Raw genomic sequence first — 138,016 nt, forward strand, 5'->3', positions numbered from 1 at the left:
GGGGTCGGGGCGGGGGGATGCCCGGAACTCCTGGGTGGTGGTGGGGTGCTCCTCTATGGCTGTGGGCGTCCTTCTCCGGTGGGGCCCTGCGTTGGGCTCTTCCGGCGCGGCGGGGGGGCTGCCTTCCTGGCTGGGCTGGGGCGGCGCTCTCTTTCCCTCCGCGCCTCCCTGCTCTCTGGCTCTGGGGGCCTCGCGGCGGTCCTGCTGGCCCTGGCCTGGGTGGCGGTCTTGGTCGCCCGGGGGGCGGTTGTTCCCTGCCTGTTCCCGTGTGGCGTTGGGGGAATTCCGGCTGCCGCTGCTGCTGTGGCGGGGGTCTGGGTGTGGGGGTGGCTGGGCGCTCCTCCTCCTTCTTTTCACATTCCACCATCCATTTTAGAAGAACATAAACACTCACCTGAGCACAGGTGTTAGCTCACCTTTGCACTAATAGTTTGCATGATTGAATGAATGAAAGATTTCACACTAGTTGGTTTAAAGGCATAGGTATGCGTTTGTGAACACTATCTGTTTTGTGTACATGTTGACATGTGGACATTTTTGCAGCTAGCAGGTGTGTTGATAACATTTGAGTGTGTGTGGACAGGCCCCGCCCTTTTTGTACTACATTTGAACCGTACCGTAATGATAAACAACCAGTAAACCTGTCTGCTCTATGCTGCTTCATGGTCTTGCCCCCCCCTCTCACTATCACCCCCCCCCCCCCCCCCTCTGACATCCCTCTCTCTTCTTCCCTTCTTTCCTTTTCCGTCTGGTCCAACACCAAAGATTTTAAAAACATGATTGAAATTAATAAAGTTTGGCCTCGATTACAAAAGGGGTTTATTCAGACATACCTTTGGTTTGTCTGAAGATTAATAACCCCTCTTGTTAAAGTAAAATATGTCCAACACAAGAGGCCCTCAGCTCTCATCTGCCTGCCTAGCTGTTGGACAGGACTGTCATGGTGGTCTGTCAGTTACTCTCCCCCTCCCCCACCTTCCCTGACTTTGACGCGACCAGCTGTTCTCACTCACCTCATCACTGCTGCTGCCTTCTTAAGGAGTCTGTGGATCTTCAGCCGACGCCAGTTCGTTGTTCCTCCCATGGTGCTTAGTCTGACCTATCCTTGCTCCTGTTTATTGCCAAGTTTCATGTCTTTAATTATTCCTCTCGAGCCGCCTCAGGAATTATCCACTCTGATACTCACCTGGTCGCAGTCCTCTGGTCACTCGTGCTTCGCTCCTGGATCTCCTCGTCAAGACGCCTCCAGCCAGCTGACGCTCCACCTTCTGGGAAGACGCCAACACTCATCTTCAGCCAAATTAAAATCTACTTCAGACTTACCTCCTGTCCGAGTCTCCTTCCGGGTTCCAGCACTTGGGTCATTCAGAATCTGCGTCATATCATGACAAGGACAAGTTAAAAAAAAAACAAAAAAACATTAGTGACATTTTATTTTCCATAGCTGGAAATAAATTCAGGAATCAAGGTAATAACTCCTAAATTTAACAGTGATTGCTTAAATTTCCGTCGTGTTTCAGATACATTTCTTATATTAGATAATCTTGTCCTTTAAAGTTTTTCCCAATCACTTCCCTTTGTTCTCTTTTTTACCATTTAACCACTGAGGCTTCAGCTTCAAAGATTACCATCAAGACTGCCGTAACTGTTGAACCGTTTATGCAATGAATGTAATTCAGCTGATTCTGAAAAGTGGCTTTGTGCCCATCAGGCAACATTTTACGGACATAAAGTTTTCAAACTGGTGCAGAGCCAATTTTCAACGCTGGTTTCTCTGCATCAGAATCATGGTGTTACATAATTTGCTTAAAGAGTAGAATAGTTATGGTTTGTCAAAGAGTGTGTGTAGGTGTTGCCTGATTATCAAAATAGGTGTCTCAGCAGAAACATAATGAATCCTTGAAAAGTTGCTCCCAGATTCAGGCTTTTTTAACAACATATCAATTAAACAGCTCCGTTTTTAATTCCTGTTGTGTGCAGGAATCAGTTCACATTAAGGATTGTTTTAAGTGAAACACGGATAGTTCCTCCAAAAGGTTAAGACCGTTTAACTGTCAGATGTCAGAACTCTGTCTCCCCCTCTAGTCACCGGCGGGAGCTGACCCCACAGTTCTAGCCATACTACAAGTAGGGATGGGCATCTTTAAGGTTTTAACGTTACTACTACTCTTATTGATACTGCTTATGGATCCGGTATTTTAAAGATACTCTTATCGATACTTTTTGAGGACGAAAAATAAACAACAAATTAAGAACATAAAGTGTTTTACTTCCTCATTATGCAACAACATTGTTTTTTTAACAAAACATTTTACTTTATACATTTTTCCAACTTGAAAAGTAAAATACATGAAAAAATAAGTTATTCAAAGAAAAATAAACACCAATGTTTTGACATGTTACTGTCATGATGTAAATATAAAACCAATTAAATTGATGTTTGAGTTCATAAAATCATCCCAGAGAAAGTCTCTATTTCAACTCCTGCAGGGAAAGCTGCGTCTGAATCTGACGCCCGTGTTTGCATCTCTGACAGAGTTTGAAGCCAAAGCCCCTCCCCCGCCTCTCCACCTGCTTTTCCTCTCTACCTGTTCACCTGTTCACATCCTCTGCAGCAGTGAGTCGTTTTTTTTCGCGCTCCTCCAGTGTGTTCTACACAGAGAGCGCTAAATACGGTCATCATAGGTTGACACGATAATCGGGGCGCTCTGGTGCAGATTTAATTAATTTTACCCGCGCGCCGTGTACTGTCTGAACAACAGCCCCGCCCCCCGTGCAGCACGACAGGAGAGGTGGAGGGGATGCCGGCTCAATACGAGAACCTGCCAGAGGCCTTCAATAAGCGGCGTGCCACACAACTCTCCACACCGGTCCCACAACTGTGCCATCGACCTCCTGCCCGGAACTATGCCCACCCAAGGTCAGGTGTTTCCGTTTTCTCAGCCTGAGTCAGAAGCCATACAGGCCAACATCTGAGAGGAGTTAGCAAAGGGCTTCATCGGATCATCTACATCCCCAGCCTCAGCCGACTTTATCTTTGTTAAAAAGACAAATGGTGGTCTGAGGCCATGTATTGACTATCCCAGGATTGTTGACGTGACTGGTAGGTCCTGTATCCCCTGCCTCTGGTTCCTGCAGCTCTGCACAGCTCGCTTCTTCACTGAGCTGGATTTAAGGAGTGTCTACAACCTCATCCGCATTCGAGCAGGGAATGAATGGAAGACCGGCTTTTCCACCACCACTGGACACTATGGACACCCGGTCAAACCCTTTGGTCTCTGTAACACCTCTCTATGATCCAGGCTTTCATCAATGACGTCTTCCGTGACATGTTGCAACGCTTTGTCGTTGTCTACATCGACGACATCCTGATCTACTCTTTTTTTTTTTTTTAACTTGTCCTGTCCAACAGCTGGGCAGACAGATGAGAGCTGAGGGCCTCTTGTGTTGGACATATTTTGCTTTAACAAGAGGGGTTATTAATCTTCAGACGAACCAAAGGTATGTCTGAATAAACCCCTTTGTAATTGAGGCCAAACTTTATTAATTTCAATCATGTCTGAAAATCTTTGGTGTTGGACCGGACAGAAAAGGAAAGAGGGGAAGAAGAGAGAGGGACGCTAGAGAGAGGGGGGGTAGGGGGGTGATAATAGGAGGGGAAGGGGGATAAGACCATGAAGCAGCATACAGCAACAAGTTTACTGGTTGTTAATCATTATGGTAAGGTTCAAATGCAGTACAAAAAGGGCGGGGCCCGTCCACACACACTCAAATGTTATAAACACACCTGCTAGCTGCAAAAATGTCCACCTGTCGACATGTACACAAAACAGATAGTGTTCACAAACGCATACTTATGCCTTAAAACCAACTAGTGTGAAATCTTTCAGTCATTCAGTCATGCAAACTGTTAGTGCAAAGGTGAGCTAACACCAGTGCTCAGGTGAGTGTTTATGTTCTTCTAAAATGGATGGTGGAACGTGAAAAGAAGGAGGGAGAGTGCCCAGCCATCCCCACCCCAAGACCCCCACCGCAGCAGCAGCGGCTGCCGGAATCCCCCCAACGCCACACGGGAACCGGCAGGGAACAACCGCCGCCCGGGCGACCAAGCCCGCCACCCAGGCCAGGGCCAGCAGGGCCGCCGCAAGGCCCCCAGAGCCAGAGGCCAGGGAGGCACGGAGGGAAAGAGAGCGCCGCCCCAGCCCAACCAGGAGAGCAGCCCCCCCCGCCGCGCCGGGAGAACCCAACGCAGGGCCCCACCGGAGAAGGACGCCCACAGCCCCAAACGAGCACCCCCCCACCACCCAGGAGTTCCGGGCATCCCCCCGCCCCAACCCCAGGTACGAGCCAGGACCCCCCAAGGGAGACCCGCTCCGCACTCCAGGCAGCCATCCGCCCGGCCCACGGTTGGTCCAGGGAGGAGCGAGGCAGGGGGCCTGCCGCCCCCGCTCAGGAGGGGGGAACCCCGGGGAAAAAAAGAGGGCCCACAAGGGGTGTTGTAAATATGGCCCGACCAGGCTCGGCCACAGTTGGAAATTTGGCGGGGCCCAGCACTCAGGAGCAAGGACCAGAACCCACCCCCCAGAGACCAGACACCCCCGGCTCAGATGTAATGTGAACCCCCCCACCGCGCGGAGAGAGCACCGCCGGGCCCAGGAAGCCGGCACCCCGGGGACACGGCCGCCGTTGCAAAGGGGCCCGTACCCCCCACCAGGGAAAAGGCAGGGGACAGATGGACCCAGGTCCCACCTTCCTTGCAAAATGTGTGTGCGTGTATGTGTGTTTGAGAGGGTGTGTGTGTGCATGTGTGTGTGTTTATGTTGGGATGTATATATTGAGGGGGGAGGGGTGTGTGTACTAAGGGGGGTGCAGTTAAAATTGGCGGGTAGGGCACTAAGGGGACATCTCCTGATTACTCACAGTGACGTCCCCTCACCCTCCCCACCAAGGGGCCCTAAATGTCTAAGGTGCGGTTAAAATTGGCGGGTGGGGTGCTAGGAGGACATCCGCTGCTTGCTGGCAGTGATGTCCAAGCACCCCCCCTACCAAGGGCCCTACATGTCTTTTTTTTTTATTTTATTTTTTTATTTTTTTATTTTTTTTTAACTTGTTCTGTCCAACAGCTGAGCAAACAGATTAGAGCTGAAAGCTTTTTGTGTTGGACAGGTTTTACTATCACAAAAAGAGGTTATATAGCTTCAAGAAACTAGAGTGTAGATTTGTATAAACCCCTTTTTGTCGTATTATTTTTTATTTATTTGTTACATTTAATGTGTGTGGGGAGGGAGAGGGGGAGAATGTGAGGGGAGGGTGGAAGAGAGTAAAAGGAAGAAAGGTGAAAAGGTGGGGGATACAAGCACTGATTTGACTAAGTTATTAATTTAAGCTGTAACAATTATACCAGATCTGCTGGAAAGACGAATGTTACATCAAAGGTGAAAATCTGACACTAAGATGAGCAAAAAAAAACTGTCCATCAATACACTGTAGGTAAGGAGGAGGGATGAAGCAGACAGGGAGCAGTGTGGCAGTGTGCACGTGCACGTGGGGGTGGAGATACATGCATGCTGCCGACGTGAACCGTGTGTTCATAAAGGGAGCCAGATCCTACCCAGCCAGACCAGCCAGACCAGGAGAGGGGAGGAGAGCCCCCCAGGCCAGAAGCCCCCCCAGCATCCGGACCCAGGCAGCCCGGGAGGGGAGGAGGAGGGGACCGCCCACCCCACCAGCCAGGCACAGAGAGGGCCCCCCTACAGGGGCCCCCCCAATGCCCAGAGGCACAAGCGAACCCAGTGTCCGGCCCCCAGGCCACAAGACAGGAGCGCTTAGCCGTACCAGGCGGCAGCCATGGGGGCCACCGGGCGCCGGACACCGAGACAAAGGCCAGGGACGAAGCCAGGGCCCCCGGAACCCATGAGCCGGCCACCACCCGACCGGCGCCCCGTCCCCGCAAGCCAGCCCAGGTACGCGACCCTAGCAACCCAGGGATCGCCACGCACCCACAGCCACAGCCACCCCCCTAAAACCCTACGCACTACAACCCCCCCCCCCCGCCATAATATCTGACCCCCCCTCCCCAACCCTCTCAGTGCCCTCCCCTCTCTGTGATGGGGAGGGAAAGCCCCAGAGGGTCCCAGCGAGCCAGCCCCCAGGTCGGTCCTACCCATGCACTCACACACACATACTCACAATTGGCGGGTAGGGCACTAAGGGGACATCTCCTGATTACTCACAGTGACGTCCCCTCACCCTCCCCACCAAGGGGCCCTAAATGTCTAAGGTGCGGTTAAAATTGGCGGGTGGGGTGCTAGGAGGACATCCGCTGCTTGCTGGCAGTGATGTCCAAGCACCCCCCCTACCAAGGGCCCTACATGTCTAAGGTGCAAATAAAACCGAAAGAGGGGGGGCCCACTCCATACGGCAACCATAGGAGGGGGGCCACTGCCTAGTAAACCCCCCCCAAGGCTCATCGCAGGCTAAGCCCCCCACCCCCTCACCCTATTATGAGGTTATATGAGGAAGGGGGTAAGTTGGGGACAGCTGATAGACTGTCCCCCGGTGGTCAAACAGCTGTCCCCCGCCCCCCCCCCCCCAGCAAGGGGGCCAGGCCCACCCAGCCCAGGGGCCCCACCCCCGGAGCAAGCCCAGGCCCCCACCCCCAAACGCCGGCCCTAGAAGAGCTCTGGTCAGGCCTTGACGGGACCGAGGCAGCCAACCGGCCGGGGAAACCGCCGATGGCCTCAGCGGAGACCCCGACCCGTCAACCCCCCCTGCCCCGTACCAATAGTGCCCCCCCCCCTCCCCCAGAATGCCCCCCCACAGGACAGGGCCGACAAGACCCCCCACCCCACCCACCCCCCAGACCCCGCAGCCGAAGCGGATGACACCCAGAGCGACCGGGGGCCCCAAGAGGGTTGTCCCGTCCCGCCCCAGAGCCAGGGAAGGGCCGATCCCAGCCCCAGGTGGCCGCTGGCCCCCCCCCCCCCCCGAGCAGCGCCCCCCGCCAACCCCCCCCAGCACAGGCAAAGGGACCACCCCCCCAAGCCAAGCCAGACCACCACCCCACCCCCCACCACGCACCCCCACACCCAAGCCCAGAGGACCACGCAGCGCCCCAGCCCGCCCCACCCAGGCGCCGGACCCGACCAACGGAGCCCCCACCACCCCCCACCAGGCACCGGAGGCCCCGACCCCCACCCCGGCCCACGGCAGAAGGGCAAGGAGCAGCGACGACCAGGCCCCCCCCCACCCCCTAAGTCACGGAGTTAGCCTAGGGAGACCAGAGAGACCGAATTCTTTCAAAGTTACTTGAACATTTTTTCCAAGCTGATATGATCAAGCAGCAGATTTCTGTGTTGAGTTATATTTATATATATATTTTTTGCTTTTCCAATTTATTAAAATAGTTTTTTTAGCAATGCAAAGAGTTATGAAAATGATAGAGCCTAATCCTCCTTCTACATCGATGGCACTCATGTCACCAAGCACACAAAGTGACGGTGAAGCTGTGATTGAAACCTTAAGCCAGACTGATAGATCGGCACATACCTGCTGCCAGAGAGCCTGGACAGGAGTGCAGAACCACAGTGCATGCATGTAATTGTCGGGTAGATTACTGTCACAGTGCTGACAAATGTCTGAGTTACTGAGACCCATCTTGAACATCCTCTGTCCAGTGTAGTAAATTCTGTGAAGAGTTTTGAGATGGATTAGCTGCAGATTTGGACTTTTTGTCATTTTAAAGGTGTTTAGACAAAGTTCTGACCAAAAACTTTCATCTGTGCTGATGCTCAAATCCGCATCCCATTTTGTTGTCGGAAGTGAAATATTGTTATCTAAATTGCATAAAAGTTTGTATATTTTGGAGAGAGTTGTATTCATTGAGAAATTGATCAGAGTGGTAACTACATCTGGTAGCTTTAAATCGTTGTCTCTGTATTTAAACTTTTTAGTAATAATTGATTTAAGTTGCTGATATTCCAAGAAGTTATATATTCCATGTTTGTCTTGAAGTTCCTGGGGAGTTATGAATCTTCTATCAATAATTATGTGCTCTAGTTGTTTTATGCCCCCTGCTTGCCAAGCTGGGAAGTGGATAATTTTTTTGTTTATGAGGATGTCTGGGTTGTTCCAGATGGGTGTCATTTTGCACGGTTGAAATGATGATTTTGATATTTTGAAAAATTCCCACCAGGCTGTTAAAGTGGCATTTATATTAATACTTTTGAAACAATCCTGTTTTTTAACTATTTGGCTAATAAATGGAAGATCTGACAGGTTGATCTTTCCACATAACGCCTGTTCCAAGTCTAACCATGAGTTAGTTTCTGGATTATTTTTTAACCATTTTAAGATGTATTGTAATCTATTTGCAAGAAAGTAATTGTGGAAGTTAGGTAATTCTAATCCTCCACAGCTTTTTGCAGATTTTAAAGTTTTTAGACTAATTCTTGCAGGTTTATTGTTCCATAGAAAGCTTGATATGGATGAGTCTAATGTTTTGAACCATTTTAATGGCGGTTGTGTGGGAATCATTGAGAAGAGATAATTAACTTTGGGTAAGATTTTCATTTTTACCGTGGCTACCTTGCCCATCCTGATCTACTCTGACACGTTATAGGAGCATGTTGCGCGTGTCCGGCAGGTCTTACAGCGGCAGTCCCTTCTGTTTCTGTCAGTTTTCAATGGTTTTGGTAAATGGTGGAGGTGCACTGTTGCACGCCATACTCAGAAGCTTGTTGCAATATATAGTATTAAAGAAAAAATCTTTCCGTTAAACCCATTTAATGAGAACCTTCACAAAAAGGAAACATTTTTTAGCTGCATCAGATTCAAAACCCTCAGTTCTACCCACCACGGAATCAGTTTGGAGGCTTTGTGACAAAACACATACATCTGGTTCAAAAGTGAATAATTGTTGTTTTTTCGGTGTTGAGAAACTACCTGGTCACTTTTATCCAGAGAAAACCCTGGAACATGAATAATGCTTTAAAAGATTTACAAACTTAAAAAACAAATGCTGCTGGATCTAATTCTTTGTCTGGCTAAATGAGTTTTTTTTCTTTTTCCAAATACTTGATAAAAAAAGTTAAGACAAAGGTTAGTAAATCAGTTTATGAGCAGGTTTTCATGTTTTTGACATGGCAACACAAACATGAGTCTTTGTCTCAGCCTGAGGCTGCAGCTGGGATGTGAGTTCCCTCCCCAGTATGTTCCTCCCACCTCTTTCATCAGAGAGCTTTTTGTCCCACGTTCTCATCGGGAAACTGGGAGCAACAAAAGTCAGGGGGAGGGGGGCAGAAGAGAACCTCAGAGGAGCTTTAAAGGAGAAGTCTGGATTCCTCCAGCTTCAGCCTTGTTTTTTGAGCGCTCAGAATCCTTTGACGCTGGCTTCTCCTCTTCATCATGATCCAGTCCTCCTACTCTGTGATCGGACTCCTCCTCCTTCTAGCTGGCATCACAGCAGCAGGTAAGGGGCGGAGGCAGGGCACAGGGTCAAGGGTGAAGCAGATGGTAGTTTGATCTGAGTGACATTTGGGCGTTCTCAGTTTTCAGCTCTGAAGCTAATCCACTTTCAGCACGATTTCCAACAACTTCTTTGGCTTTGCCCCCCCCCCCCCCCCCCCCCCCAAGCTTCCAGGCTGTGGTCAAACCCCAAAGAAAACTCTAAAATGTGGGTCAATCCCCCAGAGGCAGCTCTGTGATAACATGGAGCCCTGCAGAAACGAGGCTCACTCCACCACGAGCAAGAGATGCTCATGGAAAATAAAGTGGAGAACTGCTGACCGGCAGGAGGCAGAGCAGAAGAACAGGGGCTGGATGTCTGGATGAACAATCCTGCATGTTTACAGCACTAACAGTCTCTTAATGCCTCCAAAGAGAAAAAGACTCTTCTTGATGGCATGTTGGACCAATCAAGTGCTGAAATGAGCAGATTAGTAACAATTTTAACTAATTTTCATAAAAGTTTGGAGATCTGCCGGCTGACACTCTTGCAGACACTTTTTCCTGTTCCAGTAATCTGGAACAATCTAACTTGACGGATTACCATCTCCTGGCAAAGCTGTTTGGGGGGGGTGGGGGTGGGGGTCATATTTTTTTATGCTTTAAACTGCTAACAGGTCAAATCGTGTCATAACTTTCATCTTTCATCTTCTTTTTGGTTGTGTTCTGTTCTTTGTCATGGAAGCATTCTGTCCGCTGCAGAAAACCAGCGTTGGAAGGAAACATCTGAACGCTGACTCAGCGGCTTGGATCGGCGAGTTTCTGTGTCCTGTTGTGTGTTTGTGTTGTTGCTGCAACAGGTTCCCCACACTGAGAAGGAGCTGCAGCCACTCTAGTTACACAAAGACGCAATGACCTCACGCTCCAGCCTCGTCAACACCACATGCAGTTCATTACAGACCCTGAGGGTCAGGAAGCTGCAGTGCAGCTGCACCAGATGGGAGCACAGCTGTGAGGGGGAGTCACACTCTGTTCCTGCTTTTTGGAGGAGCTTTGCGTCTTCTGCAGACATCTGACCTCTGGTCGGTTCCCGTTGAGTTAAAGCAGGCGCTTTGCCAAACCAGCCCAGGCTGAGGGGAATCGGTGCACCTCATGACAGTGAGCTGACATGGGTCCCTGACCCCTCCCAGGACGCTCGCTGCATGTTTGCAGCTACACTTTCCTTCAGCCAGAATATTACAAGACAGGAAAATATTTTTGAGATTTCACAGAAATCTTTGGAGCTCCATATGCAAAGAAATGAACTGGATTTCATGTTTTTCTATGAATTCTGTGAAAAAGAAAACTGCAAGGCAGCTGCTAAAGAGGCTGAACATGTTTACATTCTTTCAGTGAAACAGAATGTTTCCAGGAACTGGAAGGAGAAAAACAACAAGGAATAACAAAGAAATGTTAAGGTTTGAAACTGAAAAAGAGGGGGAAGAGGATGACTGCAACCAGCACTGATGAAGAGGCCCAGGGCTCAGGACACTTTCAGAGCTCAGCTTTGGACTGCAGAAGGATCCGGAGCCAGATGTTAGGAAGATCCTTGTTTGACAGCTGGAGCTTCATCGCTGCTCTGTGAAAACACGTTCAGACCTCAGGAACTGGAGGTTAAATGTTTATTCTTCTCAAAAAAAGCCCACCAGCAAACAATCACACACGTGTTTTCAGTCAGTCATGTGATCCACGCCAACCCCCCTCACAGAACCCTTCCAAACATGCCAAACAGAGGTGAAGATGACTGGTTTTTACCAATCAAAAGACTTTTTCTCTGTTTGTTCATGACAAATATCCCCCCAAAGCTGTTGGGGGTGATATCTGTTGGGACTTTGGCTGCTTATACATTGGGAGAGCTAAGCTGACATGCTTCTGTTGGTGGGAACTGCAGAAAAACTCAACTGGACCAAACTCCCAGAAAACTTGAGGGTTTGGGGGCAGCACTGTACGACATAAACAGACCAGGGAGAGAAAAGTATATACGAAAGAAAGCAAGGATACAGGCTAGTTTGAGTAGTTTTCTATCATTTCCCCTCCTTGCTGTAATGAGTTTGTCAAAGTATTTTTAGACACATCATGAAGCACATATTTATGTCAATCCAGGGTGCACTTGTCGTGGGTGATGCTGCTGCTCAGTAACGTTCGTGACTTCTCCAATATTTCTGAAAGGCCGTCTTTCTTGCTGCTTGTGCATTATTTTGGGAAAATGAAAGCAGAGTCCCAAAGCCAGAACTTCTCAAATGTGCTGGCTTTAAAGAGGGGCGGGATTTGGAAACGTGCACGCCCCCACAGCATCACCAACGCCCCCACAGCTGTTTGTCAGGAGGACTCTTTCATGGGAATGTAGACCGACCCAAATCTGTCACTGCATGTTGTAGAAACCAATGATGGTGCTTCCCTACATGTTTGCGAGACATGTTTGAGTGCATGAATGTGTGCTTACCTCTGTGCATGTGTACACAAGTGTGTTAGCTGGTATATGTGTGTGTATAAGCCTGAATGTGTGTGTGTGTTTATTTCTCTGTGACTCAGCATAACTGGGCTTACAGAGCATCCGTTTATTTTTCCATAACACACACACACACAACAAGTCAATTTTCACATTGTCGCCTACCTGTTTTCTGGATTGTTTTAGCAGCATTAAGGTTGTTGGGATTGTTTTTCTCATTTCAGGTCCTGAATCTGACCTGCAGCCTCGTGCGGTGCGTTCAAGTGTCTGTCAAGAACACATAGATCTTCACAGCCGCATGGATGCAGTGGAGAAGGTGCAACTCTTCAATTTCCCCTCATCTAGGCTTTGCCACTTTCACAGGAGCCTCTTTATCCCTTATGCTATCTTAGATGACCCCCCCCCCTTCCATTGACGTGTTCTCCCTACCATGACAAAGGTGGATAAAGGTGGAAAGATTTCATGTAATCTATGGACACCAGTGAAGATCACAAATCATTGAAGACAAAAGGTTCAGAGCACTGTCTAGTGGGTCTAGATGACCCGACTCAGCTGTTTGGATTTATGGAATTATTAATATATATTATGTGAACTTTAGAAGAAGAATGAGATCGAATTGTAATAAATTCACACAACCATGAAATGGATTTGTTAACATAGCTCAAAGTTCAAGAGATCATAAGCAAAAATACAGAAGACTAAAATACAGAGATAACACAATGAAGTGTCCAGTGTCAATGAGGCTTTGTAGAGTCTAGTAGCTGATCAGCAAAAGTGCTTCTTCAGGCAGCAGCAAGGATGTTTCTGATTCTGACTGAAGAAGCTGCTTAGAGCATCCACTGTCCGATGCAGAGGGTGATGATGTCAGTTCTATTGCATCCTCCTCTCACCCCCAACAGAGTCCTGCAAACTCTGAAGGAACTCTGTCTCCTTCAGGTAGAGTTGAGTCTAGCCCTTCTTGTTCAGGACGTCTGTGTTAGTCGTCCAGTCCAGTCTGTCACTGAGGTGAACAAGCATGGATTCAGAAGAGTCCATTGTTATTTCCCTGGATGTTCCCCAGAAACAGGAGGGGATTTCCTTTTAACGTCGATAATCATTTCCTTTGACTTGCTGGCGTTAATCTGGAGTGCGATGTCCTCAATGACCGTCCTGTACTCCTCATCATCTTCATCTCTCACACATCCTGCGATGACAGTGTCATCCGAAAACCTCTGCAGGTGGCAGCGCTCCCATCATCTAATCAGTTTAACCCTTGTGCTATCGTAGATGACCCCCCCCTTACATTGACGTGTTCTCCCTACCATGACAAAGGTGGATAAAGGTGGAAAGATCTCATGTAATCCATGGACACCAGTGAAGATCACAAATCATTGAAGAAAAAAGGTTCAGAGCACTGTCTAGTGGGTCAAGATGACCCATCCCCCAATGTCAAATTGCCTAGGATAGCACAAGGTTTACGCTCTGATGCAGTTACTGTGGTCTTCAGGCAGACTTTTACTTCACAGTTATGGAAATGCCCGGAGAAAATCACGTGTTTGCTGTTGTTTATAAGGTCTTAGTGGAGCAGAAGACCCCTCACTCCAAAGGGCCTGGAAGAGCAGGAAACTGTCAGAGTTAACCATGAAACCACAAAACCTCAACCTTTTCCAAAATACTCCAAACAAACCCAGACTCAGTGGAACTTCAGCCCCTTAACAGTTTTGGCCTTCATTCATATGACTGCATAATTGATGAGTGAAAGGTTCATTATTTATACTACAACTTCTGAATGAATTATTCACATGTGGAGCTTGTCTGCTGCAGAGGATCGAGAGCACAGTGGAGAATCTGGAGGCAGAGCTGGCTGCTCTCCTGGACGCCGTCCAAGACTCACAGTGGAGCCCCCTGCTGGACAAAACAGGACAGACAGTGGTGGACATCCTGCAGGATCCAGAGCAGAGGAGCCGATCCTGAACGAAGAAGGCTGAACCTGAGCATCTACTTCTACAGAAAGTTTGTCAATAAAATGAGCCTCTTTGAACAAACTGAGTCTTTCCTGCATTTCTTGCTGTTGTTGCCTCGTCTAACCTGGTCGGAGAGAAAACTGAAAAAGATGACTCGCAGGCAGGACAGGTACTGGAAGGAAATTTATTTCTTTATCAAAGCAATTCAAGCAGCATGTTAAGGAACACATAATGAGCAATTCTCAGCCGGAAACGAGGTTTTTTACTGACTCCCTGTAAAAATCTGCAGCACGAGATGACAGGAGGCAAAAGGAGGAGCAGAAGGAGGGACGGAGAGTTCAGCTTTCACCTGCAAACTGAAGGAGGAGACAAGCTGCTGCTGCTGCTGGAAACACCAGAACGCTACCGTTTACCTTCAAACACCTACTGGCATTCAGAACAACACTAAGAAGTGCACTGGGGGTGCAAGCACTGTCCAGGAAGAAACACCAAAACAGAAGGTTTGGAAACTAAAGCTAAAGGAGCAAGTAAAAACCAACTATTTTACATTCTAAAATCAAGGATGTTTGGTTACGTCTACACTTCATGCCTATGCTGAGTGACAGGAATGACAGATAAGGCAGAAAATTCTTTTTTAGGGGTGGGGGCTTCCCTGATGTCCCAGTGATTTCCCTTTGCTGCACAGAAAGAATGCAACTCTTGACCTCATTCCACACTTTAACACGGGTCTGAGGCATTGCACTTCAACAGAGTGTTAAGACAACCTATGGGATGCCAAGAGATACTGTGTCATCCTAAACGATCATGCTGTCCATGTAACACTGGGATTAGAAGATCTGTACAAAACTCCCCGTCCAGAACCGTCCTGCAGGCCAGGGCGGGTCTGGAGGTGGAACCCAAAGCTCGTGCATGCACACATCAGCCAGAAGGAGGCTCAGGCTCCATAAGGTCCATGCAGAATAATAGACACATTAAAACGTTTGGGCGAGCTTCGTAACCCTTCATGACAGCCTGTAGATCTAATGTAAGGTGTGCGGTCACAGCTACAGGTTTTGGGCTTCTGCCCGTTTGCTGTTCCTCTGAAGAAAGATTCATCCCACTCTTGTGCATCAGAAACAGAAGGAGGCAGCCAGGAAACACTGCAAAACTGCTGAGTCGGCAGGACATCTACCCGCTCAGTTTGTGGAACAGGTGAGGAGCAACATCACAAGCTGCCTGGAAGGAAGAGTGAAAGCTCAGCAGTCTTCAGAGTGGAAGGGGAATCTCATCCTCTGTAAGCTTGAAAGGCCAGTTTGGGTGTGAGAGGAATAAATGTGCAGCATGTGCAGGCTCACGGCGCCGCCGCCATCCCTGTGAAAATGTTCTCTTACAACTCTGCAGAGCATTGTTTGGAGGAATGAACACAGCAACGTGCCGACCCAGTGGGAGGCTCTCCTTTTGAAGGATTCATACAGATTTGTGGCAGACGTCTCCTTTTCGAGCTCTGACGGCGTGGAGGTCAGTGTCTGTGTTGAGGTTCGGCAAATCCTGCCGGACTGTGGCGCCGCAGACACACTGCCTGCATGTAAGCTGGCACAAATTGTCACCAATTGTAACATTTTTAGTGGCTTAAAGCCATAATCCTTACTGACACAGCAGCCACCATCTTGGCAGGAAATGATGTCACTGAACTGTGGACTTTCTAAAGTGGAGCATAAAAACAGGTCGGACGTTTGTTGGAGGACAGATAATTAAAGAATTGACCCTCGCCCCCATCTGTGCAAACTTAGCTACAGCCTGCAATAGTAAAGAGTGACAGGCCCCTAGAGGTTACTTGATGAATTACGCCTGGCCCCAGGCTCCAGTCAGTGCCTGTTCAACCATACGGTGAATAACATTTTAAAGAGATTCATTTTTTTGTCATCTTCTATTTTATCCTTTTCAGGGTCATGGGGCTGCTGGAGCCTATCCTGGCCACTTATGGGCGAAGGCAGGGGACATCCTGGTCAGGTCGCCAGTCTGTCACAGGGTCACAATCACACACCCATTCACTCTCACATTCACACCTATGGACAATTTACAGTTGCCAATTAACCCATGGAGCATGTTTTTGGACGGTGGGAGGAAGCCGGACTCCCCGGAGAAAACCCACACATACAAGAGAGAACATGCAAACTCCACACAGAAAGGTCCCCCATTGATGTTCTGTTTCAGGTCCCCCAGCCAGGACTTGAACTGGGGCCTTCTTTCTGTGAGGCAAGAGTGCTAACCACTGCGCCACGTGCAGCCCATTTTATAGAGATATCTCTAAAATCTTTGATTGTCTGTCAAACTCAGCCAAGGCAACAACCAACAGAACACTTTATTTTTTCATTAATTCTTTCTTGGTTGACTTTAAAGGATTTATAATGTGCTTCAGCCTGGAAGTCAAAGGGTAGTGTAATCAGCAGAACAGACCATAATGACAAGAACTGGTATTATACTCTGGGGCAGACTATTTGATTGCTGTGCTAAAAAGGCCTCATGCTAAGAAGATTGAAGTCCTTCTTTGATCTCATTGGCAGAGCCTTCTATGTAGGTGTGAGTAAATGTTGGCATTGGGGAGGAATACCGCTGTGTCCCCTCTGATGAATCTGTGTTGACATTTACCCCAAGATTCGCAAGAAATTAGAACCTTTCCGGTCAAATTGTTCAGCAGTATCTTGTCTGTAGTTAACTGAATGAATTTAGGGCTTTTCCAAGCTTTGTAGGATTTGGACAGAACCCTCCAGTTCTGCTTTCAGAAGACCTGAATCTGCGTCCTCCTGAACTCAGAGTGGCATCAATCTTCCTGTTGGACAGCAAAAAAGGGAACTTCAACAACATCTCAGAGGTCCACTTTAGTCCGAATGACGCACTGTGATTGTAGAAATGAAGACATCTTCACGTTGTACAGAAACACACACATGCTCACACACTCACAACGTCTTAGAAATGGGTATGTCGATGGTAGAAAAGCTTTGGCATACTTTGCCTACAAGTTGTGCCTGCACACTTGGAAAAGGGAGCAGAATGGAGTTTGGTGTCCCACATAAAACTGTGGCGTCTTTACCTATGCTGTCTGCTATTTACACGGTGGTCACTTGTTAGGGTCTTAAGGTGGCATTCTGCTACATTTTCCCTGGATTTAAGACTGAGATTAATGGCACCACCTTAATAATGACAGTTAAATGCTAGCTCAGCTATAAAGTCTGAAGTAGAGCTACAGATATAAATACAGCCCCAAACGGAGCTCTACGGGGGCGCGGGCGGTCCTAAACAGGCTCTTAATGGGACAAGGCTAATCGAGCAGCATTTCTAAGGAGCGGAGACGCAGTTTTTGGCGGCCAAAGCTCTTAGAACCTTCCAGACTCTGGTTCTGACTCCCTGGGAGAGACTGGGAGCAGAGAACTTCATGAACACTGACAGCACAACCTGACCAACATCCGGACCCATCAATGGCTACAACAAACACTGATTATCAGGCACGACTTCAAACAAGTTTACGACACCAGAGCGGCGAGGAACACTCGCTGCAGATGAGGGGGCTCCGCGAAAAAGGGGGCCGCAACTAATCAGAATGAGGGCGCAAGTCACATGACAGAGGCGGGCGGACGAGGGAAGAGAAGACAGGCGAGAGCGCCGTCCTGTGCTGAAGTCATCAGAGAGGAGGGGTGGGGCTGTTGCAATGATGTCATCATGCTCACGGAGCCCGTGAACCCACCCCCACCCCACCATACCTAATCCTTCATGGGGTAACTTTGCATTGCATAGAGGTTATAGCTTCATGTTGGGGGGTGGTGGGGGGGGGGTCAGCAAGCTGCGTCCGTTCATGCCCGACCAGAGGGATGCTACAGATGATCGAAGGAACTGGCTGCTGTGAGGCCCCCCACCCCACAGTGACTGTCCTGCACCCCCAACTACAGCAGAGGAGGGCAGGTGGGGGTGGGGAGGGGGCGCGGTGCTAGCAGCTGCCGGAGGATGAGCACACGGAGCCGCACATGCTCAGTTTGGAAGAGGACTCCGGCTCAAGACTGGGCTCTGGTTCTGCTTCAGGTTCTGCTTCGGGTTCTGCCACGTCCTCGTCTGTGACAGCGGCTTCTGCTTCGGTGTCGCCGTCTCCATCGTCACCCCCGGCCTCTGACTGACCCTCTTCCTGACGCCGTTTCAACCTCAAACAGACACAGAAAACACGTTTACAACCCAACTTCTGATGAATCAGCATTTTTTCAGCTTGAACCAGAAAAGTGGATTCTCACAAAAAGCCTTTGCTTTAATCTGCTGTCTGAGCTTTCCTCCATCAGAAACAGAGTCATTCATTGGAGCTGTAGGATATAATAAGCCCCTTTCCAAAGAGAAGGATATCAGTTACGCTGCAGTGGCAGGACCTGCTCAATAATAAATGAGGCTGAGACCAGCGCCGAGCCCCCCAACACAGCAGGCAGAAACCCTGACCATGATGAAAAGCCTTCATGCTTTGTGAAATTCAGCACCCTCCAACAGATGAACGGGCGTGCTTTTGGCAGAACACAAAGCCTGATGCCTTCACGACATCTGGCAGCAGCTTGACAGCAAATTCCAGAAAATCTCAGGGTCTTCCTGATGTGGATGAAGGTGTGACCATGTGTGTTTCTGAGGGTGTGAGCACGCGTGTTTAGTGGTGGATGAGGGTGTGAGCAGGTGTGTTTCTGAGGGTGTGAGCAGGCGTGTTTCTGAGGGTGTGAGCAGGCGTGTTTCTGAGGGTGTGAGCAGGCGTGTTTAGTGGTGGATGAGGGTGTGAGCAGGCGTGTTTCTGAGGGTGTGAGCAGGCGTGTTTAGTGGTGGATGAGGGTGTGAGCAGGCGTGTTTCTGAGGGTGTGAGCAGGCGTGTTTCTGAGGGTGTGAGCAGGTGTGTTTCTGGGTGGATGAGGGTGTGAGCAGGTGTGTTTCTGAGGGTGTGAGCAGGCGTGTTTCTGAGGGTGTGAGCAGGCGTGTTTCTGAGGGTGTGAGCAGGCGTGTTTCTGAGGGTGTGAGCAGGCGTGTTTCTGAGGGTGTGAGCAGGCGTGTTTCTGAGGGTGTGAGCAGGTGTGTTTCTGAGGGTGTGAGCAGGCGTGTTTCTGAGGGTGTGAGCAGGTGTGTTTCTGAGGGTGTGAGCAGGTGTGTTTCTGAGGGTGTGAGCAGGTGTGTTTCTGAGGGTGTGAACAGGTGTGTTTCTGAGGGTGTGAGCAGGCGTGTTTCTGAGGGTGTGAGCAGGTGTGTTTCTGAGGGTGTGAGCAGGTGTGTTTCTGGGTGGATGAGGTTGTGAGCAGGTGTGTTTCTGGATGGATGAGGGTGTGAGCAAGCGTGTTTCTGAGGGTGTGCGCAGGCGTATTTCTGGATGGATGAGGGTGTGAGCAGGTGTGTTTCTGAGGGTGTGAGCAGGTGTGTTTCTGAGGGTGTGAGCAGGTGTGTTTCTGAGGGTGTGAGCAGGTGTGTTTCTGGGTGGATGAGGGTGTGAGCAGGTGTGTTTCTGAGGGTGTGAGCAGGTGTGTTTCTGAGGGTGTGAGCAGGCGTGTTTCTGAGGGTGTGAGCAGGTGTGTTTCTGAGGGTGTGAGCAGGTGTGTTTCTGAGGGTGTGAGCAGGTGTGTTTCTGAGGGTGTGAACAGGTGTGTTTCTGAGGGTGTGAGCAGGCGTGTTTCTGAGGGTGTGAGCAGGTGTGTTTCTGAGGGTGTGAGCAGGTGTGTTTCTGAGGGTGTGAGCAGGTGTGTTTCTGAGGTTGTGAGCAGGTGTGTTTCTGGGTGGATGAGGTTGTGAGCAGGTGTGTTTCTGGATGGATGAGGGTGTGAGCAGGCGTGTTTCTGAGGGTGTGCGCAGGCGTATTTCTGGATGGATGAGGGTGTGAGCAGGCGTGTTTCTGAGGGTGTGAGCAGGTGTGTTTCTGAGGGTGTGAGCAGGTGTGTTTCTGGGTGGATGAGGGTGTGAGCAGGTGTGTTTCTGAGGGTGTGAGCAGGCGTGTTTCTGAGGGTGTGAGCTGGCGTGTTTCTGAGGGTGTGAGCAGGTGTGTTTCTGGGTGGATGAGGTTGTGAGCAGGTGTGTTTCTGGATGGATGAGGGTGTGAGCAGGCGTGTTTCTGAGGGTGTGAGCAGGTGTGTTTCTGGATGGATGAGGGTGTGAGCAGGTGTGTTTCTGAGGGTGTGAGCAGGTGTGTTTCTGGGTGGATGAGGGTGTGAGCAGGTGTGTTTCTGAGGGTGTGAGCAGGCGTGTTTCTGGATGGATGAGGGTGTGAGCAGGCGTGTTTCTGAGGGTGTGAGCAGGTGTGTTTCTGGGTGGATGAGGGTGTGAGCAGGTGTGTTTCTGAGGGTGTGAGCAGGCGTGTTTCTGGATGGATGAGGGTGTGAGCAGGCGTGTTTCTGAGGGTGTGAGCAGGTGTTTTTCTGAGGGTGTGAGCAGGTGTGTTTCTGGGTGGATGAGGGTTTGAGCAGGTGTGTTTCTGAGGGTGTGAGCAGGTGTGTTTCTGGGTGGATGAGGGTTTGAGCAGGTGTGTTTGTGAGGGAGTGAGCAGGTGTTTTTCTGAGGGTGTGAGCAGGTGTTTTTCTGAGGGTTTGAGCAGGTGTGTTTGTGAGGGAGTGAGCAGGTCTTTTTCTGAGGGTGTGAGCAGGTGTTTTTCTGAGGGTGTGAGCAGGTGTGTCTCTGAGGGTGTGAGCAGGCGTGTTTCTGAGGGTGTGAGCAGGTGTGTTTGTGAGGGAGTGAGCAGGTCTTTTTCTGAGGGTGTGAGCAGGTGTGTCTCTGAGGGTGTGAGCAGGTGTGTTTCTGGGTGGATGAGGGTTTGAGCATGCGTGTTTCTGGGTGGATGAGGGTGTGAGCAGGCGTGTTTCTGAGGGTGTGAGCAGGTGTGTTTGTGAGCGTGTGAGCAGGCGTGTTTCTGAGGGTTTGAGCAGGTGTGTTTCTGGGTGGATGAGGGTTTGAGCAGGCGTGTTTCTGAGGGTTTGAGCAGTGCAGCTTCTAGCTGCTGCTTTTGTGTTTCTTACTTTTCACGGTTGAAAATCATGAACTCCTGCTGCACAGCTTCAAGGCACTCCTGGAGGTAGTCGTTCTCCTGCAGTCAAACACACCACAAGCTTTTACTCTGAGCATCAGCGCCAAAGGGGCACAGGGCAGCTGCATGACCTCCAGGCGGCGTGTCTTAGCCCGCCTGTCTTTCTCGCCACGACTTGTTTGGGAGCTGGCAGGGACAGAAATAGAAACATGTATCCCAGCAGCACTTGGGAGCATTACGAGGAAGGCCTGATAATTGAATGATCTCAGAAAAGCTGCTGCTGAAGCAGGACCTCTGCTCTTCAGTCATGGATCTTCTGAGCATTGCGCCCATGGCGCGCTTAAAAACGGCAAATCAAGCCGATCACACTGCTCAGATCAGGAAACAGAAAATCCTTTTGTGCAGCTGGAATCCTTTTAATTAGAGCAATATCATACAGCAATAATCTCATTATGATAATAGAGGCTGATCAAGGTGTGCGGCTGACTTTACAGCCTAATTTGGAGATGAATTCATTTTTCAAGCTCTCATCTTTTAAACATGAAGCTGTGGTTCAGAGTTGTAACAGACATGAAGAGTTAAGGATTGTTCAGATCGGGTTTCTACACTGAACAGATAAACGGCGGACTCAGCTGTTCCACCGCTGCAGAGCTGAAGGGTCAGAGATAAGGATGTGATGGTCAAAGACCACGCCCTAACTTCATGTCAAGGTAAAATATTGACTTACTGAGGACAAAAATGCTTTACATGTCTTTTCTGAAATTACTTCTTTTTTTAAAACGTGAGTGAATTGAAATCAACCTGATTGTGTAACAAGCCTCTCAGTGGTCAGCTAAGTTAGAGCAGTCCTTGTATTTTTCTTTATGCTTTAATGTAGTTTGAGAAGATCCTTTGAGGGACCACTGAGGCCAAAAACAGTGATCCTGAAGGGATTTCTCCATGTGGATCTAGAGCCAGTCTGACTCTGAATGTTGAAAATCGTCATGGGCTGTCTGTGTGGCTCCGCCTCTCGCCTGATGACAGCTGGGATCTGGTGCGTAATATGTGGAAAAAAACCTTTCAGAGTTTCCTTCTTCCCAGCAGACATGGTTCCGTCTCTGAACATCCTGCCGTTCATCTCCATCTCTGTCTTTTGGTAAGACGTACATTTTGTGCATATCGTACGGATGAAAACTGGTCATACTTGAATATACGTGAAAAAAGGGGGAAAAGTTGTGGTTCGTTATGTGAAATTTTCACAGATTTATCAGGAATGGACCACGTTAAAACCATGGAAGAAGTACGTATAAACTAGGAACACGTAAACCAACGTAGAACATCAACCGTGTGCGATTATTGTGCTGTTTACATGCAAGTCATCAGTGATTCGTGTGTCAATAGTGTGATTCTAACATGATACGTGCACCGTACACGTGATGTATAAATTATACATCGGTGGTTCATGCGTGAAAAGCCTGTTAGACATACGTGGAACGGTCGTGGAAAGACATACTTTTTGCATATGTATCTCGCAGAAAGCACACACAGTTGTATAAGATGTACGTAATAATTGTGTATAAACTACACAAAATACACATAAACTGCAGAATTCTCAACTGACCAAAAATTTTGAACAACTCAAAACCGAATTCATGGAAAGACCCGTCGGCTGAAATCCTTGACGGACATCTGCGCATGTCGTATATCACATGTATCACGCATGTATGATGCATCTATCATGAAAGACAGAAATTGCATAAGTGGAAAATGTGTAAAATGTACATTTTAACTGTGTGACACAGGATTTAACTTTGCTGACCCAAAATAAAATGTCTTCACTCTGTTGGGTTATTGCAGCTAACTTCCGATCTGTCGTCAAGGTCAAATACATGGAGTTCATGGTCATATGTGATGATATGGTCATACAGCTATCTCAGGAACATTGTGAAGAGGCATGAAGGACAGAGGAGAGGACAAGTACTTTCAGATAAAAAAACCTCTGGGCCAAAGGTTTCTGCTGGTTTGCATTGAAGGTCAGATCATTTTTGCGCAGATGAAACTGTCCAATCCTGTTTGAGGCCTTTGGAAGGCCACACCCCGAACAAGAAGCTGTCACTTACCGACTGGGAGTCCTTGCTGTTGTCTCGAGAGCGGTTCTTGGCCAGTCTCTTCTTTTTCTTGTGGAGAGGACGTGACTCCAGGATCATCTCCTCCAGCTCAAAGGTGGGGTCGCAGTGGAGGCGACCTTTCTGTGGGGGGGGGGCAATAATGAGGAAGGCCAGCTGCTAAAACAGCAAACAAGACTGCACCCGCGGGAATTTACAGTAAGGGAAAACTGCTGCGGGACGCCGTGAAGCGCTGCAGTCACTTCCTGTATGCATTATTTAGTGGCCACGCGCGCTGATTATGTTCTGCAACCGCAGCTTCAAACATGTACTCTCTGTGAGACAACTCAGGTCACACTAACGTTTGGAACAAAGCCAGGCGCCATCTTCTTCTCGTACACGGCGTCCCAGTTGATGTCAGCGAGGTACGGAGACGCCTGCATGTCCGACAGGCTGGAGAAGCGATGATCTGGGTTCACGGTCAGCAGCTGCAGGGGGGGCACAAAACATCCATGATCAATCACAGCGGGGCTCCGTCTCTGACACCAAGTCTGAAGTCAGGCTTTTCTGACACCAACCATCCCTGAACCCACTAACTCCCTCTCAGAGGGATTCTGGGTTGCTGGAGCCTAACATAGCTGCTGCTGGGTGACAGCAGGGTTCACCCTGAACAGGTCACCAGACTGTTGCAAGGACGACTGTGTGAGGAAGGCAGAGTGTCCGGAGAAAAACCCACACGTGTGTGCTGGTTCCAGCTAAGACTGGAAGCATCACCTTCTGCCTGTGAGGTGAGAGAGCTGACCACTACACCACCATGCCGCCCTCTTTCTGACAAACACCCAAATATTACAGTATCAAGTGTTTTGTTGTGTGTGTTAGTTTTGTTAACAGAGTTTTCATCTTGATCTCAAAGTGAGCTTTTGACTCAAGAGTTAAGTATCTTGTATATATTTAGCCTTTCTTTTGAAAACTGTGTTTGGTTCAACTGGTTAAGTGTGTTTTAATAAACGGGAAAAATCATCTGTGATCGCTGAGAATGTCTGTTTGGAGGCGTTTATGGGTCCAGGAGGAGCCCTTTTCCTCGCTTGTCTTTGACCTTTTGTGTTGCTGTCTCATCTGTGTTTGATCTCTTCACAGAAGAGCTGAGCCGTGTTTTTCCATGTGGAGGAAGGAATGAAACCTTCTTAACGGAGAAATGTCATCTTCTAGTCAGAAAACCAGCAGAGAAGTGGTCAGATGAGAAACCTGCTTCTCCCCTCAGACTCAGCTAAAGTGGTGGAGGATGTTGGCGATGGAACAGGGTATTTCTGAGGGAAAACACTTGTTTCAGCTACGGATGAATGCTGGAATGGGGAGGAAGACGAGGCTCTGCCTGTAACGTCTACTCTCCGCCCACTTGTGCCTCCTCCTACTCAGGCCTGAGGATGAGTCGGTGCTCTCCCCTGAGTCGGCTGGCTCTGCATGCAGGTGATGGACGAGCGGCGAAGCGGAAAAGGCCGTCTGTCTCTCAGACCTCACGCTCCACACAACAACATGTAACCTCCATGCCTGCAGGGCCTCTGCTTTCAGATGTGGGGAGGCTGTGCCCAAACACAAGTCAATTTGTTCTTCTGACACGTCAGCATGAAGATTTAGAGGACTACTGCAGAGAAACCAGAACAATCAGCCTGATGGTCCCACAGAACATCTTGAGCCTGAACATTCACTCACATTGGTTGTTGTGATGAATTCAGCTCCACACAAATAATGTGAAGCATCCTCCTCCACCCAGAACTGGGTGCATGCAAAAAAAAAGCCCAAAACAACTGTTGGAGTAATGGATGCTCCAGGATCCATGATGAGACAAATCCATCTCTTTGTTCTGGTTTTGCAGTCACCTGTGGCAGGTGTTTGTAGTTAATGATGACTCAGCCTTTCCCGAGGTCCACCTCACCTTTCTTAACAGAGAAACCAGCTCTTTGGGCCAGGAGGGGCTGTAGTGCACGCTGACTGTGCTGAACAGCTGGATCAGGGACTCCACGGAGTTGCTGGCGTGGATGTCGTACGGCCTCTGGGGGAGGAGGACAGTGGTGAGGCCAGAAGAAAACTTGGATATTTCCGTCTGTCAGCGGTCAGACTCCGAAGCCTCACCCATCCACGAAGCACCTCAAAGGCTGTCACCCCCAGTGACCACCAGTCTACTTCCAGAGCGTAGCCTGAACCCCCACTAATGAAGGACTGGAAGATCTCTGGGGCTGCAAAAGACACAAGAGTCGTGTTTGGAGCAGGAACCTTTTCCTGCCCAGTCTGGGCACAAAAAAAGTCCTGATTTTATGAGCAGAAATTCTTAGAAGTACGAGTAAAAGATTCAATATTTTATGATAACAGTTAAAATTTCACTAGTTACAGGTTGAGAATTAAAGTCATATGTTTATGGGGAAAAATTCTGTTTACTAAAAAATATAACAAAAAGATCCAATATTGTGTTTCAATGTGAGAGACAGAGAGCAGATTTACACGCTTACTTCAGCGTTGGTCTCACATAAGGGAAAGACCAAGTCTGTCAGTGAGTTTAAGTAAAAAACAGAAAAGAGTTTGGATGGAGGCTGGATAATGTGATGGAGGCTTACACAAACAACTATATTTTATTAAAAAAAAGCTTTTTCCTGGTAAAATCACAACTTTTTGCTCATAATTATATGGGTTTTTCCCCACAAATTGATGACTTTATCCTTGTAAATGTCTGTTTTTTATTTTAATGGTGGCCCTAATCCTCTGCTGTAGAAAAAGGGAAAACGGAAGCATGACGACCTGAGACGGGCCTTCTGAGCCTCAAACAGGCATGAGTCCAGCCCTGCAGCATGATACAGGGTGTCTGCATTCATGCTACGAAGCTCCAAGTAACTTTAGAGGACTTTCCTAGTTGTAGATGAATTCTTTAACCAGAATGGCTGCAGCATTGTTACATGATTGGCAGTGGAAACCAGCTGACGTTCCTGGGCTGCGTTTACCCATGTAAGGCTTGGTTCCGGCCAAAGCTGTGGCTCTCTCTCCGTCTTTGACGATGGTGGCGATGTTGAAGTCTGTCAGATGAGCATGACCTGGGGAAAGGACAAGGATCCACAGTGAGGGAAACTTCCAGCGTGTAAGCTGGAAACAGAGCGCCGGGGATGCTTCCGTGAGCCGGATCAGTCTGCTGTCATTATTCCGTGCATCAATCCGGCGCTCCTGACTCCTGCGACCTCATTACTGCTGCTGTGACTCATGGCGAGGCTGCACATTCGTCCTGCGATGGCCGCGCCGCTCTGCTCTAGCATTAAATCACACTTAATTTGATTATTATGGAAGTTTATTCTTTGCACAAGAGGAAGTGAAGGATGAAGAAAGCATGAGGCAAGAGGCTGGAGTGTTTTTAGAAATGACGGTAACATGCAGAGAAAAGAGTCATCCCATTTTCAGCGTGAGTGCTTTATCAACAGCAGCTTCATCTGAAGAGGAGATGAGAGACGGAGGCGCAGCGAGGATCTGAACGGACTAAAGCGACACATCAGAAATCTGTTTGATGTTGGAGGAGAAATCCCATTTCTGGGAAAATAAAGAGGCTTCGTGTGGAACAGCAGCTTGTGGTCAAATTCCCCTTTTCTGAACAGAAAGTAAAGAAGTAGAAGCTTTCAGTTTGATTTGCTTTCCAAAGCTTGGACATCTCCAGAAAGAGGTTTCATCACCTCCTGCCTGAAAGAAATCTGCTATTTTGGCAAAAAGTGTGAAAAGGGTTTTTAGGAGACGATTTCCAAACTGTGTTCAAAGATTTGTGTCACCGACCTTTAAACACGATCCAAAGTTTTAAGAAACTAAACCAAAATTCTAGAAAATGACCAAGAAATTGTCAATCGGCACAAAACTGTTCCTGTCTCCTTCAGCAGGCAGAGACATTCCCCTTTGAGTGCTGGAAATGACGCGTCCAGACTCCTGATCCAATCAGATCGCTCGAATCAAATGAAACCCAATCAATGGAACCCCAGGACGGATGCAAAGCAAGGCTAAGGAGGATCTGAGCGGAGAAGACAGATCAGTTCCGGATCCTGGAACAGGGAGGCGCTGCAGCAGCTCAGACCCGTTGGACCTCTGCCTGAGTGTGCTGGTTCTGTTTCTGCTCCTGGACCTTTGCCTTGATCTACTGTTGAACTCATGGGGACGTTTGTTCTTGGATCCATACTGTGAATGTGAGGAAAGCTACCGGGATCCTGGTGAACGGGTCTCATGATGTCAAAAGAGAGCAGTTCCAGCTCATCACACCAGAATCCTCGTGCAGAACCTGTTCCTACCTTGTTCGTCCAACAGGATGTTGTCCGGCTTCACGTCTCTGAAAGGGGAAGAGAAACACTTCAGGGTTATTCTAAATAAAGAGAAGTGACCTTAATGTTGACAAATACAGGGCTATGCCACGCATAATTCTTGTACTGTAAGTCATGATTTGAACTTTGATCACATTTACATTCAAATGAACTAAATCCATTTTTAAAATTCAGATTCTTCTTGATGATACTTCAGCAGTTCTTTGTGTCTGCAGGCCTAAACCACTTTGTGAAGATTCTTCAGTAAAGCACATCTGTTCACCTTCAATGTCCAACCTCACCTTTGCATCAAGCAGAAGAAAACAAAATGTCACATCCCCCTAATGATCAAGAATGGATCAGGCAATGTTACAGAACAGGTGATAACCCCCACCCCCATGAGACCTTTCCATGGGGCAAGAGAAAGCTGGAATGAGGAGAAAGGTTGGATTCTGATCTCCTCCAGAGGGTCAGAGAAGCAGAATGTTTACAGATGAAGAAGGAGGTGTTTGCAGGCTAATGCAAACATCTCCTCAGACGCTGCGAAGCCTCACAACAGCTTCCCCGTTATCTCACAGCAGCACTCACGCACTGACCCCGCCCTCCCACCACTCCACGGGCAATTACAGAGAGCCTTATTTAATTATGCAGCGTGTTAGGATGGAGCAGAGCGCATCTGCACCCTGTGGCACACGTATGCACGCTGCTGTATGAAATATCAATGCAAATATAGTCTACAGGGACTCTTGAAGGGTAGAAGGAGGAGGTAACGGAGAGGTGGAGCAGCAGGGAGGTGCAGGCATGCATGCAGGTGTAAAGCTGGCTTTGCACACAACTGTTTCTGTTGAAGGCGGCGAGCAGAGGAGCGGCACGTTCACGCTTTCCGGTTTCAGACAGAACCCGCAGGGACTTCAATGGCAAGGAGGGAGAAAGAAAGTGATTGTACTCCTCTTCTCCCCACAGGACTAATTTTATCTCCTTGGGCATGGTGACAGCTGACTGTTGCTAGGAGACCATTCCTCCTTCAGTTGGTGCAACACAATAATTGCAAAATACTCTAAAAAGTTGTGTGGAAGAACACTGGGGCTGGGGGGGGGCATGAGCGCAGAGGAATTTATTAAAACTCTGACAGCAGACTCAGTAAACAAACCCCAAAGAGAGGGAAGCATGCAGGAAGAGGTGCGTGTGCGCAGACGCAGTCAGAGCATGGATGCTCGCTCCTGCTGCTCCAACACTGCAGCTGTCCTCAGCAGCTCACGGCGGAGCCCCGAAATCCTCTGCAGTCACTCCCGCTGCCACATGGAGGGGCGCGTAGACAGCATGGACTCTGTCTGAGGAGCTAAAAATAGCCACAGACGCACGTTTGTAAAGCTGCAGTGGTGCATGAAGAGGCTGCTCTGTTCAAACCCTCAGACCCCCGCGGTTCATCCAACCTGCCCTTCCAAAGTTTACTTTAGCAGAAAGGTCCCGCTCCTGCCCGACTACTTGGTCCAGTTCATCTACGCATCAGGAGTTAGAAGGAAATAAGCCTGCAGTTCCAACCACCACCTGTGGGGTGGTGGTGGGGGCAGTGGTGGGGGCAGTGATGGGGGCAGTGATGTGCCAAATATGCTTGAGAAACAACCAGGGGGTGGAGTCAGCGTGAAAAAAAGGCTTTTGTAGAATTTACTTATGACATCAGAGTCTCCGGTCTTTTATCTCCTTTAGGGAACATTTTTATCCCTTGTGCTATCCTAGGCACGTTAACGTTGGGAGGTGGGTCATCTAGACCCACTAGACAGTGCTCTGAACCTTTTTTCTTCAATGATTTGTGGTCTTCACTGGTGTCCATGGATTACATGAAATCTTTCCACCTTTATCCACCTTTGTCATGGTAGGAAGAACACGTCAATGTAAGGGGGGGGGGGGGTCATCTAAGATAGCACAAGGGTTACATAGAGGGCTCTTTTTTTCATTTTTGTCATCTTTTTCCAGAATAAATGCACATCCCCAGTTATATGTGAAGAGTCTCTGTAGAACAGTTTTTCCCATCCCTGGTCCTTATGGTCCACTGTTCTTCATGTTTTCCATATTGCCTTGCTCGCCCTCACAAAAGAAAGATATATTGCAATATTCTGGGATATATATATATCATATATATTAAGACATACATTTTAACATATCAGCAACTTACTCAATATACTTACTGAGTAACTGAGTAACTTACTCAAGTATATTTTTAAAATATATTAGGTATGGACAACCTATTTCTGTTTATTGATTCATAAATACTTAAAACCCGTCGTTGTGCAAACAAACTTTGGTTCATAATTGCTTGTATCTTTTTCTTAATAATTTGTTTGTTTGTTAGACAGGACAAATTAGATTTTTCAACCTACATTTTTTATAATAGAGATGGATGGAGCTCGTGTGGTTATGTCATCATTTATATAACCTTAATATCATTGACGGTAAAACTGAATGACAGTTTACATCAACAAAAAAAGAAAAAAAATATAGCTATGTATTTGTAACCTATATATCTTTATTTAAGTCAGGGTATGTTATGGTTTATTTTAAGGTATATTATATGATAAATATATTTATAACGCCTCTTTCAATATATGACTTGTGAAATATTATATACATATAGAATATCAGTCAAGATATTGTAAGACATTTCAGTAGAAACGTTAATATTTTGCACAGTTTAATACTATGTATGAAAACTACAACAATTGCAGTATTTAATACACTTATTACTTCCATGTATGGAATAGCTATATTTCAATTCATTGCTGCTCAATATATGGAGAAATTCGTATTTGTTGTTGTGCAGAAGCCTGATAATGAGCGGCGTGTTTGAGCAGGGTAGGACTGAAAGAACCGTGTTCCCCGAGGAGCAGGGCTGAGAAACACGGCCGTGGGAGCGCCGTGACATCACGAGGAGCGGCAGAGCGCCATCATCCAAGTGTTAGAAAGCTGCTCAACATTTGGAGGACACCACACACACAGGTGGAGCATGTTGCTGTGAAAAGGATGCTATTGATCTGGTTTTACTCTTGTTCTGAATGTTTTATTGTATCTTTTATTATGTACATGTGTTGACTATGACCATAAATGGGCATGTCCCGTGGTTAATATGCTGAATAAATGAAAACTGACATGTGTTCACAACATCTGGCTAAACGGCATCTTTTATCCATTTCAGGGTAAATGTGTCTCTTTTTGGGGAGTTGATGTTGTAGAAAATCTGCCTCATGCCTCTTTGTGGACAAGTGTTCGAAAAGATGACAAGCTCCCCGTCCACCCCTGACAGATGAGTGGGTGTGAAAAAGGGGCAGAACTCAGTAAAACCAGTGATTTGGATGTTAGCCGCTTCAAACTTGAGGAACAGACAGACAGGTTTGGAAAGTTCCAGAACTTTTGAAGTGATTTGTGCTGGAATTCAGCACTAGAAATGTCAGAAAAAGCAAACCAACCCAACGTCCTCCTGATGTTTCCTGAACACTAACAATGTCAGGCTGGAGGGGGTCCACCCAGCAGTGTGCTGTCAATCCTACAGACCTCGGGAGCTCACATGCGGGGAAGCAGGCGGTCAGAAACAGCCTGACAGAGCTGGAGTCAGCTGAACTAAGGCCCAGAACACAGATCTGACTGGCAGGACCTCTCAGCCACTTCTCCACAAATGTTAGACCACCAGAAGATTTGGGACCAACGAATGAGGAGAGAGTTTCTGCTCTTGGTTTTCTCCTCCAAGAAAGACTGATTCTGGTTTGCTAAACAAACTCTACAACAAGTAGGAAAGCGATGACACCAGAGGGGGCGGGACAGAGCAGCAGACAGGATGTGGCTCCACACCCACTCAACAAGGTGTCTGCATGAACACAGTGGGGAATGAGTGACCAGTCTGCAGGTAAAACATGCATGAAAGGCAGAAAAATCAGCCAAAAAGAAAAGGTTTGTACCAAAAGTATTTCATCGGATGACCAAAGACATTTCCGAGGTGAATTCCAGAGGAAGAACGTTTTCAACAACAGCAGCAGCACTGATGTGAGGCGCAGAAGAGTCCTGAACTCTGAGCTTCAGGTCACAGAGCTTTGTTGGTCCGGTAAAAAGCAAACGTCATGTGACCGGAAGCGCTGTGCCCCTCTTCACCTGCGTTTGAAGGTTAGGGAGAATCTTATCAACCAGAACAGAGTCCAGCGACTGCGGTAAAGTCTACCTTCCTGCACACTGAGTTATTGAATACCCACCAACAAAACGAACAGCATCTCTTTGCTGTTTTCCAACCAGAAATGATCCTCAGTTAGCTCATTGTTCACTGTTTCTTTGGGAACCTTTCTTAACGTAACACCGATGAATTTCCCCCAGGTTCTAGAGGGTTGATTCATGGGTTTGGATTATTCAGTTATTCCTTTGAGCAAAGCAAATGTTTGTGTGTGTCAGTGTCAGGGCTGTTCCTTTGTGTGGGAAACATCTGATGGTTCTGCTGCTCAGGAGGTCACAGCACTGTCATATAGAGACGTACAGGGTGAGAAGGTGACTGCAGACCATGAGTGCTGACCACCAACGGCTCCACCTCCAGCACTGAAAGAAACTCTGCAGGTCACTGAAAGGTCATGAAACCAGAGAATCACAGACCTGTGGATGATGTGCTGACTCTGCAGGTAGTCCAGAGCCAGGGTCATCTCACAAATGTAGAGCTTGACAGCCGCCTCACTGAACTGGACGTTCTGCTGCAGGTGGTAGCGCAGGTCTCCACCAAGAAGCAGGTCGACCACCATGAACATGTCCTCCTCGTCCTGAAAGGAGTACCTGGGACCAGTGAGAGGAGACAGTCACCGCTTGCAACAACCGTGCTGCACTAACATCAGCAGACACCAGACACCAAGAGCAGCTTGTGGACTGGAATGCATGCAGGACGTGCATCTGCAAAGCTCAGGACGTGCATGCTCACAGGAACCCACTGAAGCACAGCTGACCCTGAAGAAGACAACACATGCAGCTCTGCTTTGTGCTCCCGAACACAAAGCCAAGGAATTATTTTGAAACGTGGACAGGTGAACGCTGCACGCCTGTGACACCTGGGTCCGACCTGACCCCTGCAGTGGTAAAACCGTCAGCGTGTAGAGGCCTCTCTGTGTGTCAGTGGGAGGGAAGGCTTCGCCACTAAATGTCTCAGCAGAGGTTAAAGACAGACTTTAGCATGGATGCCTGTTTAAGATGATTCTTCATAGTTGATGTTTGTCTGCCACATCACATCATCACCACAGTCCCGTCTCTGTAGTGATAATAGTGGAATACTCCACATAAATGTAGTCTTCTTTATCAGCGTCAGGAATCCACGTTTGGAAACGTTGTTTGATAGAGAAATGCGATCAGTTTAAAGCTGAGCATAAAGAAAAAAAAACAGCATCCGTCTGCAAAACCTTTGAAAAAACAGGAAGAAAAAAATGTGAAAGGTGTACGGCTGACCTGGGCCTTTGCTTCCAAGCTTGTCTTCATAGTTCTACACTTTCTAACTGTAAGTAAATAATACAAGTTAAGTCATGGGAGGTTTGTTACTGTGATCAGATGCTGAGCCAAACACCAACTGTTAGAGATGTGCCGCTGTTTTGACAGAAATCTGACTCAAAAGCAGTGATGACTTTAAAGGCTCCTTTCAAGCTTTCACTCAATAGTCGTTGATCTGCAGTTGCTCTTCTTCTTCCAGTGTTTTCTCAACTCTAAAGACACTTATGGACTTTTGTCTGTCTCACTCGACTCGTATCAACATAAAACGTTAGAATCAGTGTTACGTGCCGAGTCTTTTGGGGTGGATGAGCTTTCTTCTTGTTTTGGGTTATTAGTTATGTTAATTGAACGCGGTGGTATCTGGGAGGCGATCGGCCCATCTCCTTTCTTCTAGGTTGGACGTCATTGCCTCGTCGTCCTGGTTGGCCTGTCACTCCATCTACAGCGTCGGCCCCGCCCCTCTGCGCTGGAGGCACGGACACATAAGCTGACGTGGCCCAAGCACCAGGGCGGCTGACTCTTCAGCTCGCCATTTGTGTTCTGTGCACTTATTTGTGTTTCGTTTCGGTTCTTGACACCTTAGAATGATTTCTACTTATCCTTGCTATGTCTGAATGCTTCTTTTTACGGGCGTATGTTCTTTGATTATTGTCAACTGTGTCTACATCACGTTGTGATCCCATGTGGGAGGATATCTGTGTGACGGAACCAGTTGTAGCTTACTGCTCCGAATAAATCAGTTAATACAGATCTGTTGTATTGCTGATTCCCTTTTCCCTCCCACACCCCGGGGTCGTAACAAGTGGGGGCTCGTCCGGGATACATCCGCTCACGCCCTTTATAGGAGTGGGCGGTGTCCCTAGTTTACTCTGGATTCATTCATTCATTCATTTCTTATTTTACGGCGGTAGGAAGCAATGCCTTCGCCCTTTGATTTGGCCGATTTCCTAGGAAACCCGTCCGTGGAAGCGTTGGAGTGTTTTCTTAAGGACGACTTAGTGAAAATAGCCACCCACTTCGGCATCACGTTTGGCGGTCATACACGAAAGCGGGAATTGAAGTCCCTTATAGTGACCAGGCTGGAGGAGTTGGATCTGGTGACGCTGTCTGGGCGATCTGCTCTGGTGACGCCCAAGGATAAGGATGATGCGGCCAGGGGAGCAGGTGAGTGCAAACCGAAGGTAAAGACGCCCTTCACGCTCCCCCGTTATGATTCCTCTTCTCCGGATGGTGCTGCTGGCTCCGGAGAGGGGGCGCGGCTCAAGGTGCGCCTGGCTCGACTCGAGCTGGAGGCTCGGGAGAAGCACGAGCAGGCGCAGCGCGACCTTCAGCTCCAGATCCGGAAGCTCGAGATTGAGGCCGACACAGCTGTGCGCATCCGTCAGCTGGAGCTGTCCGCCCAGCAGGGGGGACCATCCGCAGGGATAGCCGAGGATCAGCACAGCGGCGCGCCGGCCGCTCCTCCCCTGTCCCAACATCCAGCTGTGTTTGACATTAGTAAGTACATTAACCTAGTACCGATCTTCCGTAAGTCCGAGGTGGATGCCTATTTTGGGGTGTTTGAGCGCATTGCATCTGCTCTGCAGTGGCCTTCGGAAGTTTGGGCTCTACTACTGCAGTGTAAGATGCATGGAAAAGCTCAGGAGGCTGTTTCGGCTCTTTCTTTGGAAGACAGCCTGAAGTATGACTGCGTTAAAGCTGCCATACTAAGAGTGTATGAACTGGTACCTGAAGCTTATCGGCAGAAGTTCAGGAACCTGAAAAAAGGAACCCTTTGTACCCATACGGAGTTTGCGAGGGAAAAGGGGCTTTTATTTGATAAATGGATTGCCGCTTGTGATGCTGCCGATTATGACTCTCTTCGTGAACTAATTTTGGTGGAGGAGTTTAAAAAGTGTCTACCTGAACGTGTTGTTGTGTATTTAAACGAACAGAAGGTGAACACGCTTTCTTCTGCGGCTGTGTTAGCCGATGAGTATGTTTTGACACATAAATTTGCCTTTCCTGTGTCCTCTGAGGGTGTAAGCCCGACTTCGGTGAACAGTTATCGGTCGTGTCCGGCTCCTGCTTTCCAGAAGGAGGAGAGGTGTTGCTTTTACTGCCACAAACCGGGACACGTCATTGCTGATTGCCTTGCACTCAAACATAAGGAACAGCCTAAACTGTCGCCGCCTAAAGGTGTGGGTGTCGTGAAAGTTGACATTAAGTCAGATGGAGTTGAGGAGTGTTTTAAGCCGTTTGTCTTTGACGGCTGGGTGTCTTTGGTGGGTGATAAAAATAACTGTTGTCCCGTGCACATTTTACGTGACACGGCTTGTTCACAGTCTGTTATACTGGCCTCTGTCTTACCCTTCTCTGATAAATCTACCTGTGGGTATGGTGCAATTTTACGGGGAGTTGAGATGGGTTATGTTTTACGGCCAGTACACAAAGTACAGGTGCAGTCTGAATTAATCAGCGGGGTTTTCCCTGTGGCTGTATGCCCGGAGCTTCCAGTGGGAGGAGTCACGTTTCTAATGGGTAATGACATCGCGGGAGGAAAGGTGACTCCTACCCTGGAAGTGGCCAACGGGCCCCCCCCCACTGACGTCACACAGCCTTCTAGTATCTTTCCCAGTTGTGTTATTACTCGTGCCCAGGCCCGTAAGGGTGAGGATATTAACCTGTCTGACTCCATCTTAATGTCAGCTTTCGCAGATGACCCCGACAGGAAGGCTGACACTCAGGAAGCCGCTGAAACTCCGGAGTCTGGAGCGTCCGCAGTAGAGGAGGTGCCTCTGCCTGTGGATCGTGCCCGTCTTGGTGCGGAGCAAAAGGCCGACCCGACCCTAAGACAATATTTTTCTAGGGCGATGGATGCTACTCAGGTAAAAGGGGAGGGAGTTTATCTCATGGAGGATGATCTGCTGTTGCGCAGGTGGCCTTCAGTAGTTTCTAGCAGTGATCAGGTTCTTCAAGTGGTAATTCCTGCTATTTATAGACCCTCCATTTTAGCCATGGCCCACGAAAGTGTGTGGTCGGGCCATCTTGGGGTTCGAAAAACCTACCGGCGCATTTTGCAGCATTTTTTTTGGCCAGGCATTAAAGCCGATGTAGCAAACTATTGTCGCCATTGTCACATTTGTCAACTAACTGGAAAACCAAATCAAAAGATCCCCCCCGCTCCATTACGTCCGATTCCCGTGGTAGGGGAGCCTTTTGAACGGGTTATAGTTGACTGTGTCGGCCCTTTGCCTCGGACCAAACATGGGAATCAATATTTACTCACCATCATGTGTGCCGCCACTCGTTTCCCAGAGGCAGTGCCGCTACGTACCATAACTACCCGTGCCATCGTGAAGTCATTGACAAAGTTTTTTTCCATTTTTGGCATGCCCCGTGTAATCCAGTCAGATCAGGGAACAAATTTTTTGTCTAAAATTTTCCAACAGGTCCTTCGAACGCTAAACATCCAACACGTTGTGTCTAGCGCCTACCATCCTGAGTCTCAGGGTGCTCTGGAACGGTGGCATCAGACGTTAAAGTCCATGTTGCGGAAATATTGTCTTCAGACGGAGAATGATTGGGATGAAGGCATCCCGTTCCTGTTATTTGCAGCCCGTGAAGCTAATCAGGAATCCCTCGGGTTTAGTCCGGCGGAATTAGTGTTCGGTCACACACCCCGTGGGCCCCTTAAGTCTTTAAAGGACCGTTTTTTAGCACCGCCTTCCCCTGAAAACGTATTGGATTTTGTTAGCTGCTTTCGTGAACGTCTTCACCGAGCCAATGAGTTGGCACGGAAATCTTTGTCTGCTGCTCAATCAACCATGAAAGCGAATTATGATCGGTCAGCGGAGCCTCGGCAGTTTCATGCTGGCGAACAAGTACTGGTCTTGCTTCCCTCTCCGGGAGCGACCTTTTCCGCTCACTACAGTGGTCCCTACGCTGTTACTGAGCGGCTGAGTGAGACTGATTATGTTGTAGCCACTCCGGAACGACGTCGAAAACATCGTGTGTGTCACATAAATATGCTGAAGAAGTATTTTCCCAGAGGTGCCGAGGCTGAGCCGTGCAAAGACATTCCGGTGGAGCGCTGTTGCATCCCTATTACAACCGAAGGTACCATTCTTAAGGATGATGGGCTCCGCTTCCCTCCTTCAGCTCATCTCGGCGCCCGATTATCTAACTCTGAGTTATTAACCAGACTGCCGACTCTTTTGCCCCATTTATCCCCTGACCAACAACGAGATGTGGTCTCTTTATTCGATCGCTACTCCTGCTTATTTCAGGATGTGCCAACTCGGACTACGGTCATTGAACATGACATAGATGTAGGAGCAGCCCGGCCAATAAAACAGAATCCCTACCGCTTAAACGTCACCAAGCGTGAGATTATGAAGACTGAAACAGACTACCTCCTCCAAAATGGGTTAGCAGTACCTAGTTCCAGCCCCTGGAGTTCTCCTTGTCTCCTGGAGGTGAAGCCGGATGGCTCGCGCCGGTTCGTAACCGATTTTCGTAAAGTAAATAAGGTCACTATTCCCGATTCTTACCCTTTACCGCGTATGGAGGATTGTGTGGACAATTTGGGTACTGCCAAATATGTCACAAAACTGGATCTGTTAAAAGGATACTGGCAAGTTCCCCTTACACCTCGTGCCTCGGATATCTCTGCCTTCGTCACACCTGATCATTTCCTTCAGTATAAAGTCATGGCCTTTGGTATGTGTAATGCTCCGGCGACCTTCCAAAGGCTAATTAACACTCTGTTATTTGATTTGAAAAATTGCAACGCATGTTTAGATGATCTCATAATCCACACCTCCTCTTGGGAAGAACATGTACAAGTGCTCGGTGAGGTATTTGCACGGCTGGCCAAAGCTTCACTTACTCTAGACTTGGCTAAGTGTGACTTTGGCAAAGCTACGGTTATTTATTTAGGGAGAGAAGTAGGTCAGGGACAGGTGCGGCCGGTAGACGCGAAAATATCTGCTATAGTCGGGTTTCCTCCCCCTTCTACTCGCAAAGCACTTCGCCGCTTTCTAGGAATGGCAGGATATTATCGTGCCTTCTGTCGTAACTTTTCCGCAGTTGTTTATCCTCTGACGCATCTTCTCAGTCCATCTACGGCCTTCACCTGGACCCCAGAATGCCAACACGCCTTTGATTCTTTAAAAACCCTCCTCACCCATGCCCCAGTACTAGCTGCCCCGAATTTTTCAAAGTCGTTTAAATTGGAGGTGGATGCAAGTGGTGTGGCTGCTGGTGCGGTACTCTTACAGGAGGATTCTGAGGGAATTGACCACCCCGTTTGCTATTTCTCGCGTAAATTTGCGAAGCACCAGATCAACTATTCCACCATTGAGAAAGAGACTTTAGCCCTGTTGATGGCTCTGCAACACTTTGAGGTTTACCTCGGGTCGAGTGCTGTTCCTGTTCTGGTTTATACTGATCATAACCCACTCACGTTTCTGTCAAGTATGTACAACCACAATCAACGTCTTATGCGGTGGGCACTTGTGATCCAGGATTTTAACCTGGAAATTCGTCACAAGAAGGGGTCTGACAATGTACTTGCTGACGCTTTGTCTAGGGTATGAGGTCACCGGGTAACCCGGCGTCCAGATCTTAAGGGGGAGGGTGTTACGTGCCGAGTCTTTTGGGGTGGATGAGCTTTCTTCTTGTTTTGGGTTATTAGTTATGTTAATTGAACGCGGTGGTATCTGGGAGGCGATCGGCCCATCTCCTTTCTTCTAGGTTGGACGTCATTGCCTCGTCGTCCTGGTTGGCCTGTCACTCCATCTACAGCGTCGGCCCCGCCCCTCTGCGCTGGAGGCACGGACACATAAGCTGACGTGGCCCAAGCACCAGGGCGGCTGACTCTTCAGCTCGCCATTTGTGTTCTGTGCACTTATTTGTGTTTCGTTTCGGTTCTTGACACCTTAGAATGATTTCTACTTATCCTTGCTATGTCTGAATGCTTCTTTTTACGGGCGTATGTTCTTTGATTATTGTCAACTGTGTCTACATCACGTTGTGATCCCATGTGGGAGGATATCTGTGTGACGGAACCAGTTGTAGCTTACTGCTCCGAATAAATCAGTTAATACAGATCTGTTGTATTGCTGATTCCCTTTTCCCTCCCACACCCCGGGGTCGTAACAATCAGTTTAAACTTTTGAACTAGAAGACTTCATTTTAATGCAGAAAGAGTGAACTGTGGGCGGGGCCAGATAAGCGAACTGTGGGCGGGGCTAGATGAGGTCAGCAGGTTTATGAAAATATCAAACCTCTAATGTTCTGCTGAAGGCTGCTGATCAGCTCCATGTGCGTTTGACCGACTCTTAGGGTTTGGGATTTTGGGGTTTTTCAGATTTATGTTTAATAATCCAGTTTTGCCCCCCCTCCTTCAGTTTACAGTGAGTCAGCTGTTTCTGTTCCTCTTGGGGTTTTTCCTGTCTTGCTGGTCTGTGCCAGATTCTCTGGTCTTCACACCTTTTGCTTGCCTCTGCTTTTTTCATCAAGTTTAGTTTTCATCACCTCTTGGATTGTTGGATCAACCGAGTTTCTACCACTGTCTGCTGCGTTCGGGTCGGGTTAAAGCACATTCTACCCTGGAGACCCAAAAAAACGTTAACATGTCAGACAACAAATGTCTGGAAAATGAGTGAGATTGGTAAAAAGCAGCCGTCACCTCTAAAGACGTTTCTGAGTCCATTGCTCAGCCATATCTTTGGTTCCAGCTCTAAAAAGAGACTTCCTCTTTGGTTAATCCCTGGGCATTAACCCTTCTTCTATCCTAGGCACTTTACCATTGGGAGTTGGGTCATCTAGACCCACTAGACAGTGCTCTGAACCTTTTTTCTTCAATGATTTGTGATCTTCACTGGTGTCCATGGATTACATGAAATCTTTCCACCTTTATCCACCTTTGTCATGGTAGGGAGGACACGTCAATGTGAGGGTGGGGTCATAGGATAGAACAAGGGTTAAGATGAAGACCTGGATTGCTGACGTTCTGCTGTATTCCTGCTTGAAGGGGAAAACACCTCCAGCCAAAGTTCTGGTCATTGCAACAGAATCCTCTTCCACAGCTGAAGCATCTGGGCTCCTCAGAGACCCTCCAGCACTTCTCTGGTATCACTGCAGCAACGGCAGACTACAGGCCTTACAGGTGATGAAAAAGAAAGGCCATTTCAGCTTTTTGTAGATGTTTTTGTTGGCTCAAACTCGAGTTTTAGACATGAACCACCCAGTGTGGCTGCTCTTATGATGGGATGTTTGGGTTGGAGCTCACCTGTGTGATCAGAAAGGCTGTGGTCTTCATGCACAGCCTTAAAAGCAGACATTACAGCCGCTTTATGGTCGTTGGAGTTAAAGAGTTAAAGTTTAAAGTCAAGCAGGTGATAATGGAATTCTTGGAAAAACAAAAAAACTACACTTGTGAAAAACACTAATGCTTGTCTCTTAAATATCAAAGAACAATATGCACTTTGTAAATAAACCTTTTTAGTTTAAATGAGTCAAAGTCTCCATTTCAACATGACTGAAGCTGTGAGGATTTCACTGTTTGCATGCAAACACGGCTTTCAGTGCTGAGCAGAAACCCTGTGACACAAAAGCCTCTGCTGGATTCAAACCTGCTTTGGGATCAAGTCATGAGCAAAGATGATGGTTTCATTGAGGTTACCATGGGCGATACATATTGTGGGAGAATCAAAGCTGTCAGTCTTTGCACATATTAGCAATTAACGGCTAATTAAAGGAAACTGAAATAGAAATATTTGAAGGGAAAGTCAACAAAGCCTAAAGATTTGAAGACAAACTCAGATTTCCTTCTGGATTAATTGAAATTGTTTTTTTTATTGAAAAAGGTCTGAATGAGGACATGTTTGAAAGAAGCAGTGATGATTTCTTCTGAGCTCGTGTGAATAAACAGGATTAAGGGTCGGGCGGTTCTGTCCAGAACCACAAGGAGGATTCCAGAACACGCTGGCTTTGCTAAAGCAGCTAGAAGCAGCACAAGAATCCGCCTGAAATAATCAGGCCAGAAAGACAAACGAGATGCAGCAGAGGAGAGGAGGAGGACATTAGTGGAGGAGGAACCGGATTCTGTCTGCAGAGTTTGAGTGGCCTACATAGAGAGGAGGAGCGGCTGCATGACTCAGTCGGCAGACCCTCAGAATCTCCTCACAGGCCTCCTGTGACTGAGCATTACCTCTCTAACCGTCACCTGAAGACAGAAAACCTCGCTGGCCTGATTCAAACAGGGAACTTTGAAAGGCTTGTCCTGAAAAGACCCACTTTAAAAGTAAACTTTGAAGTTTGAGACAAAATATTCCCCGAGAACCTCCCAAACATCTGAATCATGTTCTTCTGCCACTGCTGTTGCTTTGGAGTCTGGACAGAGAAAAGGGATCTGGCTGATTTAGTCTGACGGTGCAGGCTGACCAACACCGAGCTGCAGGTGTTTCATAAACATGATCAGATGCGGGTGAAGAGTTTTCTCAGCTCAGGTTACAATGTTCTTTCTCTCTGTCTCTACTGCAGGACCAGGACCCACCTGTAGAGGGCAGAACAACGTTCTCGTGCTGCAGAACATCGACAGATGGAACAGAGAAACTTCTGTGTAACCCTTGTGCTATCTTAGATGACCCCCCCCCCCTTACATTGACGTGTTCTCCCTACCATGACAAAGGTGGATAAAGGTGGAAAGATTTCATGTAATCCATGGACACCAGTGAAGATCACAAATCATTGAAGAGAAAAGGTTCAGAGCACTGTCTAGTGGGTCTAGATGACCCAACTCCCAATGTTAAAGTGCCTAGGATAGAACAAGGGTTACAGCAAAGAAGAATAGAGCGACTTGGGTGCTGGGAGGGGCTGAGGACCTGCGGGACCAAGGAAATACTTTCTGCTCCTGAAAAGGTCACCTGCTAGCTGTTGGATCCTCTCTGATCTGATCAAACCGAAACAGATAGACGGTAGATGTTATTTGACGAAGGTCCTCCTATGAAACGCTCTGAATCAATGGAGTCTGTCTCCTATTCATTCACCATTTGGCCTAGACTCAGGAATAAAGAACTAAAATCTGACCATCAGGACACACGATTCTGACATGAGAGCCATCTGAATGTCCAAAATCTGGTCCCCAAAACTTTAGCCCAACTTCTATGAGAGCTTTTCCCTGTGAGTTTCACCCAGAAGATGTAGACCATTCTCCTGTTTGCTTTTGTCGCAGCAACTCACAACCAAACAGAAAGAAAACTGGGGCAAAAACAGGCAAATCAGTAAAACTGTCTCTTCTCTGACAAAACGGAGCTTTGAAGTTTTCCTGTATTTCTCTGCCCTGTCTCACCAGAACAGTCCCCATAGGACGGAAGAACCTTCATTAAGGTTTGGAGAGCATCTCTGTGCAACCATGGAATCACAGAGATGAACAACTCCAGGTCCTGGAGGAGAACCGCTGTTTCCCTCTCACCTTCCTTCCATCAGTCAACCTTTGACCGTTTCTCTGTTGGTTTGAGACTAAACCAGCTGTTCATATCAGGTTGTGTTTGGCTCAAGCATCTGTACGTTTTCCTCTCTATAGGTTTGATCCATGCCCCCCCCGCCTTCCAATTATAGTGCTTGTGAAAACTGCTGATTGATTCCTTCCACAGGCCCCCAAGGCCTCCATCCATCCAGTCCTCAGATCAATATTCATAATGGAAACTGAGCGAGGGGGGGCATTTCTGTGAACACAACCACCCCTGCTGCTTTCTGTCTGTATCTGACAGGAGGGGGTCCAGTTGGTTACCCCCCCCCCCATTCTTTGGATGAGCTAAGGGGCCGTGGAGCCTCCCACTGCTTTACGGTGCACCTCCGGACCCAGTGGCATGACTGGTGATTAGGCTTGAGAGTGTTGTGATGCTGAAGTGGGGTCGGTCCATAGCCTGTGGCCCTTTTCTGCTGGAATGAGGTGACCTTTGCCCTTCATGCTCATAAACATCATATGAAGAACAGCAGAGAGGGTTTGTGCACATTTGTGCAGCAGATCATACATTCATTTCCCAACTGGAGCAGCCTGGACTCCCACACCAGCTTTCTGAGCATTTAGGGCATGGTTGCAGCAATTATTGCCCCCCCCAAAAGGCTGCCTCTGCTGAGCTGATGGGATTCTGTGTGGGCTTTTGTAAGGTTGCTTCCAAATGCTTTCCTTTGAAGCGGGGGCTTCAAAAGCAGAATTCAGGACGACTCGATGGAAGTGGAACCTCATTTCTGACAGAACCGGCATGAGGTGCAGACCGTCTTACAAATCCTCTCAGTCTGCTTTTATGGGAACTTCCCCGTCTGCCTTCAGAGCCGTCATCACTTCCATCCACAGCAGTCTGGCTGATTTTCCTGTTTCCTTCCAGCCTCTGGAAGCCGTCCAATAAAAGTACCCCTGTGAAGCTTTTTCTAAGCTTTCTTTCATTGTTCGCTTTTGAGAATTGGCAGATCTCTAAAATCCCAGCTGGTCTATCGCACATCTATTAATAATGTACCAAAAGCTGATGCCAGAAATCCTAATGCTGTGTTTGAAAAGCCAATGGATGAGGCAACTGTCAGATCTCTGGGGGTTTGTGCCCACGCAGCCAAACAATTATTTTCCTTGTTGTTTTACAGTAAAGAGACAAAAGGAAGAGGAAGCCGAGCTCTCTTCAGTCCGCTCTCACTACCTGCTTGGATGAGATCCTATCTCTAGCTGCATCTAAATACAGCAGACATTTATCGTGGAGCGCAGGTGCAGCATCCTGTGATGCACACAACCGCTGGAGATGCAGAATGGCTTTTCAATGCGTCTCTCTGGTCTTAGCAGAAAATTATGAACTTTGGAGTCATGGTGCACATGTTAATGCATAGAAGATGCTGGTTAGAGGTTTGTATTAGTGCTCATAGATGATTTCCCTGCACTTCTGCCCTGTATGGTTCAGGTGATGACATCACAACAGCCTCATCCTTCTCTTCAGTCAAGTGGCTCCAAAGCTTTTTTTCTTAACTATAACCCTTGTGCTATCCTATGGGGTCAAGATGACCATTGACGTGTTCTCCCTACCATGACAAAGGTGGATAAAGGTGGAAAGATTTCATGTAATCCATGGACACCAGTGAAGATCACAAATCATTGAAGAAAAAAGGTTCAGAGCACTGTCTAGTGGGTCTAGATGACCCAACTCCCAATGGTAAAGTGCCTAGAATAGCACAAGGGATAAATGTTCACAAATGCCAACCAATCTGAAACCTCTTCAAAGCTACAAACCTCCAAGGAGATGGTCAGGCAAAAGAAACCAAACTCATTTAAAAAACATTAAAAAAAATATCCTGTGACAATAAGAACCCAGAGTGATAATGAAATCCTATAAGACAATGAATGAGGCTTTCCTGGCAGCAAGCACACATGTACTTCCTCCTTTGACGGGAAGCCTGAAGCGCCTGGCTTGATCCAGACGAATGAGAGGTGTCACATGATCTGCAGGTCAAGACTACAACCGCAACACCAACATTTGTGGTTCAGAGGCTGGAAGCATGTTACTCTGCATGTTTGCATCCCACTGTGGAAGTGACTCAGTCAAAGTCCCTGAAAAAGATGAGAAATGAGCACCAGATCATTAAAACTCTCACTTCCTTCTTCCTGTTTTACATCTATGAGTGTGAGGCATCTCCTATTCATCATCTCAGCATCTAAACATGCATCCCTTTAGGTTCTTCTTCCAACTCCTTAGAAAAACAGCTTTTGTGTGTTTTTGAGGACTTTTTCCCTCAGCCCACCTTCTTCCTTATGCCAGCATCTCCTTCCCCTCAGCCACACTGTAGTCTTCATCACTTCCTACCTCCCAGTTTCCAAAGAACTGGCAGAGAATAATTCTTTTTTCTGTTGGTGACCAGCTCCTGTTCTAATTCCAGAGAGAACGGAATTGATCAATTCAATTGATCAATTCAATCAATTCAGCGAAATTTTCCTATTTTGTCATTATTGTTTTACTGTGAACTTAAAATGATAAAATCCTCCCTTGGAGGCAAAAGCTTTTTTTAGTTTTATAATGTCACATTTTTAACGTCACAGTTTTTCTAAATTTCCAAAAGCTAAAATATAAATGTGCTCCTCCTTTTTGATCTCGTTGTATGCATTATAAAGTAAATCTTCCAAACCTCTTCTAGAGCAATTCAACATTTTAGTATCTTCATCAAAGATTTTCATAAACAATTAGAAAAGTTTTGGACCACTTATTGCTCCCTGTGGGACTCCACATAGGCTTTAGCGTAGTTCTGACATTGTTTTATTTATTTACAAATGTTGTTGTGTATTTTCTGAAAGTCCTCCTCATCCTTTCTGCTCTAGTTTTACAATACAAATAATTACTGAACAACTAACCTTCATCACTGCACAGGAAGTGTTTCATCATAAAAGGTCGATCTGACAGCTGGGTTACAGTGTGAGTTTTTCTCTGGACATGAGAAGAAAAAGCCATTTCTTGCTCTGATTCTTTCAGAAATGGGAAGGCCTTTGGAGAAACGCTGCAGTGAGACGGACAAACCCTTTTTGGAGGAGGTGCCACACTTTCAATTCCCACCTACCTTCAATGATAAAGTGTTTTTGTCACTGAAGGGCACCTAAAATAGTGCCGTATGCGGCGCTGCCCAGTACATGGAAAACTGGAACACAGAAGGTTCTGGCGGCCTCGTCCTCCCACAGGGACTTAAAAAAGCACACAGAGCCACTGCAGCGCTCATTAAAACGCCCTCAGTTTGTTGGAGGAGAGAAACTTTTCTCTCAGGAAGCATCTTTGCTGAGCTAACTTCCTTCAGAATCGGGTCAGAGAAGGAGACTTTGTGTCGTTCATCCACGCACCTCATCGACAATGACGGTTTGCTTTATTCCAGGGAGGGAGGAGCTTATGGTACGAATGCTGGGCTGGTCCCTGACTGTACCGGGACATCCTGCCTGAAAGGAGCGCCGATCAAACAGAGCATGCTCCTGTCACTCACACGTTCCACCTGAGGAGAACCGTCTCTCTGAAACGATCCGGCATGCTTCACATTTCCTTTCTGAAATGTCGGGATCTTAAAACAACCTCTCCGCTGAATTAAACTTTTCCCACCTTTGCGTGCCAAAGACGTGCAGGCGGTAGATGGAAAACAATCCTCCCAAACATCTATTTAAAGGCTGCAGCAGACCTGGGAGGGAGCATGCGTTTGGGGGGTCTCTGGAGGCTGAGCACACCAAGCGCACACACAAGCAAAGCAGGCGAGCAACAACAGACCACACTGAAAGTGTAAAAACATGGGATAGTCACCAGAGATTTACTAAAAAAACATGTTCAATTTCCTGAAGGATCTCAAGCTCTCTAAAGACGTTTCGGACCTCATCTCTCTCTATGCACTGCTGTTTGTTCATGTACTTCATGGCATACATCTTCTCAGTGTCCCTCTTTTGCACAATGCATACCTGCAGAAAGAGGGGCAGAGTGGAGGGGAGAGAGAGAGAGAAAATATACGTGTTAGTGTAAGTCAGAACAAACTTCTCCAGAAAAATTCATAGACACAAAGATGGATCTGAAGGTAGTTCAGAGTTGAGTCCTCAAGATCAATTCAATTCAATTCAATTTTATTTCTGTAGCCCAAATTCACAGCAACAGTCGTCTCAGTGGGCTTTGTAAGTCTTGTACGGTAAACATACAACTGATTTGATTTGATTTGAAATGGTTTATTTCAAGAAATCAAATAAGAATACACAAAACAATACAATATATATTCATACAATGACAAATCAAAATTAGGATAATTAGACATATTAATAAATATTGCTTGAAAGGGAGTGGAAGGAAGCGAACTTATATAATTCCACCCCGTTATACTATAACCATTTTATTACATGATTTATCAATATCCGGTTCCTAGCTTTAATCAGACAGAATTAAGAATCCTGAAGTATCAATTAAGCACATGACAAAGATGAATTACTTAAATTATTATGTAAAAATAACTATTTTAGAAATCAACATGGCAACTGCAGATCAGTTTTTCAAAAATATATGCAGATTATGTTACTTATAAAAAAAAATTGATATGATTAAAAAAATAAGAATACTATATCAGTAAAATAGACATAACACTGTTTCAGAAATTTTCATACTATCAAAAGTAAAAAACGTGTGCAAAATTATGTTACATTAGGAAAAATCATGAATCAACTTATCAATTTTTTGGAGCAAGTGAAGTAATATCATTAAAAGTCAATCAATTTAACCATTTTCAATCATTGATTAATGATTTGTTTTATTGTTTTATTTTATTTTTTGTATTTTTTTTATTTAATTTTTTATAATAAAGTAAAGCTGTGAAGTAAAATAAAAAAGGGTCCATAGGTCCATATTATGTGGATTGTCCAAGGTTGGTATTTCTTCTTCTGCTGATTGTCAGACGTTCTTCTGGGTTTAAACAGAGTTTCTAGTTCTCTTCTTTGTTATGTCTGCAGACATTAGATAAAAGTCCATTTCCTTCTTCAGCTGATATCAGCGGTGCTGAAAGTTGGGGTCAAGTTGTCTGCAGGTCAGAACTTTGCTGAGAATCAGGGTTACTTCAGATTTTTGGAGAAAGTGATGAATCCAGGCGTCATATTTCTTGAAATTATTTGGCTCTTTGATTTATTATTGCATGTTGGTTCAGATGACCGTGATCAAACACTTCTCAAAGTCCTTCATGGTGTTCACAACCAGAACCTTGGACCGGTCCGGTGGACCGAGTGGTTTGACGTAAATCCTGCAGCCTTCAACCCAAGTGTTCTCGATCTGCTTCTCCTTCCTGAGAAGCCTCGCATGTTTGGAGATTTCAGCATTCCTTCTGGTCAGATGGTCGTTCAGACATGCAGCAGATCCCTTCAGATTCTTCTTTTGATTCATCAGAGCTAGCTTGTGTTTTTGATTCACAAACCTGATGAGGATCGCTGGTTTATCCGTTTCCTTTCTCCTGGGGAGCGGGTGGCAGGTCTCCATGGTGTTGAGATCTAGGGAAATCCCTTTAGATGTGAGAAATGATTCCACTTGGTGTTCCAGAGTCTCTCCATCGATGCCAGGTTCAGAAGAACTGCTAGCAATGCTAGCGCTATTAGCATTAGCAATGCTAACTCCTGCTCCATTTAGCTTTGCCCGAGGTTGGATCGGTACTCCAGTGAGAATGACATTATTCATCCTTACTTGTTGTTCCTCATCGTCCAGTCTTTTCTCCAGAATGTCGACCCGGTTTTCTCGTTGCTCGTTCTGAGCTCGGAATCTTCGGAAGTCTTCCATTAACATAAGGAGAGGAGCTAGCTTAGCGGTCACTTGTTCCATAAAGGGATACAACGCAGCTTGGATATCATCAAGAGTCTTTTTAAGGTCTTTGTAGTCCTGGTTTTTCTTAGGGGCCATGGTCAGCTCTCTTTTTAGGAGAAAATCAATTTTATAAGTCGTATGAAGATAGTTGTGTGGCCGCAGTGAGCCACACGCGTCCGTGCTGTAACCCGGAACAATCAAAAAGGATCACAAATGCATAGAACTCAATAGGAGAATACTAAACTTTAACTAAACTGATTGACTAAACTGGGCATCCCTGCCCCTAGACCCTCCTTCATGGTAAGGAAAAACTCCTAAAAAAAACAGAATCTGGCAAAAACAAAGAAACCTCAGGGGTGTCCACATGAAGGAGGGATCCTCCCCCAGGACGGACAGGAGATTACCAGAACTCATAGAGAAGAATTAACTTATCTAACTCTACAACTGCATATTTAAAGTCCAGCATATGATCTACATCCAGATGAAGTTGGGAGACGGCCGGGGGGCGCGAGTCGAGCCAGAGGCAGGATCCACAGCCAGGTGTAGGAGCAGGCGCAGAGACGAGGAACATGGTCAGGTACAGGAGCACGGATGAGCCCGGAAGGGAGTGGGAAAAAGGGACAGTACAGTACAAACGCACTGCACCAAACAGAGGCATGGAGAACTAAATGATAAATAAATGATCAAGAATAGAGAAGAGAAGGAGAGTAGAAGTGGATGAGAAAAGAGGACAGAACCCCAGTGCACCATAGTTACCCCAGCTTCAACTTCTAGCAGCCTACTAAAAACTATTTGTTATTGTTATTAAGTTTACTTTAACCACATTGACATTCAGTTAAATAATCTCTGAATACTAACTATTCTGACAAAAGGCCTGTCAACCATCCATCAGATCCATCAGCGAGACCACCTCCATTAGAGACACCACCTCCATCATAGAGACCAGCTCCATCAGAGAGACCACCTCCGGTGGAGAGACCACCTCCATCAGAGAGACCACCTCCATCAGAGAGACCACCTTCATCAGAGAGACCACCTCCATCAGAGAGACCACCTTCATCAGAGAGACCACCTTCATCAGAGACTCCACCTCCATCAGAGAGACCACCTCCATCAGAGAGACCACCTCCATCAGAGAGACCACCTTCATCAGAGAGACCACCTTCATCAGAGAGACCACCTCCATCAGAGAGACCACCTTCATCAGAGAGACCACCTTCATCAGAGAGACCACCACCATCAGAGAGACCACCTCCGGTGGAGAGACCACCTCCATCAGAGAGACCACCTCCATCAGAGAGACCACCTTCATCAGAGTGACCACCTTCATCAGAGAGACCACCTCCATCAGAGAGACCACCTTCATCAGAGACTCCACCTCCATCAGAGAGACCACCTCCATCAGAGAGACCACCTCCATCAGAGAGACCAGCTCCATCAGAGAGACCACCTTCATCAGAGAGACCACCTTCATCAGAGACTCCACCTCCGGTGGAGAGACCACCTCCATCAGAGAGACCACCTCCATCAGAGAGACCACCTCCATCAGAGAGACCAGCTCCATCAGAGAGACCACCTCCATCAGAGAGACCACCTCCGGTGGAGAGACCACCTCTACTGGAGAGACCACCTCCATCAGAGAGACCAGCTCCATCAGAGAGACCACCTCCGGTGAAAAGACCACTTTCATCAGAGAGACCACCTCCATCAGAGAGACCACCTCCATCAGAGAGACCACCTCCATCAGAGAGACCACCTCCATCAGAGAGACCAGCTCCATCATAAAGACAAGCTCCATCCAAGAAATCTGTTTGTGTTTTAGCAGAACTTTAAATAATTACATGTGTTGGATGGTGCTCATGTCACAAAAACCTGCAACAGGAAGTAAAGTTTGACATGAGAAGAAAAGCATGAAGACCACATGAGGAAAGACTAGATTTTCATTTCAAAGACGTTTTCAGCCTTTTATCCAGGAGGCTTTCTCAGACAGCTCCAGAAGCTGATCCCTACGACCTGCTGTGTTTGTGCATTAGGAACATAATATCCACTCTGCATTTTAAAGGCAGAAAACCATCTTTAGGTTTAAGGAATTCCTGACTAAAATAACCTCATTTGATTAGCAAAACTCCAAATATTTATAGTTGCAGTTGTCCTCAACCTAACCTGGATTCTGGTCTCCAGGGTTTACTGGATCTATCCATGATTCCACAACAGTGAGCACTTAAAGGTGATTGTTTCAAACTAAAGGCTCCTCCTTCAAATGTTTTCTCTTCCTTCTAAAATCTTAATAGGCCTCCTCTCTAACAGCTGATTGTTTGGTGGGGGGGGGGGGGGGGCATTTAGTTTTCACAGAAACCCTAGATTTTCTGTAAAAGACTGAAAGATTTCATTTTCATACCAACTCTCCAAGAGGAATACAGGCTGTTTTCTGGGGTTGTGGAAATGCTGGAGGAGATTCTGCCCCTTCAGCTGCTCGTCTTCCTCACAAGCACAGAGGACAATGGCAGCAGAGCAGCAAGAGCATCAATCATCCCTCAACAGTTTAGAAAAAGAGGAATTTGCTTCAAACTATGACGAGGAATCTGATGAGCTCAAAATAAATGCTGTTTTTCCAGTAAAGCTTTATTTCTTACATTTATCTGAAATCCTGAGTCCATAGAAACAACAGAAGCAAAAACAAAATGTTGCATCATTATCTACTCAAAAGCCCTAAAAATGAAACTCATTCTTGCACCCTTCAGTGAATTCTGCTAAGGGACTTCCAGAGGTGTCATTACAGCCACTCAGATCCTTTCTTGGCTGGGACACTTGGATTTCATGAACAGGCACACAAAGTAAAAGTTCCAATATATTAAGTCAAAATCCGTCTCTCTAAGAATCTGATGGATGATGCACCAACGCCACCAACGCTATACTATGTTGGTCTTTTATGCTTTTCCTGATTCTACATGCTATCCTTGCAGCCTCCTTGGCTGCTGGTGGAAGATGCTCTAGAAATGAAGAAATGACAGCTGAACAGAATTTCATGGCTTTCAGTTCAACCCTGTCAGCTAAACGTTCCTCCTTTTGGTCCTTTTTTCTAATTCACAGCAACAAAGAAGTCCAAGTTTCTCATTCAGTAACTACCTCACCCATCCAGTGCTGAGAAATCGGGTTCAGTTAGTGAAGTCCTCATGGTAAAGGACGGTGAGGTGCATCACTCACATCCTGCAGCCAGCATGAAGTTTGCTGTGAACTTCAAAGACAAAGGTAAAACTCCAGATATTTTTAATGCATGTGGACAAAAAAAACGTATCAAGACTAAACAAAGGGCACCAATGAGAGTGTGCACACCGACGCGAAAAAACGGCACGCGTCAAAGCGTCAAAAAAAAACAACGCCTCGGGTTCATTTTTTTTTTTCGACGCCTTGCGTCGAAATCTATTCGACCAATGAGAATGGCGCTTTTGCACACGTGTCTGGAGCTTCTGAAGTTACAGTAAAACACAACTTGGGGGCGCTCAAACACAAAACTGCCTTGCTGAGCACACATACCAGCGAAGAAGATAGACGCCAAGTAGCGTCTACACTGCCTCAAAGAAATAATGACGGACATTCTAAAATATCCCCGAACCAATTTGGAGCAACTGGTGCTGGAAATATTCACGTTTTCTTTGTATGATTCTGACAAGCGTGTAAATACTTGCTCTCTTCTTCCGAGTGAAAAGCGACTTTAAGAAGCGTAAAGTTGCGTAGCGCCACCTTGTGTACAGGAGTATTTCTGTTTACATTAAGCGCCATCTAATGTCAGGGAATGAAATTGCATGTTCGCTCGGCTCACCGTCAGCGAAAATCGCCTGGGTGTGAACACAAAAAACGTGGCGAAAAACGCTGGCGAATAACGCCTGGCGAATATTCGTCCCGGTGTGTACGGGCCTTTACTCTTCAACCTGAAACATCCCATAATGCAGACATCATGCTGTATGTGTCTGAGCTGCTCGGGGGTGGGTGCGTGGGGTGGGGGGTGTTCCGGCAGCAGCATGGAAATGTGGGGGAGTGCTGACTAAGTCTGACCTGAAACTCCAGAGTCCTGACATTTCATGCTCTCATTAAAATGGGAGGACAGCAGGGGGGTCTGGAGCTGAAAATCAGTCTGATGGTGTGCGCCGCCCCCCGGCCCCCCCAGCCCCTCGACCCACACTGACTGAACCTTTCTCTTAGAGACCCAGTCCCTGAGCAGGACACTTTGGACCTCCTGCACTCTGACCACAGGAGAAGATGTGATGATGGGGAAGAAGGATCAGTCAGAGACGCATGTCCTCCAGGAGATGAAGACCTGCAAAGGGATGCTTTGACATGCAGCACTCAGACTGGAGTCACACTAACAGCAACTCACTGATTCAAACCAACAGTACAGAGAGTCCAACCTGAATTTGACACAAAAAAAGTCATCTGTGTCTCTAATCAGTCAGTTTATTTTTATTTTTTAGTTTCACAGTAATAGGTTACTTTTGTAAATCTTTTGTGCCACATTACTGGGTAAACATAACCAACACAACCACAAAAGGAGGGACAGATGACCCCCCCCCCCCCCCATGTGAATCTGAGGGACTCTGGGAAATGAAGCATCAGGAGAATTGTTTCAGAGCATCTTAAGCTTGTTTTATCATCATAGTGAGAGGTCCGTCACACGATCAACTGAAGGAGTTATCACAGTTTGCTCCAGAAAGCTAAGTAATTATCATCACTTCTGCTCATCTTCAGTTCCAGAGAAAGTGTCAAAAACAGACTCATGCGTGAGATTAGAATTCACTTTTGTTAAACCGTCAATCAAAGCCGGATGGCTTTCCATCAGAAACCTTCTTACTACACAGCGGCTTTCCCGGATGCCCTGATGCATTTCTTCTGACACTTCTCTTCAGAGGGCCGCATTTTCCTTTTTTAGAATATGAATAATTACGTGTCAATCATCCCCCGCTATCTGCACACCTCAGCAGCTGGTCAACCGACTGAAATGATGACTTCAGAAAGGATTATTCCTTTATTCATAGAATTTATAAGCAATTTAATGCATTATGGCAGCTGTGAAAAAAGTGAACAATTTAGAGGTGAGAGGAGTGATAACGCGCTCCGCTGGGTTTTGCATATGAATGGAGGCATTTCCCGCCGGTCACCAGAACTCCAGCAAGTTTATGCAAAACAGCAGACGGCAGGGATGGGAACACTTTCTGTCCATCCTCTATGAATGCAGTTAGAAGGATTCCATCAACCTAATGTGATTGATTTGTGATTAAACAGTTTGAATCAAAAAAGAGAAAATCTGATCTGCTCAGAGTCTGGAGAAATGTGGGAAAATTCAAAATTCTGGATTCACCAAACTCCAGGCAGAGCAGAAGAGCAAAAACAGATAATAATTCAAGTAAATGTGGGCGGGGCTCAATTTTCATAATGTCACTTCTCACATTTGTGTCAAAACATTCAGTCTTCAATGTTAACAGTATATGGGGGCGGGGCTTTCAGAAAAACAGCAGAAAGGCGAGTCAGAGGAAACCCCTCAGTCTCTTGGAGGTGCGTGAGCCTCGTGTTCACAGTTGGCGGCAGTGTTCTGCAGCGGAGCCGCCACCAATGTGTGAATGTGTGTGTGAATGTGTGTGTGACTGGGTGAATGGGTCTGTGACTGTAAAGTGCTTTATGAGTATACGCCATTTACAGTCAGAGAGCCGACCTCAGCCGGGTTGAGCTGTGGGACTGTGGTACCTCGCTGGGTTTGTGTAGATGCAGAAAAACAAACCCTCACACCTTTATTCATTTTTCTGGAAATCAGCATGTAGTGGATCAATACATGAAAGGTGTCAGAGTTTCCATTTGGGGGCCGTTGGGGGCTCTCAATCCAGACCTGCTTCTGTTTGAGCGCCAGAAGCAGCAGAGACACTGAACTGTGTTTAATGAACAAACCAAAAGAGAAGACGAGGAGGCACAGCTTTCCATTCTGTCTGCAGGCAGGAAGAACCATGTCCTCCACGGATCACATTCCTGCTTTAAGCACCGGTATCTGTATCAGATGACCTCACATCGTCATGACGATGGAAGCTCCCGACTCTTAGAGGGCAGGAGGATCCTTGGATGCAAATGACATGAAGGACGAAGACTTCCACACTGAGCACCTTCTGTCTCATCCTCTGAGGCTGATACAGGAAGAAGAATCCTTCCTTAGTATTAAAGCAGCTGAAATTCTCACTGTCATTGGATTGGATCTCCGAGTCGTGACTTTGTTTTTCTGCAGCACAATCATTATCTAATCAGCACTGAGGAAGAAAAACGGCACCAATAAGGAGGAGATGTGCAGCCAGCCTCTGGACTTCATCTCCATCGCTCCTACGACGACTCCAAGAAAAAACATCCACTTTGTGAAATAAAGACGAATGCACAAGCACATCTGAGGAGTTCTACAGGCAGCAGAAGTAATCTGATTAACACACAGCAGGAATACTCAGAGCAACAAATCAATAGTTCAACAATCCCCACAAAAAAATTAAGACGACTCAATGAGAGAAATCTCAGAAAAGAGAGTCACAAAATCTGCAGGAAAAGTCCACAGAGGCTCAGGGTGACCTATCTGCTGTGTGACCCATCTGCTGCAGATCGGAAAACTAATTTTAAATTCCACAGAGATGAAGCGTCCAGCCCTAACTCCAGTCTTTGAGCCAGCTGCTGGGTGGGAGGAGGAAGTTAAATCCTGAGGTCACTGGATAATGATTTTATGAGCAGCTGGAGAATTAAACGTGAAGATATAACAAATTCTCCAGGTTTCAAACTTAGAACTCTTTTTGAAAGCCCCCTGCACAATTCCACGTCTTTTATGGAAAGTCCTTTGGTTTGCCTAAGAAGGCTGCAGTGTTTTCAGCTTCGTTCAAACGTTTCTTCTCCAGGTCTTCCTTCTCCTCAGCTTCCTTCAGCTCCTCGGGGGGATTCCAAAGAGCTCCCAGGTCAGCTGAGAGATGTAGTCTCTCCAGTATCTCCTGGGCCTTCCCGGGGATTTCAGTCCAGTTGGACATGTCCGGAGACATCTGAACCAGATGCCTTGACCACCTCAACTAACTAACTAACTAACTCCCCTGGAAGTGGAGGAGCAGCAGCTCTACTCAGAGTGACTGAGCTCCTTCCCCTATCTCGACGAGAATGCTATCCTGGGCACTTTAACGTTGGGAGTTGGGTCATCTAGACCCACTAGACAGTGCGCTGAACCTTTTTTCTTCAATGATTTGTGAGCGAATAAATACGTTCTAAAAAGGAAAGTCAGGAACTCCTTAATGTGGTCTGGGGAGGGGGCTGTCAGGTGTCCTGCCTTAAATGTTCCTCTGCTTTCAAGCCCGATCAATGTCACACCCCCAAGAGTCATATACCCCACTGTGATTGGTTGGTTCGTCAGCTCCGCGCACAACACTGAAAAAGTGTCATTCATACAAACTGGCGGGACGCATGAACATTAAACTTTCATATTAAGGCGGGGGCCGCAAAATATCATCTTGTGGCCGCAAGTTGGAGACCCCTGCATTAGATAGTGTGTTCCCTTTGTGGCGCTGTACTCAAACGAGAGCAGCCCAATGGTCAAAGGTGCCGGGTCACACATAGCAGTCATACTTGTAAGTCTGAATATGGAATGCCTCAGAAACACACTTCATCTGACTTTACACACTGATTTTACATTCACATTCTCTTCAACCTTGATGATGTTTTGGTGTTTGGGGTAGTTTTTACCCCAAAGTTTTATGGAGATCTTGTCTTCTGTAATTGAACGGAGCTTTATGCCAAACTAAAAGAATGTGAAAATAAATATCTTTACTGCACGAGTTGTCTGACTGAAATGCTTTTCTTGAGCCTATTGGAGTAAACTATATGTATATCCATACATATTATCAAATATTACCTTTGGCTCTCTACAGAAAAATTCCTTTATGAATTATAAGTCACTTTTGCTCATTTTTCTACGCAGAAGTGAGATGACTCGATCTCTGAGGCACCGCCTTTCTCTCCTTTTGGGTGCCACCCATTTTATGATATCAACTTAGAACTGGCATCGGCACTCATTTTTATTTGCTTACTAGCAAAGACATTTCTTAAATTTTAGTTTTTGCTGTTATTTTGTGAAAACACAGGTCATACATTGAATTGAAATAAAACTGTGACCCAAAAATCCAGGTTTGAACCAAATCATTGAGAAAGTGAATCGTTGCATCCCTAACAGACACTCGGAGAAGGGGGGAGACACAAATAGGAAATCCAGAAGATCTATGCTGATGATCCAGTCTTTTATATGACATGTCAAAAGACATTTAGGTTGGCTAACATTCTCACTAAATCTATGGGGTCATATTGCAGAATAGAATAAGTTAAGTTAGGCTCAATATAAATAAGACAGTTGAATGTTTTTCTAAAAATCACACTTTATAAATTACATGCAGATGTTTTTAAAATGAGAAAAAAAAATTCTCAGCATTTGAATATATCTTGGGGTTTTTAACCGTGTTAAATCTAATTGGTCTAATTTTAGATTTATTCTGTCACATTTTGTCTCTCCAGGCTGGTAAAATGTTCATGCATGCTATGGTTTTGTCACACATGACATATTGTCTGAGAATCTGGTTGCAGGCGAACAAAACAGCACTAAACCCATCAAATCACTTTAGAAACAAACAATTGAAACACTGGATAAAAACATTGAGTTATCACCATTTTAACCATTTTATGAAACATAAAGTGTTAATCTGAGAAGACTTTATTACGAATGCACAACCCAGTTCTTAAAAATAAAAAATGGTTTAATAAGGCTAGTTTAACCCACTTGACCAGTTTGTGTAAATAAGAACGAGCTCCCAAAGAGTGACATGAGGGCATAATTCCTCTCCAGGGAAGAGTCGGAGCGCCGTCTCAGGAACAGCAAGACGAGGTTGGAACGCAGAGTTTTAGAGAAGCTTCTACAGTCAATCTGTGTAAAAAGCACATCAGAAACCTGCTCTGAGCACAGCACACATGTTGACGTTCAATTTAATCTCCTTTAGTATGATCAACGCTTTCTAATGTTTGTACTTTTATCAGTATTAATGTCTGTCATTTTCATTGATATTTGTAGTTGTTGTTTTTAGCTTTTTTCGGTCGACTATTCAAACATTTGTCCTGGGACAAAAGATGACAAACAGCCGCTGGGCTAATTCTGACTCATTGCATGTGATGCTGTTAATGTGCGCCGTCCCTGACACAGAAATAAAATTCAACCATGTGTGAAGTGACCATGGAGATCCCAATAATCTGAGTTAAAAATCCAACTGAAGAAAAGCCTGAACAATCTCCCCCCAACGTTCAGGAGGGGAGCAGGCAACGTGACCGGTGGTAGGGTCCGGGCAAGCGGGCCCGAAAACCCAACGCTGGCTGGTGCTGCTGGGGTGACACGACGGACATGTTCTTTTGAACACCGTTATCTACTTTTGATTGAAGTTTTACATGAAGGATTTTATAGAGGAATGCGGCTGAGGCTGCAGAATAATTCTTATCTGAACACCACGGCTCGTCACCAGCCGTGTTTCTGCCATGATTTCAGCAGCGAAAAGAGGCTCAGAGGTTGTATTTCTAGAAAGAAGAGGAGTCCGCGCAGGCGGGGCGTTATTTTAAAGGGCTCTTGTTAGAACAAGGAAAAGCAAAAATGTTCAATTTATGATTTTTCTGAAGAAAAATAAAGGTTGCTGATATGATTCAGACCTGAAACAGCACGATGTGCTCTGTGTTGCAGCTCATATTCAACTACAGATGCAAAGACAGAGAAATACATTCATTCCATCTAGCTGCTTCCCTTTCAGCATGCTGGTGCTTTAACTTTGCATCGCTGTCACACTCCCAAGGCTTAATGGGACACTTAAATACAACAGAGCCTTGAATCATTGAAGCTTTTTAAAAAGATAAAACGAGTGTGGTGTGCAGGAGGCCATTATCCAGACACCTCCATTAGTCACAAACTACATTTTCAAAGCAGTCTGGTTGGGCAACGTTGCATAAACACAGAATAATTGATTTATTTTGCTGAAGAAGATGAAGCAGATCAAAATGAAGAAGGCTTCAGACGTGACTTCTGCAGCTCTTCATGTACAGCACATTCACCAGATGAGCTCTCATGCGCTAATGTAAAACCACAAGCAAAACATTTTTGTCTGAGCAGCAGCTCAGTGATGTGTCTGTCAGTTATTCAGCCTCAGAAATGAAACTTTCAGACGGGGACGTGGGATGTTTCAAAGGTTTCTCATGACATGGTTCGGGTGAATACTCGATTCTGATTGGCTGCTGGGTCTGGATAAAAAAGTGATAATGCACAGCTAAAAAGAGGATCTGGTCACATGGGTCAAATCTTCTATATTACTGCACTGAACCATAGAAGCTCAGAACATAGATGGATATACGTTATTCCACAGTTGATCCCAACAGCAAGACAGTAGAAATAACATGTGAGATTCGTATGGTTTCCTTTGGTCTGTTTGGTGAATTTGGTCTTTTTGAAGACTGAGACGTAGCAGAAGAGAATACAAAAAGGAGGAGATAAAACACGAGGAGGAATTTTGTTTCTTTGAAACAAACTTTAGCTTCATCTTTTGGACAAAAACAAGCAGTAAGAGGGGAACTTTCTCTCTGAACTGATGCTTTATTTCGCGTTTCATGTCGATCTGCATATATATCACTTTCTTCTGCAGCTGCAGAGCGAGGTAGTTGCAAGCTCAGCAGCCGTTACCGTGACAACACGTCACACTGCTTATCAAATGGGACACTTTTTAAAATAAATTTTACGAATAATTTTCAGACATAAACAAGATCAAAGAACTAATACTTGATTGAATATTTCTGTGTTCTGTGAGTGACTTTGGTATAAGCAGGATAATGCCTCGACCAGAAAATCTGGACAACTCAGCTGTTCTCCGGTAAAAACAAGCAGCTGAAAACATGAAGAACTTGATGATAAAGTCACTGCAAAGTCTTTCTGATCTAATATTATAGCCACAGTCAGTTCTATTTTTGAAAAAGTTATTTTTGATAGAAACAATACCGAATATTCTGTGAGGTTGAATTCTTTTGGTCCAAATTCCTCCTGTGTTTCCATGTTGATGCTTTAACGGTTTGAGCTGGTTTGAGTTCGTCTGTGTGTTTCTCTGGTTCTGCTGACAGCAGGTTGGACCCTCAACCCTCCCCAGCCCTTTTCTCCCCGCGGTTTGTTGCAGCCACAGGCTCAGAGGCTGCCTTCCTTTTGGGTTTCTTGTCACGGTTCAGATTCTGGTCTCTGGTTTTTCAAGCTGAAATGTCTCTTTGAAAAGTTGGGTTCTGCTCCCCAGCTGCTCTTCTGACATTAAAGCGTCTTTTTGAATTAGAGTCAGTCGTCATAGAGGTGTGAAATATTTTCCCGTGGCCTGATCTTTCAAACACAGAAACCACAGAATCCAAAAGGAGTCTGGGAATGAAAGTGGCAAAGATTGCTTTGTGTTTGAGAGAAATGCGGCTCAGACTTAGTCTTTGAGACAAGATGGGCAGAAAAAGCCGTTTCTGCTGTGATTTCATGAAGAAGAAGCTCACAGGAAGCTGTGGACCTTTCTCAGACGGTATTGTGTACACGCTTCTATCTTCAAAGAATACGACCCAGAGCGGTGCAGATCCAGGACCGGGTGCAGTCCTGCCTGAGGTGTCGGTCTGCAGGGGATGTTGAGGCGGGTCAGAGTCTCAGCGGGCCGTCCCTGTTTGCTCAAAGGAACACAGACGCTCAAAAAACGAACCCAAATGTAATTTGCCGTGGTTCTGTGTACACAGACCTCCCACTGGGTTTATCAGTGTAATGCGCCTCTTTAACACATGCACTGCTTAAGTGCTTATTAGCCCGACATCTCACTGCTCTGAAAGGCCTCTTTCATGTTGCTCTTCAAAGTGAAGGCTCCCTGTATCTGCATGTTTGCTCTTCTCCCCCCACCGCGCCGCCGCGGACGACGCTCCCGTCAGCTGATGTCCGGAGGCGGGCCTCCAGCAGGAGCCCAGCAGAACCGGGTAGGAGCCTGGGTGGGTTTAGAAGGCATGAAAACAGAGTGATGACATCGGAACCACGCTGCTGGAAGAAGCAGGGAAGACATCCTCCATGATGAGGAGGAGAGTTTCATTTTCAGAACAACACCTGGGTGCTTATGAGTTTGTGATTTCAAAGCTGGTAAAAGGACCACACGGCCAAAAAGCAGGTTTTCATCGTGGCCACGCCCTTCCTCCATCTTTTCCACAGGCAGCAGTAACATGTTTTAGCCCCCCCCCCCCCCCCCCCCCCCAACAACAACTGATTCCTGAGTGAGAAACGCCACTCTGTTGCCGACAGTGAAGGATGCACGTTCCTTTGGCTCTAGGGGGCGGAGCTTCATGATAGGAAGATCGCCTTTTTTTGGAACAATGTTTAGGTGGGCGGAGTTAACAGTTTCTGCAGTGAAACTGTGTTACCAAAAACATCACCAAGATAAAGCATGTATGTTTAAAAGCTCCAGTGCTGTGCTTTAAGAGACGCACACGAGGCAAACACAATTTCAGGGTCTGATAAATACGTCGTCCTGAGAGAAGCAGGAACATTTTTCTCTTTCATTTGGTTCGTCCCTCCGGGTGTCCTGCTCTGTTTGCTGCTGTCAGCCTGCAGGAAAGTGAGTTTCGGAGTCTTCCTGCACAGCTCCCTGATGCACGAAAGCAGCTGCCCTCCTGGACGGACTTCCAGGAGTCAGACGGGGTAAAGCATGGCAGTGCAGTGAGGAAGAAAAGGTGCCGTCTGCTCATTTATATGCAGGACTTATGTCCCTAAACACAGGTAATGACTGACAGCGGCGTGCAGGAGGCCCTCACACACCAAGGGCACTTTTTTCTGACAGCTGACGGGGCCTCCGTCTTTGACAGCTCCAGAACACGGAGCCACACGGAACCGACACGGGAGCAACACATCTGTGGAAATGCCTGCCTCAACGTGCTGACAGGAACTTCCCCCACAACAGCAACTGGGTGAAGTCAACGTGCAAGTTAGGAAGACATGAGTGAAAACTATGGAAGGGATTTCTGCACACTTTGGGAAAGTTTCTGCACAAACAGTATTTAGCAGAAAAGAAAGAATGAAGAACAAAGATACAGAGCAACCATGGTGATCTTTCAAAGACAAGGACAGCAGATCTCCTACAGGTGTTGCTTTGTTCGTCAAATACAAATGGAGACAATCTGCAATATTACACCATATTAGAATAGAAAAAGCTTCTCCCAGAGAACTCTGAAGTTTGAAGCTGCGTCCCCCTCCGGAGCACTGTCAGGTGATCTGGGGTCTGATTGGTCGCCCTGATAAATCCACGAGCCGCTGATTCAGTTTTCTGAAGTGGTTCTCTGTTTCTGACAGACAGGCAGTTGGAGAAGGATGCTATGGACGCAGATGGAGGAGGAGAACTTCAGGAGACGCTGGCCTCACGCTCGCTGGCTCAGACCTGTACAGCCCAGGAAGAAGAACGTTTGGAGGTTTTACAACATTTGCTTTTCTGAATTTATTAAAGTTTGTTGGCAGTATTGGTGGGGTTTTTTTGGGGGGGGGGGGGTAAATCTCTGAGCCAAAATTTCTACAAAAATACAGCTTCAGATAAGTATAAATAGTCTGATAAATAAAAGAGCATGAGCTCTTTCAGCAGATTTATGTGTCCTAAAGCTGTTGCAGCCATATGCTCCCTGCTTTTATTGGCTGTGCAGCCGAGCTTTGTGCCGGGAGAGCGGGGAGAGCGGAGTGCAGCAGAAGGCTCTCATTTCTGGGTTAAAAGGTTGCCTGGAGCTACGCTGAATCTGAGCTCCAAAGCTGCACGCTGTAAAACGGATCCTGACCTTTCCACCTGCAGCTGGGAGGTAAAGCGGAGGCCTTTGTGAGGATGTGTGGCTTGGCTGTGTGTCTTTAATGCAGGCGGGCTCCGAGTGTAACGACAGGAAGCCAAACAATGACATTAACACAGGCTTCATCACTCTCTGACCTTTCTGCAGACACAGATATCTTTGTTCGACATGACGAGCACAGTCAGCGTCTCCCCTTCTGCTTTTCCTCCTGGTGTCTGCTCATTTCTCTGTCTCCATGCTCGCCTAATAAGATTTTCTTCCTGGTAAAATGTCCATGTGGCACAAGTGAAGAAGAGGAGGGGAACGCCAGCTGAGGTCCTCCACCACCTCTGACCTTCCTTGTCAATCTGCATCCGCATCCGCCTCACAGTCTGGATGTGAACCTGGACATGTGACTGTTGGCGTCAGGGAGCTGTCATTGAACCGCTGTCGCTGCCAGATCACCATTTCCCCCGGAGAGCCCCGACTCTAATGAGCCCTCCAGACGAAGGATCAGTTCCCAGAGCCGAGAGCACGGAGGGGTAGGGGGGACGAGGTGCGGAGCTCCAGGGAAAAAGTGGGAAGCAAGAGAGGGGGCGCTGGGAAGCAGAAAGCAATTATCCTTCCTCTGAGGCAGAGCGTGGGGCCCCCAGAGCTGCAGCTCTGCTGGGAGATGAAGGCCACCAAAGTACCCGTCCTTACTGCACCTGCCTGAGCAGAGATGCTCCCGACATCAGACACACAACTGTTCAAACCCTGTCAGAGCCAAGCTTTACCCTGTGCAAACACAGACTTCACTAACACTCCTGTGCTGCTACACAATTAAAACCCTTAACAGTCAGCGACGCATTTCAAAAACTCCTAGAAGCTTCTGGAAAATGTCTCAAGTCAAAACTCTGCAGCAGCACAGCTCAGAAAACAAACGTGGAGGTCTTTGTTTTGGACAGGTCTGATCAAATCCAGAAAACCAAACGAGCAGGAAGCATCATGTTAGTGGTCAACGTGGTGACAGAAAAAAAAAGTCAGGACTACGATGCCGCACTGATCCTCAGGTCATGGCTGGAAAGGGAACTCTGTTGTGCAACACTACAGTGTGAATGATGTGTGACTTTCCAGGCCAAAGAGTTTGACTTGAGCAGAGGGATCATGGTTTGAATGCTCAAATCTAAAGATGTGTGTAGAGCTGGAAAGGGTTTTCTCATTTGTGAGGAGTCAGCGGTTCATCATGAAAACTCTGCTGTTCAGTTATCGAGCTTTTCTTCAGATAATCACCCGACTGCATGAGTGTCACTTCAGAGGATCGAGCAGGTTTTGGCTGAAACTGACATTTTTTTACTCCCATCTGTGAAGAAAATTCATATCACCGCCTGGAAGAGTCCATCGTTTCTGTGGAACATTGGGCTGCTGAGAGCTTTGCTCGTTCTCGTCGCTCTCCAGGTTTCCCCATCAGTGTGAGTGCAGGCGCCAGTCAGTCGCTCGCTGTTGGGGGCTCTTCGGCTCGGTGCCACTCCCCCTGTGGAGGGCTACTCTCTCTGTGGGCCCCCCCATAAGGGGCCTGCAGGGTTACTCTTGTTGACACGGGCCTCGGCTAAAAACACCTGTTAGTTTTGGCTCCTGACAAATCTGCTTGTTGAGCTCAGATTCTTCTGTGTGTGTGTGTGTGTGTGTGTGCGTGGGTGTGTGTGTGTGTGTGTGTGTGTGCGGGTGTGGGTGTGTGTGTGCGTAGGTGTGTGTGTGTGTGGGGGTGGGTGGGTGTGTGGGTGTGTGCGGGTGTGTGTGTGTGTGTGGTGGGGGTGTCCACAGTCAGTCACACAGCACAAAACAACAGAACCAGAGGAATTAAAAATGACTTTTTGACGTCTTTGTTCACGTCTCCAAAGCTCTGCTGCACCAGCAGATTGGCTGCACAGCAATGTGAGTGAGGCAGCATCTGAGCCCAGTTCCAGGCCTTCACAATGTTCTCATGGTCCTCACACCCACTCACCCTCTGCACAAAACTTCTGCCAAGGACAGAAGAAAAAGGCAGTAGCAGAGGACTGCATGCAGACAGCTCAAGTCAATATTTAACGCCCCTGAGGAGCTTAGGAACATTTTCTTAAAGCACCAAGCAATGGTTATGTTATTCTGGAAATCTTACATAACAAAGCACCACTCCACCCTTTGGAACGCTGCTTCGTTTTCTTTGAAAACAGTGAAATAATTGGACCTCTAGTGATTTCGGAGAACTGGGATGGAGGATAAGAGTTCAGCTGCTTCTGTGTGTATCTGAAGACTGATGCTGAGACTGAGACTGTCCAACTCCAGCGGCTGCAGAGCAGGACTTTGGTGATGTTTAGTTCTGCCTGACAGAGAAGCTCTCCCTCCTCCGCACTCAAAGCTGTTCTGTGTGTTTCTGCTCAGGATGGGTCAGTGATGCTAAAATCTGGGCGGGAAAGAGGAAGGAAAGCTATACCAGGGCTCCAGACTGCGACCATTTGCTCGCATTTTGCGACCAAACTTTGAGAGTGTGCGACTGAATTTTACATCCAGTCGCACATGCGCGACCAGTAAATTTGCCTCCCCCACCCTCCGTATTTTTTTATTCATTAAACGTGGAAGCGGCCCGTCAATGATCAATGAAATGAGCAATGAAATCATCAATGAGACGCGAGCCCACACGCACGCAGACAGACACACACACTCGTGAGACTGGAGCACACGCGAGCGCACACTCGCATGTCATTGAGTGATGCCTGAGGCGGCCAATGCGTGTGAGAAGAATAGGGAAAGTCACTGCAAGTGGCTAAAATATGTGGAGGGGCGGGGCCTAGAGATAATCGAGCGCGCGTTAACGTCTGTGGGAAGGAAACGGAGACAAATCATCACAACCTGATATGTGCGTCTGAGCTATGAACAGCTAGCGAACTATTGATTCGTTCTTTCGACCTGCGGCTAGTGTACCAGTGCCAGAGTGTACAGCAGGGGTCTCAAACTCGCGAAGCAAACCACGGCTCTCATGCACGGCTGTAACGACAGCACATCGCTCCCGCGGGAGATGGTCAGCTGAGGAGCATAAATGTCCCACACCTACATGCGTGACAGCTAACGGGGCTCGAACATAAACACGTGTGAGCGACAACACGATTTAGTCTTAGACGCACTTAAAACACGTGTGGAAAATGCAACGATAGACGTGTTTGCAGTGGCGGTTCTACCCTGAATTACTCCCCGGGCGAGGCCCTCCTCTAGCGCCCCCCCCCATAGAGTCACTTTGTCCATTTATTGTAACTGAAAATACAGTTAGGAAATATTTAATAAACACAAACAATCTGAAATAAATATTATAAACTACAAATCACACTAATAATACACTAGAATAAATGTAACTGCAGCACTAAGAAGAGAAAACACTAACTAAACCTAACCTTTGTGGCCTTCCTGATGCAAGCTTGTCAATAACGTCATCATATGAAATCTGCTCCCCCCCTGAATGATTGATACTAACAACAGCAGGTTAGTGAGTTGCTCCTGAGACATTGGTGATCTCAGGTATGACTTGATCAACTGGAGTTTTGAAAAGCTAACAGCAGCAGCAGTACCATCACAGCTTATTTAACATTATGAACTAATATACAACAATAAAACACAACAAAAACTTTGTGTTACAGCAGAGCAGACAGACACACGAATCATAACTAATGTTACAAGTTAAGGCAGAGCAAACATTTAAGAATAAATATCTTAAAAATGACGTTATTTGCAATATTTGGGCCTACTTCAGTTTTGGTCATGATAGACCAAACAAGAGATTTTTCCTCTGCAACGTTGTTGTTGTTGTAGGGCAGGTAGCATTCGAATTTAGAAAACGTGCATCTAGCTATGCGATAATAACCTTTTCTTTGTCTCTTTTCTCCTCTTCTTCTCTTTTCTTTCTAAATTGGGCACCAGCTTTGACCTTTTTTGTCCATATTTCAGATGTTTTTGCATTTAGCATAAATGTCCTGACATAGGTATCAAGTCTGTCGACTAAACCAACTGTAATCTAAGTGAGGAATTTTTTTTTGTTTTCCCATTTTTTATTTGAAATAACCAAAAAAGCATGATTTTTTTATACTTTTTTTATACCCGCAGCCCCCCCCCCCCCCCCCCCCGTTCGTCAAACATTTCCTGCAGGAGCGCGTGCAGCTGCACCCAGGGGCGCCAATTCGCTACATGGCGGCGCAATTTTTATTTTTATTTTTACATCAAGCACTGAGCCCTGGCCTGTGACCGTCGCCCCCCTGGAAGAAGATCCAGCCAGGTTTGCGCATGCGTTTTGTGCTCCGTGCTCACCTCAGCCTGCACCCTTCACCCCGCGCCCCCTCCCTTCTCCTTCTTCACCCCGCGCCCCCTCCCTTCTCCTTCTCACACACATTTGCGTCTACTTCTCAAAGACAGGAGGGAGCGCAGCTGCGGGGCGGGGGCGCCGCCAGGTTTCAGGCTGTTACAAACTCTGTGATATAAGTAAACCAATAGTGATGCATAAAGTATTTTACAAGAGCTGAGCCGCTGGCGCCGCCCCTCCGTCATTTTTCCGCCCCGGGCGATCGCCCGTATGGCCCGTGCCTAAAACCGCTACTGCGTGTTTGAGATGAACCAGCGCCCGGGGGGGGGGGGGGGGGGGGGGGGCATGGGCATGAAGGCGAAGCTGCAACAGGAAGTTGGAGTTGTCCTTAACATTCAATTTAATAATTATGCCTCTCCCCCTAAGTACGATCTGTGATATTACATCTTTTATAATTATTTCAATGTTTTGTGATGTATGTAGCCTTTTTTTAATCAGTTGGTATTTTAAATTATTTTAATTGATCTGTGAACTACAAAAACCCATCAGGACGCATGTCCCATAATGCATTGTTTTGTAGTCTGTAGGGCAGCTTTCAGTCAGTTCAGTACTAAATTTCCAGCTGTGTTTGGTCAGGTTGGGGTCTTGATTCCGCCCCTTTCTGGTGATATTTTGGTTTTGATTGACAGGTGATGTTAGAGCAAAAACAAAAATATGTCTCACACCAGGTGATCTGTGCAGCGTTACGTCCATCTGGGTGATCTCAAATTATTGTGCATCTTGGCTGCACCTATTTGGTTTCGCCAACATGAATTTCCATCCCCTAATGTTTACATACATTTAAGTATTGTTCTTAACTGTGAAATGACCGAAAGGTTATTACGGTAATCACTTGTTACTAAAAACTTTTTTTATTCTAAATTTATGGTATATTGTTTACTATTTTTTTTTGTCATGACAGCGATGCTGCTGTCAGTTTACCTTCTTGTTGCATCTTCAAAAGTGCAGAATAAAATCTGACACTGAATTTGAAAAAGCAGATTGTAATTTTTGCATCTATAATTAAAGTATTTATTTACTTTATTTATTTTATTTAGTGTATTTATAATACAGTGGAAATTAGAAGATCTGGTTTGCATGTTGATTTACGGTATGCGCCCCTAAATTTTCAGGTTGTGCCCCTAAAATTTTCATTCAGGGGCCACAGTGCTCCTAGTGAAAAAAGTTAGTCTGGAGCCCTGTATACTTAACGGTGAAGTCCAAAGTGAACTTTTCCTTTGAGAGTTGCAGAAAGGTTAGACTGGAAGCAGGACTGCAACCACATTTAATGCAAAGCAGTTGAAAAAGTGTAAAAGTCACAAGAAAGAGATGAGAAAGTAATGACACATGATCATCTGTCTGGGAAAAAGCCAGGACTCGACAGATGTCCTGAACACTGCGACCGCCAGGCGGGAGACTGGGGTACCAAACACAGGTTTTACCCAAACCAGCATCCTGCATCAGGCTGCTGGCTGCTCCATGAAGTGACACTAAGACACAGATCATAGTCGTGTTGGCGCAGACCGACTGAGAGCTCAGCGCGACACTTCAACCCTTGTGCTATCTTAGATAACCCCCACCCCCACCCTTCCATTGACGTGTTCTCCCTACCACGACAAAGGTGGATAAAGGTGGAAAGATTTCATGTAATCCATGGACACCAGTGAAGATCACAAATCATTGAAGAAAAAAGGTTCAGAGCACTGTCTAGTGGGTCTAGATGACCCAACTCCCAATGTCAAAGTGCCTAGGATAGTACAAGAGTTAGGGCTCTTTGTGACATTTGCCTTTCTGACAGGTGAATGTTCTCTCCACACCGGATCCTGCAGCCTGTCTGCTCCTTTTTACAGCGAAATATCAATAAAACCACATTGATGTGTGGAAATTCAACTTGAAGCTAACTTTAGAAAGAACCGGCTGATCTGAGTTTGGATTGGGGGCAGACGCCTTTGCTGCCTCTGGAGTTCCAATCATGTGCTGACGTGCACACATTTATCTGACGACTCATTACTGGACCTGCAGATGGAGTGCCACAGTTCTCACCAAGGTAGTTTTCTGAAAAACAAAGTCTAAAGTCACTAATGAGCCAGAATGCTTCTCCAGTGAAGGCTTCAGACCCAAACGCTGACGTGAGAGGAGCAGAAAGGCTCAGCTGTCTTTACCAGCCACACACTGAGCACCAGGACAAATGCAGATAAAGCTGCGCGGTAATTAAACGGAGACACGGGTCAGAACTCCCAACAGGTTAGCTGGCACCAGATGAAAAATTTAATTACCTCTATAAAAAGGCCTTATTGAATGAGCTCCTGTTGAAAACAGTTTAAAAATGAAACATGAGAAGTTTAAATCAGAGAAAACACTGATCTTTAAGAACCATAATACGATGAGAACCAAGGCTAATCTCTCCCCCCAGACACTGACTGCTGGAGGCAATTAGACAGACACACACACACACACAGACAGAGAGACATTAAGACAGACAGAAATTAAGACTCCATTACCTTTCCAAAGCTCCCTTTTCCAATAGCCCGCAATATCTGGAAGTGGTCAAAGTTTACTGTGAAGAAAAGGAGAAACAGAAAAAGAGAGAATCACTAAGAAAGTTCAGCTTCATGCAGCAGAAAATGGCTTTCACACTGACTCCCAGATCTTATTCTTTCTCACACTTTACAGTTGAGTGAACAGCAACGAAACATCAGCAACTCAACTGCTGCCACCATCACTCTGACCAGGAAAAGCTGCTCTCTGACCGCCAAATGTTTGCAGCCAGACATTTTCCAGCATGATGTGACTCTCCATCATTAAGCCCTAAAGTGGGACTGATGCATGCTCCACCCACATCAACAACCTGCTGAAAATGGGCGGGACAGAGTAAGCGTTGAAGCTCTAGCTCAGGGGTGTTAAACTGGTTTTGGTTCAGGGGCCACATTCAACCCATTTGATCTCAAGTGGGCCAGACCGCAAGATAAAAGCAAAATAACCTCTGGTCAGCAGGCGGTATTCCAGAAAGCATGTTTAAACTAGCCTGAGTTTAACCCTGAACTCTGGCTGAAATCCGCCTGAACTTGCTTACTCTGGGTATGTCGGTTCCAAAAGACCGGATATGAGTTAGCGTAATTACGCTCCACTTGGTAACCCTGGGTTAATGCACGTGCACAGCAGGTACATAAAGACATGCTCAATGGATCGCCGATATCCGGAGTCACCATGGAAACGCGTGGAGAAATAAAGACAGCGCTACACGTCAGGGAGACGGAGTCTGAGGTTTTAATGACGGCGTATGAAGATTATACGACAATCAAAAAAGTAATACGGCTGCATCATCATTAAAAGAAAGAGTTTCTGCTTGGAGAAAAAGAACAGAAAAAGTAAACGCACAAGTTTCTGATCTTATTTCTATTTTCATTGTGGCGCGTATATATATGGGTAGGTATATATATAATAACCTGTCTCTCCACAACATAGAAGCTCATGTCAGCCAAGATAAATAGGCACATGGATCAACACATGAGCAAAACACAAAAGGGCATTGGTAGAGACTCCAGAGGAGCCAAACACCAACTCCTGGTTGACAGAACAGTCGCTCAAGACTGCAAGTCACGACACACCAACCTGTGCACAGCCTGGATTGATTACAAGAAAGCCTATGACTCAATGCCACACACATGGATCACTGAGTGCTTGGAGCTGTACAACATCAACAGGACTCTAAGAGCCCTCATAGGAAACTCAATGAAGCTGTGGAAAACCACCCTTGAAGCCAATGGGAAGCCACTTGCACAAGTGTCCATCAAATGTGGGATATACCAAGGTGATGCTCTGTCCCCACTGCTGTTCTGCACAGGTCTGAACCCCCTCAGCCAAATAATCAACAAGACTGGCTATGGATACCGACTCAGAAATGGGGCCAACATCAGTCACCTCCTCTACATGGATGACATCAAGCTATATGCTAAGAGTGAGCGTGACATTGAATCCCTGATCCACACCACCAGGATCTACAGTACTGACATTGGGATGTCATTCGGGCTCGAGAAATGCAGCCGGATGGTGACAAAGAGAGGCAAGGTAGTCCACACAGGAGGGGTCTCACTCCCAGAAGGAACAATAGCAGACATTGAGGACAGTTACAAGTACCTTGGAATTCCGCAGGCAAATGGCAACCTGGAGCAGGCAACAAGGAAAGCTGCAACAGCTAAATACCTCCAACGAGTAAGGCAAGTCCTGAGAAGCCAGCTCAATGGCAAAAATAAGACCTGGGCAATAAACAGCTACGCACTGCCAGTTATCAGATACCCTGCAGGAATAATAAGATGGCCAAAGGAAGAGATACAGACCACGGATGTTAAAACATGAAAGCTCCTCACCATGCATGGAGGGTTCTATCCCAAATCCAGCACCCTGAGACTGTATGCTAACCACAAGGAAGGAGGCCAAGGACTAGTGAGCGTAGAAGCCACTATCCAGGATGAAACATCCAAGATGCATGAGTAAATCAAGCTCAAGGCTCCAACTGACAGTGTGCTCAGTGAATGTCTCAGGCAATGGAGAGCAGAGGATACAGTGCTGGAGGACAGATCCTCATGGGAGGACAAACCCCTGCATGGGATGTACCACCGGACCATAACTGAAGTGGCTGATATCAAGAAGTCCTACCAATGGCTAGAAAGGGCTGGCCTACAGGACAGCACTGAAACACTCATCCTGGCAGCTCAGGAACAAGCCCTGAGCACCAGAGCCATAGAGGCTCAGATATACCACACCAGACAAGACAAAAGGTGTAGGCTGTGCAAAGAGGTGCCTGAAACAATCCAGCACATGACTTCAGGCTGTAAGATGCTGGTAGGGAAAGCATACATGGAGCGCCACAATCAAGTGGCTGGAATAATATACAGGAACATGTGTGCAGAATATGGACTGGAAACCCCAAGGTCAAAATGGGAAACACCTCTGAAGGTGGTAGAGAATGAGAGGGCAAAGATCCTGTGGAACTTCCAGATCCAGACTGATAGAATGGTAATGGCGAACCAACCAGTAGTGGTGGATAAAGAACAGAGGAAAGCCGTTGTGGTGGATGTGGCAGTACCAAGCGATGGGAACATCAGGAAGAAGGAACATGAGAAACTGGAGAAATACCAGGGACTCAGAGAAGAACTGGAGAAAGCCTGGAAAGTGAAGGTGACAGGTGGCCTGTGGTAATTGGAGCACTCGGGGCAGTAACCCCCAAGCTGGAGGAGTGGCTACAACAGATACCTGGAAAGACCTCAGACCTCTCAGTCCAGAAAAGCGCAGTGCTAGGAACAGCTAAGATACTGCAGGACCCTCAAGCTCCCAGGCCTCTGGTAGAGGACCCGAGCTTGGAGGAGAAACCACCTGCGGAGGGTGAGAGGGGCGTATATTATATATATATATATATATATATATATATATATATATATATATATATATATATATATATATATATATATATATATATATATAATTATATATAATTACTTCAATTGGTAACAAGTAATTGAGTTAAATGTATTCAACCTAATTTCTTATGTCTATCAAACTCAATAATTGTTTATACAACTCAAATTTACATATTTATCTAACTAAATGTAATTTTACTCCAATTCAATTACATTTTTTTCCATCCATCCATCCATCCATCCATCCATCCATCCATCCATCCATCCATCCATCCATCCATCCATCCATCCATCCATCCATCCATCCATCTTCCTCCGCTTATCCGGGACCGGGTCGCATGGCAGCAGTCTAAGAAGAGATGCCCAGACTTTCCTCATCCCAGCCACTTCCTCCAGCTCCAGCCGACAGACATATTCTCTCCAGCGTGTCCTGGGTCTTCCCCGGGGCCTCCGCCCAGTGGGACATGCCCGGAACACCTCTCCAGGGCCAGGGAGGCGTCCAGGAGGCATCCGGACTAGATGCCCGAGCCACCTTAATTGGCTCCTCTGGATGTGGAGGAGAAGCGGTTCTACTCCGAGCTCTCCGTGGGTGAACCTGCTCGTCCCCTATCTCTAAAGGCCCGTACACACCGGGACGAATATTCGCCAGGCGTTATTCGCCAGCGTTTTTCGCCACGTTTTTTGTGTTCACACCCAGGCGATTTTCACTGACGATGAGTGGAGTGAACATGCAATTTCATTCCCTGACATTAGATGGCGCTTAATGTAAAACAGAAATACTCCTGTACACAAGGTGGCGCTGCGCAACTTTACGCTTCTTAAAGTCGCTTTTCACTCAGAAGAAGAGAGTAAGTATTTACGCGCTTGTCAGAATAATACAAAGGAAACATGAATATTTCAAGCACCAGTAGCTCCAACTGGTGCTTGGTTCGGGGATATTTTAGAATGTCCGTCATTATTTCCTCGCGGCTGTGTGTAGACGCTACTTGGCGTCTATCTTCTTCGCTGGTATGTGTGCTCAGCAAGGCAGTTTTGTGTTTGAGCGCCCCCAAGTTGTGTTTTACTGTAACTTCAGAAGCTCCAGACACGTGGGCAAAAGCGCCATTCTCATTGGTCGAGTAGATTTCGACGCGACGCGTCGAAAAAAAAAAACGAACCCGAGGCGTTTTTTTTTTTTGACGCTTTAACGCCTGGCGTTTTTTCGCCTCGGTGTGCACACTCTCATTGGTGCCCTTTGTTTAGTCACGAGGCGTTAAACGTCGGCGAAAATCGCCGGCGAAATTCGTCCCGGTTTGAACAGGCCTTAAGGGAGCGCCCAGCCCCCCTACGGAGGAAGCTCATTTCAGCTGCTTGTATTAAGGACCTCGTTCTTTCTATCGTGACCGAGAGCTCATGACCATAGGTGAGCATTGGAACAAAGATCGACCGGTAAATCACAACGGACCGATACAGCGACCGCATAACCATGGACGATCTGCCTGTCAATCTCACGCTCCAGTCTTCCCTCACTCATGAACAAGACCCCAAGATATTTAAACTCCTTCACTTGGGGCAGGGACACTCCACCCACAGAGAGATGGCAAACTACCTTTCTCCGAAATGTTTTTCCATTTTGATTTATTGTACTTCTTTAACTCTCATATGTCTAAGTTAGAGGCTGCAGATTTTCTCACTTTTTTAAAATTAAAATAAATGATACAGTGTGGATTTACAATATGTACCATGCATTAAGTGTTCATGACTCTGACTGTAACTGACTTGACATAGCCTGAAACATACCTCTGTTTTTGGAACTGAAAGCTGAGGTTATCCACTTCCTTAGCCTTAAACTTACCGTGGTAACTTACATAAGCTGCTTTCTGGAATACCACCCTGATTATCTGAAGCTTTGTTTTTGTTTTTATTTTTTTCTCAGTTGGAAAAAATGCCTCAATCAACATGGTACCCAATAACTTATTACACATTCATTCACAGTGGCCAATTGATCTCCAATACCTGAGCAATTAGTTCTCAGTCGTTTATGGAGGTACCATCATTTTTGTCCAGCCCTATTTCATTAGTATGTTTTTTAAATAATTCTGTAACAACAGTTGTTAATCTCAACAACTAAAAAGTAATGGCTGATTTTGATTATTTAATTATAAATAAATTTTAATTTATTGTTACTTTTGAAAGCTTCAAGTCATTTCAGTGAGCATTGTGGACTTTCTATCTTTAACTGAGGGGTACCAACTATTTTGTCCACCACTGTCCAGCTTTGGGTTTTCCGTCATCCTCACATCCTAGGATCAGGATCATTTTCCATTGGTTTGTCCTGATCCTTCAAAGTCTGAATTGGCTTTGTGCAGGGGGTGGGGACGGGTGGGGGGGGGGGTACTACAGATTTACAAGTGATTTCAAGGAAAGTCTGAAAAACAATGACACCCATAAAAGTTCTGTGAAATGCAGCTGCTGAGCTGTTGTGACGTCTGAAAAGGTGATTGAACTATGAAAATGTATCTCCATTTTTAGAACAAAAAGCTTTTTCTGGGTTTGCAGGGGGGCCAAGAGGTCTCCTTCCTCCCCGCCAGACAGTTCATTAGGGTGACGGTGGAGCCGGAGCCTGCAGTCAGGGAATCATCCTCACCCACTATCATAACATGTATAGGCTACTAATGATAAAAAAAAAACATGCAATCTATATATATTTATGTGTTTAAGCATAATCCTTTAAATCCTTTCAGACTGAAATTGTCTGTATTTAGTGTGTTTGGCTGTGAGGTGAAGCAGCTCTGCCTCATGGCTGAGACTGGGTTTCCTTTACTCCACTCAGGGTGTGTTAATGATGTAAAGCTTTATTGAAATGTTTTTATACATTCTTGACATTTTTATTACATCTTCATTTACAAGTAAAGGTTAGACCAGAGTGTGAATTCTGTGAGGGGGGGGGCCATGCAGGAATGCACAGCAGGGATGGTGATGATAATAATCAAGCAGCTCCACCTTAATATTCAGTCATCTTCTCAAACCCACAGCACTGTTGACTCAGCCCCCCCCACACACACACACACATGTGCAGACATCAGGGGAGGCAGAGACGCCCCCCCCCCTGAGCTCTTCTTGCAGGTAAAGCCCACATCACTCTCTGCTCCCAGACAAAAGACGGAGTTGGGTTTTGTGTCTTATCCAGACTAATCCCGGCTGGACCGTCCCTCCCCAGTGTGGCTGATCCTCTCATCCAGCTGTGGAAGCAGCATTCTCCTGACATGCTGCTGTGGAAGCAGCTCCTGAGAACCCAACACGTCTGAGTTGCTCAGTCACCACGTCAGATGAAAACCATGACATGTTCACTCCTGGGGCCTCAAACTTCAGGAGATTAAAGGTGGTTTGCAACTCCAAAAATCAACTTTCAGTCAAAGAGCCTTTTCAGCGAGTTCCTCCCTGGGAGTATAAAGCTCCTGATCATCAGATTGCCTCCTGTCCGGCTGATTTTAAATGGTTGGGCTCCGTTCGGTCATGTTTGTGTTCAGTTCTTTGGTTTCTCTGCAGGGTTTGGTTCTGCTTTGGGGGTTTATTGTATGGATGGAACCTTCCAGCACATTTCCCTCCAAATGGACCAACAAGCAGGGGTCAACATTGACCACGTCTATGGCTACGTTCACACTGCAGGGCTTAATGCTCAATTCGGACTTTTTGAAAAAAATTGATTTTTTTTGCAAGGCTGTTCACATTTCCAATTAAATCCAAACTTTTGTGATCTCCTGTGTGAACGGAAAATTACCCAGAAGTGACCCGCATGCGCAGAAGAGTACTCAACAGTGAACGACTTCACTCGTTGTTTGCAGAAGTAGCTAACATTAACAATGGATGTCAACAACAGTGTTGTCAACAGTGGGGCTCTTTTTGCATTATTACATTCATTTTCATTGGAGCCAGGATCATCTGTACCACCCACTGTTGTGGAATGGGGATGTGTATGTGTTGGGGCCACGCACGCGCGCGTTTGTGTAAGAGAGAGAAGAGCGCATGCAGCGGGAGAGAATGGGGGGGGGGCAGTGTGGGCGCGCATTCATGTTGTGTGTTACGGAGGAAGGACAACGGTAATAAAAGAAGGTTTCCCCCAGAATAAATGCTATGGACTCTTTATTAACCCGTTCTAGAGAGTCCTGGAGAATCTAAGGGTCAGAACAGGGAGGAGGAGGAGGATCCACCTTGGGTCCCCCGCGCTTCTGATCACGGTCGGATAGGGGAGAAAGAAAAAAAAGTTATGGTGGGAAATGTTCAACACCACGCTCGGCCATTTAGCTGGAAATTTTTTCAAAAACCGCCCGGTTGCGATAAAAGCCCTGGAGTTTGGCCTGAATAGAGCTGTCACCCCAAATATGAATCCAATCGGTGACCTCGCTTCCCTTCCACTGACTGGTCTCAGCAGCATCGTCCACCATGGTTAATGTTTGTGTTCTCGTTCCTGCCTATTTCAACGCAGAATGATGATGTTTGTAGCGTATCAATGACGTACGGGTCGGATTCATGTGGCCTGGCCGGTCAGACGGCGGTCGCAATTGAAAAGATCGGATATGTTTCGGATTCAGGACCACATCCCCAAGTGGCCTGGGTCGCATTTGAAAAGATCGGATCTGTGTCGTTCAGACTGTCATGAAAAGATCAGATACAGATAGGGGCAAAATAATCGGAATTGGGTCATTTCAGCCTGCAGTGTGAACGTAGCCTATGACAGCTGATTTGTGAGGAAGCAGCTCAGTTCCCTCCTCCCGCCAACCCAGGTTTAGAAAAACTCTTCATCTTATTAATTCATTAAGCTCCATGTCTTCAGAGCCGAAGAACCCGTCTAACTCCTGGCAGGTTTTTTTAAAGCGGCCGGCCTATCGACTGCGAGCATAAGTCTGACATCATCATTTCATGTCTGACACTTTGATGACAGTTAGTCTGTTGTTAGGACGACGTTTAGAGTGGAACGTCACTGAGATCTCTTCATTTACATCTGGAATTGTCTGACTTTTTATTTCAACAGTTTTTTTAGCACTTAACACTTTGCTCTATAAACTGCGTTTAATTGAAAGTGTTTCTATGCCTGACAAGCAAAAACAACTAAACAGACAGAAAAGGAATATTTTGATTCTAACAGAGGAGAGAAACTCAACAACTGATCCAAAGTTTAAAAACCCACATCCATGAAAATGGCCTTTGGAGTTTCTAACATGTTCTTGTGGAATTTTTCTCACAATAAAGGACATTTATAAAAGAAAATTAAGCCTTAAATTGAAAATGTTGAGTATTTATTTATTAAAAAAGTTGTGACTGGACGTGTCACAACCTCCCTGCTCTGCTCCATTCTGATGCATCCACCTGCAGACAAATAGATCCACGAAAACGTCTTTGTTTTCCTGGACTGAGCTGGAACCTGTATGGCTGGATAGCTCTGTCTGCCTGGGGAAGGAAGCTGCTCTTTGGATTAAGAAGAGAACCATCTCCCCCCACATTGAGAGCATCCTTTATGTTTTCCTGGACCGTTTCTTCAGGGGTCGTCTGATTTTCACAAACAAGAGTCTGAAAGTCTGGAGTAAATCTGTCATTTCAGTCTGAATGCTGGTTAGTGAACTGTCTTCCTGTTCCCTCTACAGGCACTGACAGGGTGTCCATTCTTCTTAGCGCTTACAGTCATTAGTCACACTCTACAAGTCTGCTAACATTATTGAAAGCAGCAGAAAGGAGTGAAACACCGGCAGTGGCGTCACGGTCAAGTCCTGCACGAGAAAACGGGACGAGGACGGCTTAAAAGGGGGCGTCTCTCCAGCCTGTCGCTGCAATCCAGCCGCTTGGACTTCACTTGAGGCTGGATGCAGAGGAACCTGAGGACTGTCTGTGGCAGAGGTGGGCACTGAGGGCCGCAGTCCTGCATGTTTTCCAGCATACCCTGCTCTGGCATGTTCTGATTGGCTGGACACACCTGAACCAGGTAATCAGCCATGAGTAGGGCAAGAGTATCTGGAAATCATGCAGACACACCGGCCCTCGAGGCCTGGAATTGCCCACCCCTGGTCTGTGGGCTTTTGTCCAGCAGCCAGAAATGTAGAGCTTCTTTGTTTGGTGATATCTGAGATTTTCAGACGTGTGTTTGTTTACATTCAAAGTTTAAAGGGCATCAGCTGGTTGGAAGGAGGTTCAGTTTAGACGTGTTAAAAAGTGGCGGTCATTTAGAGGGCGTGTCTTTAGGGGGCAAACAGTGACAGATGGTCACCACTTGTTTAATTCGGTTTAACTGTCATCATCTCAGATCGACCTTCTCAAGTGAAAATCTGCGTCTTGACTCATGCAGACTCCGTGTTGGATCAAGCTCCTCCCCTTCAGGAAACACACACCCACCTGTCCAGGATAACAGCAAACACTTAAATAACCTAAGCCTTAGAGGAGGATCACAGGACAATGATAGAATCAGTGATGGCGGCGAGCGGGGGAGACCTTCAACATGGAACCATGTCCGAGCAGCCATGTGGCCTTGATCCAAAGACAGAGCGTGTTCTCCTGAAAGGCCGTCACAGACGTCTCCTCGCCTCTAATGAGCAACGGGAACACGCAAAAACAACTCAAATCACTGTTCATTTAAGGCTCCTGTCTTCTATTATGAATCCCACCCAGATTTAACCTTCATGACACATTATTTATGAAACACCATCACAGTCACTGCTTCTGGCACAATGGGTGGGGGTGGGGTGGGGGCAATAAGCTATGAATTTGTTTTATGAAGGCTGTAAGGAGGAAGGATTTATTTCTCCAAAACAGAATGAAATTACATTTTTCTGCTCTCAGATGTAGCCGTAGGAACCTTTCAATGTAAGATGACGGATCCCAGTTCTAACATGTGCCCCCTGCTGGAGCCCGAAAAGGGGGGGGGTTGTGTTCCTGCCTCGGAGGGTCTCTGAGCAGCAGCTCATTTAGTTTAACGTTGGCTTTTCCATCATTTTTTGAACTAAAGTGATTTAAAAAGTAAACCAATTCCAACTCATAAGAGTTGTAGAAGGAGTATTATCGTACAACAGTGTGCAGCACAATGCTCGAGATCTTTTACCAGTCTGTTGTGGCCGACACTGTTCTTCTCGGTGGTCTGCTGGGGGGGCAGCATATCTGCCAGGGACAGTAATAGACTGAACAAACTGATCCGAAGAGCTGGCTCCGTGATCGGTTGTAAAATGGACACGTTTGAATCTGTGATGGAGATGAGGACTTTAAATAAGCTCATATCCATCATGGATAATCCTGAGCATCCTCTCCATCCTGTACTGGATGGTCAGCGGAGCTCCTTCTCCAACAGGCTAAAGCAGCTTCGCTGTCACACCAACCGCTTCAGGAGATCATTCATACCTCACTCCATTGGACTCTATAACTTGTCATCCATGTGCAATAGATAAACTCATTTGAGGTCTGTCTGTTTTTTTCTCCTGAGGTGTCACGCAATATAACTGTTCTAATTCACTGATGTTTCTTTCTGATTAATTGTTCTGGTCCTCTGTTGTCATCTATTGTTTATATGTTTGTATCTTGAGCCTAACACCGACGCTGTAACAACCCAATTTCCCAATAAAGTATATTTATCTTATCTTATCATCAAGAGCCTGACCACGTATCCATGGATCCACGGATCCACGGATCCACGGTTCCACGGTTCCACGGATCCACGGTTCCACGGATCCACGGTTCCACGGATCCACGGTTCCACGGATCCACGGATCCACGGTTCCACGGATCCACGGTTCCATGGAACCGTGGTTCCACCTTCCTGCTGTTGGTGTGACATCTGGATTCAAGTCTATATAGGGCCCTATATAGGGCCCTATATAGGGCTTTATATATATAGTGCACTATATAGTGCACTTTATAGTGCATTCGCCATTTTCTAGTGCTGTCCGAATCTACAATTCCAAAATGCACTAGAAATTTCCCAGAAGTCTCTGCGAAAGCCAGTGTGGATTGACACTCACTAGATTGAGGAATATAGACCACAATGCATTGCGTTTGGACAATTTTTGAAAATAAATGTGTTTAAATGTATTTCATTTTAATAAACAACATTTTCATCTTCAGAAGACAGTGGATTCATAAAAAACTGTCGTAAAATGCTCATATTAATTAGATTTGAACTTTCTTGAAATAGGCGACGTCATATTTGCCGTTTAAAAAAAAAGTAGTGAGCATGGTGTCCGAATTGCTTTCAAAATTCAAGGCTACCTACTACATAGTGCCACTATATAGTTTTTCGTTATTAGGGGTTAGGGCGGGAATTCCGACACAGCCAAAGTTCCTGTTCCTCTATGGCCTCCATTTAAAGAGCCTATAGAAAAAGGTTATTACTTGATAAAAAGGAGCTGCACAGTCTGTCGGGTGGAGGAGTTTCGTTTATAAATGATGGTGAAAGTTAGAAACCTGCAGAGGTGTGGGAACAGTCAGACAGACCTCCCGTCATCTGATTCCAGGAGTTCTGATTGAGATGCTCCGATGCTACGTTTGGTCCTTTAGTGCGATCCGTCTGCCTGACGCTGTCAGAGGTCGTGCAGCTCCCTTCCAATCCTTCTGCTGTAAACCTGAGGATGAGTGAGCACCTCCCTCTGCACTTCTGTCAACCACGTCTCATTTTCCACCTTCAGTCCCACCCCACATTCCCCCAAGAAGATAATTGGAGAAGAATCACCACACGATCAATGCAGTGGACCTTTGAAACTGCTCTGCCGTCACTTGAACTGAATGCCTCAAGTTAAGCTTGCTAGCTACCAGGAACCATGCAGGAGGCAAAGTGCTCCCCTAATGGCCTGGCAACCTAATACCTTTGAAGTTATTGGTGCTCAGCTCATTGATCTACGCAGCACCACTTAACATGATGGAGCCGAGGCTCACCGCTGCAGTCAACTGCTGTGGAGGTCTGTGCTGGAGAAACACACACTCATGTGCTGACAGATGAAATGAATCACTAATAATAATGAAGCACAATTAGCATCAAGAAGGAAGCCAGAACTTCAATGTGGGTCCAGAAGGAGCTGATAGTGATTGGCAGGCAGCAGGAGGAAGGTCGTCTGATGGATCACAGAAAAAGGCAGGAAAAACTGTGCAAAAGTAAAAGATTTGGTCTAAAAACAACAGAAAACGAAGCAACGGGACTCTACATGAAGTGGACAGAAGAGACCATGGTAAAAGAGATTTAAAAAAAAACCACATAAATAATCAAAAATTAATAATAAAAATGAATGTTGGAACAACTTTGATGAAGACGAATAAGAGTGGACTAAAGACGCCGTCCAGCAGGTGTTTCATTTCTGTTAAAGCTTTTTTTTTATTTACGTCTAAACATCACATCTTTAAAGTCAACTGAGTTGAGAGGAACACAGTTGTTATTAACGGTAGAGTTCAGATCTGCTACAGAGAAATGACATCCTGCAGTTTGCCATCAGAATTCTCCTGATCCTGACGCTGCGTGTCATTGTGAAACATTATGAATCATGTTATCAACTCTCAGCTTTGTCCTCCCAACAATTATGTTCATGCTAACCTTTGACCTCATTTCAGACAAGGTTCATGACAGCGGCAGAGTTTTTTGGGAAATGACCTTATTTCAGATAAGAATGGCCAGCAGGCAACATGAGTGAGAGAGGCCTGTAATTTTTATTATAGATAAACCTCAACTATGAGAGAAAAAATGATTTAAAAAAATCCAGAAAATCACATTGTCTGATTTTTAAAGAATTTATTTATAAATTATGGTGGAAAATAATTATTTGGTCATCTACAAACAAAGATTTCTGACTTCACAGTCCTGTAACTTCTTCTGTAGAGGATCTTCTGTCCTCCACTGGTTACCTGCATTAATGGCTCCTGTTTGAACTGGTTATATATATAAAAACATCTGTCTACAACCTCAAACAGTCACACTCTAAACCTCACTATGACCAAAGAGCTGTCTAAGGACACCAGAAACTAAATTGTTGACCTGCAGCAGACTAGAAGACTGAATCTACAACAGGTAAGCAGCTTGGTGAGAAGAAATTATTAGGAAATGGAAAACATACAAGACCACTGATTATCTCCCTCCATCTGGGGCTCCCCCCCCAAGATCTCACCCTGTGGGGTCAGAATAATCACAAGAACGGTGAAAAAAATTCCCAGAACCTAGTGGATGACCTGCAGAGAGCTGGGACCAAAGTAACAAAGGCTACCATCAGTAGAAGTAAGAACTCTACTCATTGTAGAGTGGAGGGGATAGAATGCTGAGTTGCATCCAAAGAACACTAACTGTAAAGCATGGGGGTGGAACCATCATGATTTGGGGCTGTTTTTCAGCAAAAGGACCAGGGTGACTGATCCGTGTAAAGGAAAGAATGAATGGATTCTACAGACAATAAATTCTACAGACAATCATAGGGAACTTATCAAGGTGGTGAACACAGAGTTAAATAAAATAAAATTATGGATGGATTACGACAAATTATCTTTGAACCTAGATAAAACCAAAGTGATGTTTTTTGGAAACTTCAATGCAAATAAAGAGCTCTCAATTGAAATAAATAATGTCCTAATTGAAAGTGTTACAGAAATCAAATTCTTAGGGGTTTTTATCGATGAGAAACTAAATTGGAAGCCTCACATCAGACACATAAAAACTAAAGTCTCCAAAAGTATTTCAATCGTGAATAAATCTAAACATATATTAGGATACAACAGTAGATATTGGTTGTACTGTTCTTTAATATTACCATATTTCACCTACTGTATAGAAATTTGGGGGAATAATTACAAGAGCTCACTACATCCTCTCTTTCTACTTCAAAAACGAGCCGTCAGAATTGTACATAAAGCCGGATATCTTGATCATACAAACAATCTATTTTATCAATCAAGACTTTTAAAACTGCATGACCTTGTGGATTTTTACACTGCGCAACTTTTATACAGAGTCAGTTGGAAATCGTTACATTCAACATCCAGAAACAGTTCTTAGAAAATGAAGGAGGAACAAACTGAGGGGATGTAGGAACTTCAAGATCAAACTGATAAGAACCACAAAGAAAAGTTTCTGTGTGTCGGTGTGTGGCACTAAACTTTGGAACTTTAAGTAATGAGCTCAAGAAATGTTGAAATATCCAAATATTCAAGAATATACATATATAAATACAGAATGTCAGCATTTATAAATCTGCATACTTTGACAATACGTTTTGTTATTCATTTGTATGTTGTTTGGAAATGAAAATTACATGTATATATGTACATATACACTTGGGTAGGGCACTGGACTCTGATGGTGGGAAAGTAAGGGCTTAAGGTAAAGAGGGGTGAGAGTTTATAAGATTTTTCTTCTTTTCACTCCCTTTTGGACTGGTGTTTATATCATTTTGTTTTGTTTTGTATAATTTACTTTTCTTTTTCTTGTTTTTGTAAGTTTTGTCTCGTTCTTGTCTTATTCTGTTATTTTACATTTGTTTCACTAGTCCAAAATAAAAAAGACTACTACTACTACTACTAATATGTAGAAAGAAACTCTTATTTCAGGATATGAAGATAAGAGGAGTTAAGGATCAACAGGTGTTTGAATAATTCCAAATCCATGTGTGAACTTGATTGTGGTGAAATAATCAAAAGTCTTTTAATTACAACCACTGAGTTTTACATTGTAATGTGCAATAATGATTACTGAAATGTTTAAATTACAATCAATAAGCTATTGATTTTCTTTACTTGATCTGCAATGTGTAGCAATAATTACTAGTTTGATGTGATCATGTTTTCTAATGATTATTAATGATTATTACATAACGGTTACCGTTACTGTTTACTGAAATCATGAATGAATGTTTTCTGAAGATAATCTATCATTACTAAGCACTGGATTTAGTTACTTGAAGAGAATCTATCTGATCAGAACCGGATTTAAAACACTGTAAAACTATCAAATGAATGAACTCAGTAGGAGTGGGATTATATAAGCTTGCTTCTTCCCACTCCTTTTCAAGCAATAAATCAAACTCTACTTATACTTCAGTTAATTATCACTGTATTTAATTAAGCATATATGATTTAAGTGACATTTTTGTTTTGTTTTCTGTCTTTTTAATCTATGCATTTCATCATTTCTGTAATGAGTTTGATAAATATGTGAAAATTCTTTATTGCTTTGACTACAATGCTTGAAATAAATCAATAAAATCAAATCAAAAAATCAATGGGGCCATGTATGGTCAGATTGTGAGTGAAAACCTCCTTCCATCAGCAAGGACATTGAAGAGTGGCCTAGCCAGTCTCCAGATCTCACACCATAAAAAATCTTTGGAGGGAGTTGAAAGTCTGTGTTGCCCAGCAACAGCCCCAAAACATCAGTGCTCTAGAGGAGATCTGCATGGAGGAATGGACCAAAATACCAGCAACAGTTTGTGAAAACTTACAGAAAACGTTTGACTGCTGTCGTTAAACACAAAGGGGGTATAACAAAGTATTGAGTTGAACTTTAGTTATTGGCCAAATATTTATTTTATGCCATAATTTAAAAATAAATTCTTTAAAAATCAGACAATGTGATTTTCTGGATTTTCTTCTTCTCATTTTGTCCCTTAGTTGTCTTATCTTTTTAAGTGGCACAACTTTCAAAACTGGTGCCTGACTGAATACATTTTTGCCCAGCTGTTAAAATCAAAATAACCGAATTTCAAATGTTGATTATCTTCAAACTGCTCCTCAGGACACATTTGCTTGGGTCTATATTTAGAATATTGGAGCTGCCTGGTAAGTATCAGCTGCTGTCAGTCCTTCTTTCTGCAGGCAATCCTGATTATCCATGTAAAACACGAGTTCACCATTTCTGTCAGAAGTTATCACTTATTTAGTGCTCAAGCTTCAGTCCACATGAGCGGCTTTCAAACCAAAGACTTGTGTGTCGTCTTCTCTTTAACAGCCGCTGCTGTTTACCCTCTCAAAGCGTTTTCAAGCAGCCATGCAGACGCCGTCTCAGCCCTGCAACAATGTGAGGATGACTCCTGTTGTCATGCAGTCAGAAAACACAACTCTGACCGTGGAGCACAAACCATCCAACCACACTAACCCGTGAATGTCCGCTCTGCAGACAGGACATTAAAACAGTTCTGGGTTGATCATTTCCAGCTCCATGTGTTCAGTCCTGATTCTAATCCACGCCGTCTGCTCCGCTGTTATCAGAGGAGATCCTTCTCAGGCTTCTGCTGACGGCTTTTCACTTGCAATCACATGAAGAGGAGTATGCAGCATGTATGCAGCCTTCCAGCGTCTGCAGGACATACCAGCTTCTGGTGTGTGCTGTTTCAACACAGTAAAAGCGGAGGACCTGCTGCAGGTTTTTTAATCTAGCTCTGAGGCCTTGAATGGAGCGTAAGCTGCAGTTCAGGAGCGGACGTTCTCCCCACCCTGGGATTCTGGGCAGCATTTAGGGGAAGCAGTCAGAGGATGTCATGTAAAATTCATCTCAGGCTGCCGCAGACCCTTCTGATCATGAGCACTGCTAACATGCCGTTCTGACCTCGCCCTCTTTCATCTCCAGTGGGCCTCTCATTGCAGCCCTCTGTCTGCAGGCGCATGCTCCTTTGATCTGCAGCTGCATGTGTGGATGGTGGGAAAAAGTCATGTGGATCACACATAAGACGCAAAACAACTTAGGAGGATAAAAATCAGAGAAACACGTTGACTCTTGCCAAAACAAACATGCTGTCATTGCCTGTTTGTCTTTTCACTGTCATAAACGGAGTTTTCCTGCAAAAAAAAAGGCACGGCTGTGATGACAGCAACCCGAGTGTCTAAATTTAGTCCAAAAGCAGGGTTGGAAAATAGATTACTTTTGTACTTTTCTCTGCATCCACTTTGATTTGATAGGAAGACAACACTGGATTTAAATGTCTGCATCAAACAGCAACATGTTGTTTTGGTTTTGACACAATGATCAAATCTATAAATGGATGCATCGTTTAAAGATCAGAGCTAAAACGTGTGCTGACTGTTATTGGGCTCTCCTCTCGAATGCAAGTGAACGCCGTCAGCTGCTCTTCCTGGAGACGTTGGTGCATTAAACCACAAACGTCAGCGTGTGACGTCCATGTGGCATGTGGGTGAAGGAAACAGAGAAAAGGAGGAAGTGATGGAGAGGTTTGATGTTAAGGACAGGAATGCTGAAGGACAGAAAAAAGAAGGAGACATATAAGAGGGGAGGGAGGAGGAGGAGACAAGTTGGTTTCATCTTTGACAGAGACCAGGAAGTGGAACGTAGCGGTTGTGGAGAGTTAGTGCAGCCAGACAGCAGAGGAGGGTGGTGTGAGGAGGACTCTGGTGGTGAGGAAGATGCAGAGGACGAGGGTAGAGCAGAGGACCAAGAGGTGGAAGATGAAAACTGCTGCTGATTACCTGGAACAGGTGTGTTTAGCCAATAAGGATCTTAAATTTCAGGTTGGTTTGGAAACATGTAGGACACCGGCCCTCAAGGCCTGGATTCTGACACCCCTGGACTAGGTGATCGGGGCGGCTGAGAGGAACTGCACCAAGGATCAGCTTTGCTGTGGTAATGGACATGTATTCAGAACATGAACATGTCTTCCTGAAATGTTTGATTCTGAAAACACGAACAAACACAACGTCCTTCAAGTGCAAAAGCAGGTGGGCGGATCCAACAGCAGAACACAACCAACAGGATCCAGAGAACACGCCTTCAGAAGGACTTGAGCAGCTTTGCAGCCACTTATTGACCTCATGTCATCATCTGACTCCCAACAGGAAGGTTGAGGTTCAGTCACAGCATGATCAGTGTTCAGAGTGACAAAGCTGGGCTCCAGACAGAAGTCCACACATGTGATGAAGTTTCAGAGGAGCAGGGACATCTCACATGAGCAGCTCTGTCACAATGAAACATCATCTGGACGGTGTGAAAACTTCTGACGTTGCCATGGTGATGGCTCCCTTCGTGCCGTTTCACTGCGTTACGTTCAGGCGCTGCCACATCATCCGTCACTGTTCTGGCATCATGAAGTCACTGTGATTCACAACTCCTGGGTCCGAATCTGCACGATGAGCATTCATCACATCCGCCTCATCACCAACATGTGCAGAGGTCTCTCCCTCCAGTCTTTTGGTTGAGTTTACAACCAAACCATTTGCCCAAGCAGTTAGTCATTCCTGTAGATCAAGTGTATTGAGGGGAGCGCAGTCCCTCAGTAAACAGCGCAGGAAGCTCTGAGTTATTCTGCTGGTTTATTTTTAGCATAAAATGGAAAAAGATAAACACACTGGATTTGGATAGAAAGGGTTTGACTCAGTGAGGAAACCCCAAAGGTAGCGTTATCTCACTTCTAAAAGGTGTTCAGAAGCAAGAGTCCCCAAATAAGGGAGTTTTTGACGGCTCGCTGCAATCAGGCTCATGATGAAAGTATATTTCTTTTTGGCTCAGAAGAAATTTCCACTTTAAATAAACAATCACTGCCGTCTGACTTCACAGAATCACATTCAGACTCTTTAACGTGCATCTTTTCCGAGCTGCGGCACATTAGCCTAAATATTTAATACGTCAGCTCTAACTGTTGTACTTCACTGAATTTTAAACATTTCCGGGATCTGGAGCACAAACCAGGAAAAAGATTTGAAAGATCTAATAAAAAGGGGAATTTCTGTTTACAGTTAGCAGCATCTGCAATCACATTTTTACCACTTCTTGCTGCCACTGGGGGGCGATCCTGGGAGTTTTCAGACAGTCATGTTTCATAAAAAAAAGAGGATTATCAAGAACATGCTTAAAAAACAGCTATCAGATCCAGAATGGTTCTTCTGACCAACAGAATGACTGAGTAACAGCTGGTTATTGATACATAGAAGTCTGTGGGGTTTTGGCTTCTTGGTGCCAGCGGGTACTTCCTGTTTGGAATACAGTTGGGAGGCATCACTCAGTCCAGTTCTCTTATACAGTCAATGAGACAGAGCCGGACTTTGGACGATCAGCTGCATCAGGATGTTGCAGGCTGGGGCTTTGCAGGGTTATCCCAGTGAAAAATAGACGACTGCAGCCCTATTTTTTCTGAGTGAGAGAAAGAATAAACTTCTTAGTTTGGATGATTACATTATTAAAATGTAAACTTGAAATGTAGTAGTGCAACATACTGAAAGCATGTAATCTGCAGGTGCTGTGCACGGGTCACAGGAACCCAAACACGTCCTTGTTTTCCAAACTCCAAGTTCACACCAAAAAAATCCTTCTCCATCCTGGATTTGTTATTCTAAGTCATCTTAGTTTTGATCCTAAACATAGCTGTTGATAATCAGATTAGCATCAACGCTGAAGCTACGAGAGTGACACAGCAGAAGTTTGATGACTGTTAGAACAGGAAGCGCTGCCTTGTCTATTTGTTGCCATGCAGGAGAAATAAACATGTTTGACTGCAGACCGGGGTCACCTCAAGTTCACCCTAAAGTAGCAGCGGCATCAGACACCAGCAAACATCGCACACTGCACCATCAGCTTTAGGGAATGTTGCACCATGGGAAACAAGATGTTCCATCCTGTAGTGTAGGACTGTTATATACTTTAAGACACAAAACATTTGTTTTTACAAAACAAAGAAAACTAGGAGAGCGCTAAGCATGCCATTACAACAAATTTGAAAACAAAAAGGAATGCAGACTGTTGAGAAGTTTTAGTAAAAACTGGATCTGAAATGCATGGATTTACTGAACATCTCCCATAAACTATGATAGACTTCAAGAACCTTGGAATTCTTTGGGAAATCGTTTTGAGTTTCAGGCTTTTTTGAGTCAAGGGAGCAGCAAGCATTCCAACTGAGAATCTTCTCTGTCTGCCAGTCTGTGTTGGCATTGTGCCCCAGAAACCATGATGGCGTAACTTTTACAGGGAGTCAAACACTCAACAAGGAATGCTCTGACACCTGAAACCTCTCTGGTAGCAGAATCCTGGGCTCAGAGACAGGAGGAGACAGAGTAGTGGGTAGAGGGCTGTAGGTTCAGGGCTGCTGAACCTAAATAAAAATGCCAGCATTTATAGAACAGAACTGAGATGCATGTTGGGTTAAAATCTCCTCAGCTTCAGTCGTATCACTCTCCCCTTCTTCCAACAGAAGCAAAGGGACCCCCCCAACGACTCACAGCACCAGACCAGCCACCGCCCACCCATCCTCCAACCCCCCTCTGCCTCACCCTGAATCAGGTTAGGATGGAGTTAAGGAGAACAAAGGCCAGGAAGGCAACAGGCCCTGACAGCATCACCTCCAGGCTCCTCAGGGAGTGTGCAGACCAGCTCTGTGTGGTGATGCTGTTCATATTTAATATGAGCCTCAGACTGGAGAAGGTACCAGTCCTCTGGAGGACTTCCTGCCTGGTTCCGGTTCCAAAGGTACCTCGTCCTACGGAACCGAACCACTTCAGACCTGTCGCCTTGACTTCCCACCTGATGAAGGCTATGGAGAGGATCATCCTCAGCCATCTCCGCACTCAGGTGAGCTCAGCACTGGACCCGCTGCAGTTTGCATATCGACCAGGCATCGGGGTGGATGACGCCATCATCTACCTGCAGCATCGGGCCCTGTCTCACCTGGAGGCCCCTGGGAGCCCTGTGAGAGTCATGTTTTTTGATTTCTCCAGTGCTTTCAACACAATTCAGCCATCACTGCTGAGGAGGAAGCTGGAGGTTGCAGGTGTGGACCAACATCTGGTTGCTTGGACCATCAACTACCTCACAGACAGGCCACAGTTTGTGAGGCTGCATGACTGTGTGTCTGATGTGGTGGTCTGCAGCACGGGGGCACCTCAAGGGACTGTGCTCTCCCCATTCCTGTTCACCCTGTACACATCAGACTTCACCTACGACTCCCACCACTGTCATCTGCAGAAGTTCTCAGATGACAGCATGTGCAGACAGCTGCTGAGGACCTTTTATGACACTGTGGTGGCCTCAGTGGTCCTTTATGGAATTGTGTGCTGGGCGGGGGGCAGTGCAGGCAGAGACTTGAAGAGGCTTAACAAACTGGTTAGGAGGGCCGGCTCTGTCCTGGGCTGCACACTTGAGTCCATGGAGGAGGTGGCGGACAGGAGGATGTTAGCTAAGCTGACATCCATCATGGATAACCCCTCCCACCCCCTACACAAAACTGTAGAGGCGCTGACCAGCTCCTTCAGCACAAGACTGTTGCACCCTCAGTGTAAGAAGGAGCGCTACCGCAGGTCATTCCTCCCCACAGCCATCAGACTGTACAACACCGTGTCAAAGTGACACTCCACGGTCCCAGGGGTGTTTTTCTGTTTAGTCATTGATTCATTTACTTTTGTTGTAGTTGTTGTTTTTCAATTTTAAATTGTTTTTTGTTCCTGAACAGTTGTTTGTTTTTGTTCTTGGTGTGAACTTCATTAGTTATTTCTGTATTTTGAAAAAACTTGTAATGTTTTTTACAGTTTACATGTTTTGTAGACCGCATGTTTTTTACACTTTTGCAGCTGTATTTATTTAATATTTATTTCTTTATTTAATAAGAATCTCATTTTTGATAATAATTTTTCATAATAATTTTAGTAATATTTTTAATTATCTAATATAAATGTCATTTGTGATGTCCTTTATTGATGTTATATTATATAGATTATTTCTGAATGTCGTGTTGCTGCCACAGATAAATGAAATTTCCCCATTGTGGGATTAATAAAGTCATCTATCTATCTATATCATATTGGGTCTTTGTGGGATTCTTAAATTGTCCAGAAAGTACAGTCAGAGGTTTTGCAAAAGCTGAACACCAAAATGCAAAAACTCCAGGTAACAAAGAAGAACAAAGGATTATTTAGTCTTTTCTGAAGAACACACAGGCAGAAAAAAAGCTGGCAAAGTTAGGGAAGATGTAAATTTGTCCTGTGGTTACATTTCAGCAGAACAATTATCTTTTCATAACTAAAAATATGAGTACAGGACATCCGGTGATCTCATAGAGTAATCACATAATCATGGAGTAATCAGCAGCATATCGTTTATCACACAGTCAAACCACAGAATGAGGCAGGACAACAACTGAGCATTTTGTGATTTGAACTGCTTAGTGCGGCACTGCTAACACCAAACAGTACCAAGCCAACCACAACACAGCGGACAGAACGGATCAGATCGAGGCAATAGAGAAGCTAAAAGTTGATTTCAAGGGGACAATGAGAGACTAGAACGTTCCATCGCTCAACTCGGACAAGAAATAAATGGCACCTGGCCAATATCCAGACTGACATGCAGACTTTGTCACAAAGGCTGAATGAAGCTGAGTCTCACGTCAAACAGGTAGAGAGCTGGGCGGAAGAGGCAACCGCGGCACTCAGCATGTGAGGATCAGCAGCCAAGGCTCCAGGTTAGACTAACCCACCTGGAATTGATCTCACTGAAACAACATACGTGTCTTTGGGGTAGGCTAAGGAGAACAGGGCGACTCAATGCCGCAGGTTATGAAAAAACCTCAGAGATGCCAACTGCATCTACCGGAGGACCTGGACTTAAAAATCCAATGTGCAAAAAAATAATAAAATAAAATCCAGTATGCACTCCGACCCTTAACCAGCAAACCCTGACCTGAAGCCCCGCCGAGGCCAACCTTTGTAAATGTCCTGGAGAAGCTTGGAAGACGGAAAACTACAGGTAGGCTCCAGATTTGTTTATTTTCACCATGACTACCCAGCAGAGATTGTTAAAATGGTGCAAGCAATACAATGCTATCAAGAAAATACTCAAATCAGAGGCATACCTTTCCAAACACCGTTCGATAACGTGAAGATCCACTGGGAATCTGGTGCAGGCACATACAAGTCTGCCACAGTTGTCTACAGCGACTTACAGCCGACTGAGGCACCAAGTCCACCTGAAGATGAGCACGGCGCCCAGACACGACTTCATGAGCTGCTAAGCAGTCGACAGTCAACCGCTGCCCAGCCGTGACACAAAGAGCGAAAGCCAAGCTACAGGAATTTCAACTCCAAAGTACCTTTGGCCTGTCTTCCATCATCACGGACGTGGGAGAAAAGGCTTCTTTATGATGATTATTTGGTTGGACTTACAGGATAAAGGAGTTGGTGTCTTGTAGGCCACTTACCTACCCTTATTGAGTCCTCCCAATAGGGGAGGGTATCCCCCCGACCCACCAACAGGGTCAGTGGTGGAGAGAGCCTCTACTGTAGTCCTGTCTATTTCTGTTTTTGTTCTTTATACGTCTTTTGGGGTCACTGAATTACCTATTAAGAAGAAAATACATTGCCTCCTGTGTTTTCTGTTTAATTTAATTTTCAACTTTTATGACTTTTGGATTTGCTTTTATCTAAAGCATCTTGGGTTTTCAACCTGAATTAAAAGGCGCTACTCGAATAAATCAAGTTTGAAGTTTGAAGCTGGAAATGTAAACGGCTTAGGTAAAAGAACTACGCCTACCTCCAATGTACAAAATGTATGTGCTAAAGAAATGAAAATGAAAAGTATATTTATTTCTTTAATTTTGGAGTCCAAAATCATATAAAGAGCAGATGTTTCTTTAATCTCTGCGATACATTTGTAATCATGTCATCTTTAATGCAGTTTTTCAGGGGAGTTTTAAAAATACAATTTAAGGTAAAAAGAAAATCAAGTAAGGCAAAATAGATCCAACCTTTTCCAACAACTGGCTGACATGTTTAGTGTCATTCAGTTTTGGTCTGTCAGTTTTTCAGCTTCTGTGTTTTGGTTTGTTATCAGCCTTTGCTTGGGGGCAGATTTTCTTTTTCAAGATTTAAAGAAATCTTTTGAAGAGCCAACCGACAGCTATATTACCCACAGCAAGGTCCAGGGTCATTCTTTTTCTGGGCTGTAAACCCTAAATCAGTAAATGATGGGAAGCTACAGAAAATGTAAAGATTCAAAACGGCGTTCACTGCAGACGCCGCAAACCAAAGATGCTGCTGAACCAAAGTTTACCACTTTGTTAAGTTAGTTTCTTTACATTATTGCACTTAGCTTCCACTTTAATCTCACAGTGTGATTAAAGCTCTTGTGATAGGCAGTGTGCTTTGATTTGTGCCTTTATTCAGCATAAAAATGACACGTCTTGCATGTTGAGTTTGCTTTGATGGATAGATGGAGGAGCTGCAGGATGGCAGCAGCCAGGGGGGGTGAGGCAGTTATCAACCATTAGCTTTTATGTTGTTAACATAACATGTGAAACAGTGACGACACTATTATCATAATTATGTGAATCCAGTCAGCTTCCTCGTGATTGTTGGTTCTGAACTCTGAAGAAGATGAACACACCTGGAAGCGGTGATGCTGACATCACACCCCATGCAAAAGGTTCCCATGGTTTGACTAGTTTTGTTGCAGCAATCCAGGCTGCTTCATATAGACATATTATGTGACACAAGCCGCCTGGTGGTCAGCTGGTGAACTGATCCGGCTCCAGATTTTTCCGTACGGAAACATCTGGCTCTCCTTCAACAGTTTCATTCACTTTGCAGGTAGAAAAGTGGCAGATGTGTCATCTAATTCATGCAACTCTTAGTTTCTTTGTGACCCTCACCACATCTGTAATCATTTTGATTGATTGCTTTCTTATTATTGTTATTAGTATGATGTGTATCATTTATGTCTGACTATTTGGTCACTTCACCTTCACATTAGAGGAATGTGTGCTGGAGAAGACGTTTGTCTGTATTTTGATGGTTTAGGGTTCAGTCTGACAAAAGTCACGTTAGAATTTTGAACCTGTGGTTTTTATGCAGTCAGTAAAAAGCCGGGGGAGGCGGCATGTGCTGCAGGGAGAGACATGTTTTGGGTGGAGCATTTATCAGGCAGACAAATGATCCTTTTTGGTCGGAGCTCTCCAGCAGATTTGGTGAAATGAAAGGTGTTGTAGGCGATGGAATGTGTCTTCCTGCGTAGCTGCTGTGAAGCTGTTGCAGTTCATGTTTGGTTTTTCTACTTCATTGCTTTCTTCTCACAGTTAGAGGCTGTCGTCTCAGTTTTCCAGGACCGTTTCTCTCGCAGCAGACTGAGCGAGCGTGAAGCTGTGTTTGCAAAACGCAACAAATCCTCCTGAATTTGTTAATGAAACCGTTTGAGCCGCTGTTGCTGCCACAGCAGACACGAATGAGACAGAAGCAGAACAGGACCGCTGGGAAACTGAGGGGGGAAGATTCATGTCGCCATCAAATGGGATCACTAAAGCATTCCTGAAATTGGACAGGAAACATATTTGTATCCAAATCTAATCCATCAATCCTGAAAACAAGACAACCCCAACTTTTTGTGAGATGCATTTTTGTGAGACCTTTCTTGTCTGGTTTGAGTTGAGGTTTCTGAAGTCATACTTTGTGTTGAGATATGATCTGTTTTCTTCCACATCACATCAGGTCTGAGTTTTTTTATCCATCCTCCTATTTCCTGTTGGTTCATTAGGTTTCAGTCATCTTCCAGTTATGCTCTTTTAGGTGCTTCAGTATGGAAGACTTTCTGTAGCATAATTAAAAAATAAAAGTCAATACCAGAAATGATTTTTCATTTTCACTATGAAGCTGCATTTATTGACTCAAAATGAAAATGAAAAATCAATCCACTAAACCACTTTTTCATCTTCTTCTTCGCTCATTCTGTGACATAATTAAAGCAAAAATGCAAAGAGGGGATTGCATTTCCGTTTTCACATCCACCGTGCGAAAAGTGTCGCATGAATCATCATGTCCAGTTAGCGTTTCCAAAGGTAGCATTTGAGTCAATAGATACAGTTACATTGTGAAAATGAAAAAGCATTTCTGGTATTGACTTTTATTTTTAATTATGCTACAGAAATGCTTCCATACTTCAAACCCAAACTGATTGAAATGCTCAACATTAGCTCTGGCTTCGTCTTCTCCTGACCCGTTTTCGTCAAAGCCACATTTAGGACAATATGAGGCTCTGCCATCTGCTTTAGGGAGCCATACTAAGTCACCAAAAGGCTCCAGAAAAAGGCTGAATTTGCTGCTGGTTGCTGTTAAAACAGCACTTCCTGTGAGACTGAAAACATGTGACTCTTAGCAACACTAATGCCAAATCTACACAGTTGGAAAGAAGCCCCTCCCTGCTTGTCCAGTGGGAACATCATGGGCTAAAGGCATATTCAAGAACCTGGGTTTAGCGAATTCTTGAACATATGCATGGTGTGAACGTAGCATAAGAGTAAGTTCACTGCTTTTTGGGCTGTGAGCTCTGTCGCTGCGCCTGAAGTGAACCGGAAAACAGACCATTTCAGGGGTTACATGCCAGGAACCTCTTCCCACATGTTGACAAGCGCGATACAATTGTTTTAATTTAACATATCTGCACCGCTGGTGACGTGAAAGTCCCTAAGAAACAAAAGGAAGTGCAGGAGATGCTCGGCAGAGCGTGACTGGGCTGCATTAAGAGCAGATCTATGCTGTCAACAGTTCTACTCACATGAAGGTTGCTTCTGGTTAAGAGCAAATGACTGCTGCCACCGTAACAGTGCCAATTCAGGGGGAGCTGCTTTCACAAACCACTGAGCTGTGGCACATCGCAGAGGAGAAATGGACCATGCTGCAGGGTTACAACACCAAACGAAGCTGAGATTCCTCATGCATGGAGACATTAGGGATCTATTTGAAGAGTGTTGTGCAGCGGGAAACGCTCACAAATAGCCTTTATGGGCAGAGAGAATGGAAAGACTTTACTGGGAACCAACAAAGACGACATCCTCAGACAGGAATACACCTGTGAAGGTTCAAGGAAGAAGATTTTCAGTCCGGTTGCTCTCAACTTCAAGAGGTTTAATGAGCAAACAGCTTCTGTTCTAGGCATACAGCTAAATGAACAAGGCCTCCTCTGGGGCTTTATGAGCATTCACCGTGGAACAGAACAGAACCGTCTGAAGGACGAGCCGGAGCTTTGTTCTGCAAACACAGGAGAGGCTGCAGCCGGTCTGCTTTAAGGTGGAGAAGGACAATGTGGCCTACTTATTTCTCCTTCAGAGCTGCTGAAGGGAGAGGCAGGAAGTTCTGGCCCACATACACCTGACTTCTGTTAGCTTTCACAGGTTTTTAGGGCACAACTGTGCTCCCCCAGTCACACAAGCTCTAATCCGGGTCTCACGCATTCCTTTTTCTGGTTTGGCCCTGTCTCTTCTCTTCACAGCTGACATCAACAGACTGTTTGCATTGACGGCACATGCGCTGACTTTCTGAATGTGAGTGAGCTGTTCCAAAGCTTTGCACATATTCTGCAGCGCTGCATTTCTCTGCATGTTTGGACAGACTGCTGCTCCATGCATATTATAATCTGCAGGACAGCTGATGGAAACGTCTTCTGTCTGTACGAAACCTTAAGAGATCTGCTCTTTTCACAGACTGAGCCTCTAAAATGGTAAAAGCAGATATCTGTGAATATAGTTAATTCTGTGTGATTCTTAAAAACTCACTCAGATGAAACTGGTGTTGTTGGTGTTTTTTAAAGGACCTGATCAGATCAGTGGCCTTGTGGTAGAGTGTCTGCGCGAAGACTGGAAGGTCATGAGTTCAAATCCAGACCGAGTCATACCAAATACTCTGGAAATGGGACCAAATACTTTCCTGCATGACGCTCAGCATTAAGGGGCTGATTGGGGGGGTTACACCGCCAAATGGCTCCCGAGTGCGGCTGTGTCAGCAGCTCATCGCTCCCCCAGGGGATGGGTCAAATGCAGAGAGCAAATTTCACACACCTAAGTGTGGGACAGATAATAGGACTTTAAACTTTAAGGGCAATACCATGCAAAATCAATGTTTGAGGTTGTAAGTGTTTTATAATGTTCATTCCTCACAGAAAGAAACCCCAAAGCAGTATTTGATCCGGTCACACATTCCTGAGTAATCCTCTAAAAACCTAAAAATCCATGAAAACAAGCAGGTTCTCACATTCTGATGTCACAAAGTGAGAACCGCCTCTTCCAGGAAGAGTCTGCACTGCCAGCTCCGCCCCCAGGCTAACAGACACACCCACTTTCTCCTAGCGGTCTTTGGCAAAAATGCTTTTATTCTATAAACACAACATGCACATCCATCTATGGAAAGGTCCGCACAGTCCTGAGAAACCGAGTAAACAATCATGAATTTGTGTTTCTAGTCGTGTCCAGACAAAATAACGGTTGATGTTATTCCCACATATTTACATGAAGCAAAGATGCAGATTAAGGCATTGATTTTTAAGTTCATCCACGGCTAAATGGTGTTGTTAGCACATATTAGCTTAATCCTAACCCGTCTTCCTGATCCGTTCCACCAAGAAAAAAACACTGACCGCACAGATTGAAAACATTATGAGTGAACAAGCACCAAATAAGAACCATAATAATAATAAATAACAAAATAATAATACATCTAATCCATTATTATTATTAATAATATTATTGTATGGTCTGTATTCAGACTGCCGTCAAGTGCACTTTTCTGTTTAAACCAAAACTTGTAAACAAAATCATGCGACCTTAGATCTCTTCAATCATTGGGCAGGAATTACAAGTGAGGGGTAAAGCAACAATAGACGCAATAATGGAAGTCCTGCGCTTTGCAATCCATGTTGGGATAGTTCACTGATTCAAACCAATCCAAAAGTCTGTATCAGCATCAGGTATAACACTCTTTACTTGCTCCGGTGGAGGCGTGCTGCAGGGCTAAGAAGGTCCACCGATGAATGTTAGACGTTGTTTTGATGAGTCTGCATTCCTCCAACCACAGTTCAATGAGTGTCTAATGTTGCTACCTCTTTATTCAGTTTGCATCGCACCGTGCGGTGGCCATACTTGGTCCAGTTGTTCCGCGCCGAGCACAGAACTCTTTAACAGTTGACGTCTTTACCGTAATTCCAGCAGATTGTGATGCAGAGACAAGCAGCCACGCACTGACATGCTATAGTAGTGAAGCGATGATGTCATCGCTGGGAATCAGCTGATTCTGCAGTGGAGAACAGCTGCTTTTATGTAGGCTTTGCACCGATATGAAATGTTTTGGAATGGAAAGTGCTGCAGATCAGTGAAGCTTTTGTTCTGTATGTTATTTATGTTACTGCTGAAATTAACCAGAAGGTTGAAGGAAAAAAACTGTTTAAAGTAACAAACAGCATTTCTCTATCTAAATCTGTGGGGTTTTTTGTTTTTGTTTTGTTGATTCTGATCTCCTATTTTAAATAAAGATATAAATGATTGTGATAAATACTTATCATTTTCATTTGTACACAGTACATCCAATAAAGACATACATACTGCAACTGTTCAAATAAAAAGTAGGAATCCTGGTTCAATCTGAGAATCCTTGAACCATAAATCAAATCGGCCACCTAAGCAATGATCCACAGCCCTCATCCATTCATCTTTAAACCTCTTTTGACCCCTTTGGGGTCACGGGGCTGCCGGAGCCAATCCTGGCCACTGGTGGGCGAAGGCAGGGGACGTCCTGGACAGGTCGCCACAAACCACATCCCCAACAGTCAGACTAATGGAGAACAATATCAAACACAGAAACAATGCAAGCAGGCAGGAAAATCCTCCAGAAAAGGCTTAGATTTGGTTTCCAGCTCTGGATCGGTAGGTTTGCTTCAGAGCAGATGCGTCCCCTCAGTCAACTCCCCTCCCTGAATAATGAATGGGATTACAAACTACAAAGAATTTACATCAGTCAAGTAACTTCTGTTGACTCATTCATGTCCTCCCCTCTTTTCCATGAGGATGACTGTGCTCATAGAAAATGTACTTCCACTTTCATTCTGGGAAACCTGCTTCTCTTCCTTCAAAGAGGCTCCCAGCAGCAGCAGCAGCAGCAGCAGCAGCAGCAGCAGCAGCAGCAGCAGCAGCAGCAGCAGCAGCAGCAGCAGCAGCAGCAGCAGCAGCAGCCTGTGGAGATTAGCTGAGATCCACCCATTCAATCCATGTAGCTCCATCACCAACTTCTCCTGTGTTTTCTTACTACCTTCTCTCATCAGTCCTGCTCCTTCATTGTCAGAAATCAGTGGTGAAACTGTGTAACATCATATCCATTCTGCAAACCTGAAAGCAGAGAGAGATGCAGAGGACAGCCCCCCCCGGCAGAGCCTCGTCAGGTGTCACGCTCCTAATCCCTCCTCCAGCATGGAAACAGGCACAAACACATGACAAGCACCAGCGACCTTTCCTCCCCCAGTTGCCAGCATCAGGTTGAGCTGGTGTCTTTGAAAGCTCCTTGGCTCCAGCTCATCACCTGCTCATCACCTGAAGCGTGAGCCCGCAGAGGTGGACAAAGCGTTCGCAGGACGCCCAGCCGCCGGCTTTTACCGGGAACAGGAGCTTTGATCCATAAAAACAGCAAACAACCCAGAGGAGGGGCACATGCAGTCTAGTTTAGGTCCAGGCATAAATAATCATCTGCGTTTAGCCGCGAGTCTTTTACACATCAGGAGGTTTAAATAGATTTGAAGCATCTTTAATGTCACAGTAACGCCTGTGATTTTCCTGTTCTAACAAGTCCAAATGTCCACTGGGAAAATGTCAAAGCTGTCAGCCCAAGCAGCAGGAGCCAGAGGCAAAAACACCAGATTCACAGAGACTTGGGCTTTAAGAAGAGCAGCAAACGCACCGTCCATGAGGCGTAAGTTGTGGGTTTTTCCTTTAATGCAAACAGCAGTGATGCTAAATCAATTCATGACATGATTACCTGCAGTGAGAAGATGAAAGAAACACTTTGATGAAGACTCTGGATGGAGATATTCTACTTTAAAAATGCTTATTTTCATTTTATGGACTAAAATTCCATAAAATGAAAATGAGTTTGACAGCCCTGCTTTAGAGGATCATCATCTGGGTCTTTTTTTCTCCTTTTTTTATTTGAACAGCTTAGTTTCAGATTTCCTCTTTGTGTTATTTAATATGAGACAATGACACTAACCTTGGTCTGTAAAAAGATGACAATAGTGCCGGGAAAAGGGGCGGGGCTGCATGTCAATACCAGTCCCTCTGTTGGCTCATATTTAGATCAGAAACCTTCAGAGGCCATCCTGCTGTGTCTTTCTTCTCTGTAACTTAATGACAGTAACACCAACTCTTTAGGTGGTTTTAACATTCCAGGAAAACAGGGATCAGCTGACACGCATCCAAAGCATTCCTTCCACAGCCAATCACTGTGGAGCTCTGCAGACAGTAGACCAGCGACTGCAGAGGCTCGGGAAGCTGCTCTGAATACAGAGCAGCTTTGATAGGAGAAAAATTCAACGCTTCAGTACACAGAGGCAGTAATCAGATTACTCTGTGTGACACATGTCTTCATCCTCATCCAACGATGATGTAGACATTCACACGCACACCAGCACACATTTACTCTAACACACGTGTCAAACTCGAACCCCCCAAGATTTTATATTGTTGTTAGTATTGGTCTGGTGAAATGTAGAGTCAATAGCCATTCACTACAAATCCCACAATGCAGTGCTTCAGCTGCCCGGTGAACACCAGCCCTCAGGATGCCGAAAAGAAAAGTTGATTCTGAAAACAGCATTTAAATCCGATGGAAGGCAGAATAAATGATGTTACTGGTAAACCTGTTGTCTCATTTGTGGAGCGAACGTGGCTGAAATGAAAGAATCTCATCTAAGATGGCGCCATCAGACAAACATCAAATACACACTTTGCTGAGAAGCTGAAGACACTGAGTTATACGGCGCTTTGGTAACGTCCACCTCTGATGAAATGACACAAGAGCAAAGAAAACAGAATTGGATTTATTGCTGAAAGAACACATTTGATTGGTTTGGTTTGTTTTGTTATGCAGCGTATTCCTATTTAAATATGTGTAATATCTACAGGTTTATTTTTTAACACACAACATGAATGCGCCCACACTGCCCCCCTCATTTTCTACCTCGCTGCACGCGCTCTCTCCTCTCTCTTACACACACACACACATCCCCATTAAACAACAGTGGGTCCAGACGATCCTGGCTCCAATGCCTTCTTAAAATGAGAAGATTGTAATTGTACTGGCTCCTTTGTGAAAATGAATGTAATAATGCAGAAAGAGCTCTGCTGTTGACAACACTGTTGTTGATATCCATTGTTAACGTTAGCTACTTCCACAAACAATGAGTGAAGTCGTTCACTGTTGAGTACTCTTCTGCGCATGCGGGTCACTTCTGGGTCATTTCAAGGTCACACAGGAGATCACAAAAGTTTGAATTTAATTGGAAATGTGAACGGCCCTGCAAAAAAATCAAATTTTTCAAACAATTGGAATAGAGCATTAAACCCTGCAGTGTGAACGTAGCCAGAGTGAACTATAGCAATATACAGAAGGGTTAAGAAATTAACACATGCATCGGATGGTTGCTTCTGTGAAGTGCGTTAATTTCTGATAATGCACACTTCAAAGGCCATCAACCCGCTTATACCATGGTCACTTACAAAAGAAATAAATATTCCACCAGTTTTTGGTACTTTTTTCTTGCTATTTTTTCAGTTGGGATTGGTTTTTTTACAGTAAACAGACTATTTATTACGAGGTGCGGGGCGTTGTCACGGTAACGCCGGCGCGGACCTCAAGTGCAGCGGCAAAGGGAAGCAATGTATATGCTGGTCGTCACGTTGGATCAGTTCAGAGAGAAAATTCACCTCTAACGGCTTGTTTTTGTCCAGATGATGAAGCTAAAGTTTGTTTTAAAGAAGCCAGCGCAGTGATACAGAACATTTAAGCTATGTGACCGGAACTACTTTTTTAGGTGTACATTATCACTGTGCATTATCACTTAATTCACCCAGCAGCCAATCAGAATCAAGCATTTGGTATAAAGCAGGGGTCGGAAAACTGTGGCTCCAGAGCCGCATGCGGCTCTTTCCTCCTTCTGCTGCGGCTCTCTAGTTTACTAAAATAACTATCATGATCTCAGACTGTTGTGGTGCCTTTAACTCCGTCAGGTAGAACGAGCAGGCAGGAGGAAGGGAGCAGCGCGAACACGCGGAGGGGGCGTGTCAGCCGCTGTGAACGCAACCAGAGTTTGTTGGGATGGAAAGTTCTTCTAAAAAGACGGTCAGGCTTTTTTTTTTCCTAGACTAAAACCACCCATTTCCGTGTAAAATTGATTAAGTTTGAGTTAGAACGCCCCTACTATCCTGTCCACTGTCTGCTATGATGACCGTATGTTGGGCTGTCTGTGTAGAACACGCTGGGGGGGGGGGGGGGGGGGGGGGACAACTTGGAGCTGCAGAGGTGTGAACCGGTAGAGAGGAGGGGGCGGGGCTTAGACTCACCGCTGTTGATTCCAGACCCACAACAAACTAACAGCTGCTTCCTAAATAAAATAGTTCTCATCCATAAAATTAATATACTTTATTGGGTTTACTGGATTAAATAAATAAATAGACAGGAGTCTACATCAAAGTGAATTTATTTCCATCATCTCATTCATCTTAACTCTGTATTTGACAGACGGAAAAGTCTATTCAAGGTTGTGGAAAATGGACAAAAGATCAAAGGAAACATCCCGCTCATAAATAATTAAAATAATTACTTAAATAAATATCCTGACAGCATTTTGAATCAATACAAGTATTGCCAAATAAACTATCACGATATTTCGGCGAAACGATTGTTTTCTAACACACCTAATGTTGCAGCTCCCTGTGCTTTCATTTCTGTGGGAAACTGATCCATATGGCTCTTTGAGAGGTTCAGGTTGCTGACCCCTGCTATAAAGGATTATATAGTACCTTTGGCACACTAAAGGACGATTTTTTATGAAATATGCGTTATTATCACAGCATATTGTCTTACCAGAAAGTAAGACAGCTCGATCTCTGAGGCTCCGCCTTTCCCTCCAGGTGGGTGAAGCCCATTTCATGACATCATCCTAGAGTCGGCCTCAGCAGCGTGTCTGAGTTTCTCCACCAAAACAAACATCCAAACTTTGGAAAGATGGATGTGCATATTGTGTTAATAAAGCAAAACCGTTTAGTCGATCACCACTAACTCAGTGGAGAAAGAGTGTGTGTCAGTCTGGGGGCGGGGCTAGCAGCGTTGACTCTTCCTGGAAGGGGTGGTTCCTCACTTTGTGATGTCACAATGTAAGGATCCGATCGCTTCCAAGGATTGGGAGGGGCTGGTGCTCAGAGAGCAGCTTTTGAGAGGAATACTCATGAAATTATCAAAATGGGTTTCTTTCCATGAGGAATGAACATTTTAATTCGCTTAAAAACACTGATTTTGTGTGATCTAGATTAAAGCAGCATCAAACCAGAACTAGTCTTCATGATTTCAGTCTCGAGTCACTGATGTCACTTGCTAAGCAGATATCAACCTACAAAATGTCAGTTCTTCATTCCTCTTTTAAGGCCATCCACACCCCCCCCACACCCCAACTTTCTGTCTGACCTCCATATTTCCACCTCCTGCTGTTCTCCCAGATCCTCCATCCACCCCGTCTGCCTCCTTTTCATGGGGAGGGGGCTGCACTTCAACTGTAACGCTCGCTATGACTCCCACAACATCAACTTTCTTCTCATCTTCAAATTAGAAGTTGCTGTTTGAGACTGAGAAAATGTTTTCTTTCTCTTTGGTTCCTCGTCTCTTTTTAAAGATGTGATGTTCAAAAAACGCCATCTTTAGCCTGACTGTGTTCAAGCTGGAGAACCGCAGATGCCGGAATGATTTTCCCTCCAGTGTGGGAGAACCAGGCCGGATGCACACCTCAATCAATTCCACAGCTTTTCTCTCTTAATCAAACTGTCTGCCAAAGCAGCCTCTCTGGCAGCTACACCTAATCATCAAGCTGACCACCTGATTATGTCTGCAGGCTTTTCAGCCAAAGCCGCTCCGGCCTTCCAGTCCAATGTAGGACACATGCCGCTTTCCAGGAAGCTGCATCCAAGAGGCCTGACAGGCATCAGCAGACGTCTCCAGCCCGGCCAGCATCCGTCACGGCGGCGCTCTCATCAGCAGCCCTGTGATCCTGTGCAGGTTGATCCGCCCTGATCCGCCCTGCCTGCCTGCACGAGTGTCCGTCCTGCTGTCTGCAGGGAGCGGACGGTGGATTACTCCCCTGCATCACGCAATTACAGCAAATGCACATCTGCAGCACAGAGCAGCCCCCCCCCTTCAAAATCCACACTCATGACAACAGCAGAGACGAGGACGCCACGCCGACCCTCCTCCATGAGGTCACAGCGCGGCTCCAGACCCCGACCCTACACTTCCTCTGTCAATCATTTGACCAAAAACTTTTTCTGATCTCAGAGGACCCCCCCCCCCCATACCCCCCCAACCGACACAAGCGTGCACACTACACACACTCATGAACGTGACACACAACACACACTCATGAACGTGACACACAAACACACACTCATGAACGTGACACACAACACACACTCATGAACGTGACACACAAACACACACTCATGAACGTGACACACAAACACACACTCATGAACGTGACACACAAACACACACTCATGAACGTGACACACAAAAACACACAGCATTCACCACATGACCACATTCCTGCAGTGAAATGGCCTCATTTGTTCAACTTTTGCCAACTTGGGCAGAGTTTTTTATGAAAACAACCTGTCAATCTCCATGAGGTTCAGTCTGGCTTCAACTTTTCAAGCATCATCTTGCAGCAGAGAAGTTCCAGAGAAATGCTTACAAAATAAAATCCAAAAATCTGTTAGGGATTACGCACCGAACCCCTAATCCCTACATGCTTCAGATTATGATTAAGGATTTACAGAAAAAAAATTAAAAACAATTTTCTGACAAATCACAAATTTGATGTCAGCGCGAAATCTGTTAACTATGTGCGTGCGGGGGGGGGGGGGGGGGGGGGGGGCAGCCCCCCGAAGTTTCTCCATCAAACCTGGAGCTGAGTTCAAATCCCAACTCTCCCAAACTCCCAGCTTCAGAACCACGCGCAGCAGCTGCTGGTTCCGTCACTCACCATCCTCCTTCTCGTCGAAAACGGGTCTCTTTGAAGAACTGTTGGCCCCCATCCTCTTCTTCCACTTGCCCCAATGAAACATTGATGCTCAGATTGCATTCCTCGCCTCTGGAAGAGAAACTACAGCTCCGCGTGGACAGCTTCCTCAGGACACGGAACCGGGAGCCGTGCGCTCCGGTGATCGGTGCGCTGCCGGACGGCTGAGCAGCGAGGCCGCGGACGGCGGGAGGCGCGAGCGGCGCGGATGCGAGCGAAGTTGGAGCGTCGCTCGGTCGCTGTGAGGCTGTTCTGTGGGAGTCACAGCTGTGAGGAAAACAGCTGACACTACCGGAAGACGCGCTGCCTCCCTCCACAATAAAAGCCGCAGAGATGACTGGAAGCGAGAATGAGTCCAGATGGAAACTTCCTCTGCTTCAGATCAAAGCACCTAGGAACAAAACTGGGTTCAAGTAAAAAAAAAAAAACTTTTCAAATGTTTGCTAAATCCAGACATTTAGCAAAAATCCTTTTCAGTCAAAGGAAGTCAGATTCGTCTCTGAGCTGCAGACGCATCTAACAAGGAGATTTTTTTACCTGCTGTCGCCATCGACTTTTAAAACTGCACAGAATGATCATCATTCATGCAACTGACTCACTTCAGAACAAGCAAACAGGTGGAGCAATCACAGGTCAGTGCCCCCTGCCCTACCCGCCCTTTAACATAGAGTCATGTATGCTTAAGTTGATTTAGAATTTCTTCAAACATTTAAGTAATTACACAGAGAGCTCAATGGCCTGTGGTAGAGTGTCCACACTGAGGCTTATGCATGGGCTCCAATCCACACTCCTGTTTGACACAAAGGTTTAACACTCAGTGTGGGGGGATTGAATTGTCGGGTTAAACTATTGACTGTACAGAGAACTGGACTGAGCGAGTGTAACGCATAGACCGTGTACAGAGATGGACACAGCCAGGTGTGACATCATCCATAGAAAACGCCTTTCTACCTTAATCCAGCGAAATGAAGCCAGTTGTGTTGTCATTTTTCCACAACACGGTCATCACCATGTCGGAACTCGCTAGTGAGCAGTGATTGGTCCACGTCGGTTTGAGTCTACATACTATGGCAACCACCCTCGCCAATCAGGAGTGAGCATGTTGAGGACCACACCCCTTCACTGAAAGCAGACCTGGAAACGTTTAGTTTATAACTTCAATAACAAAATCAGTAAAAAAAAAATGAGAATTTTAAAGAACATGTTCAAAAGGCATCAGAGCAAAAATGGTCATTCTGACCAACAGACTGAAATAGATTTTGGCTTCCTGGAACCAGCTGGCACTTCCTGTTTGGAATGCCGGGGGGGGGGGGGGGGGGCGGGGTCTCTTAGTCCAGTTCTCCAATACATTCAATAGGCTCAACCCCCAAATGGTTCCATCCTGACACAGCTCACCACTGTCCCCAGGGAAAGGGCCAAAAGCAGGAAAACAAACTTCCCACTCGTGTGGTACTGTAACCTTTAAGTTACAGCCAATCAATTTATGATCTTTACACTTATAATTCCATTTACTATATGCAGTTTTAAGATGTATTTATTAAAAAAAAAGCTGAAAGTGTGTGTTTTGAGTGCTTATTTTACGAATCCAGCTGTGGATACTGATATCTCGTGGAACAGGGGCTTTTACAGCGAAAGGAACGACCGGAAGTAAGAGTGTGTGCTTGGCCCTTCACGTTCGCGGGTTGCAGCGGCTGCTGAATGCTGCAGGTACCCGCGCGCGCAGCTCTGAAACCTGAGAACAAAGCCTCGCGCTGCTGTGACCAGCAGACGGGTGGGCGGAGCCTGACCGAGAGGAGCGGAGTCCGTCTGAGAGTCTGACGGTTGCTGCGAACAGCATCCACCGCCTCTCTGCTTCCTCCTTCAGGAGTTCTGCAGCTCCTCAAGGAGATTTCTGCTTTTCCCACAATTCAGCTGAAATGTTTCCTCTTTAGTCCCACTTGATTAAACCTCATTTATCAGCCTTTCACTGCAGAAATGGGACAGAAGTTACTTTTACTTAGCCGTGTTCCTGAGGTGTGGTCGTGGTGATCCAGCAGAGGCCTGTCCTCCTGAAAACCTTCGTTATGGTTTGAAGGTTTGGAAAAGGCCGTGGCTTTCAAGTTCAATGGAAATAACTGGAAAAATCACAACTGGATCTTTACTTATTTCACAGTTTTTCAGGTTCACACTTGAAGTTTATTTTATTAAGCATACTTGAGTATTTATTGCAAATCTATAGACTATGTTTGTATAATGTAAACCGTATATTCCCTGAATCTCCTTCTGAAAAAGAAGACGTATTTTAAGTTTACAATACATAGATCGTACATACAGGTGGGCTGCATGGTGGCGCAGTAGCGCTCTCGACTCACAGCCATGAAGGCACCAGTTCAAGTCCCAGGTTGGAGTTCAGTGACAGTCTCTGATAGAAACGGATGGAAGCAGCAGGTGGAAACCAGGGAAGCCACAATTATCTAAAACCAGTTTAAAGCACTATTTGATAGCATTAAACCGAACCCTAGAAAAAATGAATCCACGTTACGTCTACATTGAAAGTGAATTGTGCTAAATTTAAGGAGGATTTACTATTTTATGTTGAAAGCTTAGTATATTTTTCTTTATTGTCATTTGCTTATTAACAACTTAAATAGGAATTTTTATTATATACTTTTTGTTTTGTGATATACAGTACCACGAAGGAGTTTTTTGGCTCGTTTACAAACAAATAAATTTTTTGTATTCCAATTTTAAAGTTAAAAAGTCATAAGTAAGTCTGCAGCTTTATTTCTGGATAGCTTTCAAAAACAGAAATTCTGAACCTTCTGGTGACTCAAAACCAGATTATTGTCAGTGGAGCCGGCTGTCCAGGGTTCCGCGTCGGTAAAGCGGAGTTTCTGTCACGGTGAGGGGGGGGCTCGAGAGCCGGTAGGACCCAGAGGCAGAGACGGGAGGCCAACGGGTTCAGTACTAGAGGTTTAAAATAAAACAGGAAACAGAACCAAACAAGACAGAACAAGAACAAAAGCAAAAACCAAGACAAAACAAATTCAAACCATGACAGTACCCCCCCCCCCCCCCCCCCCTCAAGGAACCGCTCCGAGGTTCCAACCGGCCACCAAGGAGGGGGAGGGGGGCCCGTGACACTAACTGTGACAGACAATGAAGTTCAGGGAGGCCGGGCTCGGCACGCCAGCAAGGCCGAGAAGAGTCCGGAGGACGGCCGGGAGGCCGAGCGGTCCTGCGAGGCAGGCCCGGCATGGAGTCCTCCGAGGCGTCAGGCGTGGAGTCCTCCGAGGCGTCAGGCGTGGAATCAGGCGTGGAGTCAGGCGTGGAGTCAGGCGTGAAATCGGCCGGCGGGCCAGGCCAGCAGTCGGCCGGCGGGTCGGGCCAGCAGTAGAGCTCTGGCGGGTCAGGCGTGGAGCCGAGCTCTGGCGGGTCAGTCGCGGAGACGAGCTCTGGTGGGTCAGGCGTGGAGCCGGCTGGAGGGTCAGGCATGCCAATGGAAGCGGGGACCGGTCGGGGTGTAGCCAGCATCCCCCTGGGAGCATGGACGGGTCGGGGTGCATCCAGGACCACCTCCGGAACAGGACGGGGCTGGGGTGCATCCGGGACCACCACTGGAAGGGGATGTGGTGCATCCGGGACCACCGCCGGAACAAAAACGGGACGTGGAGGCGTTCACCTGCTGCTGCGAGGCGTTCACCTGCTGCTGCGAGGCGTTCACCTGCTGCTGCGAGGCGTTCACCTGCTGCTGCGAGGCGTTCACCTGCTGCTGCGCGGCGTTCACCTGCTGCTGCACTGCTCTCACTTCCACTTCAATTTATGACATTAAATCTCGTAATAGTCCTTTTTTTCATAAAGAAAACATGAAAATGATTCCAGATTCCAGCTGGCTCGTCTGTACCCCTCTACATGGCCGTGTACTTCCTCTCTGCTCCTACTCTTGGTTGTGGACCCCCCCTCGCTGTCCCCCAACTCATCTGGATGAAGCTCATCTGCTGGACTATTTAAATATGTAGTTGTAGAGTTAGATAAGTTAATTCTGCTCCAAGAGTAGGGGTACATCGCCTTTCCGTCCTGGGGGAGGATCCCCCCCTTCATGTGGACACCCCTGAGGTTTCTTCGTTTCTTTCCGGAATCTGTTTTTTTTTTTTTTAAGAGGAACTTTTCCTTACCGTGAAGGAGTGTCTAAAGGCAGGGATGTCCACCTTAGTTAATCTGTTTAGTTTAACAATCAGCTATCGTATTTTATAACTGATTTTATGTTTTGAGAACCCCGCTAATAAAACTGTGTGGCAAAACTGGGCTCTACAAATAAAACTGAAGCTGAATAGACATCATGGTTCCCATCTCCAAGAGACCCAGACAGGAACGAGCATAGCAGAAACATCTCAGGACATCAAAACACCTCTGAGCACTCCACTGCTGATCAACGCCGTGTCATTTGATGAAAACACCAAATCAAAATTTCATGTAAGTCAAGAATTTACTGAATTTAAAAAGAAGGGAAAAAAAATTTGAGCACATTCTCTTGTCAAGACTATATAGAGATCTGTTTTCTTGTACTGAAGTTATTCCAGGAGTAAATATCTGCTTCCAAAAATCAATTTTCCTTCTGAAGCAATGTTTTCTACCCAGAAGTCTGCAGAATCTTGAATCCAAGAGACGGTAGATAACATGAGCTCTGCAGCAGCGAGGGCAGAATATCTGCAAACATGACACTTGCCTAACCAGATCCTCAGAAAGACAGCACACATGATAAAAAAGTCTGTTTGACGCTCGTTGCACACAACGGCCTGGGGAGAGGAGGAAGGCTGCAGCGACCGGCCTGAGAGACAAACAGGCTCTTCTGCTGCTGGAGATGAGAGAGTAAGCTGTTTCCAGCCTCAATTTCATCTCATATTAGACATCCTTCAGTCTCTGTACTGCTGTTTCTGAACCAATAAATTAGATTTGGCCTGTGCCAAAGGACGCCGTCACCAGAAAGTCTGCATGTTGATTCAGAAAGCAGACATCACGGTGCTGAACTGGCCAAGATAAGAGATCAATGCTGGTTGTTATCAGGCCTGTGGTGTAAACACAGCAGGAACAATCATTGTCCTCACTACCATTTAGCCCAGAAACTGCTTCTCTGTCACACATCCATCATTGGGCTGGATAGGCTCTACAGGCTAAAATCACACAGGAGGAGAGAATGTCTGTGCTAAAAAAAAAAAAAAGCAGAAAAGAAGAATGAAGCCAGAGGTACTCAGTCATTCATCTGCTTTATCTACGGTGAGACTACCAGCCACCAGGGGGCAGCACAAACCACTTCTCTACATGCTGTAAAGGGGATGAAATGACCTGAAAATGCCACAAAGTGAGTCAAGTGCAATGGATCGTCATCAACTAGCCTTAATGATGAGCCTCTGCAGCAGCAGTCAAAGCACATCCAAAAAGCACAGCAAACATCCCAGAGTAATCGTGAAGCTGTGACTGCAGCTTCAGAGGATGCGTGCAAGAGTCCTTCTGTGTGTGCAGCAGCTGTGCAACCAGGACCTGAATATTGTCATCCCTTTGTCTTCTGTGCTCGAGAAGGACATTCAAACCCCGGTTTGCAGAACTACAATGGTTCAGAGCACAGACGGATGTTTGACAGGTGAGCTGCACCATCGTCCCAGCAGTCCCTGAGTCTGACTGCACATTGACTTGGTGCATTAAAAGAGCTTTCCAGGTGACATTGTCATGAGCAAAAGTTTACTTCCAAAGCCGTGCTGTGTTTTCTTACAAGAATGACCCAAGCTGGTGTAGATGTACAGCCAGCAGCATCTAGTGGACAAAGAGAATCTGTACAACTATCAGATTATTAGCGGGTTCCTTTGTTCTTCCCAAAAACATCTTTAAACAGCCTGGTCCAGCACGACCTGGTCCGGCACGGCCTGGTCTGGCACAGCCTGGTCCAGCACAAACTTTCTTTTCACACCCATGAAAGCAGACCTCACCTAATTTAGAACAGTCAAGCTGAACAATCGGTCAATCGATCCTGAGACAGCAAATAGCCTGAAGAAAACCTCCCAACTCTGATTCTTGAGCAGAGATTCTAGATCTTGACCTTTCCTAGATGAACCCAGAATGTGGAGCAGGTCTGTGTGGACCGGATGTAGGCTGAGCTGAGGGATGTGGAGGAGATCAGAGCCATCATGAGTCCCTAACGTACCTAACTCACCATCCACACTGGCCCTTCTGCTCTGAGAGGACAGGAGGGGAGTGTGGAACCATCAATGTCCACGCAGAAGCAAAGAGTTTTCTTCCAAACACCTGCATGTCTGGCTGGTGACACTTGTGCTTCTAAATGGTTATCAAATACACAACTTTAACCAACAATTCTAAAAAAAAAAAAAAAGTCTAATTTTGTGACCTTTTCTCTCCATTTTCCTCCTCGATGGCTTCATTTTAACATGAACTATAAGGGGAACAGTTAGATCCTAAAAGGATCATTGTGTCTCCAGAAGTAATGAAGAACCTATGAGTCCACGGGCCGTTGAGCCTGGGATGTTGAAAGCCAGGGTTTATTTTATTGTACTTTGGTAGATTGAAGGAACACAAAATAAAAGACTCCAGTGAAATGTTCATGATAAAATTGAAAATTGAATTTCCAACTGAGAATTGCAAATTATAAATGTTCAACACCAGAAGCCTTCAGCTGTCATCTGTTTGCTCAGCTGTTGGACAAGTTAAAAAATAAATCCACTTAAATAAATAGAGAACTGCATATGTTTTGAATTATGAGTGAACTAAACGTCCAGAAGGAAGAGCAGTAGGTTTGACCGTAAACACATCCCACTAACTAAGCGTCGTCGTTCTTTCTACAGTAAATCGTTGATGGCGTCTCCTCCTGCGGTGCGTGGCGAACACAGTGCGGGGAAAGCGCGTTCCGCTGTCTGAGTCAGTCGGCGGTAATGGCCGGCACGAGCCGCCGCAGTGACACGGAGGAAGGGTCGGCCTTGTCTTGAGGCTCTCGCTCCTGTGCCTCTCAGAGCGTGATGTCAGCGGCGGCAGCGCTGTTGTAATTCACTCGGTGGGGGTGATGGCGTCACGATCTGCCCTGCTGTAGCCTCCTGCTCCGATAGTGAAGCGAGACGGAGCGCAGGCCGAGGTGACCGTGGCTCCGTTGGCCGGGATCGAGTACCGCCAGGCCGGACAATTCATCCCGGGAAACATGGAGGCTGTGGCCGAGGAGCTGCGGGCCGGCTCTCGGGTACCAGTCACTATCGATCACATGCTTAACGATACACTGGTTGTGACGCTGACCTACCAAGAAAGGAACTACACAGGAATATTACTGGATTCCAACAAAAAGTGAGCATTTTCCCTGTTTTTTCTTCATTTCCCCCCACGAAATGAATTTGGAAAATGATGCTAACAGCTAACATACCCACGGAGCTAACGCCAGGCTAACTCGTTAGCTGGCTAGCAGTTAGCCTGGCCTTCAAAAAGACAGGTTATTGAAGCTGACAAGGTGGCTACGGGTTAGCTTCATGGCTAATCAAAACTCCTATCATTTTACTCCACGATTTGCCAGATAAATCGGATTTATTTCGTCGATGAAAACACGCGTTGACACAAAAGCAGCCGAGTTTGTAGAAATTGTAAATGACTTTTATTGTTCCATAGCTGCAGTTAGAGGCTTCATCTGTAGCTTATTGTTAGCCTAATCAAACCCAGAGAAGCTAAAACGATTAAAGTAAAAGAAGGCCTTGGCTGAAAGCATCATTATCTAAGGTAGATGACATTTACATGTATATCATACACACACGCACTTCTGTTAAAGCTGTCTAAGAAACTAAGAAATATATCTTCATGGTGCTTATTATTTGAGATTGGTTACTGCTTAATCTGTTGAAACAATAGAAATGTACAATAATTGAGACCTTTTTAATACATAATATTATAATGTTCTCATCTAAAACTATTTGATACTGGGTAAAGAACACGGTGGGCTGTTTTTATGACCAAAAAAATGTCACAATGAGGCAAAGCCTTAATGAAATGACAGAAACCCAGAAGTTTAACTGATCCTCACGAACTATGTGTTGCTGTGAGGATTTTGTATCAAAACAGGCACTGATCTTAAAGGTTGAATACAAAGCCAGTATCAAAAGATGTGCAGCTCCCCTCTCTTCCTAGTGCAGGAAGCCAAGCTGCCCCGAGAATAACCCTCCTAAATGGGAACAGGGAGGCCTTAAAATAGTTGCCAGGCCTCGTCTCTGAAAATGTGAACACTTCTTCCTTTTCTGTTCTGGCAAATTTGTTTCCTGTCATTGTTGATCATGCTTTTTAGGTCATATCTTCAGCTCAAGATAATCTCCACCACGAAGTTACACAATATAAAATGGCTACAGCACAGTCAAGCATGGCCTGTCATGTTGTGCGTCCTTGTACTGCCTAACAGGGACTGTCTGTTCCCTGTCACAGGCAGCTCTGTCTGTTCTCTGCTGCTCTAGAGACACCTATGAAAAGGTATGAGGAACAGGCCTCGCCAACGTGCAGCCGTGCACAGCTCCCTGCCAGCTACTTCCCATGAGGCCCAAACACGGGTTCCCCACATGTGAACTAATTAATAATCTCACCGCACACGGATGCAAAAACAAACTGAAGTCTCAAGGCTGCATCTCTGAATCCCAAGTGAATCATGGGATTGTTTTTGTTCAGTCAGATGTTGGTGGTGGTGGTGGGGGGTGATCCTGGACATCTTTGTCTGCTGTTTTTTGGATAAAGCTGCTCTGCTACCTTTCTTTTCCCCATCATCCACTTCAGAAAGGACAGCTGCCAAGTTCAGGCTTTGTTTGATGTTTCTTAAGATGAAAGATAAAAATGAGAGGAAATAATTAATGGGGTTCAAGATCTCTGTGTTTGCAGCCTCAGGTAAAAAGATGGACCCCCCCCCCCAAATGTTAATGCATTTCTGCACAAAGGTGAGAGAAAATAATGACCCGCTCCAAGATAATCTAAGGGTGTATTCAGACTGGAAACAGTTAGATCCCTTAAAGTGAACCAGAGTTCGTTTCCCCCAATAATCCAGAACAAATTTTCAGTCTGAATACATCTAAGCGGACCCTGGTCCAGGACCAGGAACCGCTCTTGGACCCATCTTTGGAGGTGGTCTCGATTCGTTTCCAATCGGACTGAGCTCTGCTTTGCTTTGAGAGTCCTCATTCTGAATACAATCTATCGTCGGAACGGAAAAACTGAACCAAAACCGCCACCGAAGCCGAAGTGAACAGAGTAAGAATGTAGCAACAGATGTAAAGCAACGATTGTCATGTTGTCAACGATTGTTAAACAGAAAAAATGGTGCAACATTTTATTTGTTAGAACGTTTATCTTAACACAGCTGAAAACCCTTCTTACGTGCTTTTTCGTGTCTCGTTACGCTGCACACGTCTGTGACGTCATCCTAAAAGCTACCTTGTAGTTCATTAATAAAATTCTCTTGAACAAATAATGCCATAACAGCACGACGATGACACACATCAACTCATTGAAATGTGATCATTTGAATTCAGATTTATTAAAACTATTTTTAACGTGACACACTGCTTCTCACTGTTTTCCCAACAATCTTCATGTCATAAACACTCATCAACGCACCTTCATACCCGATGTCTCCTCATCACTGCTGCTGCCATCAGCCTTTGAGTTAAAGCTCACACGGCACGTCTCCTTGCAAGTAACCAACCGCCTTGTAGCATTCCTCCGCCGTACCAAAGTAACAACACGTTAACGGCCCCGATAAGTTTTGTTTAGCACAGCACGTACGCCTTTCTCTTGTTGTTTTGATCCATCCTCGTAGTTCCTGGCCAATGACTGAAGAGATCCTTAGTCAAGTGTTTGTGTTTAAAAGCTTTAGTCAGTCACAGAACGGTCTGTTTGATGGCAGTCTGAATACAGACCAAACACAAGGTTCAGGACTCAATCCGGACTAAAGGATTTTTCCAGTCAGAATACTCACTAAATGCAGAGAGAATGTGCTGTTCTGGTAATCTGAATGTAGAGAGAATGGGACCCCATCCCAGGTAATATGAATGCAGACCTGCTGGGCCTTTGCTCTTGTCATGATACCAGAAGAAGGTTCTTCTAAAATCTTGTGGGACAATGCAGTTTCAAAAACACTGACATGCATACAGCCTGGATTCAATGTATGAGTGTAATTTACTGGGTTGAGCAACCGTCTGCCAAAGTGTCCTTGAGCAAGACACTTAAAACGCACATATTCCCCAGTCATAGTCTGCTGCTATGCTAAATGACTGAATGTGCTTGAGTGTGCATCATGCTTCTATTTTCTGCTGAAGGTCTTGCGTTTGTGCTGTTCTGGTTCACTCTCACTAATTTAGTGATTTTTCTCCTCTTTTCTTTCAGAAATGGACTGTTTTGTCTGCCAGATTTCACGGCTAATCCCGGGATTGGCCCCTTAACTAAACCAGCCTGTGAAGTCCCAGAAACTCTGAGTGAGGAGCCCGCTCCCAAATCCCCGATCCAGGCTTCATACAGACCCAAGGATGAGAATTCGCTCCCTGCAAGCAGCATTCCTGCTGCGCCCGTCCCATGCCCCGTTCCATGCCCCGTCCCAGCGCCTGTGCCGCCCGGGCACACTCCTTATCCTCCTTATTTTGAAGGAGCACCTTTTCCTCCGCCTTTATGGGTGCGTCACACCTACAGCCAGTGGGTTCCACAGCCCCCTCCAAGGCTGATAAAGAGAAAAAAGAGACGGACACGAGAACCTGGCCGTCTGACCGTGAGCACCATACGCCTGCGGCCTCGGCAGGTACTCTGTGAAAAGTGCAAAAACACACTGAACAGTGACGAGGACAGCAAAGACGGCCTGAGTAATGCCAAGACCTCAAGAAAAGAAAACACCCTACACAGCGATGATGATGGAGATTATAAAGATGCTCCGTCTAAGTTTTCTAGAAAAGAGGATGTTGCTGCAGCCAAAGATACCAAAAGACGGGAAAACTGCAGCAGCCTTGACAGTAAGCGCCTCAGGAAAGACAAAAGAGGCGAGGCTGATGGCGAAAAGTTCCCGGCAGGGGATGTCATTCCTCACAGTCCTGTCATAAAGATTTCCTACAGCACTCCACAGGGAAAAGGGGAGGTCATTAAGATCCCCTCCAGAGTTCATGGCTCAGTCAAGCCTTTCTGTCCAAAACAGCTGGTGCAGAATGGTGCTGAGGAAAACAGCAAGATGTCCGCCGATGCTACCAAGGAACAGCGACACATTCTAGATGCCACGAGGTCTGGCCTCACCGTCTCCATCCCTAAACTCAAACTAAGCAGACCCTATGCAAATGTGGTTCAAGACCTGCCATCCCCTAAGATTCGTTTGAAGCCCCCTCAAAGGGCAAGTGAGGAGACCATGGTGGAGTATGAGGCAGAACTTGTCGAAGGAACCAGGAGACGAAGCCCCAGAGTTTCTGGACCCTGTCTTCCACACTCCGAAGACTCTGGAGAAGGGAAGAACTCTCTGGAGTTGTGGTCGGGAAGTTCTGGGGAGGAGGCCGAGCGCAACCACAGCGACCTCACCCTGCTGATCAATTTCCGCAAGCGGAAAGCAGATTCTTCCAGTCTGTCTGTGTGCAGCAGTGACAGCCTGGACGAGTCCAAGTCCTTCAGCTCTGACGGCACCTCACCAGAGCTGTGTGACCTGGCTCCAGGCGAAGACCTCTCAGTGACCTCGTCTTCTGTCACACCACAGGACGACTGCAAGACAGTGCCGCCACTCACCGTGCGCCTTCACACCCGCAGCATGACCAAATGTGTGACAGAGGAGGGGCATGCAGTGGCGGTTGGTGACATTGTGTGGGGGAAGATTCATGGCTTCCCCTGGTGGCCGGCACGCGTTCTTAGCATCAGCGGCACACGCAAACAGGAGATGCCTAGCTGTGAGGCACAGTGGCCCCAAGCAAAGGTGGCATGGTTCGGTTCCCCCACCACCTCCCAGCTCTCTGTTGCCAAACTTTCCCCCTTCCGAGAACTCTTCAGGTCCCGCTTCAACCGCAAGAAGAAAGGGATGTACAGGAGAGCCATCCTGGAGGCAGCCAAGGCCGTCGGTCACATGAGTCCAGAGATCACGTCGCTGCTTTCGCACTGCGACACATAGGTTGGTTCAGCTCGCCCGCAAAAGTGATCAGGAACCTAGAAAAGATGAACCTTTGCCGTTACCCGTAATCATGTTTGAGGTAGAATGTCAGACCAGGCCGAGTCTGTTAAACTGCAGGAAGAAGCTCTGCTGCTGCCACACTGCCTATGCAGACATTTCTCTGCTTTCACAAGAGCAGAGCCATCAATATACCACTCTGCTGGTCTCCAAAGAAATACAAAACCTTATTTTCATGGTTAAAAGCCTAGACAGATAAATCAGAAGTAGAAAAACTGCTTTTTTATTGAACCTTCTAGGCCACGGTGAATCAGAGAAACAAGTCGTCTCCTGTTCATCTGGATGAACTTTTCAGGCTCTCATGCTCCTCACAGTCTGAACATTTCAGTTTGAAAAAGTTATTGTAAAGTTGGACTGCAGCATGCAGCACATGTCCTGCTGCAACAGAGGGAACCCTCAGTCTGAACGGCACTTCAGGGTGTGAGGGTGTAGACCAGAACTGTCATAGCGCCTCACAGGAACGGGTCAGACTTTGGCGTTTACAGCAGCTGGAGTCGGCTGGTGGCCTCTGAGCAAAAGCAGAAGCTGTTTGCTTCTCTTTCCACCCTTTGGTCTTTGCTTCATGAAACCATTGCCATCACTCAGCCCCCCTCACATGACAGCAGATGTGGGACCCTCTTTTTACTCATTGTCCTCACGTGCTGCTTTCTCCTCTTTTTTGCAGAGGCTGAGGACTCCAGAGGTCTTCCAGGTTTTTTCTGGATTCTCTGTCATGAAGGCCCACGAGGGACTATGTGCGGTTGCCACGTCTACTACTTTATGCTGTTTTTTTTTCTTCCTCTCTCCTGCCCCTGATTTTTTTTTTCACAAGGGGGCAGAAATGGCTGCCAAGGTGGATTTAGGCCGGACTGGAAGAGGGAGCAAAAAATGTGTATTAACTTTTCCTCCTTTTTTTCCCTCCTTTCATATTTCAGATAGAGCCGAAACACTACAAGGACCTGAATGTATTTATTATCTGTAAAATTTATCAGGATCTAGAACCTTCTCACTACAGTCTCGCAAAAAAAAAAAAGGTAAACCCCTCCCAGTGTGCTGCTGTTATGGACCTCGCCCGGTTTGGCTCGTCCAGCCAGAAGAGGCATTTTCAGACTCGCTCCTGTCCTCTATGTTGGACTCCTAAAGTCTTACTGAAGCGTCTCACTGGTGAAAATGTGAATGGCTCCATCGGAGACGGTAGTGACCCCTCCCCTCGTGACCGCGGCGTTTCATCTGTCTGTGACGTGGGTTGTGGATGTATTAGTGCTGAACTCTGGCGTGTGTTGTCAAGTTTCCTTCCATTTCACTTTCCACATGTCCTAAAATCCATTCTTACCCTGAAATCTTTAAGGGGACACATTTAAGGCAAAAAAAGCACTTTATCTGTACCTTGGTGGCCTGCTGTAAGCTCTCTGTCTGAAACGCAGGAGGCAGCGCTGACGGGCAGCAGGGAATTTAGGAGCCTGTGTGCTTCGACTATCTACAAGTCTCCAAGACTGTCCATGACTATAACTGTCCATGACTATCTATAACTGTCCAAGACTATCCATGACTATCCATGACTATCTATAACTGTCCATGACTATTTATGACTGTCCAAAACTATCCATGACTGTCCAAGACTGTCCAAGACTGTCCATGACTGTCCATGACTATGACTGTCCATGACTATAACTGTCCAAGACTATCCATGACTGTCCAAGACTATCCATGACTGTCCATGACTATTCATGACTGTCCATGACTACCCATGACTGTCCATTACTATCCATGACTGTCCATTATTATCTATAACTGCCCATGACTATCTATGACTGTCCAAGACTACCCATGAATGTCCATTATTATCCATGACTGTCCATGACTGTCCATGACTATCCATGACTATCTATAACTGTCCATGACTATCTATGACTGTCCAAGACTATCCATGACTGTCCAAGACTATAACTGTCCAAGACTATCCATGACTGTCCATTACTATCTATAACTGTCCATGACTGTCCAAGACTATCCATGACTGTCCAAAACTATTCATGACTGTCGAAGACTATCCATAACTGTCCAAGACTATCCATGACTGTCCATGACTTTCCAGTACTGTCCACGTCTATTCATGACAATCCATGAATAATAAAGACTATCCATAACTGTCATGACTATCCATGAATATTCATGACTAATGATGATTATCCAGGACTGTACATGACCATCCACGACTATCCATGACTGTCCACAAGTATCTAAGGCCTTCCATGACTACCCATGACTTTTCTTGACTTGTAATTCTGTAGAGACGATTGTGTTGGCTGTAATCCTGCATTCTGACTGTCCTCTCATCCAACACTCTACAGACCCATCACTAAAAGTTTCTACTGGAAGAAAGGGAATAAAAGTTGACCCCCTCCCCCATTAAATCTTCGGTGGAGTTAGAGATTTTGGGGAGGAAAGAAGTGAACGTGCTGTAAGAAAACTGTGAAGCTGCAGAGGAGCGAGTCAGTCAGGACCCCTGGAGGGGGGCGTCTCCCCTCTGACTGGTGGAGCTGAGCAGTGCAGGTCAACGTGGAAGACAAACATGGCTGTCTACTGTTTCCCTCATTGGTCAATGCTAATGGCTACTTTTTGTTTCTTTTCTACATGTACTGTACATAAAATAAAATATACAAGCAATATTTGTGCAGCTGTGCCTCCATGAGCTTGTGTCATCAGCGCATGTCGATCACATTCTATGAAGAAGACTGTTTCAGGAGCCTTCAACAGTTAAAACCCATTGCTGCCTTATTTGGGAAAAGATGTCGGCGAGATTCCAGTTGCGAACAGGAAGTCTTTCAAATGACTTTTGGAGTTGAATAACTCCTGTTTTTCACTGCAGAAGTATTTCTGCCTTCAAACACTCATGCCCAGCAGCTGATGTCTCAACGGCCAGCAAACATGCAGAGCATGATGGGATCACGGGTGTAGTTCAGGAGCGTCTTGTGAAAGGAGCCTCTGTTGTCCTTCAGACTTTCACTCTAGAACTTTGTTTTCCCTTAGAAAAGCAAATTGTAGAAGCATCAACAGGAGTCTGACTCCATCAATCCCTTTATTTGGAATCAAGACCTAAAGAACTATTTTAAGGAGCAAAAACATTTTTTTTTTAGATTTAATCACTAATTTAGAATTTTATTTTATCAGTGACTTCGTAACTGAAGTATGGAAGCGTTTCTGTAGCATACCGTAATTAAAGATAAAAGTCAATACCAGAAATGCTTTTTCATTTTCAAAATGAAGCTGCATTTGTTGACTCAAAATTAAAAAGGAAAAGCAATCTGCCAAACCGCTTTTTCTTCTTCAACACCGCTTATTTTGTCCCTTGATTAAAATGATAAAGAAAATGGATTTTGACAATTCATTTTCAAAAACATCTCTGGTATTGCATTTTCATTTTCACATCCACATGATGAAAAAGTGTTGCATAATTCACTTCCAGTTAGCATTACCAGGGGGGAGGTGGGGCGATGATGTCAGTGTAGCTAGCTGGTAGGAGACACCGACATGCTTAGGAGCAGTGCGGCCAGGCTTGTAGCTTCGTGTTGGCGTCAGGGGAAGGTGCCTTGTTACGCTGTGGGCTCTCGGTTGTTACACGGTTTCTCAGGACTGCATAGCAGCATTTCTGCCTTCTGAGGTCTGGAGTTTTGGACTGCAACCTCCTTCGGAAGTACCACGATCCGCAACCGGACGCACCGCGGTTCAAAGCTTCCCCCGGACTAGCTTCCTCTTTGGACAGAGCGAACATCGTATCAAAGCACCCTCCCCGGTTCGAAGCTCCAGGTCGCAGAAGGCGAAAATGCTGCTACGCAGGCCTGAGAAACTGTAAACAATCATGTGAATTTGTGTTTCCAGTGGTGTCCAGCCAAAATAAAGGCTGATGTTATTCCCACATATTTACATCCAAGATGCTCATTGCCCGCACGGAATTTAAGTTCCTTCACGGCTAATGTTTTAGGCACATATTAGCCTAATGCTAAACTTTCTTCTTCTTCTGCAACCAAGAATAAAGCACTGACTGCACGGAAAAAAAAACAATGAGCGAACAGGGCCTTAATAATAATCATAACAGTAATAAAGCACATTTAACCCTTGTGCTATCCTAGGCACTTTAACGTTGGGAGTTGGGTCATCTAGACCCACTAGACAGTGCTCTGAACCTTTTTTCTTCAATGATTTGTGATCTTCACTGGTGTCCATGGATTACATGAAATCTTTCCACCTTTATCCACCTTTGTCATGATAGGAAGAACACGTCAATGTAAGGGGGGGGGGGGGTCATCTAAGATAGCACAAGGGTTAGAAGATCACCTCCTCCTGATTTTGCTGTTTGAGACATCTGCAACCTTATCAACAGCTCTAGCACAGATTTCGCCATGCTGAACTTTTGCTGTTTGCTGATAGAACCAACAAAGCAGTGACGTCATCGCCCATAATTATGGGACACTTTTGGCACGGTGGATGTGAAAACTAAAATGCGATCTTCTTTGCTTTATGGGTTTAATTATGTCAAAGAATAAACGGTGTTGAAGAAGAAAAAGAAAAACCGGTTTGGAGGATTGAATTTTGTTTTTTATTTTGAGCCAACAAATGCAGCTTCATTTTGAAAATAAAAAAGCATTGGCACGGGACCTTGGGGGGTTGACGGGTCGGGGTGTCCGCTGAGGCAATCCGCTGAGGGGCGGTTGCCCCGGCCGGTTGGCTGCCTCGGTCCCGTCGAGGCCTGACCGGAGCTCTTCTAGGGCCGGCGCTTGGGGGTGGGGGCCTGGGCTTGCTCCAGGGGGGCCGGCGCTTTCTGGCTCCTCTCTCTTTGTGTGGGGTGGGTGGTGCTGGGCCGGGGGTGTCGGCGCCTCCGGGGATGGGGCCCCTGGTCTGGGGGGGCCGGGCCCCTATGCTGGGGGGGGGGGGGGGGGGGCTGGGGGACGGCTGTTTGACCACCGGGGGACAGTCTACCAGCTGTCCCCAACTTACCCCCTTCCTCACATAACCTCATATTAGGGTGAGGGGGTGGGGGACTTAGCCTGCGATGCGCCTTGGGGGGGGGGGCTACTTGGCGGTGGTGCCACCCTCCCATGGTTGCTGTATGGAGTGGGCCCCCCCTTCTTTCGGTTTTATTTGCACCTTAGACATGTAGGGCCCTTGGTAGGGGGGGTGCTTGGACATCACTGCCAGCAAGCAGCACATGTCCTCCCAGCACCCTACCCGCCAATTTTAACCGCACCGTAGACATTTAGGGCCCCTTGGTGGGGAGGGTGATGGGACATCACTGTGAGCAATCAGGAGATGTCCCCTCAGTGCCCTACCCGCCAATTTTAACTGCACCCCCTTAGTACACACACCCCTCCCCCCTCAAAATATACATTCCAACATAAACACGCACACATGCACACACAAACCCCCTCAAACACACATACATGCACACACGTTTTGCAAGGAAGGTGGGACCTTGGACCAGCTGTCCCCTACCCCTTCCTTGGTGGGGGGTACGGGGCCCTTGGCAACGGCGGCCGTGTCCCCTAGGCGCGGCGGTGCTCTCCCCGCACATGGGGGGTTCACAATACACCTGAGCCGGGGGTGTCCGTGTCCCTGGGGGGTGGGTTCTGGTCCTTGCCCCTAGGTGCTGGGCCCTACCAAATCTCAAAATGTGGCCGAGCCTGGTCGGGCCAAGTTTACAACACCCCTGGTGGGCCCCCTTTCTCCCCGGGGCGCTCCCCTCCTGGGCGGGGACGGCTGGCCCCTTCCTTGCTCCTCCCTGGACCAACCGTGGGCCAGGTGGGTGGCTGCCTGGAGTGCAGAGCGGGTCTCCCTTGGGGGGGTAATCCGGGGGGCGGTTGTTCCCTGCCTGCTGCCGTGTGGCGTTGGGGGTTCCGGCTGCTGCTGCGGCGGGGGTCTTGGTGTGGGGATGGCTGGGCACTCTCCCTCCTTCTTTTCACATTCCACCGTCCATTTTAGAAAAACATAAACACTCACCTGAGCACAGGTGTTAGCTCACCTTTGCACTAATAGTTTGCGTGATTGAATGAAATATTTCACACTAGTTGGTTCAAAGGCATAAGTATGCGTGTGTGAACACTATCGGTTTTGTGTACATGTTGACATGTGGACATTTTTTTCAGCCAACAGGTGTGTTGATAACATTTGAGTGTGTGTGTGGACAGGCCCCGCCCTTTTTGCACTACATTTGAACCTTACCGTAATGATAAACAACCAGTTAACTTGTTGCTTTATGCTGCTTCATGGTCTTATCCCCCTTCCCCTCCTATTATTACCCTCTTAACCCCCCCCCCTCTCTCTAACATCCCTCTCTCTTCTTCCCTTCTTTCCTTTTCCGTCCGGTCCAACACCAAAGATTTTCAAACATGATTGAATTTAATAAAGTTTGGCCTCAATTCCAAAAGGGGTTTATTCAGACATACCTTTGGTTTGTCTGAAGATTAATAACCCCTCTTGTTAAAGTAAAATATGTCCAACACAAGAGGCCCTCAGCTCTCATCTGTCTGCCCAGCTGTTGGATAGGACAAGTAGAAAAAAATAAAAAATAAAAAGAAATTAAAAAAGCATTTCTGGTATTGACTTTTATCTTTAACTATGCTAAGGAAATGCTTCCATCTTAAAGCAATATGGAAATGAGCTTTTATTCAGAGGGCTGCGTCTAAAGCCTGCTGCTCCTCAGATGTGCGAGAGTTTATTTTGGGGAGCTCGGGGTAGACCTCCAGAGGCCTGATCTGGTCTAATGATGACTGCAGACAGAAGCAAACTCTTCTCACATGACATATAAAAAGAGTGGTTTTAGTTTGGAGCACATTCACTAAGAAAGGTGTTTTCTTGTTTTTGTTTGAGTGAAAGTGAAGAAGTCGGACCGCAAGAATTTATTGGAAGCACTCGAGCCACACTCCAGCTTTATTTCCTCCACGTCTGGTAGAAGACAAGCTGTTGCAGCTTTGGAACCAGGCCAACGTGAGCACTGAGTCCTGATTGGATCTGTTTCTGACCTCTGATCTAATGTTTCATAACGCAGGCAAAGCTTCTGTTCCTCTCAGAGAGGCTGGGACCGCTGCTGACGCTGCTGATTTTGGTGAAACCCAACAGTTTTGACTGTTTGCAGAAAACCTGAGTCTGACGCCAAACATTTTATCCCTCAGAATTGGTTTGGAGGTTTGAGTTCACCTTTACACAGATGACCTTTGGTCAGCCGCTGAGCGTGCTCCAGATGTTACAGAAACCCCAAAGGAAGACGTTGACATTGAGGTCATGGATGGAAGACACACACACACCCTGCCTGCATTTCCTCCACTTTGATGGCTCCTTGTCATCGAGTCTTCACCTAAAGGTCACCTGTGCTGCAGCGTGCTCTGCATACATCCTCTCCACCTGGAGCTCTTCTGGATTCCATGAGCAGCACTGGCTTTTACTAACAGAAAAGTGTTTGTTATTTATAGATTCATGCCTGAATGTAGACACATGTTGAGTCAGTCAGCTGCAGGTTTGGTCAGGTGACCACAGGTAGCTCAAACAGGGAAACTGGATTTTGTCTGCAGAATCAGGACAGACAACGATCCTGGTTTTTTAGTTTCTTTGTCATCTTCAGTTCACTCAAAACCACTCAACTAAAGGAATGAATGAATCTCTGTTCAAAACTCTCTCTAAGTTTAGTCATCTTTTTAGTTAATGATGTAGTCCTGACTCATCCCTCAAGCAAATTTTCATGCTTGATTCAAACGTCAAATTAACCAAATCAAAACAACCTAAACCACATTTTGTGTGGACTGTCAGCGATTTAAGAAACATCACATCTCCAAGGTCGTTCCCAGCATGCATGTGATCTTCCAAAACTCTTGGATTCCTGGCAGTAAAGTTCAAGGACATGAGGAGAGCCTTGAGGCCATGACGTGGTTTGACATTTTTTGAAGTATCATGCACCGAACAGTGGATGTTGGGGCCATTAGAGATGACAGCAGGAACACTGGATCAAATGAAACGGTGGCATTTATTGTCATCGTCAAAGGGAAAGTCGGCTCAGATGTAAAGTTCAGTCAAAGACACACTTCCTGGAATGGTCTTCATGAAAGCAGGACTCTTGAGGGGCTTCTGCTCCATCGTGGCTGCAGGAAGCCCCTTGCCTCACGGCTGAGAGTGTTTCTAACAATGGAACTTAATACTTTTACTTTTAAAGTTAAAAGGTCAAACATGTCTTCTTAATTCCAATCTTTGTCTCGAATCCTCTGCAATGTGCCTCGGGGTTGTTAGGTATGACTTTGCTGCTTCTGTGTTGTGTTTTGCTGTTTCCTGCATGAGGAAACCGGGTAGCCTTGACTGCAACCTAACCTCAGAGTTTGTGGAGTCTGCTGTACCAGAGGATCTCCATACAGAGGGTCTCGGTTTGCAGGGTCTCACAGCAGATTTGTGTCATTGTCCCCAGTTTACAGTTCAGCGTGTCCCGACCTGTTCAACCAACGGCAGGGAAGAGGAGGCTTGTGTTGATCCCAAAGCACACAAACACATGCACATGCTTACACAACAAACAGCCAGTCGGAATAATCCCCGGGTTTCCTGGAGTGGACGTGCACCGTCTCCGTGTTTCAAACTCTCATTTCCTCCCACTGACAGATGTGAATGCAGACTCTGAGAAGGTGCGTCCCTGCTGGTCTGCCTGTTCGCCGCTTGTGGGGGGGACGCATGGCTGTTTCATGGATCATCGTAGCATCAATCTGCAGCCAAAAGAAGAAGGGGAGGGGGCGCGTGGCAGTGGGCTGCTGGGTGCAATTACGGCTAATGATATGCTTTCATGCGAGCTGTGGCCTTAATTAACTTCAGAGCAGGCCTGGACAGTGACGAGATGCAGACGCACAGCTTTTAGCTCGACACGTTTCAGACAACATGTCTGCTGCTTCGGATCAGACGGGGTGGGTGGTCCTGTGTGAGGAGTAACCGCATGCTGGGGGGATGAAACTGTCCTCCAGAACAAAGATGAAGCCGAGTTCATTGAAGAAGCTTCTGCGAGGCCAACACGTTAGTGGAAAATGGAAGAAACAGAAGTACAAATAAAAGAGAGGATTTTAGGGAAATGGGAAAACGGAAGTTTTTCCTTCCCACATTGCCATTGTGTTGGTTCAAAAAGCTCATACATGTTGTAAAAGGAACCGTTGTGCTCCTCTTGAATCTTCAAAGGTAAAACCCACATTTTCTGGTAGTACCACACTCATATTAGGAAAGGCCTGTCCTAAAAAAGATCAACGTTACATTAGCTGAACCTCTCACTGCGTGTTCTCCGACATTTGGCTGTCTTGAGAGCTGCCATCTTCTCCAAACAGAGAAACAAAGAATACGGACACTGCCTTTGTTGGAGCCAGACGTCCACAATTCCATGGGAACCACTCTCACCAATCAGAAGTGAGCTTGTTGAAAGAAATCCCTTCCACTGTAAGCAGGCTACACAAAATCTGTCAATTCGTTCCAATGTTGAACCTGAGGGTCAGCAGGCTCCACCTACTTTACTGAGGCATCGGATTGGTCAGCTCATAACTTAATCAACAAACTATAGAAAAATATCATGAAAAAATAAGGATTGTCAAGAACATATATAAAAAAAAAGGAATCGGAGCAAAAATGGTGATTCTGACCAATGATTGAGTAATAGCTGTTTGTTTCTCCACAGAAGTTTATCTTGGAGCCAGCAGGTACTTCCTGTTTGGAACACCAGGGGGAGGAGTCATTCAGGCCAGAATATATCAAATTAGAACAGTGGTAACCCAACCTACACTGACTCTCACATGCTGTCATTACACATTACATTTCGCTTGAAACGTTTGATACAAACACAATGCCACACAGTGTTAGGACGGGGGTGTATCGGACCACCCAAGGAGGCGCACCCTGAGGGCTAGATAGATGCAGTTTATTGGAACTCAGGTGATATTGGATACTGTCAGATGCACAGGGGAGTCTGTAACGGAAACACAAATAGAGTTAATGTTTGTCAGATTTTGGCACAACGCACAGGCGGCAGTACTCCACCTCCAGGAAACAGCCTATTGTGTAGGAAAGATGTCCAGGGACGCCAAAGGGGAGATAGAGGGTACCAGAGAATCCGCATAGAGTCCAGACCAGGGTCATGCACGTGAAATCCAATCCAGAGATCCAGGCTTAGGTAATACCCCAAGGGGGCAGACCTGACACAGCATCCAAAAGCAGAAGAAGGAATCAAAAATCAGCAGGTGGAAATGTGAACTTGAACAGGCTTGAACGAGGGCAGAGAGCACAACAAACTGTCAGAGCTGGGGAGAAGGAGAGGAGCCTGAATGCTCCAGAATCCATCTGCACGAAAGGATCAATCAGTGGAATCAGGAGAATGAACACATACCCCTTGTGCTATCTTAGATGACCCCCCCCTTCCATTGACGTGTTCTCCCTACCATGACAAAGGTGGATAAAGGTGGAAAGATTTCATGTAATCCATGGACACCAGTGAAGATCACAAATCATTGAAGAAAAAAGGTTCAGAGCACTGTCTAGTGGGTCTAGATGACCCAACTACCAACGTTAAAGTGCCTAGGATAGCACAAGGGTTACAGTACAGACCAAAAGTTTGGACACACCTTCTCATTCATTTGAAGCCATGAGAACCAAAAGCTTTTTTTCAGCAGCCTCCGGGCAGTTTCATGGCAAATGCAGCTTCATGCAGAGTTTGATTCAGTTTGGTTCTTTAAGCTTTATTTAATAAAGTGTTTCTAACAAGCAAATAGAAACTGTATAGTTGTGGTTCTATTTGTAGAAAATAGACTGCATCCACTGCTAGCTGGTACAAACCTCATTTGGGATTGAGAGAGGACTCTGCCATCCTTTTCAAACAAAAACCTACCTCTTTTCCTACAAAGCAGTACAGCAGACGCTTTCCTGAATTTCATCGTCAGCGCTGACTCAACAATACACTGTGATGTAACGCGCTCCTATGGCTTTGCTTGGATCATCACAGAGTTCTTCTGAAGTTGTGAGTTTTGAGTGTTTTCTAGAAAAAAAAGTCATGGGGACAGTGGAGGTAAATAAATGGTCAAAAGAGGATCATCCCCCACATGGTGGATGGGGCCTCCTGCAAAGATGAAAGGTTGAGCTCTTCCTGTAGAAACCTTAAGTTGAGCCCCTCCACATGGAGAAGAGTCAGATAAAGTGGTTTGAACACCAGTTAGCATCCTAGTGAGGTGTTACCGGCATGTCCAACCAGGTTCTCGTGGACCACAGAGTGCCTTTTTGGTGGGTTCAGGACCAGCTGGAGGCTTGAAGGTCCAAACAGGCAATGTGATGGATGTTTCCTGGCTGCAGTTACTGTTCAGAACAAGTTTCTTTTAAATATCTGGATCCATGTAAGATTTCACTTATGAGGTTCTGTAGATTTCCAATTATTTATGGCACAGGTCACGATAAAATGTGTACACCACCAGCTGATCATGCTGCTCTTCTTTATACAGTATGTTCCTGGTTTCATGATTGTCTGATCTGCTCCTCTTTAACCCTTTGCTCTCAAGTCGCCATCGTTTCTGACTTTATTTTCACTCTTCATGGTTCTTGACACCAAAAGAGTTCTGCCTGTGCTCCAGGTAGAAACAGAGGTTCCAACGAACTGCAGATTTGTTTGGTGAGCGTTTCTTCCTGCACATTTCAGTCCAAACTGTTTGCAGTAGCAACAGTCGAGTGGTTCTTCCTTCTTCCAGCGCTGGATGCGTCACCTGGTTGCTGCTCTTGCTGCAGCTGCTGTTGATCTGAATTCACAACACAAGGATCAGCTCCTGATTGTTGGCATCTGATCTACGCCTCTTCAGGTGCCTCAGCTGATATCTGCAAGGATATCAGCATATTTCATATTTCTCTCTGGTCATCATTGTGGTTCTTGTCCAACAGTGGAGCAACAATTTCAACACACCAACAATGAGACACATTCTCTTCGGCTGTTTCTCTTCTGCCCTGTGAAAATATGAAGCTTTACACTTAGCAGCCATGAAAAAATGAGAAGCACCCGGCCTAACAGGTCTGTGTTTATTTGGCACATTCCTCCTGTCCGTGGGGGTGCAGGACAAATGACACGCTGGCTTTCAAAGCTGGCTTTGCACATCTCCAGAGCCCAGCAGACCCGTCACCTCCCTCTCTCCCTGCTGTCAGCCGATGTTTGCTGGCGTGACATCTTAAGTCATTTGCATTCATCCTGGTGAATCATTTGAGGTCTGATCCGCCTTTAGTAGCAGCCCCCCTGCCAGTGTGTGTGGGGGGGATTCTTACCTTCTTCTAGAGTGATTTCAGATCAGGGATGTCAGATATTTCTCTTACTGGTTGCCAAATAAGCAGCTTTCCCAAGAAGAGAGGAGACATGTTCTTCAAGGATCAGGGTGTGGTTCTGGTTGCACAGCAGCCTGTGGGACGGCCTGTGTGACCCGGGCTCTTATGATGGACTGGAAAGCTTTAAACAGAGCTGTGTCAGAGCGCCGTTCTCCCTCCCAGCCCTTCAGACGTGTAGGGCTTTCTCAAATATTGACACAAGTGGACAGACTGAGTAAACACCTTCTTTGTCAAGGCCATTTTTATGGGAGGTTGGTGTAGTCCGAGGCCACGCACAGCTTTTTCTCTGAATCTTCCAGGATGTGGTTGTGGCTCAGCCCCCGGCCTCCCCGAGCAGCTGGCTGCACGCTCCAGGGATGGAGCCGCCCTGCCCCCAACCACGGCACTGCAGGCGCTGGAGGGGGATGGGCCCTCGCACGGCCGCGGAACACGGCGAAGCTGCACCTTCTCACATTTATTTTAAAGATGGGGGCTTAAAGAAATAACTAGAAAGCAGTATGCGGATTTGTGTACAACACATGGCCTTGTGCTCCTCAGCTGGGGCTTTGTGGATTTCCACTCTCCCCCCTCGTCTATTCACCGGTGCTCTTTACCGGATTTCAGGAAAACCTGCCGCAGTGTTTGATGCTGCAGATGCGTCTGGATCAGGAGAGTCTGGAGAGTTTCAAATGAAAAAAAAAGAATAAAAAAAATGGGAAAAACCAAGTCTCACCAACATAAGAGAACTGGTTTGATAGAATATATAACATCTACAAAAGGAAAAAAACAAAATACCTTCATCTGAGGCTCCAGAGACTTCAGATACATTTTTTACTGAAAATAAATCAAATGTTTGAAAAACAAAGTTGTTTATGGATCTGAGCCCAAAAGAAACCTCCACGACTGATGAACTGTCAAGAAGAAGAAGACTTTCCGTCTGTGTGGAGACCAGAAGAAAACCAACAGACTGAGATTATTCTGAAAACAAAAGCTCGATTTAAAGAGGTTCTCTCTTATTGAATCAATGTCAGTAATGTGGGGCTGGGTATCACCAATATTTTCACTCATCCTTTCGATTCACGATGTTTTCCAATTCTTTCGATTCACTCGATTCAATTTGTATTTACGTGGTTCACACATTTAAACATATTTGTGTTGGAACACAATAATAATTTAATAACATGAATAGTTATTCATATTAATTTGATACAGTTTACATACTGTAAAATTGTAAAATGGCGAAGTTTCAACAAAAATGTGCAGATCAAAATGTTCTGCCTGCCAGTGTGGCCACTAGGTGGAGCTAGTGCTAAAGCATTACACTTTATTCCAGAAGATTTAAGCAAAAACGGTGCTTTAAATCACAAATGGATCCTTAAAAAAACGTTTCCTTAAAAGAGTTTGGAAAATTCGTGCCTGTGAGTTTATACAGCTGTTCATTTATTCAGCCGTGTATGTTCAGGTCGACAGCATTAGCATTAGCCGTCCTTTGGGAAATTCCATTATACGTTAGCATCAAGCTAGCAAACTTTGGCTTTAGGTCACTGGAAAAGGAAAGGCATGAAAGATCAATCTCCGCTTTTTTGGATTGATTATTGATCTGTTTTGGTGGGATTGATTCAGATCGATTCACCTACAATAATAGACTAGATTTTTCTGAGTTCAGAGGATTTGTTGAAAAGATGCCAATGAAGTTAAATTTACAAACAGTAATTTGACACACACTGAAACCAAACACGCACACACACAGGCGCTGCCTCATGTTCTCGTCCAACAACAGTGAGTTGCAGCAGCAACAGTTCAGGAATGAGAGTGCCGAGTTTACAATCTGTAATCTGCAGTTTACCGCGGGGAGCATGATGGTTTGTGTGCGTGTGTTACTGTGTGTGCACATGTGTGAGTCCATGATCTTGGGATGTTCTTTTCCAGGGAACCACATGCTTTGATGTGGACAACCTGCTGTTGCTCACAATAACAGAGATAAGAAGGACTGAGCAGCCAGAGGGCTCAAGTGGAGCACCAGATAACTTTGAACAGAGGCAGAGATCCAGCCAACACAAGCCGGCAGAGGAGAGCATGCTTTAGAGAGAACTGGAGAAATTCTGCTGAAATATTCTCAAATGCTCCTTAGAGTGAACAGAACCAAGCCTGTACTTTCCTGTTGTTGTGCACCCCCACCCCCATATCTGCTATGAGCAGTTTCAGAGCCGATGCAGTTCTTTGGGAAGACCTTGATGGGAGAGCCAAGAGCCATGTTGTAGTAAAATAAATACTACCATGTCTCAATCCAAATGGTATTTTCCAACATTGATTATAAGTGATTAATTTCAATTTGAAACTATTTTGGTTTAGGTTGATACGATTTATGACGGACAAATCTGGTTGGATAGATTCACTGGTTCCTCGATTAATCGTTCCACCCCTGGAGTGCGGCATGAACAGGTTGGACTGTGTGTGATTGTTCTGAAAGGTGAATGTGTGTTTCTACACACCAGGTGCCAGCAACACTGATGCTACAGAACAAAAGCAGAGGGAGGGTGACAGGCCGAAGGGAGGGGGGTGTCAGAGATATGCCTCCTTTTGTCCAGGATTGGAATAGTTTCTCAGAAAGCAAACTGCTCCCATGAAGCTGGAACACCTGGGGGGTATTCCAGGAAGCATGTTTAAACTAGCCTGACTTTAAGCCTGAACTCTGGCTGAATTCCGCCTGAACTTGCTTACTCGGGGTATGTCGGTTCCAAAAGACCGGATATGAGTTGGCGTAATTACGCTCGACTTGGTAACCCTGGCTTAATGCACGTACATAGCAGGTACATAAAGACATTCTCAATAGATCGCCGATTTCTGGAGTCCCCTGTACCTGCTCACCTGCAGCTGCAAGAACAACATTTCACCTGGGGGGTATTCCAGAAAGCAGGTTATGCTAGCTCCCACGGTAAGTTTGAGGCTAAGGAAGTTGATAACCTCAGCTTTCGGTTCCAGAAATGGAGGTATGTTTCAGGGTAGGTCAAGTTGCCATGGCAACTCATGCTCTGAACATAACCTGGTCCGGAGCAGGTTTAGTTGAAGATTAGTTTGTTTACAGAGAGGTGAAACAGCATGGCGTGTCCATTTGAAGATGATTTAGTGCAGTGTTTTTCAACCAGTGTGCCGCGGCACACTAGTGTGCCGTGGGAGATGGTCAAGTGTGCCGTGGAAAATTGCCCTCATTAACTGATCTAAAAGCATTTCCCATCTCCAGGAAATCAGCTCTTTGTTCATCCAAACAGGTCCTGATAAAACACTGAGTAGTTAGGACTATAAACGATCATAAAATACTTTTTTCTTTGTGTTTATTTGATTCTATTAAAGACATTTTGATAAGAATGACGGTAACGCGAAATAGCTGCAGCTATAACTGTGTAAGGAAAAGTCCCGCAGCTTTTACGACTCCACCAATCATTCTTGAAGGCTTAATCACATGTCATCAGTCTGACCAATCAGAAGTGGTTAAAGTCTCCACTTCCTTGTTCCAATTTAGCTCATAACTCAGTCAGTTCCAACAAAAACACCAGCTAAAGCTCGTCTTTAGCGGTGTAGCTTTCCACAGAATCCGGTATCAGACCGTGGAACAAGTGAACAAAACCATGAAGCTCAGAGACGCGAGTCTTTCTGCCGTTTTGTCGCAGTTTTCACACTACATCTCCCATGAAGCATTGGCTTAAAGGGACAGCGTTTTGAAAACACAACGAACATACAGTTTGTATGTAACTTAACTTACATCTTTTAGAAAAACATCTGCAACTTCCTGCTTTTTCTGCCACAATAATCACAAAAATGCACGTCAGATTGCCGGGGGGGGGGGGGGGGGCGGCTGTAGATCAAAAACAGACTATGAGTTTCTGCTTTTTTTTTTTTTTTTTTTTTTGGGATGCTGGTGTGCCGCGGGATTTTTGTCAAGGTTAAAGTGTGCCGTGGCTCAAAAAAGGTTGAAAAACACTGAATTAGTGTATGAAAAAGCTCAGATAATACTTTTTCCACCATGAGAGGCTGATAAGACCACATATGGATGTTGGAAAGAGAAACTTTTTTACTTTGATCCAACTTAATTATTTGCTTCAGTTAAGATAAATCATTTTTTTGTTAGGTCACCTTAAAAATAACACATAGTTTTCAGACAATTATTTTCCTTTTATTCAAATTAATTCAATTAAGTAGGTGTAACTTTGATGCTGCTGTTAAATCGGCACCGCAAGGGATTCTGGGATATCATTCCCTTTGCCTGTCTGGACGGATTTGGGTTTAAGTGTGGGTTTTTTACAAAATGTGTTTAGTTGTATAGCTGTTTTACTGTGTTTCACAGTGTTTTGCCGAGCTATTTTGTCCTACTATGCTTACGTCTCTGCACCATGAGTGAGAGTGAAGTAGAGGATGATGAGTTTATATAGCGCCTCTACCATCCAAACTTGTTATGACAGTGATGGAATATTCTGTGATGAATTTTTGCACTCCGTGCTTTTTTTCCGTTCTTTTTATTGTTAAAAAATGAGCATATCTGCCGGCTCAAACTTTCCGTTCTTTTTATTGTTATAAAAATGAGCATATCTGCCGGCTCAAACTTAGACATATGAAAGTTCAATAAATATAAGTAATTAAGATGGAAAAAAGATTGATGAAGTAATGTGACATTTAGTTGGATAAATACGTAAATTTGAGTTGTATAAACAATTATTGAGTTTGAATAAATGTAACTAAATTATCTTTCAGCCGTGTTACTTTTTTGATGGACTCATAATTTCTATCCGCCGTCATTAAAATCTCAGACTCAAGGCCTGTTCACACCGGGACGAATTTCGCCGGCGATTTTCGCCGACGTTTAACGCCTCGTGACTAAACAAAGGGCACCAATGAGAGTGTGCACACCGACGTGAAAAAACGCCACGCGTCAAAGCGTCCAAAAAAAAAAAACGCCTCGGGTTCGTTTTTTTTTTTCGACGCCTCGCGTCGAAATCTATTCGACCGATGAGAATGGCGCTTTTGCACACGTGCCTGGAGCTTCTGAAGTTACAGTAAAACACAACTTGGGGGCGCTCAAACACAAAACTGCCTGGCTGAGCACACATACCAGCGAAGAAGTTAGACGCCAAGTAGCGTCTACACTGCCGCGAAGAAATAATGACGGACATTCTTAAATATCCCCTTACCAAGTACCAGTTGGAGCTACTGATGCTTGAAATATTCATGTTTTCTTTGTATGATTCTGACAAGCGCGTAAATACTTGCTATCTTCTTCTGAGTGAAAAGCGACTTTAAGAATCGTAAAGTTGCGCAGCGCCACCTTGTGTACAGGAGTATTTCTGTTTTACATTAAGCGCCATCTAATGTCAGGGAATGAAATTGCATGTTCGCTCGGCTCATCGTCAGCGAAAATCGCCTGGGTGTGAACACAAAAGACTTGGCGAAAAACGCTGGCGAATAACGCCTGGCGAATATTCGTCCCGGTGTGTACGGGCCTTCAGTCTCACTTCTGTCTCAAGTGTCGCGCTTTCTTTTTTTTTCTCCACGCGTTTCCATGGTGACTCCAGAAATCGGCGATCTATTGAGAATGTCTTTATGTACCGTGCGTTAACCCAGGGTTACCAAGTCGAGCGTAATTACGCCAACTCATATCTGGTCTTTTGGAACCGACATACCCAGAGTAAGCAAGTTCAGGCGGATTTCAGCCAGAGTTCAGGCTTAAAGTCAGGCTAGTTTAAACATGCTTCCTGGAATACCCCCCTGCTGGCATTTACACCCAGATAGGAATGCTCCAGTGTGTGTGTGTGTGTGTGGGGGGGGGGGGGGGGGGAATGGGGATTGAGAGTTTTTCCCATAATTCAGTTCAGTTTTATTTGAATAGCTCAATATTACAACACTATTGTCTCAGCTTGTTTTTACACTGGTAATTGTACAAAACATAAAATCAGTTATAAAATACAACAGCTGATCACTAAACTAAACTGGGCATCTCTGACCACACACTTTTATGAGTATCTGGACGTTGACGAGGCATTTGAAAAAACTTAACTTTCAGAAACAAACATCCTCATCCAATCAGCAATGCCCCATAGCATACCTTTTCTGTTTTTATTGTGGTTTGTTTTTTAACATTTTATTTATAATTTGTTTTCCAAAAATCCTTTTTATTTCATTTCTTTTTTTTTTTCGTAGTTGTGTTTTGGTTTCTAGAATTTTGCTTGGATTCCTACAATCCAATATTGTTTAAATTTTGTTTTGTTTTTAATTGTCGTTGTGATCTTTCAATGTTTTTGCGTCTGGTGATATGTTGGTAGGATTTGCACTTCAGGCACAAACAAGATCCCACTTCGGCATAGAGACCAAACAAAAAAAAAACCCTGGCAGGTCAGGTGTTTGACTACCGGGGGACTATCTGTCCCCTACCCCATCCCCGGTAGGGGGTACTGGACCCTTGGGAATGGTGGCCGTGTCCCCTGGGTGCTGGTTTCCTGGGCCCGGCAGTTCTCTCTCCACGCAGGGAGGGGGATTCCTGAGCTTTCTGGCAAGGCCAGAAGCCGGGGATCACATCACACCTGAGCCGGGGGTGTCCTTGTCCCTGTGGTGTCGGTTCTTGTCCTTGCCCCCGGGTGCTCGGCCTCGCCAAATTTCCAACTGTGGCCGAGCTTGGTCGGGCCATGTTTACAACACCCCTGGAGGGGCCCCCCTTTTCCCCGAGGTGCCCCCCTCCTGGGTGGGGATGGCTGGCCCCTGCCTTGCTCCTTTCTGGACCAACCATGGGCCGGGTGGGTGGCTGCCTGGAGCGCGGAGCGGGTCTCCCTTGGGGGATCCTGGCTCGTACCTGGGGTTGGGGCGGGGGGATGCCCAGACCTCCTGGATGGTGATGGGGTTCTCGTCTGGGGCTGTGGGCACCCTTCTCGGGTGGGGCCCTGCGTTGGGCCCTCCCGGCGCGGCGGGGGGGCTGCTCTCCTGGTTGGGCTGGGGCGGCACTCTCTTTCCCCCCATGCCTCCCGGCTCTCTGGCTCTGGGGGCCTCGCGGTGGTCCTGCTGGCCCTGGCCTGGGTGGCGGATGTGATCTCCCGGGGGGCGGTTGTTCTCTGCCTGCTGCCGTGTGGCGTTGGGGGCTTCTGGTTGCCACTGCTGCTGCAGCGGGGGTCTTGGTGTGGGGATGGCTGGGCACTCTCCCTCCTTCTTTTCACATTCCACCATCCATTTTAGAAGAACATAAACACCTTTGCACTAATAGTTTGCATGATTGAATGAATGAAATATTTCACACTAGTATGCTTGAAGGCATAAGTATGCGTGTGTGAACACTATATGTGTTGTGTACATGTTGACATGTGGACTTTTTTGCAGCTAGCAGGTGTGTTTATAACATTTGTGTGTGTGTGGACGGGCCCCACCCTTTGAGATTTGTAGTACATCTGAACCTTACCGTAATGATAAACATCCAGTAGCTTGTTGCTTTATGCTGCTTCATGGTTTTACCCCCCTCGCCCCTCTTATGATAACCCTCCTATCCCCCCCCCCTCTTTCTAATATCCCTCTTTCTTCTTCCCTTCTTTCCTTTTCCGTCCGATCCAACACAAAATAATTTCAAAAATAATTAAAATTAATAAAGTTTGGCCTCAATTACAAAAGGGGTAACATACCTCTGGTTTGTCAGAAGATTCATAACCTCTGTTGTTAAAGTAAAATATGTCGCTCTCATCTGCCTGCCCAGCTGTTGGATAGGACAAGTTAAGATAAAACAAAACAAAACAAAAAACGATGGCAAGAGGGGCTCAAAAACACCAAACGACGCAAACACTTCCGTACCAACAGTAGGGCATGGTGGTGGAAGTTTAATGGTTTGTTCTTGTTTTGTTCTGGGAGTTGTGGGGGTATTTGATAAGAATTGATTTACAAATGTCTGTCTTTGTTGGGGTTCCTCAGAAGAGTTATTGTATGCTCATGTGTTGGTTTTAATGTTCTGGAATCTTCCTTTTTGTAAAGACCTTTGTGCTGCAGTCCATCTGAAGAAACAGTGATTGTAAATGATATCTGAACGGATAATAGAAGATGACTGTTAAAACCCCCCCACTGGTAATCAAATCAAGTCTGTGCACAGATGAACATCCTTTCATGGTGTTGGTTGATGAATGATGAGGCTGAGGTTTCACCCTCCCCCACTGGAGGTTTGCTTCAGGCTCTTCTTCCAAAAAGCTGTGAACGTGCACAGATCATGCTGCAGAAGATCCTATGAAAGACGTGCTATTTAATGCATCAGCATCTGTGCAAACATATACAGCTCTCTGGAAGAAAAGAAACATGAGACATGTGGTGCTTGAGGTGAAGCCAAGGACTTTCCTTCTGTGAGGCGGAGCAGCTGAGTTTGCATGTTTTCCACCTCCAGAGGAACTGTTGATTCTCCAGGATCTATGTGTCCACGTATGTGTGGATGACCTCCTTCACCTTTATGGAGGCTCACAACTGTGCAAACTGTGTGCATGTAGTGGGAGAAGGAGGGAGCAGAGAGCCTCCTTTAGGCACAGCAAGCCCTCCCCATATTTGACATTCTTCAGCCATGTAAGGCAGAGCAGCAGCTCAGCATCAGATGCTGCTCCTAAGAGAAGAACCACAGCCTGATTTTCACTTCATATTTAGTTCCACTTCTGGGGTTTTACTCCAAAAAACCGCTTGACAATGAGATTAATCTTCAGTCATCAAGGCTTTGGCCCTTTTCCATGTTGTTCCGTCCTCCGTCAGGGATGAGTCAGGGTTTGATTGCAGACGGCATTCCCACAGGGAGGAAATGCCAATCTGTGCATTCATCCCCGCGGCTGCAGTCATTATCTCTGTGTGTCCGTGTGAA

At 45.9% G+C, this 138,016-nt stretch overlaps 3 protein-coding genes and 1 long non-coding RNA gene across 4 annotated transcripts; 3 read left to right on the forward strand and 1 right to left on the reverse strand.

Moving 5' to 3' along the window:
* Positions 1-1,022: 1,022 nt before the first annotated feature.
* On the forward strand, positions 1,023-1,322 carry LOC105355712. Its single transcript, XR_910055.3, has 2 exons — positions 1,023-1,085; positions 1,164-1,322. It is a non-coding gene; the product is annotated as an uncharacterized LOC105355712 (long non-coding RNA).
* Positions 1,323-9,247: 7,925 nt separating this feature from the next.
* On the forward strand, positions 9,248-13,956 carry LOC101173883 (placenta-specific protein 9). The gene is made up of 3 exons (XM_004076865.4): positions 9,248-9,469; positions 12,157-12,248; positions 13,736-13,956. Exons 1-3 carry the CDS (start codon positions 9,406-9,408, stop codon positions 13,883-13,885), a joined length of 306 nt encoding a protein of 101 aa, XP_004076913.1. The 5' UTR covers positions 9,248-9,405; the 3' UTR covers positions 13,886-13,956.
* A 2,236-nt stretch (positions 13,957-16,192) lies between these two features.
* Positions 16,193-104,964, reverse strand: stk32c (serine/threonine kinase 32C). Its single transcript, XM_023963090.1, has 12 exons — positions 104,649-104,964; positions 68,774-68,829; positions 46,055-46,206; positions 31,887-32,060; positions 27,255-27,292; positions 25,941-26,030; positions 25,081-25,184; positions 24,884-25,000; positions 23,313-23,438; positions 22,966-23,094; positions 20,859-20,926; positions 16,193-18,044 (listed from the first exon to the last, which is right to left on the reverse strand). Exons 1-12 carry the CDS (start codon positions 104,728-104,730, stop codon positions 17,837-17,839), a joined length of 1,344 nt encoding a protein of 447 aa, XP_023818858.1. The 5' UTR covers positions 104,731-104,964; the 3' UTR covers positions 16,193-17,836.
* A 6,290-nt stretch (positions 104,965-111,254) lies between these two features.
* pwwp2b (PWWP domain containing 2B) lies at positions 111,255-119,515 on the forward strand. Its single transcript, XM_011484011.3, has 3 exons — positions 111,255-112,001; positions 115,062-116,802; positions 117,524-119,515. The coding sequence occupies exons 1-2, from the start codon at positions 111,862-111,864 to the stop codon at positions 116,800-116,802; spliced, it is 1,881 nt and encodes a 626-aa protein (XP_011482313.1). The 5' UTR covers positions 111,255-111,861; the 3' UTR covers positions 117,524-119,515.
* The last annotated feature ends 18,501 nt before the right edge of the window (positions 119,516-138,016 follow it).

Source organism: Oryzias latipes, chromosome 15 (assembly GCF_002234675.1).
Source record: "Oryzias latipes chromosome 15, ASM223467v1".
NCBI classification, from domain to species: domain Eukaryota; kingdom Metazoa; phylum Chordata; class Actinopteri; order Beloniformes; family Adrianichthyidae; genus Oryzias; species Oryzias latipes.

What these genes read in the sequence shown, in the direction of transcription:
- LOC101173883 (XM_004076865.4), top strand. Translation starts at nt 9,406, where the DNA reads ATGATCCAGTCCTCCTACTCTGTGATCGGACTCCTCCTCCTTCTAGCT. An exon ending in AGCTGGCATCACAGCAGCAG is followed by an intron (nt 9,470 to 12,156) that starts GTAAGGGGCGGA and finishes TTCTCATTTCAG; the next exon opens with GTCCTGAATCTGACCTGCAG. An exon ending in GCATGGATGCAGTGGAGAAG is followed by an intron (nt 12,249 to 13,735) that starts GTGCAACTCTTC and finishes TGTCTGCTGCAG; the next exon opens with AGGATCGAGAGCACAGTGGA.
- stk32c (XM_023963090.1), bottom strand. Translation starts at nt 104,730, where the DNA reads ATGTTTCATTGGGGCAAGTGGAAGAAGAGGATGGGGGCCAACAGTTCT. An exon ending in AGTCAGCACATCATCCACAG is followed by an intron (nt 27,293 to 31,886) that starts GTCTGTGATTCT and finishes TTCCCCTTTCAG; the next exon opens with AGACGTGAAGCCGGACAACA. An exon ending in ATGATTTTCAACCGTGAAAA is followed by an intron (nt 18,045 to 20,858) that starts GTAAGAAACACA and finishes TGTCTGTTTGAG; the next exon opens with GTTGAAACGGCGTCAGGAAG.
- pwwp2b (XM_011484011.3), top strand. Translation starts at nt 111,862, where the DNA reads ATGGAGGCTGTGGCCGAGGAGCTGCGGGCCGGCTCTCGGGTACCAGTC. An exon ending in TTACTGGATTCCAACAAAAA is followed by an intron (nt 112,002 to 115,061) that starts GTGAGCATTTTC and finishes CTTTTCTTTCAG; the next exon opens with AAATGGACTGTTTTGTCTGC.